General features: G+C 42.3%; 2 protein-coding genes across 7 annotated transcripts; one reads left to right on the top strand and one right to left on the bottom strand.

The window, feature by feature from the left end:
- The first annotated feature begins 20,994 nt into the window (after nucleotides 1-20,994).
- Sumf1 (sulfatase modifying factor 1) lies at nucleotides 20,995-106,504 on the top strand. 2 transcript variants are annotated; one of them, XM_006996263.4, is made up of 9 exons: nucleotides 20,995-21,293; nucleotides 29,813-29,986; nucleotides 33,419-33,493; nucleotides 54,728-54,810; nucleotides 56,835-56,957; nucleotides 57,761-57,875; nucleotides 65,140-65,253; nucleotides 96,708-96,767; nucleotides 105,423-106,504. In XM_006996263.4, the coding sequence occupies exons 1-9, from the start codon at nucleotides 21,030-21,032 to the stop codon at nucleotides 105,531-105,533; spliced, it is 1,119 nt and encodes a 372-aa protein (XP_006996325.1). In that variant the 5' UTR covers nucleotides 20,995-21,029; the 3' UTR covers nucleotides 105,534-106,504. The 2 variants fall into 2 exon arrangements, with proteins under 2 accessions (XP_006996325.1, XP_015845095.1); XM_015989609.3 differs by lacking the exon at nucleotides 96,708-96,767.
- A 16,466-nt stretch (nucleotides 106,505-122,970) lies between these two features.
- LOC102920499 (histone-lysine N-methyltransferase SETMAR) lies at nucleotides 122,971-136,680 on the bottom strand. Of its 5 annotated transcripts, none has more exons than XM_042273742.2 (4): nucleotides 136,482-136,664; nucleotides 129,673-129,759; nucleotides 127,799-127,961; nucleotides 122,971-124,401 (listed from the first exon to the last, which is right to left on the bottom strand). In XM_042273742.2, exons 2-4 carry the CDS (start codon nucleotides 129,756-129,758, stop codon nucleotides 123,598-123,600), a joined length of 1,053 nt encoding a protein of 350 aa, XP_042129676.2. In that variant the 5' UTR covers nucleotide 129,759; nucleotides 136,482-136,664; the 3' UTR covers nucleotides 122,971-123,597. The 5 variants fall into 5 exon arrangements, with proteins under 5 accessions (XP_042129676.2, XP_042129677.2, XP_042129678.2 ...); XM_042273743.2 differs by having other exon boundaries at nucleotides 129,673-129,834; nucleotides 136,482-136,612; XM_042273744.2 differs by lacking the exon at nucleotides 127,799-127,961 and having other exon boundaries at nucleotides 136,482-136,680.
- Between the last annotated feature and the right edge of the window lie 5,107 nt (nucleotides 136,681-141,787).

Genomic DNA, 141,787 nt, shown 5'->3' with positions numbered 1-141,787 from the left:
ACAGATGGTTGTGAGCCATCCTGTGGTTGCTGGGAATTGAACTCAGGATCTCTGGAAGAACAGCTAGTGATCTTTACTGCTGAGCCATCTGTCCAGCCCAAAAATCATATATATATATTTTTAAAAAATCAGTTATTTTGCAGCTTCTGGGGAAATTATTTATTTAGATTAGAATTTCACAAACAGAAGCCTCATAGTATCTGAAACTCAATCTCAAAACTTTCACAACTATGTAGCCTAAAAATATTACACATTTCTTTATAGTTATCTAGCATATTAAAAGCTATGAAGTAAATCCTCCGTGAAATAGTTATAGACTAGTTGATGCTCTTTTGTGATACTTTTGCAGTTATGTTGGAGAAGGTTATGTTTCAACACATTGCTTTATTCATACTTACCTGGTTTATTAAAAGGCTATGAAGAAAACCCTATGTGAACTATTCACAGATAGTTGATTCCCTTTTGTGATATATTTACAGTTACACAGGAGAAGTTTACATTTCAATAGATTATTATAGATTATTGAAAAAAATCTACATTGGGCATTCAATAGCAACAACCTAGCAATTTCCATGCAAATAATCTCCAAGCTATGAGTAATTCTATGTATTTCAGGATAGCCTTCTTGAGATTTTTTCTAAATTGAGGCCTGCCCTTTTCTGAAGAGAAACAGAGGATAGGAAACTTGAGAATTTTTGCAGACCTCAGTTAATATAATCACTAACCCAGGTTTTAAAGTTTACTTAATTCAGTCACCAATCAAGTGGAACCTGTAACTTTTCTCACTTCCTGTCCCATGTTAGTGTATCCAGACTTAAGCGAATCAACTACTTGCTTTCCTTCCCAATTCATTATGTTCCCAGATTTTAAGTCCCATTACTCTCTAATCGTGGGTAACCTATATATTGAGTTTAACACAGAGCACTTGAGGTCCATGTTTCACAATAAGGATCATTTAGGTAGAAACAGCCCAGAGAAGCAGGACTAAGGGTGTAGGACTTGGTTAATTAGTGCTGGACTATCAGTGTTAGACTACTAGTGAATAAGTAGTCCTGTTTTACCAGGTACTCTGTGGGGCACTGGGGACAGTGGAAGACAATGGAATGGGAAGAGCTGTTGCTGTCTGCCTTTTTGTTTATCCCAACCTTCCTTCCAGAGGAATTTCTTCATGAGGCTTGGAGGATAACAAGCAGGAAGGCTGCCTGCTTGTAACAAACTAGTCGCCAGCAGGGCTTTCACCCCATATCCGTTTGGGTTTTCTTCCAGGTGTAGACTGTAGAGTGTGCAACTGTGGCCTTGAAAGCAGCCCAGAGGCTGGCAAGCCCTCAGTTACGTACCTCCAAGAGCCACCTCTCAGTTCATGCAACAATGTCTTTCCGTTAACATCTTACATATTATCAAGACGGTCCTAAGTCCCTGGACCATTTATATTGACTTTAATACAGCAAGTGGAGGAGTGGTTCTGAGTGGTTTCAGTCCATTTTTCCTTCAAAACTAGCCCTCGTTTCTTTTTTCTTGTGTGTGTATAGATACCTGGTGCTACCTCTTAGGAGGAGGAAGAGAAAAAGGAGGCAGGAGAAGAGGAAGCAGACACGACAAGGAGGAAAGTGAATCTCTTTAAAGACAGTCTAAGCCTTACTCAATATTTGGTAAACTTTAAGACATAGAATATATCATCTATCATTAACCAAACGAGTAGTCATTCTATAAAGAAAAAAGCTTTAAACAAGCCTATGATACTTTATCACGAAAAGGCTACTTATAAGAAAATAATGATCATTTTCAAAAGAATTCTACTCTTAGAAAAAACAAAACCCTTTCCCCCAAAGTTCTCTCTTTTGTCCATGAGAGAGAAAACATTACATGACAGAATGAAAAGATTCCATTTAGTAGTAAGTAAATGTATTTGGTCTTTGAGAAGAACGATTTTGGGAAGACGTTTCTGATTATTTTTAACTCTTAACTCGTGTGTTGTTGAATGGTTGTTTGGCCTTGAGAAGAGTGTAAGTGTATCTGGTTTGGGTTTAGGAAGAAGGAGGAACGGTTCATTAGAATAAAAAAATCTTGCTCTTCCATTAGCCATCTGTCCTTGCTTCTGACTTTTTATTTTTTTAGACTGTGCTCAACCTGACCCCAAATCAGTATTAGAAAGTAGGTTCTCACATTAAATTAGCCTTTATTTCTCCTCTGATTCACTTATTTTCAGAGCATATCACAAGGGAAGAGGCACCAATATTGAAAGGAAAGGGGGTTGGGGCTTGCTAACCTATTTTCAAACTACGTTTTGAACCAATAATAAGTCTGGTGACATGTTAATCCATGCTATAAAGTAAAGGAAATAAAACACTTTCCATATGTTTATGGAAAAATTCCCAATCCACAAGTAAATTTGATTAACGTCAGTCATTAAAAAACAAGTCTCATTTTATGTTTTTATTTCTTTTATAAATGAAGTAGAAGCAGAAAAATCTTGAGGTGGGACAAAAGTAGAATGTGTTTTAAAGGATTATTGGTGGAGAGGCTCATAGTCTTCTAGAATTCTCCAGAAAAGCTGAAGCTTGTTTGGGAGGTACTGAAAACTTCATGTTCATAGGATAGGATACACTTTTATTTGGCAAATAGTAACACCCACAAAGTATACAATAAAGAGATCTGAGTAGAACCTGGGGTGCATGAGCAAGTAGAGCTTAAAATGCATGGACAAGTAGAACTTCAAATGATTTCTGATCCTAGATCTTTTTGCTCTTTAAGTCCCTTGTTCCTAACACTGTCTGGTATGTAGGGGATCCTTGGTGCATATGTATTTTTTAAACTCATAGAGTCAACATATTTCTTAGCACCATTTATCTGCATGGAATATCTGTGTCTCTAAAGGTCAGACAAGGTGATAATGCAGATTCCTGATGGATTTTAAATCAACTAGTTAGTTATGGTTCTTTAACACTGAACTGTTTGTTAAGACAAATTCATTCATTTCAAGTAATTATTTAATTAAGATACAGTCTATAGTACTAAGTCATTTGTGTCCTAGACAGGTCAGAACTAAGAAGCCTCACACACAGAAGTAAAGGGGAGCCAAAATGCCTGGGTCTTTCCGTTTCTAGATGTCTACCCAAGAAAAAACGAAAGCATAGCATCATAGCAACTTCATAAAAGCTTGTAAATGAATGTTCACAGCAACAGTAGTCAGAATAGGCAAAAAGTGGGAACAATCCCAATGTCCATCTCGGTCTTCATGCTCTCTCTCTCTCTCTCTCTCTCTCTCTCTCTCTCTCTCTCTTTCTCTCTCTCGTATTTTTTAATTTATGTGTATGTGTGCATGTGCATGATTTTATGTGCACACAAAAGCCAGAAGAGGGCATTGAATCCCCTGAATCTGGAGTTACAGGCTTTGTGAGCCATCTTGTGGGTGCTGGGAACTGAACTCAGGGCCTTTTTGAGAGCAGTAAAGCACTCTTACCTGCTTCCATCCTCTCCCGCCCCAGCCTTCATCCCCTTACCTGTCCACCCAGTGTCATAAGATTTCCCTTCCTAGAACTCTTGGTCTTCCTGCCTCCATCTCTCAAGTGCTGGAATTACAGATAAGCCCACCATGCCCATTTTATGCAGTGGCGGGGACAGAACCCCTGGCCTTTTTTTTTTTCATGCTGGTCAAACACTCTACCAACTGCAGTTGAACTTTCTTTTCAGCTGCCAGCTCCCAAATAATAATACGGAGACTTATTATTAATTATGAAAGTTTGGCCTTTGGCTTAGACTTGTTTCCAACTAGCTCTTACAATTCAAATTAACCTGTTTCTATTAATCTACATTCTGTCACATGGCTTTTTACCTCTCCTTCATTCTGCATGTCCGACTTGCTCTGCATCTTGATGATGTTTCCCGGGGCTCCTCAGATTCTTCTCCAGTTCCTCTCTCTCTCTGGAAGTCCCGCCTATTCTCTCCTGCCTAGTTATTGACCATTCAGCTCTTTATTAAACCAATCAGAAGGTGCTGTATGTAGAAACACATCTTACAGTGTACAAAAAGTTTATCCCACAACAACCAACTGAACTACATTCCTAGCCCTGCAGTCTCTTTTGTGAACCTAAGTTTACTCCATCAAGCAAAGTCATTTAATTAACAAAAGTAGCTCATTCTACAGATGTATTCACATTGTGCAGTCCTTAGGTTTAAAATTAATTTTAAAAGATTGTCTTATTTTATAACTAGCATGTCATAAAGATCTATATTTATGAAATACAGTGTGATAGTTTGATATATACTATACATTATGTAATAATCAAATCAGATTACTAAACCTTTTACTGAAAATATTCTTTTTTAAAAAACTTTTTATTGATTCTTTGTGAATTTCACATTGTGCACCCCAATCCCACTCATCTCCCCGTCCTATCATATCTGCTCCCGACCCTTGCAACCTCCCCCCAAAAGAGAACAAACAAACAAAATTCTCACCGTGGAAGCTGTGGTATGTCACAGTGTGTCACACAGTCTACTTTTTGCCCAAACAGCTTTGCTTGCAAATATTCATTGCATTGAGTCAGTGGACTGGTTCTAGGCTTCTGGCTTCTGCTACACTCTCCATCCTGGATCCGTGCCCGGACTCCTCTCTGATATCCTGTTGTTGCCCTGTGTCATAGAGATGTGTTAGCTTTTGTTAGGCCGGACCAGTCCCTTCCTGTGCTCCAGCAGCTTGCAGCAGTTCGCAGATGGGGTAGGTGCTGGTTGGGCCAACTCAAAAGCCTGGATCTGGGCCTGAGTTGGACAGCCTTCCCGCTCTCCTTCCCCCACATCACCAGAGCCAGCTCTCCTGCTCTCCTGCCTCCTGGGCCAGCTCTCCCACAGTGCCCAGGCGAGGGATGGGGCCAGCTCTCCTGAGCTCATGCCCTCTGGAGCTGCTCTCCCATACCCACACCACCAGGGTCAGCTTTATTGTATTGCCCAGGAGAGGTGTGAGGCCTGCTCTCCAAGTTCAGCAGCCGGTGAGGGACAGGACCAGGTCTCCTGCACCCACACTATGAAGGGCAGGGCCCGCTAAATAGGGCATTTGGACATGAAAATGGCTTCAGGCAGCAGCTCAGACCATAGACATCTACTTAGCCCAGACCACAGACATCTACTTGGCCTCTGGTGGTAACTCTGGCCCATGAATATCAACACACACTCCTGCTGCAGTAGGACCGTGGACATCACCATGGCCCCAGGTGGCAGCACAGGATACTCAGATCAGTTTGGCTCACCGTAGGCAGCACATTGGCAGACATACTCATGGCCTCAGGTATCCAACAGATACCTGACAGCAGATATCCAAGTGGCCCTTGGTGGCAACATGGACCATGGACATCAACACAGACCCCAAATGTGACAGGGCTGTGGAACCAGGCATGACCCTCAGTGGCAGCTGGGGGCCCACACATCCCCATGGCCTCAGGTGGCCTGCCACACAGGCAATGCAGATCAGTATGCTCCCCCTTCCCCCCCCCCCCCCCCCCGCCCCGTGGCAACATGACCCCAGGGTATTAACATGGCTTCAGGCGGCAGTGCAGACTCCTCATATCGACCGATTCTTCACCGCCATCACATCTCCCATTCTACCTCTCTCTACAGCACACAAACTGGTCCTTTTCTCTTTTTCTCCCATCTCTCCTCCACGTATTCTATCTTTCCCATCTCTTTGCTGTATCTAGCAAGGCTCCAGGGATGCACCTGACTAGGATAGTGATGGGATAAAGAAATAACAGACAGAAGACACAGATATGGAACCTGGGATTGTGTGGTCTGGGCTCTCAGCTGGAGATGCCTCAGCACTCTGGAAGGTCAGCAGGTTTATTAAATAGAGTTGAACAGACTGGTAGGGTTATTGCATACAGCTGAGCAAATATATGGGGTTATTACATACAGGTCAATGAGGAGGAAGGTTTATGGTATAACAGCTGGATCAAAAGGACAGGCTTGACTAATCTCAGTAGACACAGTGGTCAGACCATAAACATCCAGAAGGAGAAAGCTAGGGTGGACATTTTCTGCACACTGTCAACATTCACACTTGGATCAGAGGAAGGCTTTACCATGCATGCCTCTGAGCCTCACCCCAGGGAGAAGGCCTTGCATTTCTCCATGGGTCTGAGGTTGAGGTTCTAGACATGTCCACCTTACACTCTTTGACTAAACTATTCCCTGCCTTTTCTTCCCAATCTCTGGCAGTCATCATCCAACACTCTGCTTCTGCCCAGCCACCTTCCACAAACAGTGCATATGAGTGAGATCACTTGGTATTTGTCTTTCTGTGTCTGGATTATTTTACCTAACAGAATGTCTTCCTGATCTAGTCATGTTGTAGCAACTGGCATTGCTACATTGCAATGTAGCAATTGCATCCTTTTTAATGGCTAAGTAATATTCCATTGCAAATATGTACCACATTTTCTCTCTCCATTTATCTATTGTAGGGTATTTAGTATGATTCCAAATCTTGCCTATTGTGATTAATGCTACAATAAACATAGGGGTGCAGATATCTTCTTTTTACTTTTTTCATTTCATTTTTGTGTGTGTGTTTGTTGCATTCCAGACACAGAACACATGTAGAGATCAGAAGACAACCTTTGGTAGTTGGTTCTCTCCTTCTACCGCATAAGTCCTATGGATCAAATTTAGCTTGTTAGGCACATCAGCAGCAAGCATGCTTATTTCCTCAGCCATCCCGCTGGCCCATGCAGGTCTGTTTTCAATATACTGATTTCATTTCTTTTGGCTATATGACTGGTTCTTAGATTGCTTAATTATATAATAATTGTAGTCTGGGTTTTGAATGTTTTTTAATTTTGTTTTATGTGTATGGATGTTCTTTCTACATGTATGTCTGTACATGGTGTGCATACAGGGCCCACAGAGGCTGGAAGAGGGTGTTGTATTTCCCCCTGGAAAAGCAACCAGTACTCCTAAACCCTGAGCCATTTTTAGCTCCTTGTTCTTTATATATATATATATATATATATATATATATATATAATGTTTGTGTTAATACTTCAAGAGTTGTTTTTGAAGAAAATTCTTATGGCTTCCATATAGCTGTACTAAGTTACATTGCCAACAACAGAGGCTAGGAGTCTCTCTCTCTTCCCAGCCTGGCCAGCATTTGTTACCTCCTGTCTTTCCACAGCAGTTATTTGATCTGACTGCTATGAGTGACATCTCCCTCAAGTCTTCAGATTTGGATTACCTTGATGATTGGTGATTGAAAAGTAATTTCTTATTCCAGACAGGGTATGACTGTGTAGTCATGACTGGAGTGGAAATCACTCTGTAGACCAGGCTGGCCTCAAAGTCATAGAGATCTACCTGCCTCTGCCTCCCAGGTGCTGGAGCTAAAGGTGTACCCCACCATGTCAGGCTGAAAAGTAATTTTCATAAATGAATATTTGAGTCAGGTCTGGTTTGAAAGTAGCTCTAATCCCAGAACTCAAAGAGGATTAGGCCAGTTTTCCCTACAATACTGTCTCAAAAGAATTAAAAAAAAAAGCCAATAATAAAAATGTTAGAAATTTCAGTGATTCTACTGTAGCCACCCCCCCCCCCCCAACTTTTCAATAAAATGTAGAAAATTAGCATGTAGGAAGGGGCTGGAGAGGTAGCTCATTGGGTAAAGTGCTGATCTGATAAGCTCAGATTTTAATTGTATCCCCAGAATCCCCGTTTTAAAAAAGCCAATTGAGGTAGCTTGTATGCATAATACCAGTTTTAAGGAGGTAAAGTCAAGAGGATCCCTGGGGCCAGGTGGCCAGTGAGCTTAGTCAACTGTTTAGGTTTTTCAGGACAATGACACACCCTGTTACAGAGCCTGAGGAAAGACACCTGAGGTTATGCTCTGCCCTGCCCCACTACTTTCACACAGGAACCATCCATATAAAAACTGAACACTTGAACATGCAGTCACACACATATGCGTGCACGTACACACACATACACACACACACACACACACACACACACACACACACACACACACACACACTTGAAATGAGAAGTCAAGCTTGCCGTCAGTCCATCAGCTCTCAGATCACTGGAAATCTAAACTACTAAACTGTCTTCCCAAGCCTTCCTGTGCTGTCAATTGGCTCTTGGTTATTTTCCCCTGAAATATAAGATGTGATTAATGTTCTAAGGCTGTGTGTATCATCACATCACTATTATCACATTGTAATAAATCTACTTTTTATTATTGCAGCATTTTATCCCACTAAGCTATTTGCTCGTCCATCAATAGGGCCAGTCCTCCCCATGAAAACTTTCCATGAGGAATTACGGGGACATTCTACTTTCCCAATGACCTAATCTGCTCTGTCGCTGTGACCCAGACAAAGAATTCCTCACAGTCACAAGAAAATGGAGTCTTCCCAGGGGTGACTTCTTTTTTGTTCACATGATGGTGATACCAATTATTTATTGCAGAACAGGAAGAAAAAAAGAGCCCAAACCTGGACTTTTTGGGTAGATTTCCCAAAGGAGTATAGCATAGTTCCCTTTTCTTCTTTGCAATTATGTTCAAATTAATTTGCTCCTGGCCCAGCTGACTTCTATTCATTGCTGTAACCATTGCATCACACCCCAAATGAGTTTCCTCTTTCCATTGTTCGACAAGTTTTCACAAAATAGTTGAAAACTTTCTGCTTCCTCTTCATTCAGTGGCGTGTGTGGAGCATTTTCTTCAGGCTCTTTCCTCTGGGAGCCTTCCTGAGGGAAGGTCAATGACAATGTATTCCTGGCAGAGCCTTCTGACCTGTGGGGAGGAGAGGGCTGGGGAGGGCACGTTTACTGTATGTTGTTGGCATGCCTGATGGCAGTGCAGTTGAGGCCTATTAGGGTTCTTACACTAACTTTTCACTCATCATATCTACACATTGCACTAGAGACCATTTATTTTAAATTTTATATTTCTCTCTCTCTCTCTCTCTCTCTCTCTCTCTCTCTCTCTCTGTGTGTGTGTGTGTGTGTGTGTGTGTGTGCACATGCCACAATAGGTGTGTGAAGGCTCAGAGCACAACTTTGTGGAGTTGTCCACTATTATGTGGGTTCCAGAGATCTAACTCAAACCATCATGCTTTTACAGTAAGTGCCTTTACCTGCCGAGCCATCTTGCCAGCCATGGAAACCATTTATTAAGGTCTCACTGTACGCTCAGCACTTCACATACATCACCCTGCTGAATCTTATCATCATCCTTGGAGATGGGTTTTATTACCCTGTTTGGTAGATGAAGAACTTAAATTCTAAAATTCAGGACAATTACTTAAGATCATCCAATTGCAAGTAGTGAAGGTTGCTTGACTCCCGAGGACTACCCGGGGTTCTCACAGTGTTGCCCTCAGATTAGCAGCATCAGCATTACCTGTTACCCAGGAAATTGCTAGAAATGCAAATTCTCAACTGCATTTCAGACGGTTGGAATCAGAAGTCCCAAGCCAGGGGTGGCAGGTGGGAAGCAATCTGCATTTTAAACAGCCCCACAGGTGCCTCTGATGGATGCTAACATTGAAGACTCAGCTGTGCTTTGCTTTCTATGTACAAAGGCATCACATTTGTAATTAGGAAACTATGAAGACCATCTGGGAAATGACTCCAGAAGTTTCATTTGCTTAGCCAGAAACTGGGGGGAGCCTGTGGCTTTCTGCTGTGGAATAATCCTCTTATACACAGTAAAGATATGTCACTCAAATTGGTTTAATAAAAAGCTGATTGGCCAGTAGCCAGGCATGAAGTACAGATGAGACAACCAAACTAGGGATGCTGGGATGAGGAAGGGCAGAGTCAGAGGAATTGCCAGCCAGACGCAGAAAGAGTCACACACACAAAATGGGGTAAAAGTAAAAGCCACATGGCAAAATGTGGATGAATAGAAATGGGTTAATTTAAGTTGTAAGAACTAACTAGTAATAAGCCTGAGCTATCAGTTGAACATTTATAGTCACTATTAAGCCTCTGTGTGTATTTGGGAATGGCTGGTGGGACAGAAACCTCTGCCAACAGCTTTCTGTTTCTCAGCAGGATGCCTGAAATATCCCATGGTTTATGAGACCCTCACCTGAAGTTTCCAGGAACTGGGCAGCTGATGTTCTTCTAAATTCCCCCAAATAGCTGGCATCTGAGCTCAGATTCTATCTGGTTCCTAAATGATTGTTACCACTAGCACCCCATGCAATATCACTCTCACAGTTGGGGGGGGGGTGGCAAGGAGAGTAGGGAGAGAGGATGGGAGCCAGAATCCCTCTCAATGTATATGTTGCCTCATTCTTCCAAGGAGTCAGTGAAAATGGTGAGCTGTGCACCTGCTGATCCCTTTGCCTGTGAATTTAATCATTACCTCATAAGAACTAAATGCTAGAACTAAAATGTACATTTGGCCTAATTTCCTCTTCTTGTACAAGGGATCATAAACCTAGTAGTATTCACAATTTAAAAAAATGTACTATTTTACAGTTCCATGGGACAGAAGTCCAACATGGGTTTTATTAGGATAAATTCAAAGCATTAGCAAGACTGTTTTTCTTTTTGTGTCTCTTGAGCAGAATCTGCTTTTTGTTTGTTTGTTTTTTTTCCCCATTTCCAGCTTATAACAGCCACATTCTTTGCTCTTGGCTCTTTTTAAAACCAACAATGTTGCTGACTATTCTTCCATTGTCATTAATCTCTCTGGACACAGCTTGGATACTTGTGACAATATTTGAGAATCCAACTTGTTTCAGATGTTTAACCTAAGCACATCTGCAAAGTTCCTTTTGCCAGTCAAAGTCATGCACTTACAGGCTCTAGAAAACAGAATGTGGACATCACCAAAGAGGGATGTTGCCCGCTTACCAGAATCTTTTCTTTAGCTATAGGCAACTTTTTATTTGGGGAACTATATTTACAAATTATAAGGCATCATAGCAAAAAAAAAAAAAAACTGAGTTCATATAACCTTTGTCAACAAAAGAAATTTAGAAAGCCATTTTTCATTTTTATAAGATCAATTACTGGGGCTGGAGAGATGGCTCAGAGATTAAGAGCACTGCTTGCTCTTCCAAAGGTCCTGAGTTCAATTCCCAGCAACCACATGGTGGCTCATAACCATCTGTAATGAGATCTGGTGCCCCCTTCTGGCCTGCAGGGATATGTGCAGACAGAACACTGTATACATAATAAATAAATAAAAATCTTAAAAAAAAGATCAACTACTAAAATAAATGTCTATATTTGTATGTGCTGTGAAGAGACACCCTGACCAAGGCAAATCTTATGAAATAAACCACTTAATTGGAGGTTTGATTACAGCTTCAGAGGTTTAGTTCATTTTCATTATGATGGGAAGCATGGTAGCATACATGGTGGTGGAACAGCAGTTGAAAACTACACCCTGATCTCCAGGCTGAGAGAGAAGGAGAGAGAGAGAGAGAGAGAGAGAGAGAGAGAGAGAGAGAGAGAGAGAGAGAGAGAGAGAGAGAGAAATACTCTGGACTTGCCATAGGCCTCTGAAACCTCAAAACCCACCCTTAATGACACACTTCCTTCAACAAGGCCACACCTCCCAATCCCTATAATCCTTTCAAATAGTGCCACTCCCTGGTGACTAAGCATTCAAATATATGAGCCTATGGGGTCCATTTTTATTTTAAAAAACACAATATCTATATTTAAAATAGTTTTTAGAGTAAAAGAAGTGCTAGCAAAGCATAGGTATCCATAACTTGAAAGATTACAGAAATCCTAATATATCTCAAAACAAATCGTACTCCAGGAATGTGAATGTGAATGCAGTGTCTGATGAGACCAGAAGAGGGTGCTAGATTTCCCAGGAACTGCAGTTACAGTGACTGTGAGCCACTCCAATGGGTCTAGCAACTGAACTTGGTTCTCCTGGAAGAGGAGCACTTGCTTTTAACTGCTGAACCATCTCACTAACCCCGACTCCCCCCATTGACTTATTTGGTATAGGGTCTTGTCTTGGGTAGTTTGTTTTGTTTTTGTTTTGCCAACTTGACACAGGCTAGAGTCATCTGGGAAGAATGACCTCCATTGAGAAAATGCCTCCATCAGATGAGGCTGAGCACACCATGGGAGCAAGCCAGTAAGCCACATTTCTCAATGGCCTCTTCTTCAATTCCTGCCTCCAGGTTCCTGTCTTGAATTTCTTCCCTTACTTCCACTCATGATGAACTGTGAGTGTGATGTGTAAGCCATGTAAAACATTTCCTTCCCAAGTTGCATTTGTCGTGGTGTATTTTTACAGCAATAAAAACCCAAGACAGGTCTCATGTATCCCAGGCTACTTAAGTTTATTATATAACTGGGGATGACTTTGAACTCTGATCCTCCTCCTGCTTCCACAACCCAATGCCGGAATTACAGCCTCCATCTCATGGTCTCTAGGATTATGGGTTTGCAACCCTAAGCCTAGCTCAGCTAGTTTTATTTCTCTTCTTATGCTTGCATAGTTGACCTCAATAAAGCAGTGCAAGGAAGCAGGCAAAGACAGGAAACAGACTACACAAGTTTAATGAGTAAACTTAAATCTAAATCTCATCTTTGCCTCCATCGCTTTCTATTTCACAAGGTAAGACAGCTTCAAGCAAAGCTGTGAGCCTATAAGCTGTGGTCACGCATGCTAGTAAATCAAAGGATTGTAAGAGCTTGGAGTTCACTGGATGTTTGGCGTTGGCTGAAGCTTGGGGAGGTGATGTGCAACAGCAACTCTCAAAGATGCTCCTGTAGTGCACATGAAAATGTCTTTGGTTGATGCATAGCTTTCATAGCAGTATCTTGACATTTCATTTTCTAAATAAATGGGTACCAAAAGTCAAACTGCTGTTGTGGGAGCATCTGGGGTAGCCATCTGTCTCTTCCTTATTGAGCGCTCACTCTTGAAAGAGTTGGGCCCCTTTCTTATCAAAGCTAAGGCCTTAAAGAGACCCACTATGATGATTTCTGATGCTATTCCTTTCTTTCCTTTTCCAAAGGCACGTGAAATATCTTTTTCCTGTTCTTCATTTCTTTTGGTGCCATCCTGCTTCTCATTCTTCTCTTCAGTCACCACTGTCCAGAAACACCGGGAAGATAAAAAGATGGAAAGTTCCAGACAAGGATAATTCTAGGTTGCACTGGAGTTGTCACGTATGCACCTGCCATTGCCTCCAATCACTGTAAAGAAAAAAAAAATGCCTCTCCCAGCGCAGGCTCTGGGGACTAGCACTACGAACCAATTCTATGAAAGGTGTTTATAAAACATCTGAATCAGCAGCATCAGTGATACAGGAGAACTTGTGACAAATGTGGCTTCTTGGGACCCACTTCAGATTTACAGACCAACGATTGAAAACAATCTCTAAGTGGTTCTAATGCAAGCCACACATTCTCTTGACCTAATTACAGAAGACTGGACCAGAGATGGCTTTCCCACTCAAGTGCAGCCAAACCACAGGCTCCCCTTTGGGCTTTCGGTGTGCTGTGGTGTGAGGAAGAGAAGCAAACCAGGCTTCCCCTTAGCAGCAGCTAAATAGGGAAACTGATACCTTGAATGTCACTGTACTAAAAGGAGGAGAGGCTGCGTGGGGCCGCAGAAGGTCATGAGCGTGTTAGAAACAGGAACTGCAAGTAGAAGCTATGAAGATAAATAAATCTTTAATGCAAAAGAAGGGGAAGTTGAAGAAGGCACACTAACAGGAAAAGAAGACACAAGTGTGCAGGGAGATGCAGAGCTTGGTGACATGGGGAGTGAAGCAGGGAAGCAACCATGTGGAGCTGAAGAGCGCCTGCTGTGAAGATCTACGGAGCTGGTGCACACTAAACCAGCCCGTGCTCAAAGTTCTGTTCTTTACAGTGTGCTAGTGCCCCATGCAAAACATTCTCAGGTTTGTTTGCTTGTGGTGTTGAGACATGAACCCAGGACCTTGAACATGCTGGGTGAGCATCCTAAATGTGCTGGGTGAGCATCCTAGTACCCAGTCATACTGTCTGCCCTGAAATCTAATCATTCCAAGTAACAGAATCTCTATCTCCTCATCTGCGCTTATGAATTTGCTCTCATTGGCCAGCGTTTGGGAGATTGAGACAGAAGAGTTAGGAGGTCCATGTAGCATGAAGTCTTAAAAGTTCTTATTAATAAAATCAAACCTGAGCCGGGTATTGGGGGTGAACTGGAAGATAAGAGAACCAGAATAAGCCACAGCTACCTCACCTCGCCGGATCCTCAGCTGGTCTTGTTTCCTCAGACTGGAGGCCTCTGAGTCCTCATCCAGAATGGCTCTCAGCTAAACTGCTGCTCAAAAGCCTGAATGCTTAACCAGGTCAAATGCTTAACCAGCCAAATGCTTTTAGTTCCTGGTCTTCACGCCTTATATATCTTTCTGCCTTCTATCATCACTCCCTGGAATTAAAGGCTCACTTTTTGGGATTAAAGGCCTGTGTCACCATGCTTGGCTGTTTCCAATGTGGCCTTGAACTCACAGAGATCCCAGATGGATTTCTGCCTCTGGAATGCTAGGATTAAAGGTATGAGTGCCACCATTTTCTAGCCTTTGTATCTAGTGGCTGTTCTGTCTCTGACCCCAGATAAGTTTATTAGGGTGCACAATATCTTGGGGAACACAATACCACCACATTTCCAGGCCAGCCTTGGCTACATAGTGGGGTCTAAGAAACACAGTTTCAAAAATTAAAAAAGAGTCCTTAGGATATAGAATTATAAAGGGGGAGGGGAGCAAAGGAACAGGAAGGATTAAATGGAATAGGACCTGGGGACAGGGTAGAAAGACTATGGAAGGCCTAACACTGATGACCTTTGGAAAAACCCATGTGGAAACCTACTACTATAAGACATTTCCTGAAATATATATGTATATAAAAAGAGTTTATATGGAGTCACCATACAGTGGAAGAACAATACCCCAATCAGATACCACACACTATCAAATAAAACTGCCAGTACCAGAAATGAGTTACCTCTCTCTGAGTTGTTGCCTAATGAGGTCACATAGATCTCCAAAGATTACCAGCTATTGCCATTGATCTTGGTTACCCTCCAGAAATTAATGCTAAGGCCATATTGCTGAAGACATCTTTTATTTACTGAGATATAAACATAGAGATATTATCTGTCCAGTTTTATAGCATTGGAAAGTACTATGCACACTGCTGTAGGGAGAAAAATCTCACCCAACTCTGAACATTATGAGCAATAATAACAATCTGCACAGTAAGATATGCCCTCCAGTGAAATAGTGGCATAAATGTTTTGGGGATAACCAACCACTTTCTGTTTGGATTTAAGGTCTGTTCCGTTAAATGAAATTCATACCTGGCACTGTTAACCAGGCCAAGAACCAGTGGCTAGATAGGTCATAGGCCCTGGGGAAAACTTACTATTATTATTCTACCAAATAGATCCAATATTAAAATATTCCCCAATGAATTATTGTTATACCCGTAGGTCAATGTATCTTCCAACCCTGACCAGAGAAGCTTCTTGTGGTGGATGCCAATTAACACAGTGACTCACAACTGATCATTGTACAGAGAGTAAAGGACTTTGACATGCTCATCTCCAAGTGGGAGGTCTATGTATCAGACCCCCCGTAATCACTGAGGGATCTTTATGGAAGAGGGGGTGAAAAGATTATAAAAGCCAGAGGTGGGGCATGAATTCAAGGAAACTGTGCTTTCTGGGTGCAAATATGAACTCACAGCAACCGTGACAGCATGCAGAAGACACGTGCAAGCTCGAGTCAGACAAAGTACCAGCATAAGGTGGAAGTTGAGCAGGAAGTCCCCCTCACTGAGGCACTACAGTCATTTGATGGTTTCTGGTAAAGAGTCTATTTTATTGAGTAGTGTGGCATCCAGTTTGTGAACACACATCGGTATGGATCCCAAGAGTAGTTGGGCAATACAAACTGGACTTGATAGATTACACAAAACAAAATAAACAATATACAACAACAAAATGAGAGAGTAAGAGAACATAAAGGTGGGCAGGTAGAAAGGTGGGGTAGATCTAGGAAGAGTCAGGGGAGGGGGTGAATATAATCAAAATGTGTTGTATGGAAGGAATTCTCAAAGAATTAATAAAAATATTATTAGAAAATAAAAAAGAAGACAGGTGTGGTGTCCTGCACCTTTAATCCAAGCACTTAGGAAATAGAGGCAAGAGAATCTCTGAGTTTAAGACCAGCCTGGTATATATAGGGAGTTCTAGTCCAGCCATGGCTACATGGCGAGATTGTCTCAAAAAGGGTAAGGGCCAGAGAGATGGCTCTGCAGTTCAGAGCACTTACTGCTCTCACAGATGACCTGGGTTCAGTTTCTTCCACTCACATGGGCAGTTACAACTATAGCTCCAACTCCAGGGGGATTTGATGCCCTGTTCTAGCTTTTGAGAGCATGAGGCACACACATGGTACACATACATACATGCAGGCAAAACACTCATACACACAAAATAAAAATTAAATGAGTCTTAAAGACAGAATGAAGTTAATCTTTTCTTTATATTTTAAAGAAGCCCCTCTCTCTCTCTCTCTCTCTCTCTCTCTCTGTGTGTGTGTGTGTGTGTGTGTGTGTGTGTGTGTGTGTGTGTGTGTGTTTACTTTCAAGGAAGAAGAAAAGACCTTATTATTTGAATAAGAGCAGATGAACACAAATGAAGCTCTCCACTCATAACTTTCTCACATTACCTACAGCACAAGTTGGCAAAACTAGAAAGCTTAATGCTAAGCATGATGCTGGACTCTTATTATTCAAGCTACTTTGGGAGGCTGAGGCAGAGCCTTGCTTGAGCCCAGAAATCTGAGACAACATAGTGGGACTGTGTCTCAAATAGCAAAATCTGACTTAAATTGTTAATAGGTTTTTCTAACCACATAAGACTTTAAGGAGAACCTGATCAGATACCTGCATAGCAGAATTTTTTTTTTTTTTTTTTTGAGACAGGGTTTCTCTGTGTAGCTTTGGTGCCTGTCCTGATCTCACTCTGTAGACCAGACTGGCCTCGAATTCACGGAGATTCACCTGCCTCTTCCTCCCGTGTGCTGGGATTAAAGGAGTGCACCACCACCACATGGCCTAAGTTTCCTGCCTTTAAGTTTAAGTATTCCTTCCTCTTTCTTTTCTTCAAGATATTGAGAAAAATGTCTTGCTTGTTTTAAGTAAATTGAAATACTTATTTTTGATATAAAATAAATTTATGATAGTAATAACCATAGCTAATAATATTCAGCTATTTTTGTATTAAACAATGTTTTTATTATGGTTTTACTCATATATCCATTAATAGATTTTTCTGATACAACCAGAAAACAAACATGCAAGATTCTTAGCCTTCACAGAGCTTAGTGCTTAATGGTGTGACAAGACTATTGCACTGGCTAGTTTTTAAATCAACTTGATACAGGTCATCTGGGAAGAAGAAATCTTACTGAAGAAAAATGCCTCCATAGGATTGGCTTGTAGGCAAGTCTGTAGGGCACTTTTCTTGATCGATGAAAGATGGGAGAGGAGCTCACTTTAAGCAGTTTCTCCCTGGGCTGGTGGTCCTGGGTTCTAAGAAATCAGGCTTAGCAGATCATAAGTGAGCAAGCCAGTAAGCAGCACTCCATTATGACCTCTGCATCAGTTCCTGCCTTTAAATGCACACCCTATTTGAGTTCCTGCTTTAAGTGTCCTCAGAGATGGACTGGGATGTGGAACTAACTGTAAACTGAAATAAACCCTTTCCTCCCCAAGATGCTTTTGGTCATGGCGTTTCAGCACAGCACTAGAAGTCGAAGCCATGAATCAAAGGAGGTCTTTGAGCCACAAACACATGCCAGCACTGACCTTTTGAAAGGGAAAAACAAAGATTATCCTTGATCTGGAATATATACAATGTAGAGTATACACAAATAGCTTTGGTTTGTGCGTTGACCTTTTAGCCTCACTGATTCATAAAATGGGAATAGTAATAGGTTTCTTGCCAACTGTTCATTATATCAAAGAAAAAATGTATAAAAGCTTTTGGCAAACTTCTGTAAAAAAACAGCCAACATGGAGGAAAGGGCTTTATAATAAAAAAATCTAAAAGTACATTAGAATAGCTCAGTATGTGTTCACATACTTATCAACTAGTTACCACAAGGATTGACACATTTTGTCCTATGTGGCCCTTGTTGTTTTGGAGGGGGGTTAAGGAAGCAAATCATCAACATCACACACACACACACACACACACACACACACACACACACACAAACACACACACATAGTTTCAATACGTTTTAATCAGGAAAGGAATTCATTTTTTTTGAAATAAATTTTTATTTCATATTGCATGAGAGTTTTTTTGATTAAGAATTTTTTTATTCATTTTACATACCAAAGAGCCCCTTCTTCTCTCCTCTTGCCTCTCCAGCCTCCCCCTCCCAACCCACCCGCCCATTCCCTCCAAGAAGGTAAGGCCTCCCCTGGGGAGGTACATTTAATAGAGGCAAGTCCAACCCCCCCCCCCTCCGCCTCAAGGCTGTACGAGGTGTCCCATCATAGGTAGTGGGCTCCAAAAAGCCTGCTCATGCACAGGGGATGGATTCTGATCCTACTGCCAGGGGCTCCCTTAAGCAGATCAAGCTACACAACTGTCTCATTAATACATGAGAGTTTTGTCTGCCTCAGTGTAAAGTCTGTTCCATGTGTATGGCTGGTACCCTCAGAGGCACTAGGTCCTTTGTAACTGGAGTTACGGATGGTTGCAAGCTGACATGTGGATGCAGGAAACTGAACCCCAATCCATTGGAAGGGGAGACAGTGATCGGAACAACTGCGCCATCTTTCTAGCTCTCAAATAAATTAATTCTTTTAAAAAAGACAGTAAAAACCCAAACAGTCACAAATACCATTATCACTTCTAACAACCCAGAAGCAGGGTCTGGAGAGATGTCTCAGTGGTTAAGAGTACTTGTTGCTCTTCTAGAGGACCTAAGTTTGATTCCCAGCACCCACATGGTCGCTCACAATTATCTGTGACTCCAGTTCCAGGGGATATGATTTCTTCTTTTGGCTTCCACAGGCCCTGTCCACACATGGTGCACAATCATACATTCAGGCAAAACAGACACATAAAAATAAATAAATAATTAAAAATATATCTCATTGTTGTTTATATAAGGCTCATCATGTAGGCGGAGTTTTACTGTCCTGACTGCCTGCTCCCAAATAAACACACTCAAGGGCTGAATGTGAATTATAAATGCTTTCTGATAGTTCAGGCTGATAGCTAACTCTTACCCTTAAATTAACCCATACTTCTATTTATGCTCTGCCATGTGGCTCATGGCTTGTTACCTCATTTTCTACACATCCTGCTTGCCCAGTGGCGGCTGGCTGATGTCTTCCCAGACTCTCCTGACTTCACCCTTTGTCTTCCCATCATTCTCTCTGAGTCATGCTGTCTCGCCCAATCTCTTCTTGCCCTGCTATTGGTCAATCAGTTTTTTTTTATTAACAATGAGCATAATCCACAGCAGGCTCAAGCATTGGATTTTATTAGTATAATACTATACCTCTGGCTCTTTTTTTTTTTTTCCAGGTTGGTATCAAGCTCTTAGGCTTCACTGACTCTGGCATCAACCTGTAGAATATCTTATAGCAAGAGCAGTTACCATCACCTCAGACCATTGTTGTGTCTAGTCTAAGAATCTGAGGATTCCACCTTTCATCTCACTTTTGTTTTTGTCTTACAATCTATTTGCTGATGGAACTGTAGAATAATCACTACTAAACTTTAATATGAGCTAGGTATGGTTGCACAGGTTTGTAATACCAACCCTCTGCAGGCTGAGGCAGCAGGATCAGGAGTTCAAAGCCGTCCTGGACTATGTAGCATGACTTTGTCAAAACAAACTACAAAACCTCATGGACACCTTCAAATATTAAAGAACCTGTTAAGCCACAAGGTTCAATTGGGCACGGTGAGTAGTAATCCCATCACTTGGGGGCAACGGAATAAGGATTTCAGAAGTTTGCGTCCAGCTTGTCTACACAGTAAGTTTCAGGTTAGTCAGGACATACACAGTGCCTTTAAAATAAGCAGTAGAAGGGTGAAAAGAGAGAGCTGGGCAATGTCCTGCATGCGCTAGGGTCCTGCCTGAGCCTGAAATGCCATTGCGTTGAGACGAGATAGAGACCGGAGGATCATCTGGGTGTCCTGGTTTCCAGTTTAGCTCCAAGTTTGGTAAAGATGCTGTCTCAAAAGCACAGAGTGGTAGGGCAGAACACTTGATGTCCTCTTCTGGCCTTGGCACACACCTGGAACCCCACCCCACCCCACCCCCGGAGAGGGGGGAAGGGGGAGGGGGAGGGGGAGGGGGAGGGGGAGGGGGAGAGGGAGAGGGGAGACTACAGATTTCTGTGTCCTATTTCCATAGATTCTGATAAAGTGTTGCATTTCTAGTAAATTACCAGGTGATGCTCTTGCTGTTGGTGAGGTCCAAACTTTGAAAAGTGGTGTCCTTCACCATGTTCATTTTCCTTTTTGGGTCCATTTACTGAATTGCTTATAATAATTAAAATTCAGGGTTTATGATTCCATTCTTTGGGTTTAGAACTTAGTTTTTACATGATTTGGGCAGGTCACTTAATTTTTCTGTCAACCCAATATTGCAGAATCACTCTGAGGATTAAATAAGTCTTTTTGTTGTTGTTGTTGAATGAAGTGCTTATTTAATACAGTACTGGTGCTTAACAAAATTGTTGTTTAATGAAGTGCTTATTTAATATAGTGCTGGTGCTTAACAAATATTGCATAAATTTAAATATTTTTCCACCAGGAAAGTAGAGAGGGCTGCATTGTCTGCGGAAGGCCTTGAATGTCGTCGGGTTTTGTTGTGTTTTGCATACTTTTAACATTAGCTGAAGAGTCCCAGATTCACCTGGGAGCATTCTCAGCCTGCTCCTTAAATCAGCCAAAAACCACTTCTTGAAGTGGGCAGGTCACGAGATCCACGGGATCACATGACTCGCGGAACAACATGGCTGCGCCCGCGCGAGGGCCCGCTCTCGGCTGCTGCACCGGGCTGCCTCGCGTCTTCTGGCTGCTGGTGCTGGCGTTCGGGGCGGCAGAGAGCGAAGAGGCCGGGGCTGGGGAAGGCACGGCGTCCCTCGCGGGCTCGTGCGGATGCGGATCGCCCCAGCGGCCCGGGGCCCACGGCAGCCCAGCGGCCGCGCAGCTCTACTCCCGGGAGTCGAACGCCCCGGGCCTGGCCTCGGGCCCGCGACCGCTCGCACTCACCAAGGTGCGCCTTCCATTCTTTCTGGGGCTTGTGGGTGCCGCCGGTCTCGGGCACGAGGCCGGGAGGAGCCAGGCTAGGGGTGATCAGGGAGGCCTGGTAAGGGTCTAACCACACCCCAAGTCACTCAGCTCATGATCCCATTTGACAGGAGGTCCCTCCCGCCCCCCCCCGCCCCCCCCCCCCCCGCTTCCTGCTCCTCCCCACCGGGAGGTGGGCTGGGTTTTGTGGCAGTGTTTTTTATTACTGAAGTTTAAAGAGTTTAGCTCGAAGAGTGTTGTCCATTATTTTTTATGTCTTCTTGCCCACTTCTCCCTTCCTCAACCCTGCTCTCCTGGTGAAGAGCTAAGAATTTAAAGTTGGATGGATTCGGATTTAAGTTCTCAGTTGGTTCTAGTTGAGTTTTGTTTTAGTTCCTGGGGAGACTGAGTCTCCAGCCCTGCCTTAAACTCACCTGCAGTCTATTTCGGTGGCATCTGTTTGATGAGGGCAGGCTTGTGTAATTTATCCTGTGTGCTTACGCTTGAGCCCAAGGAAGGACCAGGCCAAGTGTACTTGCTTTATTGCCTTTATTTATGTCTTTTGCACAGTGCCTAGGTGTGTTAGATGTTGGCATATACAGATGAAAACAGTGAATAAAGAAATGGTTCTTCATTCTTCCTGCTAGCTGCTTGTCTATGTGTGCATTTGTGGAATAAACTTAAGGGAATTCACCCCAGGTCCTCAGAATAACACTCCTTTTTCTGTATTCCTATACAGTCCATCCTTGTTTCCCACCTCACTTTTCTTTTCTCTATGTTAATTGGCACTAATGTTCAGGACTTGATGAGGGGATAACATTCTATGTGGGTCTTGCCTGACCCTTTCTTCCCCTGCCCTCAATATTTCCATAGATTGACACAGTGGTAGTTGGCATTGCAACAACTAAAGATGCTTGTCTGCAGATTTCCTGTTCCAGCCAAGCTGTTGGGATGGTGGCACTTAGACCTATGACTACTTTTTCCTATTCTATAAATGCTCGTATCATTTTTTGGGGGTGGTGGTGCCCAGTGGCGACTTGTCTGTTTTACTTATTGTAGTGTTGTTTTCCCGTTACTTACTTGATGATGGAAACAGGTTTAGACCTGTTTTATTCTCTATGGACTACCCTACCCCCAGGGCCTAACCTATTTTAGGTATTTTGTAACAATCCCTTGAGTGATGTTTTGTCTTTTTTGGTAGGTACAATATTGAGAAGCTACTTTGGGAGGTAAAAGCTGTCAGGTACTTTTCAAAGAAGCCTTTGTAAACATATATTTCTACTGTAGCCACCCTCCCAAGAATCCTGTGCAGTGTATTGTCTTCTAGTTCATAGGTGAGGCAACTGAATCATCATAAATCTAATCTCAGTGCTGGATGAAATCAAGGTGCCATTCCTCCTATGAGTAATGTCTGTGTATGGTATGGCTACATAGTTGTTACGTAGCCAACATAGCTGTTGACATATCAATTTCTTTTGCCTGAGCCTTTTAAGTTTAAAAAGTGGAATGAAGGAAATGGAAAAAGAGCTTTCCAAAAGAGTTGTATATGAGTTTATTTCATTTTTATGCACAAAACAATTCTTACAGTAGCTTAAAGTGAGGAAGGAGAGAGTTATGGATTTTCTATACTGGGGAAGTTCAAGAATGGACATGGCTGTGTACACAGCTGGATTCAGGGCATCAGGCAGCATCTCCAGGACCATCACTGACTGTCCCTTGGATTATCTTATTTTAGTTAGGCTCTGTTTCTAGATAACATCCTGTCTCCCAAACCAGTTGGAAGAGGAAAAGTTCGTTTTTGGTAGGTTCAGGAAAAGTGAGCTTTGAGCCATGGTCCTGTTCCTAGTTGAATCTCTGTGCTCAGAATAAAGGTAGGATTGGCTAGGTTGTAATATATACAATTACTAAATTGCTTATCTCAAAAGTGTCCTTTAAGATCCTTTATCGCAGGATGGATGAAAATTGTATCCCTAAACACTGCTGAGAAACTCACCTGCGGTCTGTTTTCCAAAACGGAGACTCAAGCTACTATTTATCTCGTGATACAACAAAGCCTGTGGAGGGAATGGCTAATGGGAAGGCTCGCCCAGGAGAAGTCGTTCTGCCTTGGGTCCTTTTTTGTGGATCATAGGCTCCAGCTGGCTCTTTGGTGCCTTGGACTACCCCAGTCAGTCTCTGCTGATCTGATGCTCTACAAGCTTGCTGTTTGCCTAATAAACTCACCCATTAGAGACCCAAAGCATGGCTGTCATGGATCACGACAGATCATGCATGCAGAACACAGGCCTTTGTGTAGTTGAGTCACCCATCTTCACATTGGGGCACACATGTTTATGTGTGAGGTTTTGAGAAGGGATTTTTCAAAGGAGACTTTGGATGCTTCTGCATGTAGAGGAATAGATGCTGGGTAGGCCACACTAGCAGCTGCTCACGGCCCTTCATAGTGGTGTGCAGCCTAAGCATAGTTCTGTGATAATGGAGTGATTCTTCACTACCTTATGCTTCAGTCTTTAAGAAAATGTTTATTGTGTGTGTTTGTGTGTGTGTGTGTGTGTGTGTGTGTGTTTGTGCATGTGCATGTGTCCCATGAAGGTCAAGGGACAACTTTAAGGAGTCACCTCTCTCTATCTACCTTTACATGGGTTCTGGGGATCGTATTCAGGTTTCCAGGCTTGTACAATAAGTGGCCGCATACTCTGAACTGTCGCTCTAGCCCCTATAGGTCTGTCTTGAGTGGCAGTGGCAGAAGATGTGGTGAATGGGAAGAATGGATTATTGGACTCCTTTAATTTAGTCCTCAGGTCCTGAAGAGTGAAATACCTGGATGTATGAAATTTCACTAGAATGGGCATTTTACATTTGTAGGATGAAAAGCCTGATTAGTATAAGTTAGAAATTATGATCTACTTAGAGCAGTCTAGAGCTATTTTTATCTGTATTCTTCAGAAAGGAAACCTGGCCTATTCAGTACTCGCTATCTTCGTTGGTTAATCAAAGAGGGAAAAGAAATTAGGCCAGGAGTCCACAGTGCAAGCTGTGACGGTGTTAGCATTGCTGGTATTCACCTTGGGGGAGAAGAGTTTGAGAAATAATTAGTAATTTCAGAAGTCTGTTGGGTACAGTGTGCCGGCACAGCTTCCTTGGGCTGTGGCTTTGAGCTGAAGGACGTGAAGCTATCCTCATAGTAAGACCTTGTCTTCTGTGGACTTGATTTTTTCCCCCTTTCCCCACTTTCTGTTACTCCTTTATGAAACCTTTTCTTGTTGGGGGGGAAGGTGACTGTGTAGCCTAGGCTTTGCCTTGAATTCATGATACTTTTGCCTTTTCAAGTACTGTGATAACAGCATCAAATATGGCTCTTTATGAAACCTTTATGGGATCTTAAGACTCATTTTAGTCGGTGGTGGTGGTGCACACCTTTGATCCAAGCACTCAGGAGGCAGAGCCAGGTGGATTTCTGTGAGTTCAAGGCCAGTCTGGTCTACAGAGTGAGATCCAGGACAGGCACCAAAACAACACATAGAAACCCTGTCTTGGAAAAAACAAACAAACAAACAAAAAAAACCCCCCCCAAAAACAAACAAAACAAAACAAGACTTATTTTAAGACTATTTTGACATTATTTTAAATTATGTGCATGTGAGTGCAAGTACCCATGGAAGTGCTGTGTGACACTGTTCCCAGGGGGACATAAACAAATGTCTACTCACCCTAGATAGAGAACTGATGGCACCTCAAAGCAAGGATGCCACCAAATTCCAACGTAGGCTTATTCATAGGAACATGGGTCAGGGGTTATTTAGAGGAGCAGAAATGACTCACAGACAGCTGCATCACCAAAGTCCACCCCAGCATGGGTGACAGCTCCCAAAAGCTGGGAACCTGGAGCACACTGCACAGCCTGCAGGTAGCTCAAGAGCTTGGAGAGCGTCAGCTGGTCTCTGCCCCTTCCAGGCAGTTCAGCTAGTCTGAGAGTATCTCTTCGTGATTCTTCCTGCTTAAATATGCAAGGGAGAGAGGGACCTTGTGAATCTGGTTAGTTTCAGGGACTTCCATCAACTTTTTTTGCTTCCTGGGCTTAATGAGTTTCCTTGCAGGAAGGAATGCTTCAACTCCTCTCTGTAAGCATCCTGTATTGTAAGGAGCCTCCTTCCAAGATGGAAGGTTTTAATCTAGGAGGAAACCGCAACACAACAGGAGGCCAGGAAGAGGGTATTAGATCCCCTGAAGCTGGAGTTACAGGTTGTGAGCCACCTGATGTGGCGGGGAGGGGGGGGGGGGGGGCTGGGAATTGAACTCTGATCTTCTGAGAGCAGTGCGTGCTCTTAACTGCAGAGCCATGTTTTCAGCTCCTCTTTTAAGACTACTCCTGAAACTTTTGTTCAAAATTTTTTTTTTTTTTTTTTACTTCTTTGCAGAGGTGTTTTTTAAAATCCCACTTTGCTCGTAAGGACTGTAGAGTCTGTGCCCCAGGTGTTATAGAGTATTAAGAATAATGGGAAAATCCAACTCAGTTCCTGAGCCAAGGCTATTACAGGTGTCATTATGTAGCTCATGGCTGAGTCTGTCTTATAAATAACATGGACTTTTGGTCATTTTGCCTATGAATAATTCAAATAGTAACTTACTCCTCATATTCGTGGTCTTACGTGTTCAGTCTGTGAAGATCATTTGCACCTTGACTGTGGATCTTGTGCTCTGTGATGTGCTGGAGGTTTAGAGATGAAGTTTGTTTGGGGTTCATAAGAAGCCTAAGATACCAGGAAGGAGAAACTATGTAACCGAAGAGGCTGTAAAGATGCTCAGCTGGTAAAGCACTTGCCCTGCAAGCGTGGTTCTATGGTTTGATCCCCATTGCCCGCATACAGAGCAGGGTGTGGTGACATGTGCTTTGGTTCCAGCACCGGGAGACAGACAGTAAGAGGCCCGAGGCTTGCTGACCGGCCGGTCTAGCCAAACTGGTGAGCTCCAGGGTAATGAGAGGCCTTTTCTTAATGGAGTTGAATTGTGTTAATAAAGATGACACCCAAGGTGGTTCTTTGATTTCCACAAGCACATCTACATGTGTGTGCCCACCTACACACACAGACACACAGACACACACAGACACACACACATCCCCCACACAAATGTACACACAATCATACACATAAATAAAACATTAAAAAAGAAAACATTGCCGGGCGGTGGTGGCGCACGCCTTTAATCCCAGCACTCGGGAGGCAGAGGCAGGCGGATCTCTGTGAGTTCGAGGCCAGCCTGGACTACCAAGTGAGTCCCAGGAAAGGCGCAAAGCTACACAGAGAAACCCTGTCTCAAAAAACCAAAAAAAAAAAAAAAAAAAAGAAAACATTAAGACCTAAGATGATTTGTGTGTGAGTCAGAGAGAAGAGAGAGGAGATGCTACAATAGCTAGAGATGCATGAGAGGAAGCAGAGTGAGGTGCTGTAACACAGCTAAGGGAGGGATGTGAGGTAAGAGAGGCCTGAGGAGGAGGCAGTTCTTGGAACAGTGACATAATTAATAAAGAGACAAGGTAACTTATGGTACTTGTGCATCGAGTACAAGTAAGGGGCGATACGTATTAGATTCTGATGTTTTTGAAATTGCACCCTAAAATGTGATAGGAATTCCTGCACAATTTTAAATAGGAAAGTAGATTTGATCAGGCTGACACTTCAATTTGTTGATTAATTAGTTTCTTTATGTATTTATTTGGAGACAAGGTCTCACTATGTAGCTCTGGCCTTGCTGAAACTTGCTGTATAGACCCAGCTGGTCTTGAATTCACAGACAGCTATATGCCTCTACCTCCCAAGTTCTGGAATTAAAGGTGTGGGCCACCGTGAATTATTAATAGATCTTACGTTTATATGGTTCCAAAATTTAAAAAGAATTGGGTGTAGAGTGAAATCCACAATCCTGAAGTCACCTGTACCTAACGTCCTCTCTCTCACACATGGGGCAACATCCCATCCTCTGTGTGCACTGCGACTTCCTCCCATATTTCTGTACTGGTGAGACTGCTCCATGCCACCATATTAAACGGTTCCTCTTTTACTTCTTAGGTTTGCTTTGCTTTCTGTTTCTGCATGGCCTACCATAAGCTTCAACAACACACTGCTGATGATTTAGTTTTTTTGTTTTTGTTTTCCCTGTTTTTCTCTGTGACTGAGCTGTGGTGCTGTGTTGGATATAGAATACTGGCATTTTCAGAAAGCTCAACTGGGATCTAAATCCTTGATAAGTGAATGGGTGCGATAAATGGGTGAGACTGGATCCAGGGGGGCCTCCAGTGAGATACTGAAGTTGTCTGACAATGGAGAAGAGGGGGATACTGGGAAGAGATGGGTGTATAGGAGGACCAGCCAGGCTAGGTGACCTATGGATGTTGGGATTTAGAAATAGAGGAAGTCAAGGTTTATTTCTTGGAACAGGATTGATACTCTAGATAAATATCACATTTGATAGAAATCAGCTTAAAACAGTACCAGAGGTTTCGAGAAGGCTCAGTGGTTAAGAGCACTTGCTGTTCTTGCAGAGGACACCATGCAGCCACATGCCTGCTGACAACCCTGTTCCAGAGGACCTGACACCCTCTTCTGGCCCTGGCACTTCGTGCATGTGGTGTGGTACCCAGACATACATGCAGGCAAAACACTTGTACATATAAATTTAAAAAAAATAGCACTATTGTGACTGGAAAATATCTGCATGTGATTGAAGAAGTAACCTGTGGCTGAGCGAATCTGTAATGCTCGGACTCTTGACCTCTATTTCAACGTGTTCTTCCAACTCTCCTGTGCTTATTGTGAAGTGCTCCCTCTCCAACTAATAACCTCTTTGAGTTTATTTTCTCTTTGACTTGAACTCTTGTTTCTAGGACAGATACTTGACAGTTCATGAGATCTGGGAGGACTGTAAATTTACTTTTTGTTCTCATAATTTTAAAGCTATACCTTATGTCTATAGAGAGTGTTCTGACAGATGGTCTAGTTGAAAGCGTATTTATTTATTTATTTATCTATCTATCTATCTATTTATCTATTTCAAGACAGGGTTTCTCTCTGTATCCCTGGCTGTCCTGGAACATACTTTGTAGACTAGGCTGGCTTTGAACTCAGAGATCCTCCTGTTTCTGCCTCCCGAGTGCTGGGATTAATGACTTGCGCCACTACTGCCCAACGGAGGGCCTATTTTTAATTAAGCTATAACTCATATATAATTCATTCTCTTGAAGTATATAACTCAGTGATTTTATTTTTCAGTGAAGTCAAAACTATTATTTCTATCTTAGTCCAGAGTACTTTAGTATCTCCAGAGGACACACCACATCCATTAAACATTCATTCCCCATTCTTGCCACCTCATAGCCTCTGGCTACCATAGACCTACTTTCTTTGGATTGTTCTGTTTTGGATATTTTATTGTTTTTAAACTTTAATGTATGTGTGTGTTGTGCGTATCTAGGTATTCATTTTTACATTGTGTGAATGCATGTTCATGTTGTATGGAGGCCAGAGGTTGATGTTAAGAATCAACGTTATTGCTCTCCCACTGCATTCATTGATGCTGGCTGAGCATCTTAGTCAAACTCAGAACTCTCTGATATGTCTAGTCTTACTAGCAAGCATTCTCTGGGGCCTGGAATGACAGGTGGGCTGCTTTGCTCACAACGACCTGTAATTCCAGCTCCAGGGGATCCAGCACCCTCTTCTGGTCCCAACAAGTGCCCCCACACAGAAACATACACACATAGGCACAGAGACACAGACACCTACACATATATTAAAAAGGCATAAACCTAAAAAAAAAAAGAAAAAAGAAAAAGGAGTTCAGTATTTCCCTTACCCCATAGTTCATTGTTAGCCTCAGTTTTTCTAGAACTGTCTACCTTGCATGTACAAATCTGTTATGAGGTTCAACTAGAAAGATCACTTTCCAAAAAAAAAAATAAAAAATTTCCCTCCTTTCTATGACTTGTAATTCACTATCATTGATGTATGGAGTAATGTGTGTGTGTGTGTGTGTGTGTGTGTGTGTGTGTGTGTGTGTGTGTGTGTGTACACTCATAAATACATGCACATGTGGAGGCCAGAGGTTGACATTAGATGTCTTTCTAAATTGCTTCTCTGCTTTGTTTTTGAGGTAGAGTCTTTCACTGAACCTGGAGATCGCTGATTCAGCCAGCCTTGCTGACTTGAGCCCCTGTGATCCTCCTGTCTCTGACCCTGTTACCCCCACCACTGGGGTTACAGATCTGAGCCACCATGTCCAACTTTGATGGGGCTGCTGGGCTTCCAAACTCAGGTCCCTGTGTTTGTGCAGCAGGCACTCCCCCCCCTAGAGCCATATCCCCGAGCCCTTGATTTGACTGGTTTTGCAGAGATTTCTGTGGTGGGGTTTTAAGCACTGGGTGCTTGATGTGTGCTGAGAACTTTACAGTCTACACAGATACACTTTGCTTTTGATGCGTGATGCCCTGTGTTCCCCCTTTGACTGCAGATGGTCCCCATCCCTGCTGGAGTATTTACAATGGGCACCGATGATCCTCAGATCAAGCAGGATGGAGAAGCCCCTGCCAGGAGAGTCACTGTTGATGCCTTTTACATGGATGCCTATGAAGTCAGTAATGCTGATTTTGAGAAGTTCGTGAACTCAACTGGCTATTTGACAGAGGTAATTGAATGGGCTTGAGGATGCAAGGGAGAACTTGCCATTATCCAGAATGTTCAAGAAGGGTTCTATAGCTACAAACAAAACTGAACTCTGAATGCTTTTCCTTTGTGCCCGGCACTGTGACAAACACTTCCTGTCTGTCTTTCATCTAATTTCTCACAGCAGCTCCATGATGTAACAAGCTGAGAATCAAAACTGATTCATCCTAATCACACTCCTGGTCAATGATTGTAATCAGGTGTGGGCATTGTGGACCACAGAACCTGTGTTGCTAACCCTGTATGTATAACATGCTGTATTGTGGTACAGCGTTTTAATCCATTTTAATCCACTGGAGAGGCTGCTACTCACTAGGCCTTCTGAGAACACAGCTGGCCTGTAATTCTTCTCAATGCATCACAGACTGTCGGTCCCACAAGCACACACATTTCATAAGTGGTCAAGTGTCTAAGTGCAGCTTTTCATTGTCATGGCTTTATTTTAGTATCTCAGTGACTCAAAGCTCTTTTCTGGGGGGCAGTTTTAGGCATTTTCCAGGGGTCACTGAATCACAGTGCAAGGCAAGAGAATGTTTGTCCCAAATGGGAACTGGGGTGTTGATCTTCTAGTTTATGACTGTTTTGGTGAGAATATCAAATGTACGTCTTCCTAAGTCCTGTCCTTTTTAAAATCTCATAAAAAAAAAACCTTTGCCTTTTTATTCAGTTTGTGGAGTCCCTACTTTAAGCTTTTTTTTTTTTTTTTTTTTTTTAGTTAAAAAAATTCATTTGGGTGAATGCCAAAAGCAAAACAACATTTGGGTTCAGTTCTGCACTGTCTCATTTCTTTGGAATTTCCTAAAATATACGAAGTGGTTGTAAATCTTGTTTATAGATATTTGTAGTAAGCAAAAGTTTCTATTCCTTTTGTTTCATATTCTCAGCTCAATTCATAATCTATTAGAAAAATTGTGTGTGTGCATGTGTATGTATGTACATGAGGATGTGGGTGCATTCTCCCATCGGGGTATGTACAGAAGCCAGAAGTTAATATTGGGATATCTTCTTCAATGGCTTCTCTATATTACTGTTTTTATTTTTTATTTTATTATTATTATTTTTTGAGACAGGGTTTCTCTGTGTAGTTTTGGTCTTTCTCTGTAGACCAGGCTGGCCAGGCTGGATGAGAAATACTGCATCTCCATACTTACAATCTTTACTTTCGCTTAAGACATAGACTGCAAGCCATGATAATAGCACACAGAGGACTTTATCACCAAGAAAAGTCACAGCCAGACTTTGTTCATCACATTGTTGCTGTTGAAATGCTGTTTGCATTCATCCCCACCTTGAAATATGAGAATTATAAGACCTGACTTGATGTTTATTATATAAGCACACAGACCATTGCAGCACTAATTTTAAGTAACTGTCTTGGTAATCCTATTGGTTATAGTTTATGAACCTCTCATTCTGATGAGGTCTCAGCTTCATGCTGCCAGGAAGGTGTAGGGCACAACAAAGTTGAGAATCCCTGCCTTGGACACGGTGTTTCCTGTTCTCGTGACATTTCACACACTTCCCCCAATGTCTCTACCTTGGTTGTACGTATCCCCACTTGTCACCACAGTCTACCAGTGGCTCTGTTTCTGTTCTAGGGGACGGTGCACCCTCCCCCTTGAGTGCCTTTAGTTCCCTCTGCTTGGAACTGGAGCACCCTGCTTGTCTCTTCCTGCATGGCTTCCTGCTGCGTCAGTCTGCTTGGCTGGATCGTCCCTTTCTTCAGAGCCTTCTACTCTGCCAGGAGGCCGTTATTAGTGGTTTTACTTTATAAAGCAAAATTAAGTAGTAATGACTTTTATGATTTTTTCAGCTTGATTTTTCTCTCTGCCCTCACATTGAAGTCCCTTAAGAACAGAGACCATCCCTTCCTGGGGATTTATAGTCAGTTAATGGTTGCTGGGGGAGGGAGAGCCATTTTCTTTAATGGTATAGCCATGGACAAGTGCCTATGCTCCTGTAAATAACCCCTTACCCATGTTCCTGTAAGCAACCATAATTAAACTCATCAGAATACACATACTCCTCCCCCCACCACCACATGGGATGGGAGTGGAGAAAGGGCTCTACTTGGGAAGAAGAAGATGGTTATAGAAAGTAGGAAAAGACCAAGAGAGGATAATGAGTGCATATAATCAAAGTGTTTTCTCTACCTGTATGAAAATGTCATAATAAAATCAATCCTATATTACATATAATTAATATATGCTGGTAAAAAATGTCAAAAAGGACAGAGTCCATGCCTATGAACTACTGATGACTGTAATCCCTGATTTCGCCCTAGACCAGGCATGTGACAGTAGGTGTGTATGTTGAATGAATGAGTGGCCTGGGTTGTTAGGCATCACGGTATTGCTACAATCTTATGAATTCTGTCAGAGGTGAAGAAAACATTCAAGTCTAGTCAATAAAAATAGGCTGTGGCCTCTTGTAAGGCCTGATGTACAGGGATTAGGACTCAGTTAGCCTCACCTGGTGAGAATAGGCCAGGCCTAGCGGGGAAGACTAGGGGTATTCCAAGAACTGGTCATGTAAAATGAGGAGACTAGGGGGGCTGTCCACAGTCAGTCATTGCATTTCTCCTGAGCTCGCTGTGCTAGAACCCCCAGATTTAACAGGGGCAGCTTGTTCTGGCCTCCTTTCAGCCCCCATCATTAGAGTCTCTGGGGCTGGAGAGCAGCAGTCTGAGTTTGAACAAGCTGCCTGTGTGAGCCCCACTGCACAAGCTGGGGAGCTGCTGGCCTAGTCGAAGTTGTTCACACAGGCAGGCGCAGAGCTCTGGGGAGCCCCAGTAAGGTGAGTCCTCATGTTTCATGGATGTGTCAGAGCAGTTGGCAATGTAGGAGGAAGACTAGAGCAGTGGAACCACAGGTCCTAGAGGTCAAAGGGTCCCACTTCCAGAGCAGATATTGATGACGATTTGCGACAGTACCGTCAAAAAGTGATTCAAATACAAATTTCCATCTGATGCTTAGCTTGGTCCCTTGTAAATTCATGGACTGTGTCAGCGAATCAGCAAGCAGTGCCATTTAGTTCTTTTAGGTAGATCCTAGGAGCAGGGCAGAGGACAAACGGCTTGCTTATGCAATATCACATATGTAAATATCCGGAGAAATGTGTTTCTTCCGCAGGGCATCATCTTCTCAGAATCTAATCTCTTCTAGCTTGCAGTCTTATCTGCTAATCAGGTCTCATATGAAAGCAGTCTCATGAATGACATGAACCTGTTTTAAGAGGAAATTGGATGCTTTCAAGTCATTTCTGAGTAGTTGGGGAAGTCATAGGGAAAACCTGAGTCCACTTGGATGGGAAAAATCACCATAGTAGCACTGGAAAAAAAAATGGCACCCTTGAAGCCTGTGACTCTAACCTTTTCTGGTTACTCTCCTTACAGGCAGAGAAGTTTGGCGACTCCTTTGTCTTTGAAGGCATGTTGAGTGAGCAAGTGAAGGCGCACATCCACCAGGCAGTAAGTAGTGCTTAAACAGGCTCTTTTATTTCTTTGGGACTCATCAGAAACTACAAATACCACCTTCCTCTCGCTGCTGGTGCCTAACCATCCTCCAGCTGTATATTTGCCCTGAGTCACAGGCCCATGGATGCCTTGTCTGGCTGAAAATACACAGGCCCAGGATGGTGTCTGCTGAAACTTCCGGTCTGCTTTGAGTTTCTGCTTGTGCCTTGGAGTGGCACTGTGCTCCTACCGTGTGTAATCCCAGTTCTGTACTTTGGATGTGTTTTACTTGTAGCCATTTTTACAGTGGAGGATAAATGAGTGTTACAGACTGTTTTCACAGTCTTGATCTTGGCAGTGGCTGGTGTGGAGCTGGAGTGGTGTTAGCATTCATGAACCCCTGGGCCAAGTCGTCCATGGAAGGAGTCCTCTTGCTGGGGATGTTCATACAAAATGGGGCTGGGAACTAGTTCCTGGAGGAAGGGGTATGCCATCTTGTACAGAGAGAATGCAGGGGTGTGAATTAAGTCTGTTTTTCTCAGACACGGAGACTATTGGCTAGGCTTCTATAAGTACTCTGTGTCAGAAAGAGCTTGGGATTCCTGTGTCAACCAGTTCAGCAGGTCTAGAAATATTTGTTTGTATGTATGTCTCATGAATATGTAAAAACAAGAGAGCGAGTGAGGTTAGCTGGGAAGTTGAGAATTCTTACGACATAGAGCAGAGACTGAAGAGCAGGAGATAATGAGAGGGAGTGGGCCTGGGGGGGGTCTCACAACTCAAGGAAGACAGATGCGCAGGGTGAAGATGAAGAAAGCTCGTTCTTCTTTTCTACAAGTCCCCTTAAATAATTCGTGCCTGGGGACCAGAGAGATAGCTCAGTGGTGAAGAGCACTGGCTGCTCTTAGAGAGGACCCATGTTCTATTCCCATACCCACATTGGGGCTCACAGCCATCTATAACTTCAGTTCTAGGGACTATGATGCTCTCTTCCGGCTTCCGCAAGCACTGTATGCTTATGGTACACAGACATGCAGGCAAGCTAACATCCCCACACATAAAATAAAATTAAAAAGTCCTTTCTGAACTTCATCCTAAAGTGTTGGCATCACTGTGTCCTTTTGTGGAAGTAGCAGCATCAGGAAATGGACCCCTTCTGGTTCTTGCTTTCTCTCTCTGTTCCAACCAATGTAGAACAGTGTGGAGTAGGGGGAGATGAAGTTGACTTGGTCTCAAATTGTAAAATTGTATTCTGGCGAGTCAGGCCATTTTTTTATATTTGTTTTTAGTAAATGTTTAAAAGATATGATTGTCCTTTTGAATTCCAGTTTGCTCATTGCCAGTTAATATCATCTCTTATATAATCTGATCCCCCACTTCCACTTTGTTTTGTTTTGTTTTAAAGGGATTGAGTTCAGCTCAGGGCAGTGGTGATGACCCAGCAAGCATAATCAGGGTGCTGCTCCTGTTTTAAGATAGGAGTTCAGATGAAGGAGTCCACCTGATCCTCTTTTAAGATACGGGGTTCAGATAAAGGAGTCCACCTGCTCCTCTTTTAAGATATGGGGTTCAGATGAAGGAGTCCACCTGATCCTCTTTTAAGATACGGGGTTCAGATAAAGGAGTCCACCTGCTCCTCTTTTAAGATATGGGGTTCAGATGAAGGAGTCCACCTGCTCCTCTTTTAAGATACGGGGTTCAGATGAAGGAGTCCGTCCACCTGCTCCTCTTTTAAGATATGGGGTTCAGATGAAGGAGTCCGTCCACCTGATCCTCTTTTAAGGTATGGGGTTCAGATGAAGGAGTCTACCTGCTTCTCTTTTAAGGTACGGTGTTCAGATGAAGGAGTCTTCCTGCTCCTGTTTTAAGATACGGGGTTCAGATGAAGGAGTCTACCTGCTCCTCTTTTAAGGTATTGGGTTCAGATGAAGGAGTCTTCCTGCTCCTCTTTTAAGATACGGGGTTCAGATGAAGGAGTCTTCCTGCTCCTCTTTTAAGATACGGGGTTCAGATGAAGGAGTCCACCGGCTCCTGTTTTAAGATAGGAGTTCAGATGAAGGAGTCTACCTGCTCCTCTTTTAAGGTATGGGGTTCAGATGAAGGAGTCCACCTGCTCCTCTTTTAAGATACAGGGTTCAGATGAAGGAGTCCACCTGCTCCTGTTTTAAGACATGGGGTTCAGATGAAGGAGTCCGTCCACCTGCTCCTGTTTTAAGACATGGGGTTCAGATGAAGGAGTCCGTCCACCTGCTTCTGTTTTAAGACATGGGGTTCAGATGAAGGAGTCCGTCCACCTGCTGTTTCTGTAATTTGCCTTTCCGATGCAGGGCCCCGTGTCTCTTAGGGGCTACTAATGTATTAGGTGTGAAGGCAGACGTGGAGCATTGCCAGGCTCTAGAGGTGCCCTGAGTCATAGTGAAGTGTGCGTGCTCGTAGCCAGGATGAGGACAAGCACCTCTCACCTGGGGGTTGGCCTCTTGCTTAAATGCTTATAATGGAAAAATAAACCTTTTAAGGCTGTTTTGAAAGGGTTGAATGAGTAAAGTAAGTCTGTTGATGGTCCGGGAGAGCTTTGTCCCATCTCCTTTATTAGCCTGACTTATCTCTACTCACTAGACCTTTAGTAACCTCACATTTCCATAAGGCAGGATGTGGGATGTCCATGAGATGAATTTAGGTTGACTTTAGGAGGTAGATGAGACAGTGGAAGGTCATCTGGAATCACAGTACCCTCCCCTTTCATGCATCTTTAGGCCTCCAGTCAAAAGAAGGGCTCATTTGAGTTCTGGAATGTCCTTAACACCTGGCAGTAGTTTGCTTTCAGGGAAAAAACAGGTGTAGGGGGCTTGCTGAAGCTGTATTAGCCAGTAAAAATAAGTAACTGTGTTTATTTTTATGTGGTTGTTTTCAGGATTGTATTCTGTTTATTCCAGTTTGCCCTAGTGGTATGAATTTTCCTATTCTTTTTTGGTGTCCAATAAAACACAAATACAGATAGCCACCTGATTCAAATGTGTTACTACATTATCCTAAGATGGAGCGCACTTGCCTGTCACCCAGCTGAGGGATTAGCGATGCTACCGGCCCCAGCAGCCCCTGTGTGTCACGCTAATCACACCCGTTCTGTTCCCAGAGTGACCCCTGGGCTGCTTTGTAAAGTGAGTTCTCCCTTGCCTTTCATTCCAGCAGCATCACCTAGGGGTATACCTTGAGTTGAATCTTGCTCATTTACAGACGTGTTTGTCAAAGGCATTACTGATATGCTTTCCATCACATCCTGCATTTGTCTTCTCTTTAATTTTTCCCCTCTGAAGACCATAGAACATTCAGCGTGTGGACTTTCCCAGTCTGAATCTTGCTGATGGACAGCTGTCGTACAGTTCACCTCTTGTCTCTGGTCTGTGTTTCCTGTAGACAGTAGCTGCGTTCTGAAGTATGGTCAGGTTCATGGTGTACCTGTGTCATGAATCTCATGGTGGTGTCTTCCCCTAGCCATGTCCACGAACTTACTGAGATTGTAGATGATGGGAGCCTAATTCTTTTTAATTTATTGATGAAGATACTTTCATAAAGTAGTAGTTCCCTCCACTTAACTGTTTTCTTAACCATTGGTACAGGTTACACTAGAATGGTAGGTAAATGCTCAATTCTTTACCACTTAAAGAAAGAAAGAAAGAAAGCCAGACATGGTGGTGCACACCTTTAATCCCAGCACTTGGGAGGAGGAGACAGGCAGATGTCTGTAAGTTTGAGGCCAGCTTGGTCTACACGAGTTCCAGGACAGCCAGGGCTACACAGAGACTCTGTCTCAAAAAACAAAAAAAAAAAAACAAAAACAAAGAATTAGCATACTATAGAAGTGGCTCAGTGGTTAAGAACACTGGCTGCTCTTCCAGAGGAACGAGGTTCAATTAATTCTCAGCACCCACATATTTGTCTGTAACTCCAGTCCAAGGGGATCTGATACCTTCTTCTGGCTTCTGTAGAGCACTGTATGCACACAGTGGATGGACATACATGGAGGCAAAATACTCATACACATAAACTAAAACATGGAAAGAAGTGAACTGGTTACTTATTACTCTTCAAAGGTAGCCAGCTAGATCTACCTCCCACATATCACCAAATAGGTATGTGGTCAGGAGTGCACGCTTGTGTGTGTGTGTGTGTGTGTGTGTGTGTGTGTGTGTGTGAGAGAGAGAGAGAGAGAGAGAGAGAGAGAGAGAGAGAGAGAGAGAGAGAGAGAGAGAGAGAGAGAGAAAAGAGAAAGAAAGAAAGACTGGTGCCTGGGATGGAACTGAGGGCCTCAGGCATGCTGGATAAGCACTCTACTATTGACCTATATCACCAGATCATGAACTTGAAAAGGCACCCTGTGCTCAAAAATAGCAAAGTATGGCCTTCAGAAGAGATCATGATTCCAAGTGAATGAAATTCGTAACATGTTTAAATACAAGAATTTCTTTCTTTTATTTTACTAAAATAAGTTTTATTTTACTTCTTCCTTTTAATTTTATTTTACAATTTTTTCCAGGGTATCTGTTTTCAGGAGTATCCTATGCAAATTAATTTATTCAGTGTTTATCTTTCTTTTTTACAAGAGTCACCTCACTACACATGGTGTTCAAACTATCATCTTCAATGTTGTTGTCATTTCCCAGCTTCTGTTGCCCCAGTGTAGGATAAAAAGTACTTTTCTCGTTAATTAGAAATTTTATTTCATTTCATTTTTTGAACTCGCAGAGAGATCTGCCTGGCTCTGCCTCCCGAGTGCTGGGATTAAAGGCGTGCACCACCGCCACCCATCCTAGAAATTTTATTTTTAAGTTGGACATGTTAGCACACATTTGTGGTCTCTGCGCTTAGAAAGTTGAGGCAGGACCATTAGAAGACCAGGGCTAATCTTGGCTACATAGTAATTTCAATACTAGCCTTTGTTGCTTAAGACTCCACCTCAAACAAATAAACAGAAGACTCCCCAAACCAAATTTCCTTTAAAGATAGTTATATTTTTCCAGGGAGTTGTACGAGAGGGTGTGTCCTCACTGAGTTTCCTGTGGTGAGTATCTTGTTTAACTGTAGTTCTCAGCCAGAAATGACAGGTGATACAACCTCCCGCTTGGCTGATTGCACCAGTTTTAATGTGTATTCATTGTGTATATATGTATTTAGTCCTATATAATTTTGATGCAACTATAGGTATATGTAAGTACTTTATTTAAACAAATTTTGAAGAATTCATGGATTTAAACATGCTCTGTATTTCATTCACTTGGAATCATGATCTTTTTTGAAGGCCACGCTTGCTATTTTTGAGCACAGGATGCCTTTTCAAGTTCATGCAGGCCCTGTTATGTTCCCTCCTCTTGCTTTAAACAGTTGCATTGAGATGTAGTTTATATATTGTACAATTCACCTTTGTAAGTGTACAATTCAGTGTTGGTTTGGTATATTTTTAGAATTGTGCAACCATCCCCACAGTCTAATTTTAAGTTGTTTTCATTGGCCCATAAAGGAATCTTGTTCTGGATCCTTTTGAACTGTGCCTAGGAGTCCTTTATGGCTTCTTTACTTTTTCTGATGATAGTATCTGTCCCACTGCAGCCCAGTGTTAGTTTTGCTGGAAGAAGCCCTGGTTTCTGTTCTAGTTTCTTTTTTGTTGCTGAGATAGAATGCCCAAACAAAAGGCAACTTAGGGGAGAAAGACTTTATTTTAGCTTAAAGTTTCAGAGGGAGGAGTCCATTGTGGCATGGCGATGGGAGCAGGGAACTGGCTGATCACACTGCATCTGCACTCAGGAAACAGAAACTAAGTGGGACCAGGCTAAAAACCTCAAAGCCTGCCCCTCTCTCCCCCCACTCCCTCCATCCTGCACGTCCTCCAGCAGGCATCCACCTCCTGAAGCTTCAGTAACTTTCCCAAACAGTGCTTCTGAGGCTAGAAGAATGCTCTTTGTTCAGATCCCGGCTGCATCTCAATAGATGAGTGCTGTGTTTTCTTCTTCTTCTTCTTCTTCTTCTTCTTCTTCTTCTTCTTCTTCTTCTTCTTCTTCTTCTTCTTCTTTCTTCTTTCTTCTTTCTTCTTTCTTCTTTCTTCTTTCTTCTTTCTTCTTTCTTCTTTCTTCTTTCTTCTTTCTTCTTTCTTCTTTCTTCTTTCTTCTTTCTTCTTTCTTCTTTCTTCTTTCTTCTTTCTTCTTTCTTCTTTCTTCTTTCTTCTTTCTTCTTTCTTCTTTCTTCTTTCTTCTTTCTTCTTTCTTCTTTCTTCTTTCTTCTTTCTTCTTTCTTCTTTCTTCTTTCTTCTTCTTTCTTCTTTCTTCTTCTTTCTTCTTTCTTCTTTCTTCCTTCTTCCTTCTTCCTTCTTCCTTCTTCCTTCTTCCTTCTTCTTTCTTCTTTCTTCTTTCTTCCTTCTTTCTTCTTTCTTCTTCTTTCTTCTTTCTCCTTTCTTCTTTCTTCTTTTTTCTGTGTGTGTTCAGTGCCACTGTATCACCTACCTCTTTAGTGGGCAGGGCTTAAATAGGATACCCCCATTTTCATGTTGATATTTTCATTTCTGGTTTCTAACTTAGCCTGTCCTATTTTACATTCTTTTATTTCTACACCAGGAATCCTGTTTCTCAGGACAGGGGCAAGACACTCACTTGTGCGCGCCCCCCGGGCCCCCCCCCCCCCCCGATAGTCACCCCACTCCCCCCCCCCCCCCCCCCCGATAGTCAGACTACTTCTTCATTTTATTACCGAAGCCTAGAGCCACTGCATGGAGTGTGGTCCACTTTTCAATTCCTTAGACCGAGTTCTGAAACTACGTTTGTGTTCAGTCTTCTGAGTGCTGAGGCTCAGTCCCTGCTAGGTCCTTCAGGAAGTGGCTGTGGGAACAGTATTCCTTCATATCTGTTTGTCGATAGCAGCTTCTTGTCAAGGCACTTTTCAGCTCCCAGGTCAGCTTTGCTGGAGAGGAAAGAGCTGGTTCACATTTGTTTTTCTTGACTGTCTTACACACTTTATTTTGTTTTCTTTTGGAATAAAGCCTTGCTGTTGAAAGTCTTAAGTTTTTTTTTCCTTGAAAGCTGCTTATTGTTTTTGCCTGAGTGTTCAAGTGTTTTTTCCTCTTTAGTGTATGGTGTTTGCTCTAAAAGTATGTGTGGTGCTAATCATTGTGGGTCAGTATTGTCAGGTACAAGTTTGCCTTTTCAATTTGTATTTTCAGTATTAGGGTTTAAATATAGGATTTTTTTTTTTTAAGTTTTTACTGTGTTTTTCTGTGCTTTCACTCACCCCGCCCTACTTTTGGAGCCTTTATTTGTAAGATCATTTTACTTTTTGGGGGTGGTAATGAGGTCAAACCTAGACTCTTATGCATGTTAAGCAAGCGCTGTACTATTGAGCCATACCTTCTGACCATGTTTATTACTTATTTTTTGAATTGCCTTTGTCCTTATTTTCCCTTAAGTTAAACATTTTCTTCATTTTGCCTGTTGGGTCTCTGAGGTAATATTTGTGAAATGACTTTTTGTTTAATTTCTAGTGCTTTATTGACTTTGGCACTTGTGTGTGTTTATGAATTAGGACTTTTTTGTTTATAATTCTATGAATATTATTTACCTCATTTTGGAACAGCATGCTCTGTGTGTGTGTGTGTGTGTGTGTGTGTGTGTGTGTGTGTGTGTGTATGAGAGAGAGAGAGCGAGAGCGAGAGCGTTAGAGCATGTGCCAGAGTGCACATGAGAGCTATTCTCCTATGGTTTAGATGTGGTTGTACTAGAAGATTAGTTGCAATGTGGTAGTGTGGAGAAGTGGTAGAATTTAAGTAGACTATTAAGGTAAACTTTAACCTTTAAAATTAGGAGGTAATTAGGTCACTGTGGATACTGCCTACCAAAGGGAATGATGGACTTCTTATAAGAGTTGCTATAAAGGAGCAAGCCTGGCCTGGAGAGATGGCCCAGTCAGTAAAATGCTTGCCTGTGAGCACAAAGGCCTGAGTTCGGTCCCCAGACCCCATGTGAAAAAGCTGGCTTCAGGGGTACATACCTGTAATTCCAGAACTGGGGAAACGGGCAGAAGGATTCTTGGGCTTGCTGGCCAGCCGGTCTGGCAGAATTGGTAAGCCAGTGAGAAACTTGATCTGAAAGAAGATGTTGAGCAGGTGGGAAAGTCCCTGGCCTCTGGCCTCTGTGATTACATGCATGAATGGAGTCGTCACTCTGTAAACATCCCTTTCTCCTTTGTGAGGATGGGGAGTGAGCTTTCTACACTGTGGACGCTGAACTACACTCCCAATCCAAACTAGTTTTCTTTAGGCATTACCCAGCAGCCAGGATTTTGTTAGAATCATGGGAAAAGGATGTACACGTCTTCCAGGCTGCATTTATTTCTGTCCTGTTTCTTCATCTCTTTTTTTCCCTTACAGTAACATTTGGTTGGATTAGAACTTGAGTCATTTTGTTGTTCATTATCAACTGGTCTAGAGTAGTTTTGTGACTTTGCTCACATCCTTCTTGACCTTTTTCCCTCTTGTCATTTTGTTTTGGTCAGGTGATTTTTGCCCTGTAGGAGTTCTCCTTAGAGATTCTGTGCTGGAAGGGCACCGTGGTGTGTCAGTGTCACATTTGTGGGGTAGGCGTTCCAGTCCGTCCACACTCTGATTGTGGGTTGCTCACACTCACAGGTCGCTGTAGTGGACACAGTTCCTTCCAGTTCTGGCTGCTTTTCTCAGATTGCCTTCTGTGCTTTTCTAGCAATGCCTGCCGGTTATTTGAGGGATTTTCCCCACAGTTGTTGATCCTGGAAAGTCTGGGTGAGAGAATGTTTCAGGGGACCCCTGCAGGTTGAGGGGAACTGATTTCGGGAACAGCTCAGGCAGTGCACTTAGCAAGGGGCTGCTGTGCCCACCTGCTTTGATTGCCCACCTTCATCTCTGTGGTCAGCTCTCGGCAGTGCTCCCTCTGGGAGGTTCATTGGACACCATCCTCTCTCATCCACATTCCACGCTGATGTGCTCCCTGTCTGTTAGGTGTTCTTGTGACTTCTTGTGCCCTTCCTCTGTACTGCTTGTAGTTGTTTGTTTTTACTCTTTACTCTTTGCTCTTTTGGCAGCTGACCACTCAGCTCCCCACCCCCCAAAAGAAAATCACACATGAAATCTTATTCTTACTTATGAATGCCCGACCTTAGCTTGGTTTATTTCTAGCCAGCTCTTCTTAACTTAAATTATCCTATCTATCTTTTGCCTCTGGGCTTTTACCTTTCTATATTTCTGTATATCTTTTCTTTCCTTCTTATTCCGTGTCTGACTGTGTAGCTGGGTGGCTGGCCCCTTCTTTTCTTGCTCCTTCTCTCATTCCTTGGTCCTTTTTTCCCAGACTTCTCCTATTTATTCTCTGCCTGCCAGCCCCACCTATCCTTTCTTCTGCCTTGCTATTGGCCGTTCAGCTCTTTGTTAGACCAATCAGGTGTTTTAGACAGGCAAAGTAACACAGCTTCACAGAGTTAAACAAATGCAACATAAAAGAAAGCAACACATCTTTGCATCATTAAAACAGCAGAAACAAATGTAACACACCTGAAAATAATATTGCACAACAACTGTTCACCTCACTTATCATCATGATTGTTTGTATAGGTATTTCAGGATTGTTTCCCTTTGCTAGATTTCATTTTAAGGTGGGTCAAATGCCTTGTGGTTTTTCTTTTGTTTGTTTTGTTTTCTCCTTTTTTGAGATAGGGTCTCTCTGTATATCTCCGACTCTCCTGAAACTCACTCTGTAGGCCAGGCTAGCTTCAAACTCAGAGATCTGCCTGGCTCTGCCTTCTGAGTGTTGGGGTTAAAGGTGTACACCACCGTGCCTGGCTTTGCATTGTGTATTTACTACTGTATTCCTAGTTCAGTGACTGTCACTTAATAAGTACTTAGCACATATCTGGCAGAATGAAAGCTTATCATTTATGTATTGTGTTGGAGCACTTAGTTTTTGAAAGAGCAGAGTTCAGACTTAGTATGACCTATCTCTCTGGCTACAAAGGCAGCTCTTCCTTGGTGAGAGATGCTGGCCTGGTCCTTAAGGTTTGAAGTGAGTTTAGAGCTGCAGTTATTTGGAAAGGGCAGTCTAGGGCTGGATGATTGGATAAGATAAAGTGCTTCTGTCGTTTGTGCTTTTATTGAAAAGAACAGTTGTTTGCTTGTCTTAGGAGTCAGTGTGTGGCGTGGGCTCAGGAAGTAAACTGTGATAACCTTGGAAGGGGAGAACTTAATATAATAGGATAACAGGGCACAGTTGCTTTCCTCCAACCTGTTCCAAGACACTTGATCAGTATGAGGATGTATGAGGTAAGCTGGGGTCACACAATCCTGTTTAACATGCACTTCCATTTACTTTCAAGGCACAGATCTTTTTAAAAAATAATTTGTTTATTTTTATTTCATGTGCATTTGTGTTTTGCCTGCATATATGTATGTGTGAAGGTGTTAGATCACCTGACACTGTAGTTACAGGCAGTTATGAACTGCCATGTGTGTTCTGGGAATTGAATCTGGGTCCTCTTGTGCCATCTCCAGCCCTGACATGGGTCTGTTAAGGTTCAACTTGGATCAAGGAAAAGAATGAGTCTAGCTTCCTTTCCCCAATTGAATGTTGGTCTTTATATCATCAACCCCCTTATAGAAACAAGGTAGATTACATACAGTAGATTACTCATGCCCAGGGATACCCAGCTTTAAGAAATCCATATGTACCAGGTGGTGGTAGTGCATGCCTTTAATCCCAATATTTGCGAGGCAGAGGTGAGTAGATCTCTGAGTTTGAGACCAGCCTGGTCTACAGAGCGAGTTCCAGGACAGCCAAGGCTATACAGAGAAACCTTATCTCAGAAAAAAAAAGAGAGAGAGAAATCAATATGTACAAATAAGAAATTACAATGGGCTGTTGCACACCTGTAATCTCAGCATTCAGGAGGCAGAGGAAGGATCACAAGTTCAAGGTCAGCCTGAGCTATATAGCAAGGCCCTATCTAAAAAAATGAGTTGAAGATATAGCTCAGTGGTAGTGCAATATGTCACTGGATTTGATCTCAGCACTGTAAAAGAACAAAAGCAATTACAAGAGTGTGAGAGCTGATATTTCAGTGGATAGAATTTTCAAAATATCCTTCAAGCATCTTTTCTGAAGATGATTATTTTCCAGGGTTGATGTTTGAAGCCAGAGTTATATACATACTATACAAGTTCTCTACTATGAGCTGCACCCACAGCCCTCCACATAGAATTAATTTCTGTGTTATGGTCATACGATGTCTTAATTACTTGTCTATTGCTGTGGTAAGACCCAATGACTGATGCTACTTAGAGAAGAAAGAGTTTATTATAGTTTCAGAGGGTGAGTTCATGATCATCATGGTAGGGAGCATGGCAGCTGGCAGGAAGGCAGGCAGGCAGGCAGGGCACTGGAACAGTAGCTGAGAGCTTGTCATTTGCAAGTAGGAGGCAGAGAGCGAGAAAATGAGTTGGTGGTGGTGGGGAACTCTAACTGTGAATGGCATTGACTTTTGAAACCTCAAAGCCCACCCCCAGTGACACACTTCCTCCAACCAGGCCACACCACCCAATTATTCCTAAATAGTTCCACCAACTGGGGAGCAGAAATTCAAATATATATGCCTGTGGGGTCATTCTCATTCAAACTACCATATGTAGGCATACAGTAAGTGATTGAATCTACTTGCTGTATGTGTAATGTGATATAGGATTTTGCTGAGTACTATCACATTATGTAAAGATGGGGCATATTGCACCCTCTGTCAAAGTTGAAGTTTTTTTTTAACAGTATGTCTTTTTTCTTATTCATTTTAAGAAAATACCCAAATCAGTATCATTCCCTATGTCTATCTATGTTTCAACTGAAAATGAGTAAAATTGATCAAGTTTCAGCTTTCATTGGATGTGTGTATCCCTTGGGCCATTCTTACTGATTGCCTAGAATGTCCAACCCTGCAACTGTTTCCAGTCTTCTGGGAAGACCTGAAATGTTGTGTATGCTAATTGTGAGTATAATGTTCCAGGACAGGAAATTTCACTAAGAACTGAAGCAAAACGTCTTGAAAATTTTTTAGTTTCACCCTGCCTTTCAAAAATATTTGTGTCCTGTTTGAAAAAGCAAGCATTGTTCTCTTGCATTCAGCCTATTAAGTCATCAAGGTACCTGACTCAGGATTTAATTAGAAGTCATCCATCTGACCTGACTACCTTTCTGTTGTGATGATGATTTTGTTTCCACCCATTACTAGAGCCTGTTCTGATGAATTTGTACATGTTGCTGAATCTAGAGACATTTCAGTCACCGTGATCTCTCTTCCATTTGATTTTTCCAGTTGTTAGATTCTCCTTCAGTTTTATTTATACTTTGTGAATTTGAATAGAGCTGCAATTTCTCATTGTTCACTGGTGCCAGTTGAAAAAATTCTCCCTGGCTGTTTTTGTAAGGATAGCTGTCATGTTTATACTACATCTCAAGAAACCTCTGTCTTTTTAATCTGCTTGTCTAAATGCATTTAGTTTTTGAGAGAGAAACTGTAAAATTGTGAACTTGACATCTTTAGACTTGAATATGCTTAATTACACAGTATTCCATCTTTTTCTGTGTGGGTTTTATTCTGGGCTGTGGTGTGTGTATAAGAAGCATAATTTACCACCTCTGGCAAGAAGAAAGGCACTTTTGCTGTTTCCCCCTCCTTCTCTTTTCAAGTTCTTACTACAGTTCTGGCTATGTCCCACGGGAGAGGTGGGAAACCATGTCTTTGCTTTCTGAAGTCCATTTCTCGAGGGGGCATGAGACTCACATGGATTCTGTTTACATTGCCATTGGCCACTGGCAGGCTGGTACAGCTGTTTCAACTTAAACCCAAGGCAGTTGCTATGGAGATGGCTGAGTAGAAATAGGTCATGTTTAAAGTCCTTTCCCTCGAATATAAAGCAGTGCTAAAACTTCAGGTTGTCTTGGTTGAGCAGAGAATGTGTAGGTGGACAACCACATCCAACTGAGACTTTCTTGTCTTATGATGAGGTGGTTTTTATGTTTTTTATGCCAGCCTCTCCACATTGCTGCTTTTACTCAGTAAACAAAACACCCAGTAAAGAACCGTGCTAAGGGTAGGATCATTTGCATATAATCCTGGATAACTCCCCAAGTGTGTTTGTTCATAAAAGTTGTTGTTTTTATTTCATAAAGGCTCTTAAATGTGATAAAATAGCATTTATTTTCAAGGCAGAGCCAGAAGTTCAAGGACAAATTTTTTTAAAACATTGAATTAGTAACCCTGACATTTGGAACTGAAGAGATGGCTTAGTGTTTAAGAGCACTGGTTTCTCTTCCAGAGGCCCCACGTTTGATTCCCAGCACCCACATGGAGGCTCACAACTGTCTTTAACATCAGTCTCAGGGCTATGATGCTCACTCTGGCCTCCTCAGGTACCAGACACACACATGTGTATAGATATACATGCAGGAAAACACTCATACAGATTAAAAAAAAATCGACATGTTGATGATGTCTGTGGCTCATGTTACCACCAAAGGCCATGATGCATGGTCTTGGCTGACACCTGAAGCTATGTTGATGTCCGTGGCCCATGCTGCCACCGAGGGCCATGTCTGGGTCCGTGGTCCTAATGCAGGCAGGGCTTGTATTGATGTCCATGGTCCACACTGTCACCAGAAGCTATCTGGAAGTCCATGATCCATGCTTCTGCTTGTGGTGATATTTTGTTTGTACTCTAACAAATAAAATTTGCCTACAGATCAGAGGACTGAGCCAGCCACTAGATTAAATTTAGAGGCTAGGCAATGATGGCACACACCTTTAATCCTAGCACTTGGAGGCAGAGATCTGTCTGGAGTTCAAAGCCACTCTAGACTATAGGAAATTAATTCAGTCTAAAAGAGAAACAGAGTCAGGCAGTGGTGGCACACATTTTTTAATCCCAGTGCTTGGGAGTCACATACCTTTAACCTCAGCACTAGGAAGGTTGAGACAGGAAGTGATATGGCTGGATAGAGAAAGGAATTTAAGGTAGAAGGAGACAGGAATTTGGCACCCTTTCCACTGAGGACCCAGGGGCATTCAGTCTGAGGATTTGTGGAGATAGGCTCTTCCCCTTTTGGCTGAGGAGTTGATGGGGTGAGAAGTGGCTGTGGCTTATTTCCTCTGATCTTTCAGCATTTACCCCAGTATCTGGCTCTGGGTTTTTATTATAAGATTGGTGCAATACCTGCTGACTGTAAAGGGCAAGGAAGCTGCTTTTGCGGTGGTATGGATGACTGCAGACTCACAGTTGAGAAAGAGGGGCATAGAAGGATTCTGTGACAACCCCCCCCCCCATCTCCCAAAAAGTAACAGCCTAGATAGGAAGCCATTGAAGAGAACTTTTAAAAATTGTGATAAGGATGCTAAAGTGTAGCTCTCCACAATAAATGGAGAGGTAGATAGGGGCAGGAAGGAACTCAGTTTTCTCTTTCTTTCTTTCTTTCTTTCTTTCTTTCTTTCTTTCTTTCTTTCTTTCTTTTTTTTGGTTTTTCGAGACAGGGTTTCTCTGTGTAGCTTTGCGCCTTTCCTGGAACTCACTTAGTAGCCCAGGCTGGCCTCGAACTCACAGAGATCTGCCTGGCCCTACCTCCCGAGTGCTGGGATTAAAGGCGTGCGCCACCACCGCCCGGCTGGACTCAGTTTTCTTTAAAGGACTGGCCACTGGGATTTTGACCATGCTCTAGTGGTTCTGTTGGCAACACAAACTGGACTTGTTTCTTCTTCTCCTTCTCCTCTTCTTCTTGTGGGGGGCAGCCAGAGGGGTGGGGCAGACCTAGGAGGACTGGGAGGTAGGTGTGATTGGGGTGCATAATGTGATTTTTTTTTAAAACATACATATAAAAATGTATTTTAAAAATCTTAAAAAAAAATACTGACATTTGCAAGAAGAAGGTATCCATGAAATTGGGTGGAGTGTGCCATGAGTTTAGTCAGAAAATATCTTGGCTCATCCAGAACAAGTTGGCCAGGATGACAAGGCCACACCTGATTTCATAATTATCGTGGGGTGACTTCAGTTTCTTGTGTCATTTGGAGATTTTGACTCTGCATCTGACTGATCACAGTGGTGACCATAGTCGGTCTCACAGGCTGGCATGCCATTAGTGTCCTTATTGGTGCTGAGGCTTTGTCTGATTTGGAGGTCATCCTCCTGTTTATCACATCCATGGTGCATCTTGCTGCAAAGGAACAGGCTGGCTTAGGTGTAGATGGTTCTCGAAGCAAGCCTGTGATGAAAGAATGTCATTACATACTCTTCTTGAGAATATTTCCATTCGACACATGCTGTTCCTTGACTTTATAGCCCTTGGGCACTTCCCACAGCCTGTGAATATTCTGAAGAGGTGATCTGATAAGTGGATGAGGCCCAGACTGGAGAGTAGGTTTTTACTAATTGGAATATGTGTTCTATGGAAGGTGATTTAAGATGATTTTGTAACATGCATTAACATGAATAAATAATAGTAAGACTAGTAATTGACACATGGGTGATTTTTTTACTCCTTATCCTAATGCTTGTCTATGAATTTTGTTATATAATCCTTCTGTCAACTGTGGGGAACACAGGGGATTTTTATCTCCACTTCACAAATGAGTAAAACAGGGCCTAGAGAGGGTAGAGAGTTTGAGCACTTACATCTTATAGTATGTAGTGCTGTTTTCAAACTCAGGTAGCTTGTTCCTGCTAGATAGAGTCAGGTGCTCCTATCACTGTGCCAGTGTGAAGTATATATTAATACTTTAATAATGCTTTTCCTGATTGTCGCTACAGTGGACAGTTTGCTCTTTGCGGTAACATGTGGCAATGTCTTGATTCTTTTTTTTTTTTGTTCGCTACAGTTGATATGTAGCTGGTGTGTAGTAGGTAGAGGACAGAAATGCTGCCACACATTCTACCTCATACAGGAGGCCCTAACTAAGATGGAATTGATTATATGGCCTAGAGAATGTCCAGAGTGCCGAGGCTGATAAAGCGTGTTTTATAATGCATGCTCATTCTAAAACAGTGTACAACTCTTCCAGTCCTTCACCCTGTTAAGTGTATGTATATTTTCCTGGAGTTTTTTTTTTATTATTACTTCTAGCTATACCAACATACATTTTTATGCAAATATTTTATGGAAACAAAGTCAGACCTACACTCTATAGGTTCCTTTTATAACAATACATAATCTATTTCCATGTTTAGGTAAGTTTTGATAACTAAGTGTGGGACAGCTGGGTAGTTGTGTAGTTTTTATTTAGAAGCAGGGTTCTGTGAGTCCGCATGTATCTGTGCATTTTTTGCTTGTGTTCTGTATAGTCTGCAAATATCTTTGCATTCAGATCTTGCGGTTTTGGGTTAAACAGGAGTCTGTGGTCTTTGATTAAAGACTTGTGGTCACAGTGTCCCCTCCTTACGCCCTGCATAAGGTTCTTTTGTTTCTCTGTGGACATCAGTGAAGTTGATCATTGTATAGCTCCAGGACCCTGAAACTTGTTCATTTTGGGTGGTGTGCTAGAGTATTGTGAAACTGAAGAAAAGAAAAAAGTCAAAAGCAGAGAAAGAGAGTGAGAAGGGAAGTCAGGAACTGTGCTACTGATGTGTGTATATCTGGATGTGAGTTTGAGTTTCAGAAGCATACTGGAGAGAAAGTGAGGTGACTCAGTTTGCACTTTGTCCCTCATTTTGTAATGAAATAATTATTATGTATAAAATAAATATTTTTTGTTTTTGTTTTCTTTTTTCTTTTTGGTTTTTCAAGACAGGGTTTCTCTGTGTAGCTTTGGAGCCTGTCCTGGAATTCACTCTGTAGACCAGGCTGGCCTTGAACTCACAGAGATCCGCCTGCCTCTGCCTCCCGAGTGCTGGGATTAAAGGCGTGTGCCACCACTGCCTGGCTAAAATAAATAATTTAAAAAACCTGTCAATATACCAACTATCTTAAACTGTACTCTGACAATTCCTGGTAACAGTAGTGTCCCAACACCGCCACCAGCCTGAGGTGTTTTCTAAGTTACATTCCACAGCAGAAGTAATTTATAACAAAGTTTAAGCAAAACTCAAAATCCAAATAAAAACGTATGAGTTGGTTTACTCATTTTTTCTTAAAGACTTTTCTTTTGAAAATGTAGGGTGGTTTTTTATCAGGTTTACAGCATAGATGCAGGCATGAGAAAGGAGTGCTAATATGGTAAAACTCAAGGTTACAATGGTTCTGGTCCTAGGTAAGCAGGGTTCATTGGTATCTTTTAGCATCTTTGCCATATCTTTAGAACCTGCGTTGGCCCTCGAGGCAGTTTTGGCAATATCGGTTGTGGTTTTTTTGTTTGTTTGTCTTTTGTTTTTGACTCAGTAAGAAGGGCAAAGTTGATTGCAAGGCAAGGAGGCTTCTTTTCTTTCTCACATCTTTTTACTCTTTCCGGTTGTTCTGTCTTGCCTCACTGGAACTTGGAGATCCTTTCTGGGAATTAGGCTTGGTGCCTGTCACTTAGTGGGTCCTCTGTAAGTATCTGTAGTCAGTTGAATTCCGGGAAAAGCTAGGGCTAATGAAAGGACAGGCAGGCCACTGCTGCTGCAGCCCTTGAGAATCCTGTGGAGAACCCAACTCCATGGATAGTCTCCTTGGAAGAACGGTTGGGGACCTTGGGGAGCTTCTTCTCCTAACATTGCATTTGCTGTCTCTTCTAAAGCTGGGGTATGTGTAACCTGCAGCCCTTTCCACAATGTACAGTGCGCAGAAGTGGGTATTACCCAAAGCCACAAGCTCTTTGAAGAATATTCCAATGATTATTATAGCTCCAAACTGGAAATGCGGAAATGCCCATTAGTAGGCAGAATGGATAAAAACAGATACTGTATTCTTTTTCATTGCTAAAGGCGAAGAAATATTTCAAAATAAAAATGGCATGAGAAAAAACAAAGGTGTCCCAGTATCCACCACCCAGATTTGATATATTTTGTTTTTTTCTTTTTCTAATTTAAGGCCTGGAGGCTTCCATTAGCAGAGCTTTGTGCTCGGAGTAGAGTTGGGCAGGTTGAGTCATGTGATTATCTTCCTGAAATCCAAGAGTGGGATGACCTGAGCTTTCTGTGCACATCATCCCTTGATGCGAAGTGAATTGCCTGTCACTGGCACCACACAGAACAATCCCAGGTTAGCTGCAGATGAAGCAGAAGGAAGCCATGCTTTCAGCTCCTGCGTGCTGCAAAATTGAATGCCTTGCAGTATGTTAAAGGACAAAATAGCTTTTCTTTTACAGTGTTTAAAGTAAATGTCTTTTTTCATCAGATTGTTGTGGGGATACCTTAAATGTTTTGATTGTGCTAATGTGAAAAAAAATGAATGAGAGTAGTCTTGATGTTCACAGTGACAGCTTTCACTGTCAGCAGGGACACAGTTCCTGTCACTTCCACCGCACCAAGCTCACAGGGATGCAGGGTGTTGAGAATAGGATTGTCATGGGGCTAAAGATGAGTCTGCTCTAGTTTGTTAGAAGAATCATTCCTAAGTTTCTGGTCTTCACTGTTAGCAGTAGTGATTGACTTATATGGCTCTCCTTGTAACTGCTTGTCATAGGGCTGTGCCCAGTGAGACCGGATCCCTTTCCCCACTGCTTGCTCACTCATTACCCTAAGTTGCTAAGTGCAGAGCCGTAAGCCCATTTTGCCATAATTCTTCACTCTATTTACAAATAAGCAAGCGGGCCTGGAGAGGTTAAATACTGTAAATAGCAGAGTCATAATCCAAAGCTAATTTTGATTGGCATCAAAGCTTTAGGTCCTAACTAGTCACTCAGTGGGGACCCCTCCTCACTTTCATTACTCTGGTGAACACGATTAATAGAACAGTAAAAAGGTTGTTAAGGTTCTAGTAATGATTTCCTCAGTGCTTTGCAATCTTACCTGATTTGTCCTCCTCTGCTGTCTGCGTTAGTTGAGGCTGGATCTTGATCCCGGTTCACAGATGAAGGCTGTCAGGAATCATCATGAACTTACCCAGATGATGTCAGGCTGCAGGTTGTACCATGATCTTTTAAACATAGTTCATTGTTTTTCCCTGTGTGTTTCCACTTGATCTTTGGTCATTTTGGATTACCTTCAACCTCATGTTTAATGTGAAGATTAACTCTTTCCCCATCTTTCTTTATATATATATAAAGATATCTTTATTGACTCTTTGGAAATTCACATCATGCACTGCAATCCCACTCACCTCTCAGTCCTTCCATATCTGCACTGCACCCCTGTAACATGCCTCCCCGAAAGTTAATTGAAAACAAAACAAAACCCACCTCATTCCTCCATCTTTCCAACACCTCTTCATTCATCCTAGTGGCATCGGGAGCTGCAGTGTGTCACTCAGAGTACCCTTTTGTCCAATCAGCTCCACATGCAAAATGTTCATTGCAATGAGTCATTGGTCTGGTTCAAGGCCTCTGGCACACCACTGAGCCCTCAGGTATCCTGCCTTGAGACATGGAGATCCCGAGGCTATCCTTCTGCAGGACCAGTCCCTTCGTGCACTCCAGCAGGTCATAGATAGGACAGTTTTTAGGGTAGGTCAGCCCAAGACCTAGGATGTGGGTCTGAGTGGTAGCTGAGCTGGTCAGTCTGGGCCACTGGGACTGCCCCCCCCCCCAGGTGAGGGGCAGAGCTAGCTCTCCTAGGCCCATGCCATTAGGGCCAGCTCTCCCATGCCTGTGGTGAGGAGTAGGGCCATCTCTCCTGAGTGCAGAGATCAACTCTATCATGTGGGGAGGGACCAACTCTCCTGCTGCAGTGTCTAGTAAGGGGCAGAGTCAGCTGTCTTAGGGCCAGTGAGGGACAGGGCTGGCTCAGCAAGGCCCTCGGATTTCAACACACATGGTTCCTATTACCCCCTGTGGTAACCTGAGCTATGGACATCAGCCCAGACCCTGGCTGCTGTTGGGCCATGGACCTAGACACGGCCCATGGCAGTAGCCCAAGCCCAGCCCCATGGTGACACCCATGGCCCCAGGTGGCAGCAGGGGCCACTTAGATTGGTATGGTGCTGGCTGCAACATGGCCACAGGTTGTGGCTCAGATCTTAGGTATCCGTGTGGCCTTTCGTGGTGCCATGGGCCATGGACATCAACATAGATCCTGGATATGGTAGGACCAGAAACCCAGACATGGTCCTTATCAGCTGCTTGGGCTTGGATGTCACCATGGCCCCAGGTGGCAGCACAGGCCACTCAGATTGGCATGGCCCTGGTGGCAGCAAGGCCCTCAGACACCAACATGGCCCCAGATGGTGGCCCAGACCCCGGGCATTGGCATTGCCTTCGATGGTATCAGGAGCCACAGACGTCAACACAGACCCTGGCTGCAGTAAGGCTACAGACCCAGACATGGTCCTTGGCAGCAGCCCTGGCCCAGGTGACACCATGCCCCAGCTATAGCACAGCCCCCAGACACCAACATGGCCACAGGAGGTGGCCTAGACCCTGGGCATCCATGTGACAGCCTTTGGTGGCACCATGGGCAAGACATCAGAGACCCTGGGGCTGTGGTAGGTCCATGGACCCAGAAATGGCCCTTGGCAGCAGCCATGGCCCAGACGACACTCGTGTTCCCAGTTGGCAGCAGGGATCACTCATTGGTGTGGCCCTCGTGCCAGCATGGCCCTCCAGTGCCAACATGGCCACAAGTTGTGACCTAGACTCTGGGCATCCATGTGGCCTTTGGTGGCACCATGGACCGCAGACATGGTCCTCATCAGCTTCCCGGGCTTGGATGTTGCCTTGGCCAGACCGCTCTGATTGGTATGGCTCCAGTGACAGTGTGGCCTTCGGACACCAACACAGCCCCAGGTGGTGGCCCAGAACCTCCCCGTCTTTTAAGAGGGAGATGTACCATGCTTCCTATCTCCCCCTTGTCACAGATTATAGAGGATTATTGGGCAGGGCAACCTTAAATTCCTGGAGCTATGCAACACTTAACCTACACATACATCTGTTGAGTCACTTGTGCCTTATGGTATGAATTAATAGGTTTTTTGTTTTAAAGATGTATTTACATGTAAGATTATTGTCCTGATGTTCTGTAAAGGCTACGTTTTTGAACCCAAATAGACATCATGACTTTAAGTGAGATTTTTAGGCTGTGTATGTAAGTTCAGTGTTTTTCTGGAGTTACAGTAGCTGACAGGGCCTGTTCTCGGTTGCTTTGAGGTTGCAGCTGCTCCATGGTGGTTACCTGTCAAAGGCGCTAACTGGAGGCACCCAGAGGGCCCAGACTCCAGTATTCTGCACAGGTGAGTCTGGTCATGCCCAGTTGATGTGGTTCATTTAAAAAAAAAAAAATCCTTGTGCTTTTGCAGAACTCAACAGCTATCTTCACACGTAAAGTGAATGGTAAGAGTGGCCAATCGCTCCTGGGGAGGAAAGTGGTTGGTAGGAGATAATGTATGTAAAGACCTAGCCGCTGTGTCTAGTTACAGAAGGCTTTGAATAAATGGCCTCTTTCTTGCTTCATTTGTCTTGACAGAGTGCCTCGTCACAGATTTCTTCCCTTTGTACAGGCCATCACAAATCTCATGACATGTTTACTCAAAACAGTCTATTCATGAATGAGTCTTTATGTGGGAGAAGAACTGTCTTATGGATAAGTAGTTGTGTCCTGCCAGGTGGCCTTGGGTATAGGATCTGTGTGCTCTTTAGTCCTGCAATGACATACTTAGAAGCCACAATCTGACTAAAAAAAAAAACAAAAAAAAAACAGAGTGGCAAGTCGGTCAGCAGGTCTCTAGGGTGACAAGGAGGTAATTATCTTAAGCAAAAATAGAAACGCATGTTAAACCCTGGAGATGAAGAGGGGTTTCGATTTTGTCTCAGCTTCCCAACAGTCCAGGGACCGTGCTCTCCTAACCCCATTCTTCACATGGCGTGTTAGGCCTTAATTTTCAACCACATTCCGGGTTATTGCCCTTATAATCAGGAGGTGGGGAGTATATGAAGTTCAACTTCAGAGACAGCCTCTTGACAGATAGCAAACTTTTCACAGTCTGAGCTGGCTTCCTCTAGAAATAGACACTGAGGTAGAAAGCTGTAGGATCCTTGGGGACCTGGGGAGAACTGGACTTCTCCCAATTCGTATCTTCTTTCCCAGATCCAAAGTTGATCATCAAGCTAATAGAAGAAAACCTGAAGGAGGATGCATTTTCAGTTTGTGGTGCTGAGAATTGAACCCAAGGCCTTGAGTTCTACTATTGTGCTGTACCCCCATACTGGAATGTATTTTTAAATTTATATACTAGATGCTGAGCTACTTAGGCACATTTGTTGAGAAAATTAATGAATGTCCTGGTAGGAATTCAGATACGCATGAGGAGTGGAGTGGGCCACAGTCTAGTTCACTTAAAAAAAAAAGTGACCGGTGATTTCAGTTCCATTGACTTCCCCTATCCTCTCAGGAAAGGCTGACTTGGGATCTGCTAGAACAGTGGTTCTCAACCTTACTAATGCTGTGACCCTATAAACAGTCTTTATGTTTTGATGACCCCCAACCATAAAATTATTTTCATTGATATTTCATAATTGTAATTTTGTTACTGTTATGAATTTAAGTATAAATATCTGATATGCCAGATATCTGATATGTGACCCCTGTGAAAGGGTTGTTTGACTCTCAAGGGGGTTGCGACCCACAGGTTGAGAACCACTGTGTTAGAGTGAGGCTAATCGTGCTGGTTGATCCTTACTTAGTAGGATAGCAGAAAGATGCGAAGTTTAAAGTCAGGTGTCTGGAAACAGGCTGAAGTAAGAGTTTGTCATGTAGAATGTCTGTTAGCAACCCACACTTGAGCAAGGGAGTGGATGCCAAAACTACATCCAACAAAGTTCTGGCCCAATTCTCATGGAGCGCTGAGGTGTGTACAGCCTATGGAGCTGAGTCTCTGTGGGCCCTATTGAGATGGGGAGAATGCCCCTAAGATGCCCCTGACTGTTCTGCGGAATGCGAAGGGAGCCAGAAGCATCTTCAGATGGCACTTTCAGTGCTAAACCAGTGGGGTGGAGCTTCCCTGTGTCCACCATCCCCCTGGAATCTGTGAGCACCCAAGGCTGCAGAGCTGAGAAATGCTTGAGTGCAGTTTCAAGACGAGCTGTGACCCATTAGGGAGTCTAAGACCTCAAAAGTCCCCAGTGGACAGTACAGCTGTATCACGGCTAGGCTTTGAAGTCATGACCAGATGGAGGGGGACCACGATCACTTTCTGAATCTAGTTCCTGTTTTCTGTTCAGGTCCCTGTCTCTTTTAACTGTGCTTGCTCCTCCTTAGGCCAAATCACCCAGTTCTCCATGTCTCCTGGAATGATGCCATTGCCTACTGCACGTGGGCAGGGAAGAGGTTGCCCACGGAGGCAGAGTGGGAGTACAGCTGTAGAGGAGGCCTGCACAACAGGTACTCATATCAGAAGGCCTTGTGTTGTCCAGCAGTATGCTGACATTCTCTTCCACCCCCTCTCCCTCCCCCACCCTCCTCTTTCCTCTTCTCTTCAGCTCTGTGGAACTTGCTGCGGTCAGAAAGTTGATTAATAACAGCTCTTATTCTTGCTGGCTTTTCTTCTTCCTTGTGAGGCCCTTTGGTGACACTAGTGAGTGAGTCAACAACTCTTTACAGTCCCTAAAGCCAGGTATGGGGCCAAGTGGGCTCTGTAGCCCCAGAGTAGTTCTAGGCGTCCATCCCCTCTTGTGTATCCCTCTTCAGAGCCGCTTGGCAGGCCGCCCTGCTTTTATTATTTTCTTATTTTAGCTGTCTTCTGAAGCAGTGCTATTTCTCTGCTTCTACAGCCATAAGACAGAAAACTCATGTGTGGGTCACATCTTCTAGGAAAAGCTCCTTAAAATAGACAAGATTTTTTTTTTTTTTTTTTTTAAGTGTGGTGTGCTGTGCCTGCTCATGCTACCATATAAGTCCAGAATGATGCCTCGTTTCTCAGATTTCTAGAAGGCTTCTTTCAGTTAGGTCATTTATCTCAGGCCCTTTCACTAGTGAGGAGAGACCGCAGTTGTTGTGTCTTGACGTGAGTTGTTATAAGGAAAAGTTGAGAAAACTGATTGGCAGCTGTATGTGTGAGTATGTCTTCTAAAGGAAAAGTTTCTCAGAACACATGTGCATTGTTTGTTCTCTTCTATTGCATCCTTTCTCTTGACTGCAGTCCAGAAGCTTGTGCACCGTGCTGATGCCTGTGTCTCTCCTGCTAGGCTTTTCCCCTGGGGCAACAAGCTGAAGCCCAAAGGCCAGCACTATGCCAACATTTGGCAGGGCGAGTTTCCTGTGACCAACACCGGGGAGGATGGCTTCCAAGGAACTGCGCCCGTGAGTAGCCAGTGTAGTTTTTTGTTTTTTGTTTTTTTAACTCTTTGGGGGCCTGCCACACACCTCCCAAATAAATACATGGGGAGTTATTCTTACTTTTGAATGCCTGGCCTTAGCTTGGCTTGTTTCTAGCCAGCTTTCCTAACTTAAATTATCCCATTTCTCTTTAACTGCATTTTTCCTCTGGACTTTTTACCTTTCTTAATTCTGTATGACTTTCTTCCCTTCTTACTCTGTGGCTGGTGCTGTGGCTAGCCCCTGGCATCCTCCTCTTCCTTCTTTTCTAGCTCCTCGCTCTCTTTCTCAAGCCTAGATTTCTGCTCCTACTTATTCTCTGTGCCTGGCAGCTATATAAAGTATAATGAAATAAACTTTAAATTTGTATTAATAAACTAAAATCTACAGGCTGCCATGCCTATTTCTCTCTCCTGTCTAGCTGTTGGCTGTTCAACTCTTTATTAGACCAATCAGGAGTTTTAGGCAGGCAAAGTAACACAGCTTCATAGAGTTAAACAAATGCAACATAAAAGAATGAAACACATCTTCGCATCATTAAACAGATATTCCACAGCATAAATGAATGTAACACATCTTAAACTAATATTCCACAACAAGCCAGGCTTCTTCTAGAGGAGGACAGTGAGTGTCCCTGGGAATTGAGGCACTGTAGAAATGGGATGAAAGAAACAGGTGTTGCACCACATGCCTCTAATACCAGCAGTTGGGAGACTGAGGCAGGAAGATCAGAAGTTCAGGTTAGCTACATAGTGAGGTCTAGGCTAGCTCGAATTATATGAGACCCCATGTCAAGAACACAAAAGCAGTGCAAGGGAAATTCCTCAGTTGGTAGAGGTACTTGCTGGCAAGTGTGGTGACCTGAGCCTTCACCACCTAGAACCCTTATAGTGGGAGGAGAGAGCAGATGCTTAAAAGTTGTCTCTTGGTTTCCACACACACACTGTGCCATGAGCATGTACAAATACATTGTGTGTGTGTGTGCATGTATGCATGTATGCACACACACACATACACACCACATACACACACACACACACACACACACACACACACACACACACACAGTTAAAATAGAAGCAAAAAACACAAACCATCCCTCTCAAAAAAAAAAAAAAGGAGTGAAAGACATCACTGGATGTTCTGGCTGACACTATTCTCCCTACATTATCGACCCTCAAGAGTGGCCAATGCTAGAAGTCACCAGATGTTCCTTTTAGGATGCATTTTCTCTCTGACTGTAATATGCAGACTATGGGAGATTTAGAGGAAGACTACCAGGGCAGAGGAGAAAGGAAACTGACCTGGAATTCTTCCCCCAGGTTATCCCTGTTAGCATTTTGGCCCCTGCCCTTGCACTCATCATAGGCATTAATGGGGATTGTGGCACCAGCTTTGCAGTGTGCCAGACCTAGTGCTCCATCACCATGCATGGATCTTGTCATTAGTAATGTGTTAATTAACATTTAACTTTTAAGGTAGGTACTGGTGTCCCTGTCTTCCAAGTGACTTTCTGAGGCACAGAGATAGCAACTGTCTCACTCAAGGTTATACAGCTGGGAAGTGGCTGAGCTGGGATTTGAATCAGCTTGGCTTGTTCTCAAAGCCTATGATCTTAACTACCCTATTTACCAGCATGTGTATCTCTGGTATATATGAATCATATATATTTTTATATATTGCATTTCAATCACATTGGATAGGATATTTTAAAATTTTTATTTTTAGTTATATGTCCCTGTGTGGGTATGTGCAGGTGTCCACAGAGGCTAGAAGAGGAAGTTAGGTCCCCAGAGCTGGAATTACATACTAGTTGTTCTAAGCCACCTAATGGGTGCTGGAAAATGAACTCGGGTTCTCTGGGAGAGCAGTACATGCATCAACCACTAAGCCAACTTCTCTAGCCTCTGGATAGAACATTTTAAATCTTACTGTTTTCCCCTTACTGTAAGGAGCATTTTATCTGTTGTTTATAGGTCTTGATCACATTGTCTTTCACCAGCTGGATAACTTGTCATATAAATAATAAATCCTAATTTCCTTCTGATTGTTATAGATTTGAGTTATTTTTACTTAAACAATACTGTAGTGAACATCATGTATATTCATACTGAGCTATGATTTAAAAAAATATATTCCCAGCAATAATGGTTAAACGTTAGAAAACTTCTCTCCATTCCCCATTTCCCTTTGCTTTCCCAGCAGGAATCAAACCCCATACCTTGCCTGTGGCAAAGCGCGTGTTCGACCTCTGAGCTACACTCCCAACCTTGGTTAAATGGTGTCAATAGTGCCCATGGCATGTTTCCTTTTATTGATGTAGAGGAGTTCCTTTCTCATGGAGCTTTTACCGACAGTATAGTAATCAAACTCTGTTTAAAATTGTCTTAGTTAATTTGTGCTGCTATAACAAAATGCCATAGACTAGGTCATTGATAAACAGAAACATGTCCCACAAATCTGGAAACTGGGAAGTCTAAGATGGAGGCCTCAGTAAGATAGGCATCTCTTTGAAGGGACTAAGGAGCACTGTGTCCTCCTATGGCCAGAGCCATAGCATCGCCCATTCAATGTTGAGCCTGTCTATAAAAGTACTCATCATACCAAATCATCCTTTGGTCATCCCCCCTCCCCCCAAGGCCACTCTCTTAGTTCTGTTGAATTGATGACTAAGTTTCAGTAGAAGTTTTGAGGGGGTACCATTCTTCAGATCAGACAAAAACTTCCTACTTTATCTTAACATAATGAGGAAAGGAGTTTTGTGATGGAGAAATAGCCCATAACAGGGTTTGTTAGAAAGAAAATGATCATTTTCTTCCAGTTTTTTTCTTTTTCTGTTTTTTTTTAATTTGCATTTTTTTCCTCAAGAAAATCTTCCTGCAAAGTCTATTTATACATTTGACACAGATATGTTATTTGGAATATGACCAAATGGTTAAAAAATTTCAGCTTGAAGACTAACTAAATGAGAGTAAAAGACGAAAAACTTCTTGGAAAAGAAAGAGTGAAGAGGCACCTGATGTGCGAGAAACTGAAGAGCAGTTTGAGCTATTGTTAGGCACCACAGTGTTCGGAGCAAAATTAGGTGAAAAACAAGTTGCCTGAGAGGACACTTAGCCCTGTGCAAGCATGTGATGCATTGTGTTTGTATCCAATTCCATGTATGTGAGTTACATATATGTTAAGCCAACACAAACTGATGGGAGATGATGCATTATTCAACAGAGGCAGAAAAGGCAAATCAAGCCATCTGGTAGCTGGTTCCTCCTCAACTTTCTTCAGGATAGCTGCTCCTCTCCCAGATACAGAGCTTTATTTGGTAAAACATTTACCGTCTTAGGGAGGCAATGATTTCTACCTTTCTTTAGGCTTAGCAAAGACTTCTGGTACAGAGCAGGGCATAGAATGAGGACTTCTAGCAGCTCTCTTGTCCAGAAGTGGTGGTGCAGGAGCTAAATGTCTGTGGCGGTGCCTGAACTGAGTGTGCATCAAACTCTAGGGAAGGTGTTGGTTGTCTGGGCCAGTGAGATGTCTCAGTGGGTAAAGATGCTTGCCGCCTAGCTTGATGATCTGAGTTTGATTCCTGGGACCCATCTGTTTGAAGGATGTAGACCCCGTTGGTTGTCCTCTACTTCCACATGAACACTGTGGTGCATGGGTATAAACACACACACACACACACACACACACACACACACACACACACACACACACACATACACACAGAAGTGGGGGGTAATAAAAAGATGCTGGCTGTTAGTAAGAACAGGGCAGAAGCTTCACCGATAGGTGCAGGTAGCCCTGAAGTTGGATAACACTGCTTGTCTCAAATTCATTTCCAACCTTTTTTGACGTGAACACACGAAAGAGCCTGGCAGGAAGGGAGACCTTGGCAGGAGGGGCCGCTCTCAAAGCATGTGTGGCACCTGCAGCGGCTGCAATAAACCCTGAGTTCAGGGCATGGCTCAGATGGAGCTGTGGAGACAGATCTCAGTTGTTATAGTAACAGCATTCGAATGAGAGCTGTGAAGGCCAAAGTACAGAAGTGTCCACATGCTGAGCTCTTGAACAGGATCATTTTGTCCTAAGAGATGCACAGGTTCCATTCCAGATGCACAGGAAACAGCCAACATTATCTCTGTTGTTTGAAGAAGTCTATGGTAACTGTAATGAACCAAATCAGTAATGTAAGCACTAGTCAATTTTAGTAAAAGGCCACAATAAAGCTTATTTGGACAGTTATGGGTATTTCCTATATTTACCACCACAGTATTGTATGTGCATTTAATTAGATGAGCTGAAAAAAAAAGAATCGATCCATTTCTGGGTACCTTTATAAACAACACAAAGCTCAGAGGGCCTGTACACACACACACACACACACACACACACACACACACACACACACACACACACACACAGAGAGAGAGAGAGAGAGAGAGAGAGAGAGAGAGAGAGAGAGAGAGAGAGAGAGAGAAGAGAGAGAAGAGAGAAGAGATGAGGATGCTTTGCAGATGTTTATTTTACCTTTATTGTGGCACTATGGATTGAACCTAGGATTACCCCAGCACTAAGCTACACAAACTCCTGCTTTACTTTTCCCTTGTTTAGTGTTAGTGTTTGACAGAGAGGTCAGCGGGTCTCTGCAGACCTTCCGTGAAGACATTGCCCCTGGAGATGCCAAGATCAAATTGTTCCAGTTTCCAGGAGTTCTGATGGGACCCATTCTAGAAACAAGACTTAACCAAGGCTGACACAAGCCTCGGTCTTTAAGTCGAGTTGACACATACAAAAATGACCTTGGATTGCCCTGAATGGTCCTTTACTGTCTGCATGCTCCGGGAAGTCGAGGACAGGAATTTAACTTTTTTGTTTGTTTGCATCTTTAAGACAGGGTCAGGCTAGCCTGAAATTCCCAGTCTCCCTCCCTGCCCCGCTCTCTGACCGCTCACCACTGTGAACTTAAGGAGCTGGATGGAGATTCTGCTGGGTCACTGTCCCACTGTCATTAATTCATTTTTGTCTTAATTCTTATCGACTCAGGTGCCTGAAAATTGGCATTTCAAGCAGGATTTATCTTTTCCATTTGATTTCATCTGAGGTTCTTGGAAGGAAGCTTTGGTTAGTGTGATTCATATGACCATGAGCTGTGAAAATTTCCTTTTCCATATAATATCTTGGTAATTAAGAGGGTGGTAACCTCTAAATTTTACCCCAAATATTCTGTTATTTAAGAGGGGGGGGGGCAAACCTTTGATCAGACACTGTTACTTTCCAGTTGAGGAACAGCAGCACCTGACAGAATCTGTCAGGACAGATTCTTGTCAGCACCTCTGTCTGTATCTTCCAGAATCCTGAGGATGGATTCCTTCCTCCAGAATGTGGATACCTGTTTCTTATTCCCCCTGTACCACGGCATCTTCCACTTTCTTCCCACAGCTGTCTCGTCTCTTCTCTTTTTTCTTCCTTCCATTTTAGTCACCTCCACGTTCTTGAACAAATAGCTTATGCTGTGGCCTTCTCTCCCTCTTGCCTCTTATATTTGGATCGCAAGGCTCTATTCCAGGGTATGCTCAGATCACCCCATCGGAGTGTGGCCCTTGGAATTTCTCTGGCAGTTTCTGTCATTTTACTTTCTTCGTCCCAATATGCTTTGTAGAGCTGTATTTTTAAAAAAAAGAGGAGGGGGGGAGGGAGCCTAATATGGCCCAGGTTGGCCTCAAACTCATTCTGTAGCCCAGGATGGCCTGGATCCTGTTTGGGCCTCCCTAGTGGTAGATTGCCGTCATGCCTGTCATGCCCAGCTCTTCAGAGCTGGAGTTTTGGTCTGAGGCATTCTCTCTCTCTTTTCTCCCCCTCTCATTAAACTCTTGAAGATCTCACTTGCCCCCCAGCCCCTCCCTGCCCGTACTGGCCGCACATGGCATTTCTCAATGAGCCAAGGCACAAGCAGGGCTGTTTCCATAGTAAACGCTGATTATGGAAGCAGCATGGTGGGGTTTTTTGGCTTTCCAGCTCATCTCACTGAACTACTTTTCAGCGTGGCTTCATAACTTTGATTGAAATGCTCCGAATTGCCCAAGCAGCAGATGCTTCCGTATTCATGTGTAGATGTAAAACCATCTGAAGCCACATAGATGAATGTTAGTTTATTCATTCTTACAGTGTTACTTTGTTAGTATGGAAAAGCATGAATTATGAAAAGAGGGAGAAAATCCCAAAGATAACCACTTTTTTGCATCACAAACTGGTTTTTTAAAAATGTTTATTGAAAAGAAGGGATAGAAGTTTTCCCCCAAGTTTTTTTTGTTTTTTGCTTTTTTTTCATTTATGCCTTTGCCTTTTTATGACATCCCCTTTCCATTGTGGGGACCAAACCTAGGGCCTCACAAACAAGCACTCTGCCACTGAGCTAAACCCTCAATCCTGGCTGGGAGAATTTTTAAGTCATGAACTGTCCAGTGACCTGAATTTACTATTGTTCAATCCATGTTTTCCCCTCTTGCGTTCTGTCTTACGTAAACTGCACTTTGCTTCCATGTCTGTAGGTGGTACCCAGTACTGTCTGACCTGACCCTGATTCGTGCTGTGATTTCTTGGTGAATGTTTAATTTGCTACAGACTGCTGCATCCCAGAGACCTGCCATTAGAAACACATGGGATAATGAGTTAATGTCTTCCTTATTTAATGACAGTGACTAAGGCTAAAAGATAAGGTAGTCAATTGGAGAGAGCTTGTGGAGAGGGGGGAGCTGATGTGGTATCTATGGTGCTGAAAGACACTAGGTGGCCCCAGAAGCTGATTTTAAGTGACAAGACTTATATTGATACTTATATAGTAGGATATCCCTGTTAATGGTTTTGGAGGCCTAAATACTGTTTGTCTGTTCTCGTTGTCTGTCTGTCTGTCTGTCTGTCTGTCTGTCTGTCTCTCTCTCTCTCTCTCTCTCTCTCTCTCTCTCATACTAATAAAGTCTTAATACTTATAGCTGGTGTTAGTCACTATTAAAAATAACTGCCAGTTCCAGGCCATTCATTAATAGAGCTCTTTGGGTTTCTAAATTCCTTGAGTGATTAAAGTAAAAAACAAAACAGAGGTGGCAGGGCTTTTTGTTTTTCTTGTTCAGACTGATTTTTGACAGGTGGGGATGAAAATCAATATTCATATTCTGAAAGAACTAGGTCTTGGTACATTCATGTACCAAGCAAGCTGAGTAACTGGTCAGTGTTGTTCCCTCTTTATTTCTAGGTTGATGCCTTTCCTCCCAATGGCTATGGCTTGTACAACATAGTGGGGAACGCGTGGGAGTGGACCTCAGACTGGTGGACCGTTCACCATTCTGCTGAGGAAACACTCAACCCCGTGAGTATCTTGTGGAGTGGGCTTGTACTTGATGGGGTGACACCTGCCCTCTAAGCAGACAACAGCAAGGATTTCATGTGTTTATCTTGACATGATGCACACATTTCCCTGAAGAATACCAAGTGCATGGGTTTTGTTTCAGCTTTAGACTGCTGTATAAAAATGTCTTGTTTTATATGCCACTGGATTGTGATAATAATAACTATTTGGGAGCATTTACCTATGCTCCATCTCATAAAGTTGAGCAAAGTATATATGATATATAAATTCTTTGTGTTTTAATATTAGCTGTTAAGTTCTAGTAGATGACATTTTCATGAAACTCTTTGCCTGGGTTTTGATGGGTTCAAATTTTTGATGCAGCAGCATTATTTGGAGAAAATGAGAATGGGTAGCTGTCGAGTCAGGAACTTGAGTCACTTACTGGTTGTTCATGAACCCATTTGTGTGACAGGAGACTGTACCATATTCTTCGGGAATGGGAGACCACCCTGTCCCTCTGAGTTTTCCTTACTCTGCTTTGTAAAGAGTGTTGGATGCAAGTTCTCTGCCTTTAAAATCAATCTCTCCAGTACCACACATACAAATTGCGATTTGAAATGAACATGTGTTTGGACAGTGCCTCCTTTACAAAGAACATCTTTGAATACTTCTTGTCTTTGAACACACTGGGGGTGGAATATGTAATAATTCCATCTCTAGCAAACAGGCATCATCAGTCTGGCCAAAGAACAGTAATAAAAGCAGTCCCACTGGCAATGCTCTATGCTTACCCTTTGCAGTGCACAGAAGACAGAGATGAACAGCATTGATTCTTTAGTTGCTTCTCAGTGGAAGGTTAGCCAGTTTCGAGTCACTGAGAAATCTGTCGGACTCCATGCCTCAGGCCGTTTTCAGAATGGGCAGATAAGTTTCTGTTTGAGATGCTTCATTTTGTTTTCACAGATAAACATGAACTGTTCATGAATAACCTAGAGATATATATCTACCTTTTTGGGAAAGCAGATTAAAAAAACTGAGTTCTTTAGAAACTCCGTCCTCCTTTCTTTGTGCCAGGGCTGGTGGAAGTAGTGGTCAAACAGCCCGGGTCTCTAAGTGAGGATGAGAGGGTGCATACTTGGGGAGTCTGTGGTTGGGAGCAGCCACGCTCTCCCCTGGCAAGACGTGACTTGGCATTTGCTGTCAGAGGCAGAAATAGATTTTTCCCTGTCAGATTAAAGCATCTGCATTCTTGGAAGGGGCTGTGCAAGGCTCCAGAATTTTGGCACGTTGTGAATGTATCTATCTGACCATCTGGTGTTGAGCTGAGCACTCATTAGCTTTCACTTTTATAGGCTTGACTTTCTTCTAAGGATTTGTAGGAAAATTCACATTTCCCTTTCACCAGTCACAGGCTATTTCCTGGATGTCACCCTTATTCCAATGAAATCGTCCCATTTAGATTTCATCTTTGTCACAGTGGCCTCATTTGCTTTCTGATTTGATGGGTTGCAACTCATCATTTTGGGAACTAAACCCCAAATCATTGATGCCGTCATTGAGATCTTTACAGCTTTCTTTATCCAGTAAATTAGCTGTCATCATTGTTTCATCAGTTACTTCGTCTCTTGAATCTAGAATGGTCTTTGTGCAGAAAAAAAATCTAACATTGCCCCCTTTCCATTTAAATTCACACATGGCTCCCTCTGTCCCTCCGTTCGTCTATTCGTCCGTCCATCTGTCCCTCCCTTCCTCTTTCCCTACCTCCCTCCTTTCTTTTCTTCTTTTTTCTTTTTTTGAGTTGTAGTCTTGTTGCATAGCCCAGGCTGGCTTAGAGCTCACTATATAGCCCAGGCTGGCCTTGAACTCAGAATCCTCATGCCTTTGCCTCTAGTGCGCTGCTGGAATTTCAGCTTTGTACTAGCATACCTGGGTTTGAATGGCTCCTTACTATTTGCACAATGAAAAAAGGTTAACTTTTAAATATGACTCTGAAAGCCAAAAATGATTCAGCTTTTGCTGATCCCTTCTGCAGACTCACCTTTCAGTTCTTTTTCTTTCTTTCTTTCTTTCTTTCTTTCTTTCTTTCTTTCTTTCTTTCTTTCTTTCTTTCTTTCTTTCTTTATTTATTTATTTATTTATTTATTTATTTATTGTTTATTTTAAGTTTTATTTTATTTTACAATACAATTCAGTTCTACATATCAGCCACGGATTCCCTTGTTCTCCCCCCTCCCTCCCCTCTCCCCTTCCCCCCAGCCCACCCCCCATTCCCACCTCCTCCAGGGTAAAGCCCCCCCCCCAGGACTGAGATCATCCTAGTAGACTCAGTCCAGACAGGTCCAGTCCCCTCCTCCCATGCCGAGCCAAGCGACCCTGCATAAGCCCCAGGTTTCAAACAGCCAACTCATGCAATGAGCACAGGACCCAGTCCTACTGCCTGGATGCCTCCCAAAAGGATCAAGCCAATCAACTCTCTCACCCATTCAGAGGGCCTGATCCAGTTGGGGGCCCCTCAGCCATTGGTTCATAGTTCATGTGTTTCCATTCATTTGGCTATTTGTCCCTATGCTTTATCCAACCTTGGTTTTAACAATTCTCGCTCATATAAACCCTCCTCTTTCTCGCTAATTAGACTCCCGGAGCTCCACCCGGTGCCTAGCCATGGATCTCTGCATCCAGATCCCTCAGTCCTTGGATGGGGTTTCTAGCACGACAATTAGGGTTTGGCCATCCCATCACCAGAGTAGGTCAGTTCGGGTAGTTCAACCATTGCCAGCAGTCTATTGTGGGGGTATCTTTGTGGATTTCTGTGGGCCTCTCTAGCACTTTGCTTCTTCCTATTCTCATGTGGTCTTCATTTACCATGGTCTCCTATTCCTTGTTCTCCCTCTCTGTTCTTGATCCAGCTGGGATCTCCCGTTCCCCCAAGCTCTCTTTCCCTCGGCCCTCGCCCTTCATTACTCCCACTCATGTCCAGGCTGTTCATGTAGATCTCATCCATTTCTCTGTCATTGGGCGATCCCTGTGTCTTTCTTGGGGTCCTGTTTTCCAGGTAGCCTCCCTGGTGATGTGAGTAGCAGTCCAGTCATCCTTGTTCCACATCTAGTATCCTCCTATGAGTGAGTACATACCATGTTTGTCTTTCTGAGTCTGGGTTGCCTCACTCAGGATGATTTTTTTCTAGATCCATCCATTTGCCTGCAAACCTCATGATGTCATTGTTTTTCTGTGCTGAGTAGTATTCCATTGTGTATATATATGTACCATATTTTATTTATTCATTCTTCGGTTGAAGGGCATGTAGGTTGTTTCCAGGTTTTGGCTATTACAAACAATGCTTATATGAACATAGCTGAGCAAGAGCTCTTGTGGTATGATTGAGCATTCCTTGGGTATATGACCAAGAGTGGTATAGCTGGATCTTGGGGGAGACTGATTCCCAATTTTCTAAGAAAGCGGCATATTGATTTCCAAAGTGGTTGTACAAGCTTGCTTTCCCACCAGCAGTGGAGGAGAGTTCCTCTAGCTATGAAAGCAGTGCTAAGAGGGAAATTCATAGCACTAAATGCCCACATAAAGAAGTTGGAGAAATCTCACACTAGTGACTTAACAGCACATCTGAAAGCTCTAGAACAAGAAGAAGTAAAGTCTCCCAGGAAGAATAGATGCCAGGAAATTATCAAAGTGAGAGCTGAAATCAATAAAATAGAAACAAGGAGAACAATACAAAAAATTAATGAAACAAAGAGTTGGTTCTTTGAGAAAATCAACAAGATAGACAAGCCCTTATCCAAACTAACCAAAGGACACAGAGAGAGAATCCAAATCAACAAAATCAGAAATGAAAAAGGGGACATAACAACAGATATTGAGGAAATCCAGAGAATCATCAGGTCATACTTCAAAAACCTCTGCTCCACAAAATTGGAAAATCTAAAAGAAATGGATAATTTTCTGGATAGGTACCACATACCTAAGTTAAATCAAGACCAGATAAACTATTTAAATAGTCCAATAACCCCTAAGGAAATAGAAACAGTCATTAAAAGTCTCTCAATCAAAAAAAGCCCAGGACCAGATGGTTTCAGCACAGAATTCTACCAGATCTTCAAAGAAGAGTTAATACCAATACTCTCTAAATTGTTCCACATAATAGAAACAGAAGGAACATTACCAAACTCCTTCTATGAGGCTACAATTACCTTGATTCCTAAACCAAACAAGAATATAACAAAGAAAGAGAACTACAGACTGATCTCCCTAATGAACATTGATGCAAAAATACTCAATAAAATACTGGCAAACAGACTCCAAGAACACATCAAAACAATTATCCACCATTATCAAATAGGCTTCATCCCAGGGATGCAAGGGTGGTTCAACATATGAAAGTCCGTCAATGTAGTACACCATATAAACAAACTCAAAGAAAAAAAACCACACGATCATCTCACTAGATGCAGAAAAGGCATTTGACAAAATCCAACACCCCTTCATGATAAAGGTCTTGGAGCGATCAGGAATACAGGGAACATACCTAAACATAATAAAGGCAATTTACAGCAAGCCAACAGCCAACAGCAAATTAAATGGAGAGAAACTCAAAGCAATTCCACTAAAATCAGGAATGAGGCAAGGCTGTCCACTCTCCCCATACTTATTCAATATAGTACTTGAAGTTCTAGCCAGAGCAATAAGACAACATAAGGAGATTAAGGGGATACAAAGTGGAAAGGAAGAAGTCAAGCTTTCCCTATTTGCAGATGACATGATAGTATACTTGAGTGGCCCTAAAGATTCCACCAAGGAACTGATACAGCTTATAAACACCTTCGGCAACATAGCAGGATACAAGATCAACTCAAAAAAAATTAGTAGCCCTCCTATATACAATTGACAAAAAAGCTGAGAAGGAAATCAGAGATACATCACCCTTTACAATAGCCACAAATGACATAAAATACCTTGGGGTAACACTAACCAAGCAAGTGAAGGACCTATATGACAAGAACTTTAAGTCCCTGAAAAAAGAAATCGAAGAAGATGTCAGAAAATGGAAAGATCTCCCATGCTCATGGATAGGCAGGACTAACATAGTAAAAATGGCAATTGTACCAAAAGCAATCTACAGATTCAATGCAATCCCCATCAAAATACCTGCACAATTCTTCACAGACCTGGAAAGAATAATACTCAACTTCATATGGAAAAACAAAGCCCAGGATAGCCAAAAGAATCCTGTACAATAAAACAACCTCTGGAGGCATCACAATCCCTGACTTCAACGTCTACTCTAGAGCTACAGTAATAAAAACAGCTTGGTATTGGCATAAAAACTGACATGTGGACTAATGGAATCGAATTGAAGACCCTGACATTAATTCGCACACCTATGAACATATAATTTTTGACAAAGAAGCCAAAAGTGTACAATGGAAAAAAGAAAGCATCTTCAACAAATGGTGCTGGCATAACTGGATATCAACGTGTAGAAGGCTGCAAATAGATCCATATCTGTCACCGTGCACAAAACTTAAGTCCAAGTGTATCAAGGACCTCAACATAAATCCAGCTACTCTGAACCTGCTAGACAAGAAAGTAGGAAGTAGTCTTGAACACATTGGCATAGGCAATGGCATACTTCCTAAATATAACACCAGTAGCGCAGACACTGAGAGAAACAATCAATCAATGGGACCTCCCGAAACTGAGAAGCTTTTGTAGAGCAAAGGATACGGTCAACAAGGCAAAGCGACAGCCTACAGAATGGGAAAAGATCTTCACCAACCCCACATCTGACAGAGGACTGATATCCAGAATATATAAGGAACTCAAGAAATTAGACATCAAAATGCCCAACAGTCCAATTAAGAAATGGGCTTTAGAACTAAACAGAGAATTCTCAACAGAGGAAACTCAAATGGCAGAAAGACATTTAAGGAATTGCTCACCATCCCTAATCATCAGGGAATGCAAATCAAAACAACTCTGAGACACCACCTTACGCCTGTCAGAATGGCTAAGATCAAAAACACTGAAGACACCCTATGCTGGAGAGGATGTGGAACTAGGGGAACTCTCCTCAACTGCTGGTGGGAATGCAAGCTTGTACAACCAGTTTGGAAATCAGTTCTTTTTAAATCTGTTAACTATGAGATGTTACAGAAGTCCAGAAAGTTTACAAAACGGCATAACAGGAACCTATACAGCTGCCTTTCTCTCTTTTTAACCAAAGAAAGAAGATAAGAAAACCAAAGTTGTTCTTATCAGAACTTGGTGTTGTCGGTATTTCACATTTCATCTGTCCTGCTTCATATTTAATGCTATTTTTACTCAGTTTTTTTCAGTTATTTAAAATATTTAATTTAACAAAAAATTTTGGTTTATGTGTGCATGTACTTTGCCTGCATTTTTGTGTGTGGACCATGTGTGTGTTTTGTTCACATGGAGGTCAGAAGAAGGCATCAGATTCCCTGGACCTGGATGTAGAGACTGTTGAAAGCTGCCATGTGGGTGTTGGAAATTGAACACTGGTCCTCTGGAAGAGCAGCCAGTGCTCTTAATGATGAGCTGTTTTTCTAGTCCCCATCATCATTTTGCAGTGTGTCCACCTGTTGGGAAACATTTGGCTATCATGTTTATGCATTCCTTTTATCCTTGTTTTTTGGCCACATCTTGTTTTCACAGGTACGTTGTTATTTTTGATTGAATACCAGCCATTGTATGTGGAAAGCTGTGGCAAGCTTTTGAGGTACAGCTGGTGCAGTCTTTCTCTGAAGAGTCTTTACTTTTGCCCCCGTGTCCTGTTAGCCTAATCCAGTTAGGAACTGGAATGTCTGAATCTTCGCTTTGGTCTCTCTCAAGCCCATTGCCGGTTCACCTTGGTTCCTCAAGGTACCAACTGAGAGATGGGATTTACCATGGAGACTCCTTGGAGGGCTGTGAACTCCAGATTTCTGATTCCTTATGCTGTGAGTGGGTTGGAAGTTGTTTAGCACCCACTACCGTTTGAATTGACAGGTCTCTAGGGAACCCCTTCTGGGATTTGTGCCCTGCAATTCTTGCAGCTGTAGAGGCTCTTGCTTGGTTTGATCAATTGCTATTTCTCTTTGAGGGCCTAATTCATTGGCCTTTCTTCCCTAATGGCTTGTATATCTTTAGTGTTTGGCAAAAGCCCTGGCGTATAATCATTAATCCCACAGAAATGCCAGTTCCAGATCTGTAGACCTGAAAGACTTCAGTCTCTGTTCAGACTCCAGGTGTATCAGAAGCAAAGTTGGAAACAGACATCTTCATGGAGAGTTTTAACCCCAAGATCCTATATAAACATTTCAACCCAGAGTCTGACCTCCAAGACTAGCCCATAGCAAATAGTTTTAAAACTGCTTCAGGAAGCTTGGGAAAAGTCAGCTGTCTCTATGCACAGGTTATTCAGGAAATATCTTTTTCTTACTCAGTGGCCTCTAGGGAGCAAAAGTTAATCATTAGTTTTTATTTTATTGGGCTGTCATCTATGGCTGTAGAAACAGCCCTGCATGCTTTGTACACAGAGTCCCAAAAGAAAATAAGGCATTTGGCCATGTGCCATGAGGATCAGTTTAGTTTGCTTGTTTGTGTGTGTGTGTCCATCTGTCAGTCCTCTGTAGGTGCCTGCAGAGCACCGGCACAGACAACCCAAAGTGTGGCCATTTGCTATGATAATATCCTAACCACATAAAATATACATATTTCAAAAAAAATTGTATTTTTTTGTCTTTCTCATTTGCTAACATCTGGGCTCCATACTATCTGTGACAGTACATAGTGCTTTGAAAAAATGTAGAGCTAAAAAAAAAAAGTAGTGTTTATTTAATGTTCTGATTTCCTACCCCTGCTTAGTCACTATGGATACCAGATACCTTGCTGATGTGCAGCTGATGATGTGGTGGGATAGTGTGATTTGTAGCATCTTTCTGATAGGAAGGAGGGACACAGTCGCATCTAGACAGGGTTTGTTGGTTGGTTGTTCTGAGACAAGGTATAGGATCTCATTCTACAGCCCAGGCTGGCCTCAAACTAAAATCCCCCAGCTTCTGCTGTGATTTCAGGAATATGCCATCATGCCTGGCTCAGACAGCCATCCCATCCCCTGCCCTACTCCCAGGAGGAGAGTTCTAGTGTTGGGCTAGCCAGAGTAACCTGTATTTTTCTAACTCTACATTGAACAACAGTGTAATATAGCTCAACTTAGAGTGCACCTGAGCTTTATGTATGAGTTGGAAATAAGAGTACCCACCTGATGAAGTTGTTGGATGATTAGATGTAGCCAGAAATTTCTCCGGTCCTGCCAGGCCCCACTGTTGGGATGAATCTCTCCCACCCATGTCCCTCAGCCTCTTGGTCCCAAGTAAACACACAGAGGCTTATATTATTTACAAACTGTATGGCCTAATGCCTCAGGCTTCTTGTTAGCTAGCTCTCACAACTTAACTCAACCCATTTCTATTAATCTATATGTTGCCATGTGGTGTTACCAGTCTGCTGGCATCTTGTTGCTCCTTTAGCGGTGGGCTGCATCTCTTTTCACTCTCCTTTCTTCTCCTGTCTCTTCAGTTTGAATGTCCCACCAAACCTTATTCTGCCTCACCGTTGGCCAAACAGCTTTATTGATCAACCAATCAGAGCAACACTTATTCACAGCATACAGAAAGACATCCCACAGCAATTAGATGTGTTCATTGTGAAAACCCTTTCCATTTCTGTGTCTCAAAAATATTGTTTTTTTTATCATTAAGTTATGGTTTGTCTATCTAATTGGAATGTTACATACCTCTGTCAGCAGAGATAATGGGGAATGTTGGCCTGTGGAAGCAAAGGGGAAGACATACTTATGAATACCAATTGCTTGCTCTTTTCACCTCCTTTTCTTCAGTTGGCTTACTCCTCAGTCATCCTTACAATACAAACCTTGCTCATGCTTCCATGCTTGTGACAGTCCAGTGGAAACAAGGTATGCCCAGACACATTCTTCCTCTCTTGCCTGCTAAGGCTTAGCCAGAGATTCTGTCAACATGGATTTTGACCATATATTATACTAGATAGCTCTGGACAGTTAGGGAGTGTGTTTTTTTGCTCTGGCATGTTTTGAGGTGGTAGGGAATTAGTCAGGGAGGCTATAATAATCCCATCCTTTCTGCTTTCTATGGCATGAAATGTTTATACTTCGCTTGTTCCTAAGGATTTCTCTTTGAACCCTCACCTATCTGCACATGACACATGAAGTGATTTGGGACACATATCCATCTTCTGGTCTGAAATCAGCATGTTCTGAGTTATTGGCACTGTCCAGACACCTCTTGACTATTGTTTGATTGGTGTAGAGCTCAGACTGACTTTACTTTGTAGGTCCAAAATGTTATGCTTGCTTACCTCTCTTCCACAAACCCTTCTGCGGCCTCTTACCACTGATTGTAGAACAAAGCCACATGCTGCTGATGGTCTCTTAGTCCTCCTCTACCTGCATGATGTCTTAGCCTACCAGGATCCAGCCATAGGCATAGCCATTCATCAAGCATACACTGAGTACCTAGTCTATACTAGAAACAGGAAGTTATTTTGGAATTTTTACCTGCTAGAAGACTTTTATTCACGTGTCTTGGTGAGCATATTCTGGAGTTTGAGAGTTCAAAATGAAAAGGTGTGGTTGTGTTAATAGAGTTCACTGATTAACAACTAATGGACTATGAAGATGTTTAATGAGTGCCAAGGGCAAAGCAAGGTGTTTGTACTGTTGGCTTCTTGGGACTTTTCAGAAAATAATTTTCAGAGTGTGGAAGGATATATGAGAGGGTTTGGAAGGATGAAAGGGAAGAGAGAAAAGTTGTCATTAAATTATAACCTCAAAAATTAATAATGATGTCATCCTAGTGGAAGTTGGAAATCTGGAGGAAGTACTCATGGGTCTCCATTGCTGTTTGTCTCTGTGGTTCTGGGGTAGACTGTTTGTTTCATCTAGCACAAAAGAGCTACTGAGGCACAGAAGTCAGTGTGAATGTATAGAGCTCCAATATTTAGCACCTTTGACTACATTTCCAATGTGTTATCAGGGTGGGAGGCTTCTTAAGTGAAAAGGGTGAATGCTAATTATCATGGCATTTGTTTCCATCTTCATAATACAACCTTTGTTTCCACTTCATCATAAAATTTCTTTCTCAGAAGCTCACATTGCCTCTTCCTGAGCAGGGTGTAGAACACTGAACAGTGCCCTCCCTGCCTTCTTTCTTAGGGAGATCAGCCATGCAGGACTCACTGATAACCCTGGAGCCATGGTCCTGCAGCCTTTTGCTGAGAGCCTCCAGAGCTGTAGAAAGTCTCCAACTCCTAGGGCAGAGCATTGCTCTATGGACCCTTCTGTGTAAAGGTGCTGTGTGCAGCCAAACATATCTGCTGGAACATCAGCCCTCTGGTTCTCATTCTGCTTTCTCTCCTAATGTGAAAGTTTTTCAGATCCTTGAAGGCAGTCATTTGAATCTTAGTCTTAATTTTTGGGGGGTAAATATCCCCTTCTTCTATTGCATCTGGTGTAACTTACAATTAGGGCAATTTAGTTACCTTCTTCTGAACAACATCAGTGAGGGAAAAAAAATGTCAGGGAAAAAAAATGTCCAGAACACATATAGAAGCACACTGAATTGCTTGGAACTTGAAGTATTTAAAATTTGGATCTTGGGAAATTTGAGTACACATTCTACAATCTTAGGGGTTGACTCTTAAGTGTGCAGATGAAATGCTTCTATATCATACATAGCTTACATCTGAAGGTGATTTTAAATAATATTTTAAACAACTTTGTACAACAAACAGCTTATGTAATTGAACCATCAGACTTTCAGTATATGGATACTTGAAATGTTTTCTTTTAACGTGAGGGCAGCTTGGGGTAGAGATGCTCAGCTTGTAGTAGCCTTCCTTTTCAGTGATTATCTTCAGTACATCTGGCTGTTTGTAAGTGGAGAGGACACCAAACAGAGAGAGCTGAAGTCAGAACTCTGGAGCTCCAGAGTCAGCTTACATTTCCACTATCCTCACTGTGTTATGGTGTTATGGGCTGTCCCTGCTCTGGGGGATGACACAGGGATATATATAGTAAACAGGCCTTGGTATCAAGGAGGTTCTTGGGGGAAACATTGGATGCTAAGCAAGTGAAGGTCCATTTGTGGGTGGTGAGATTTCTTGTGCGTGTGCTGGAGCCTGGATTAACTGTTTGTTCTTGACTCTGGGAGCTCTGATACCATCTATAGAAGAAGCCTTGGGACAATGGCAGCACTTCATTCTGCTAGATAGAGGGACCCAAGGACAAGAACGGCAGGGCCTGACTTTTTTGGAACTCAGAAGAAGGTCCCCCTGCCACAGCACACACACACACTGTGTATAGTTGCTTTGGTACCTGGAATGGCTACTGTCTTCAGCAGCCTCACCCCTGAAGCAGTACCTTAACTCTTTCCCGTGTATGCACATACTTGTTCCCTTTTCTCCTTTTTCTTTTTGCTTTGTATCTCCACCCCCTTATGGGAGAATTAAAAATGTACATAAAATTTCTTTGGGCTAACCAGTTAGGGCCTTTAGAGAGTGACTTACAAATTATGTTCCTTACTTGAGTCTACTCAATAACAGGGTTTTTCTGAGCTATCTTTTTCATAGTATATGACACTTGATAGGGCTGCCAATGTTGAAGCAAAAAAGCAAAGAGTATTTCAGTTTTCAGCAAAGATTTGTTCTCAGTAATGTTGTTTCTGTTGCTCTCAGTAACAACTGTGGTTAAGTAATGGAATAGAGAGGTCAGTAGCTGTGTCTCCATTTGCAGCGTTCAAAATGCTACAAGGCCAGAGGTGAGTCATCCTTGTTGGGCTTACCCTTCATCCGTTGTCCCTGTTGTTTTTTGTCAACTTGACATGAGCTAGAGTTATCTGGAAAGAGAAACCCCAATTGAGAAAATGCCTCCATCCGATTGGCCTGTAGGCAAGTCTGTGGAACATTTTTTTTAATTGATGATTGATGTGGGAGGGCCCAGCATACTGGGGATGGTACCATCCTGGGCAGGGGGTCTTGGGTTGTGTAAGAAAGCAGGCTAATTGAACCATGAGGAACAAGCAAGGAAGCAGCATCCTCTGTATTAGTTCCTCCCTTGAGTTTGGCAAGCCCCATGCCCCCAGTGATGAAGTGTGACCTGAAAGTTGTAAGTGAAATAAGTGCTCTCTTCCTCGTGTTGCTTTTGGTCATGGTTTTTACACAGCAATAGAAACCCTAACCAAGGTATCTGTAAATTACCCTAAGGATAAAGCAAGCTCTTCTCAGGGAATGGGCAATGTGGTCAACTATTGCTGTTGGTTGGTAAAATAGGCAACCATTGAAGGTGCTACAGCTGATAGTCAAGCAGTTGGGAGGATAGTTTTTAAATGATTCAGATGAAGGTCTGCATACATGTATCACTGGTGGTATAGTGGCTTTGGGGCAAAAGGATGAAATCCTTTGATTCTGTTTCCTGCTCTGTGAAAGAAAAAGAACAACAACAAAAAAAATTCAGCTTTGTATTCTTCCATTAAAAAGAAAGACTGTAGCACTGAGCCCTGTGCCTGCGGCATGGCCAGCACTCAGCAAATGAGAACTAATTAGTATTTTTAAGTACCCCTGAGTGGGAATGTTTCCTTTTATGCTAATTCTTCCCCTCAGCAACTCCCCTTGTTTAATGGACCAGATCATGGTATTATCTGCATTTATTGAGCAACATTATTGGGCCCTTGGTCTGAGCTAGTGGTAAACATCAGTATCACAGGCCTTGTTCCACAGAGAGTGAATCTCATAATTCTTGACTACGGATCCTTATCATTCATGAGGCATTCGATAGTTTTGTCTCATTGATGTCTTAGAAGCTGGAGCCAAAGCCCAGGTACATAGTTTCCTTTTGAAGCTGTTTTGTGCCTTCCTTGTCCCTTCTTGAACCTGAATAGGGCTATGGGGACAGGCAGGGACTACCAGAGCCTCTACTTTGGCCCTCTTAGTTATGTTCACAACTCTCTGACAGAGGAGAGGGGACACTGAATTCTGGATGAAATCTGGGCTTTGATTTTGGGTTAGTTGCCTGAGACTGCTTAGTCTTGTCTTGGTAAGGATGGAGAGTGGGGTAACCCCTTACCACTACATTGAAGGCCAGATTGTTTCCACTAGACTTGTCATCTCTGTGGGCCTCTTAACTATCTCTTTGTATCTGGGACTTCAGTGGGTTGATGGTTTTTCCTCACCCAACATGCTATAATGTCTTAGCTCCTATTTTTTTTAAAAAGAATGTCTTTTCTTTATTCTTTGACAGTTTAATACTTGTAAACAGTGTATCCTGATCATGTTCATTCCTCTTATATTTCCCCTCACCCCATCATGTAGCTGAAAGTTTTTCTATGTCCTGGCCTGCTGGCAGTCAAGACAAATCTCTCCTACTTATGTTCCCCAAGTAAACACACAGAGGCTTATATTAATTAAAACTGCTCAGCCATTAGTTCAGGCCTATCACTGACTAGCTCTTACACTTAAACTCAGCCCATTTCTGTAGCTGGAGATTTCTCCAGTCCTGCCGGGCCCACAGCCACTCAGACACAAGTAAACACACAGAGACTTGTGTTACTTATAAATTGTATGGCTGTGGCAGGCTTCTTGCTATCTAGTTCTTATATCTTAAATTAACCCATTTCTATTAATCTCTAAGTTGCCACGTGGCTTGTGGCTTACTGGTACTTTTACATCTTACTTCTCATGGTGGTGGTGGCTGGCAGCATCTCCTAACTCAGCCTTCCCTTCCCAGAATTCTCCTCTCTCTTTATCCCACCTATCCTATACTTCCTGCCTGGCTACTGGCCAATCAGTGTTTTATTTATCAATCAATTCGAGCAACACATTCACAACATACAGAGCCGTGTTCTGTTAATCTATATGTTGCCACGTGTTTCATGGCTTTACCTATGCGCCATTATATGCTGCTCCCTGGACAGCTGGCTGGCAACTCCTGACTCAGCCTTCCTCTTCCCAGAATTCTCCTTGTCTGTTTTTCCTGCCTATACTTCCTGCCTGGCTACTGGCCAATCAGCATTTTATTTAACCAGTGTACAAAAGCATTATCCCACAGCACCTCATGTGAATGCTCTTCCCTCAAGTAACCTTGTGGGTAGCTTAATAGCTACAGTGAGTTCATGCATGCTATGGCCATGCCATATCCAAAAGCCAGCATTTTACAGCACTCCTTCCCATCCTCTGGCTCTTTCTGTCTCTTATTTGGTAATGTTTCCCAAGCCTTTGGTGTGAGAAGCAGGGGGTGTTGGTATAGGTGTCCCATTTAAGATTGATTGAGCAATAAATAACTTACTCTCAGTACTTTGTGAATCCCTACTTTTTTTTTCTACATTTTCAACTGGAGCTCTGTTTTATCACTCTCATATTTTATGATACTGCACAAGGGAAGCCCTGGCTGGCTGGGCCAGGGTATCCCATGTGTGAGGGAAAACATGCCAGGCAGATGTAGTGGCGGGCTGTGGCGAATGGACAGTCACTCATACCCCAGGCACTGCATCCACATGGAGATAAGTTTATTATAATAGAGAGATGAAGAGAAAGATAGGGAAAGAGGGAGGCAGAAAGAAAGAGAGGGAGGGGGAGGAGAGGGTCGAGGGTGCACCTCATGGAAATGGAGAGAGAGAGGAGAGAGGCAAAGGGAAGGTTTTTTTCCTGAATTGATGCTTTTATGTCAGGACACAGGGCGGCCCTAAGGGGCTTGTTTCCAAGGGGTGGGTCAGAATACTAACATCATAGTCAACAGAGATTAGCATATGTGTAGATTCTGACCTACAAAATATGTTTTCTTTATAATTTCTCATGTATGAGTCGACTCATATTCATGGACACTTTCCCTTCACTACTGATAAACCAGAAATGAAATCATTACAGAAAACAGCCATGTCATTCAGTTAGAAGTTGTCTTCCATTTGAGCTTATAGATTATTAGTGTAAATTGATTTTTTGTTTTGGTTGTTAGTTTGAGAAAAGTTCTTATGCAGCCCAGGCTCGCCTCTCTGTATAAACTGATGGCATGAGTGCTCCATGGTTAAAGGGAAGGTTTTTATTGTAGGTATGCGAGAAAGAGAACAGCCAGAGGCATCTGGAAGAGCCCAGAGCAGAGAGAGAAATAAATAGACTGAAGATGCCTAACAGACTGGATATGGCCAGGGCTATCTGTGAGAAAGGAGAGGACAGCAGGGAATAGAGAAAATACAAGGAGAGAAGCAGGGGCAGATCAGAGGGAGGGAAAGTGAGAGGGAGGGAGAGGGAGAGAGAATAGCCAGGTTATAAGGAGAATGAATAGCTGGGTGAAGGGAAGCCTGAGCACTGGAGGGAGTTTAGGGTAGGGAAGGAGGTGAGAAGGGGTAGATGCTAGCATGGACTTTGTACTGTGCGACAGGTACTTGTGACTCTGAGGGAACCTAGAGGCTAGTGTAAGCTTTGATATGCTAATAGGCACCACAGGTAGCCATTTGTCCCTTCTGCCAGTGGTAAGGAAAATGACCCTTTTTGTTGAGGGCAAGCAGCTTCACAAGTTCTTGAGGAAAGCTGGTTTTTATGTACCTGCCAGAAATCCTCCTATAGTCCAGGTTGAGCCCATTTATGGATATTTAGGTTGCTTTTTGGAGTTTGGGGAATTTGGACTTAACAGCCTGTATCCCTCAAGGTAGCTGATGGTAAAATCTGTTTTGGTTTGCTGTGTGTGTGTTGTTTAAGGTGGAACCCAAGGCCTTACATATGCTTGGGCAAGCAGTCTACCGCTGAGCGGTTACATGTACCCAGCTCTGTATTTTGGGTTACACAAAATCATGTAAACTTGTATAGTGCTTTTGTTGAGAGTGAAGTCCAAGTGGCTGTATTGACAGAGGTTTCTTCTCCCTGAATTAGAGTGCTTTCTCAAGCACATGCGTGCAAGTGCTCACTCATTTTATCTGTCTATCTGTCTATCATCTATCATCTATCTCCTTTCCTTCTTCACTGCATGCGCGCGCGCGCGCGCGCACACACACACACACACACACACACACACACACACACACACACACAGTACCCTCAGACTATGATAGGAAAGTAGGACTATGGTCTTGGGAACATCTTTCATGAGAAGATCAGACTTCAGCCTGACTTTTGAATGTCATTTGAAGTCTGGGCTTAATTCTAGCTTTCCTGACCCCCAGACTTGTTGCTGTTTACTGGACTCTTAAGTGTTATCTCAAACACAAAATACGAAGGGCTACTTACTTCCTTGTAGTAATATTTTATCACAAACCACATATGTTAGATCAGGAAGTGTTATGAATATGCAAGATAATTTAGGAGGCATGAATTGCTGTGTCATGCAGTGCCTCTTTCCAAAAGCAAAAGAGAGGCGGTAAATTATGCCTACAGTTTCTAAGATTTGGAGACTTGAAATTAGATTCCTGGCCTTCTTGCCTTCTCCGTCTCTTATTTCTGTTAAGTCATTATTAAAATTTCTGATTAGGCAAATTGAATTGTTTTTTTACAATCTGGCAACGAACTTGTTAATGAATGATAAAGTAACAGTATGTCATTTTCCATTTCTAGAGCTGACTTGTAGTGCCTTCCCTCTGCCACAATGTGACTCATTTGTTCTTTCCCTTAAGGATCTGGAAAGAAAGCCTGATGAGAAAATAGAACAGTTGAATTATCTTTTCTTCTTAATCAGGTTATGCTGTAATTTTTTTTTTTTGGCGTGGCTCTAGACCCATTTTTTTTTTTTTTTTTTTTTTTTTTTTTGGTTTTCCGAGACAGGGTTTCTCTTGTGTAGCTTTGCGCCTTTCCTGGATCTCACTTGGTAGCCCAGGCTGGCCTCGAACTCACAGAGATCCGCCTGCATCTGCCTCCCGAGTGCTGGGATTAAAGGCGTGCGCCACCACCGCCCGGCCCATTTTTAATACAGGTATATGTACATCACACATCACTCTAGTGTGAGTCCATGGAGGAGGCGTTTGGTATCAACAAGTTCTGCATCCAGGGGTTCCATCAACTACCCATTGAAAAAAATTAAAAATTTATACCAAAAACTTTCCAGACCTTTCTGTTGTCATTATTTCCCAATCCATGTAGTATGGTAGAGATTTGCATAGTGTCTGTGTTATATTAGAAATTATAATTAATGTAGAGATGTTGAAAAATACACAGCAGGATGTGTAGGTTATATGCCAGCACTGCTCCGTTTTGCATTAGAGATTGAGCTATACGTGGATTTGAGTTCCTCGGGAAGTCCTGGATCCGGTCCCCTCCAGATACACTGGAATGTTTGTATTTTCATCAGTTTATCAGCAGTCTACCCTTGTCATATTTGTATGTAAGGTTTTGGGCTTCTGTAGACACAGCCCCTTTACTTCATGAAGGTTGCAGATATTTCAAAAGTAAAAATAAGTGAACAAACCTAAGCACACACAAATGTGTGTCTGTTTAGTCACATGTAGGGAGGAAGTATACCATGAATGTTGGAAGCATTTAGTTTTAAAGTCGGATCTTGTTTTAAGTACTAGCTCAGCCACCCACTAATTGAATAGACTGAGGCAAGTTTTGAATGTACTCACTCGGCTTCCTTGTCTGTCACTGAAGGAATGGTACTATGGGCTGATGGGATGGCTCAGAGGGGATGCCACAAAACCTGATGCCTGTCTTTGATTTTTTATTGTGGAAGGAGAGAACAGACTCAAGTTTTTCCTCTGACCTCCATGTGTGCCATGGAAAGGGTCACTTTAAAATCTTACTTCTACAAAAGCACAAAGTCAGTCTTGGTCTTAAAACACACTGTAGACAGAAAGTAACCAGAGAAATCTGCAGGATGAGCAAGACAGATGACATCGCAGGCAGCCACCCCAAGGACAAGGGGCTGGGACCAAGGGTCTAGTCTGGGCTCTGACCCTCACTCTTGAGTTCAGGTGCTTCAGAGGGACCCTCTGAGGGCCTGCCTCCACTCCCATTTCATGGGAGCTCTTACATACATTCCAAGTGTTTCATTGCCTTGCTCACCTATACGTGCCCATACAAACAGGAAGTAAACCAATGTAGTTGAAAAAAGTAAAGAAAGAGTTGTGCTTTTTCCAGATTACTGAGAGGTTTCCATGGTATTTTGAAAAAATGTTTAGTGTAGAGGCTGGTATGTAGTTAGCACTTCATAAATGCTAATTATAGCTGGTGTTTTGGATGTAATCAAAATTTTAAAGAAATATTTGTAAGCTTCAAGCATACACCTTACTCTGAAGTCTAATACATGGAAGAGCTTTTTTCTGAACTCTTTTAGAAATGTGGAGAAGAGCTATGCCATCTGGTAGCATGCAGTTATAAATAACACTTCTTCCCATGGACAGCCTCCACTTCATACCCAGTACAGGAAGTAAACACAGCGTCTCATCAACTGAGACTGTGCCCAGAATTGGGCACTTAGCACTTACCCACTTTCAGATCATCCAAATCAAATCATGGGAATCTTTAAGTAGTTCTTTGAAAATAATGTTTAAATTAAAATACCGTTTGGTTTAAGTTAATTGCCATATTCTCCCTTAACTTGCTGATGTATCATGTAGAACAGAGAAGGTTACATGAGAATGTGTCAAGTCCCTAGAGAAACTGGATTGTATATGCTTTTCACTTTAAGGGATGCTTAGAACCCTGTCTGACCTTGCTTGCAGGACTGAGGCTCTCACAGAGTTATTCTGAGAAGTAGAAGTGATTGACTTTGGAGCAGGTCTTTAAGCCAAAGTAGCCAGTACCCTGTGATGTCGGTGGTTTGGTTTGGGTTCAACTGGAAGTCACCTCCTTTCAGATGTATGCATTGTTTACAGTGAAGGAAACTGATTTTTCTATAGTTTAGTGTGACTGTCACTGCGATTGGGCAGACAAGGAAATGTGTTCAGTATCTCCCCAGCTTTCTTTCTTTCTTTTTTTTTTTTTTTAAGAAATTTTTTTATTCATTTTACATACCAACCACAGATCCCCCACTCATCTCTCCTCCTACTCCCCTCCAGCCTTCCTCCCCCCACCCCCCACCTCCCGCCATCCCCTCATCCAAAAGGGTAAGGAATCCCATGGGGAGTCAGCAAAGCCTGGTACATTTAGTTGAGGCAGGACCAAACCCCTCCCCGCTGCATCTAGGAGCAAGGCATCCCATCATAGGTAATAGGCTCCAGAAAGCCAGCTCAAACACCAGGGATATATCCTGATCCCACTGCCAGGGGCCCCTCAAACAAACCAAGCTACACAATTGTCTCCCATATGCAGAGGGTCTAGTTTGGTCCCATGCATGTTCCACAGCTGTCGTCTAAAGTTCGTGAGTTCCTATGAGATTGGTTCAGTTGTCTCTGTAGATTTCCCCATCATGATCTTGAACCCGCCCCCCCCCCCCCCCCCCCCCCCGCCTTGCTCATAGAATCCCTCTTCACTCTCCTCAACTGGACTCCCACAGCTCAGCCTGGTGCTTGGCTGTGGATCTCTGCATCTGCTTCCATCGGTTACTAGATAAAGGCTCTGTGATGACAGTTAGGGTATTCACTAATCTGATTACCAGGGTAGGCCAGTTCAGGCACCTCTCCACTATTGCTAGTAGTCTAATCTGGAGTCCCTCCTGTGGGTTCCTGGGAGTTTCCCTAGCACCAGGTTTCTCCCTTACTCCATAATGTCTCCCTCTATCCAGATACCACTTTCATTGCTCTCCCACTCTGTCCCTCCCCTAGCTCAACTATCCTCTTCCCTCATGTTCTCATCCCCCCTCCTCCTTCTCTACCCCCCCCCCCCGCCCCCTGTTTGCTCATGAAGATCTCATCTATTTCCTTTTCCCAGGGTGATCCATGCATCCCTGTCAAGGTCTTCTTATTACCTAGCTTCTCTGGGGCTGTGGGTTGTAGTCTGGTTACCCTTTGCTTTACATCTAGTATCCACTTATGAGTGAGTACATACCATGTTTGTCCTTCTGAGTCTGGGTTACTTCACTCAGGATGATTATTTTTTAGTTCCATCCATTTGCCTGCAAATTTCATGATGTTGATTTTTACAGCTGAGCAATACTCCATTGTGTGTATATATAAATATCACATTTTCTTCATTTATTCTTTGGTTGAGGGGCATCTAGGTTGTTTCCAGGTTCTGGCTATGATGAATAGTGCTGCTATGAACATAGTTAAGCAAGTGTCCTTGTGGTATGATTGAGCGTGCCTTGGGTATATACCCAAGAGTTCTCCCTAGCTTTCTGAGCTTGAAGAAGTTGCTGCATGTTAGGAGACATAGTCCACAGAGCATTGTACTGCTTTTGGTAGATGGTAGAAAAGGAGTTTCCATGGTACAGAAATCCGTGACTTGTTTTCTCTCAGCAATGGCTGCCTCTGTATTTAGGCTGACTGGTTTTTAGCACTTAGATGTCCTTAATTTTGAACATTACCTCTCATTTACCACAGTGAGGATGGATTTGCTGCTGGGTAGTTTAGAACATTAAATCATCTTCTTGGAGCCTGGCTGCACTTTTCTTCTCTTCCTCCTATCTGGTAGTTGTGGGAGTGGCTACAAAAGTGGAAACCCTTCCTGAGGCATTCTGAAGAAAATGGAAGTAGCTAGCTCCTGTCTCTGGAAGAACGGATAGAAGAAAGTTCTCTGGAGGCAATGAAATGATAAAGGCGCTTATCTAAGGATCTATCTACAAGCTCCCATGAAATGGTAGTGAAGGCAGGACCTCAGAGCATTCCTCTGTAGCTCTTGCATTTTACCAGTGAGGAACTCAAGACCAAGAGTGTGGGACCGAGCCCAGAGCCCAGACTAGACCCTGTGGTCCCAGTTCCTTGTCCTTGTGGTGGCTGCCCTGGGATGCCATCAGTCCAGCTTATCCTGCAGATGTGTATGGTTACTTTCTGTCTGCAGTCTGTTTTAAGACCAAGGCTGACTGAGTGTTTGTATAGAAATAAGATTTTAAAGTGATGATTTTCATCTTTTGCTTGTCTGTTTGTTTTTGACCTTCATTCCCTTTGCTTACCAAATTCCAAATCTCTGGCCAACAGTTATTTCATGGACATTAAGCATAGCATAGTCACCATGGAGTAAGTAAATGGCTGTTGACATCCCCAGTCTCAGATGCTGGTGAACACATGATAAATTGGAGAACAGAACAAAGCTTGTGTTGGCAAGGCGCCAGCCTTATATGGCAGAAATAGAGGTAGAGTTGTTGTGAGGGGAGATGCTAGTATGTCTCATTTTTTTCCTGTCACTTGTCATAGCTGCCATGACTGCTTCTTCCTCCTGCTTCTTCCTCCTTTTCCTCTTTCTTCTCTCATCCCCTTCTTCATTTCTTCTCCTTTGTTTGGAGATAGGGGTTTCAGTATATCTCACTGGCTGGCTTCAAACTTGCTATGTAGTGCAGGCTGGCTCCAGATTCCAAGTTCCCTTGCTTCTGTTTCCTAAGTGCTGTGATTACAGACATGTCCCATCACACCCAGTTCTGATACTTCAGACATCAAATATGTATATATGTGCTTTTCCTGACATGAAATACATGTCATTTTATTATGCCAGTTCTCCAGCACCAAGGGTAATCATCAACTCATTAGTTCTAACATAAACTGCAACTCTGGCCGTTAGCACATACCCCACAGATTAAGATCTTAGTCTTATAAGGTTATCCCCGTTCCAGATCCTAGCCTGAAATAGGACGCCCAGGTGACTCAGGCTTCCCCGGCCCTGTACATTCTTTCATTCATTCCCATGGCCACTTATTCTAGCTTTTTTATATATAAAAAGTTTGAGGCTAGCCCGGGATATAGTGACCCCTTCTCACCCCCATCTCCCAAATGGGAAGGTGGGGAGGTGAAGCTCATCAATGTCCTTTAAAAAATGAACTCTTCCCTCGCAATTCCCCTTGAGTTGTAAGTATTTTCCTGAAAGGAATCTGTAAAGGAAAGTCCCCTCAGTTGGGATAGCAGAGTCATTTATTGCAAAAATATGATGCTGTATGAGGTGGCTCACACAGAGCACATGACCTAGTGGAGCCTGACAGCCTGGGCTGGAACCCTTACTCCTCTACCTGCTTGGGACCTTAGTAGTCTCCTCACCTTTTCTCATCCTTAATTCTTCATTTGAAACATGGGGCAGATGACTGGGTGCCCATACTGCTTGTACTGGCACAATTGTTAATAGTTCTTCCTTTGTCTTTTAATCATTTCTCTATTTAATAATAAAGTGTGCAGTTGTCTTATAATAATGATAATAGAATAACCAATAAATGGTCATTTTATAATTTTAAGACATCTAAAACAATACTTAGATATAGAATGTATGTGATATACATCAACCTCCGTGTTTATTTTTATGCTGCTTATACTGTGATTAGAGTTATTATGTTAAATACCATATTTTGCACATAATTCCAGAAGCAAGATCTGAAGTTCATTAGACAATGGAGAACCATCCATCATGGTGTGAACAACTTGAATACAGTTTTGAGAATTCTCTTCCTCTTTGACTTGGCAAGCGTAGAACAAATAGCATGAAGGAAATAGCTAATCTCATTCAATTCACAAACAGGATAATTTACCGCCACAGGATTCGGTGGTTTTACAAAGAAAATAAGAGAAGCTGTTTGTTTGGTTTGTGTGTCTGATAAGCTGTTGTTCTAAGTTGGCTTTCCCTCCACCTTTGACCTTTCTTGGACATCACTTCCTCTTTCCTCTTTTCCTGCAATAACTAAGCCTAATTATGCACTTCTCTCTCTCTCTCTCTCTCTCTCTCTCTCTCTCTCTCTCTCTCTCTCTCTCTCTCTCTCTCTCCCCCGCCCTTCCTTCCTTTCTCTCCTTCTTTCTTTTTTGTTGTTGCTTGTTTTTGTTTTTTTGAAACAGGATCTCATTATATAGCTCTGGCTGTCCTAGAACTCACTATGTAGACCAGGCTGGCCTCGAACTTACAAAGATCCTCATTCCTCTGCCTCCTAGGTGCTTAGATTAAGGGTACCCACCACCATGCCCAGCTTGTATACCCTTTTCATTAATCCTTTCCTAGGGGATGAGTAACATTTCACATAATTCAAAAAACTTTCTTTGAAGAAATGCTTTTGTCTGCTTACCCTTAAAATCCTTTGTTTGTGTTTAATACTGAGTATAAAAGAGAATTATTGGGACATTTTACTTTGTACCTTAGGAAGAGGTTCTGTGAAGCTTACAAGATGTTTGATTGGTTAGAAGTGCAGTAAGTCTGAAGATGCCATGGTATTTGGCCTCCCAGCTCATGACTTGCTAGCTATGAGACTAGTGCTTGACACACATTTCATCTCTAGGGATTTCCAAGTTTCTCATCCTTAAAATGATACTTCCTGCTTTCCTGGATCATCATTGGGATCAAGTGAGATGAAAAAGTTTAGTGGACTTGCACTAACTGTGATGCAGAACAATCAGCAGTCGTCAGTTGATTTTACATTATGGATGTTTGAAAGCAAAATGCCTTTCTTTAAAGAGGCGGGGGTGGGGGGGTGGGGGGTAAGGTGGAGGTGTGTGTCAGAGGGTTAAGGGGGTGTGGGCTGGCATGATGGCCTATACCTATCATCCCAACTCTCAGGAGGCTGAGACAACGTGCCATGTAACAATGAGGCCTTCCTTAAAAACAGAAACTGGCAGAGATGACTCAAAAAGTTTCTTGTAGGAGTAGGTGAGCAGAACAAGTGTCATAATCACACTCACGATACCTCTGTTGCATGTTAGTGTGCAGGGAGACCTTCAGATAGGCAGTGGGATGGTTTTTTGTTGCCCTGAATTTTGGGCTGCTGGAACCCTGCCTGTAGGAGTCCACGGCATTTGCCAACTGGAAGACTTGCCTAGAAGTCAAGTGTGCCAGGCACTCCAGCACTCAGGCAACCAGGACAGGGGCAAGTTAGCTTTCAGTGCGGCCGGTGCCCTTCTCAAGGCTGTGGAGTGGAGGATAAAATCTCCCCTGTAATCTCTGGATTCGTCTGCAGTTAAACTTCTAAGGAAGTCTTTGATGACTAATATTTTGGGTCATGTGAGACACAATTTTATCTTTTCATTTTTTTTTGTCTTTTGACTTTAAATTTTTTCTTATTTATAGAAAATTCCAAACATGCAAAAGTAGAAAAAAAATAATCTGCTAAGCCATTGTTCTTAATACTCCGCTTTACTAATTATCAGCTCACAGTGGATCTTGTTGGATCTGTGTTTGTTTCTTCTTGCCTCTAGTAATGTGTAGGAGGTGTGTAGGTCTGCTGGCTATGGTGTTTTCAGAGACCCCTGCCGTAATGTGCTTCAGATTTTATGTTTTACTGAAAATGACTTTGTTTTATTACTGACTTATGACTTACTCTGACTTTTATCATTATCTGTTTTTTGTTTTCTTTAAAACAAAACAAAACAAAAACCCTAGTTGTGGCTGGGCAAGCACACCTCCCAGCACCTGGGATGCAGTGGCAGGCAGATCTCTGTGAATTTGAGGTAGCCTGGTCTACATAACAGGTTCCTGGCTAGCAAGGGCTACCGAGTAAGACCAGGCTCAAAACAAGTGAATTAACAAGCAACTCAGCTTCCCAGCATTATTTTGGTATAACTGATACTGCTATGCAATAAATTACATGCGTTTGAAGGTTCATTTTGATCCAGTTTGGTAAACATCCATGAAATCATCCCAATCAGAATAACGAACACACTAGTCATTGCAGGCTTTCTTTGTGCCACCTTGTAACTCCACCCTTCTCTGTGTCTCATGCCCCAGCAATCGATGATCCTCTTTCTAGAAAGCACAGATTAGCTGCTACTTTTTCCAGCTTTAGATCAATGGAGTCATATATTATGCATTCCTTTTTATTCCTGACTTTTTCCCACAATGCCAATCTTTTATCTGTTCTACAAATGTTATTGGGCTCCCACCAGGTACCATTTTAGAATCTGTAAAGGCCTGTTAGGAGGCTATTGTAGTTGGTTCTGGTGAGAAATGATGGTGGCTTGAACCAGAGAGGTTGCCATGGAGATGATGAGCTGACATTCATTAAAGCTCTCCTTTGGAGGTAAAGCTAATTGGACCTAGTTAGTTGGATGTAGAGGGGAAAGAGAGGGTGGAATCCAGATTCTCTCCCAGGGTTGGGAGATATTTTGAGATAGTCACAGAATTGCTGTTTAAATATTTTTTAAAATAAAGAATATCTTTCCTTGTCCAGTAGAAAATTTTGAATTTCAGTTTTTCTGAATTTCAGTTTACGATATGACTTAAAGTAGGCTAGTGGAGAGACCTTAGTATGAAGGCAAATATTTTTGGATTTTTTATTTATGTTGAAGTGACATTAACTCTGCTATCTATGACTCACAGGTTTCTATGTTGGTTTTACTGATGAAAAGTTCAGTTTAACTAAATCTAATGACACAATAGTGAGACTGTACTTTGTGATGCTAGCTAATTCTATTATAGTATAGAACAGTCTGTCTTTATTCTACAAGGGTTATTAGCATATCATGAATTTTATTAGGACTTGGACAACTCCATTTGGGAATTGAGCATCAGACAAACTAGATCAAGTGGTCTCTGTGGGTTTGAATTTGAAGTTATATACTGCTAGGGCTATTAAGTTCATGAGTGCCTTTGGGAAATCTGAGTTAGTTACAAATTAATAATATGAAGCAGTATCGTCAGCCTGACACAGATTGTCTGTCATTTGCTCAGCACATCCTAAACATCGCCTTCAATTCCTACGTTGGTCCAGAGAAGCAGAGACCATTATTAGCTCTGTTTTGTAAAGAGGGACCTGGGAGCATAGAGGAGTTGCATAACTATCCCAAAGGATTATTCAGTGTTGGAGGCAGGGTTTGAACCCAAGTTGATTGAGCCCATGTTTTTCATCCAGAGATAACATTTGAGGTGAATCTTGCATGGTAAACAAGAGTCTCACAAACAAGTGGGACCAGACATATTAGGCAGAGAGAATCAAGTGTTCCCGGGAGGCTGGTAAGAAGTGCTGTATAGGAAGAACACAAGCCTTCTAGGCAACTGTCTGGGTTATTTGAGCTGATACTTCATAGAGAAATCTATGAGGCCTTTTAAAAGTCTCTTTGAAATTTCAAATAGTTTCATGATCCCTCTTTTTATTTTCTTAGAGGCAAAAAGTCCATACTACAAGCATGTGGTTTGGCTGATATCAAAGACATTTTCCGGTTTCAAACACCATGGATCTTGCTCTCCACTGCTTCCACCTTTTCTCTTAAGCTCTAATTTCCATTATGATAGAAAGGAGTGGTTGGAACTGCCTCACCTTTCCTGTTCCCCTCACACTCTGCCATCGGCGTTGGGGTTGTCAGCCAGTATCTGAGTACCACTGGAGTGTTCTCACATGATGTTCCATGCTTGTACAGGTGACATCTACAATGTAGTGGTTGATCTTTTCCTCAGAGCCTCATTCTTTTATTTCATTATTTTTACTTAGTTTTAAATATTTAAATTAGTATATTAAATTAAATATAAACTAGTATGTATCAATTATATACAATAATGAGTTTCATTATCTTTTTTTTTGGCTTTTTGAGACAGGTTTTCTCTGTGTAGCCCTGGCTGTTCTGGAACTTGCTCTGTAGACTTGGCTGGCCTCCAACTTAGAGATCTGCCTGCCTCTGCCTCCCAAGTGCTAGGATTAAAGCCTTGCACCGCCACCACCTGCCTCATTATGATGTTTTCATATACATACACAACTATCATTTTCACCCTATTGCCCTCTTATCCCCATCCTCCTCCCAGCTACAGTGTGTGTGTGTGTGTGTGTGTGTGTGTGTCCCAGTGAGTTTTATTGGGGTTGCTTATTGGGGTATTGGTGAGGGGTTACTTAGAGCATTGTGGGCACCTTCTAGGAGCTTATTATTTTCTGCTTTGGAGAATTCTTATGTTTATATTACTACATTGTTTATAATGAGACAGTAAACACAAAGAAAGATACATTTAAAATTTTTAATGAATTGTCTGAGTGTACAAAGGAGAACCTTATTATGCCAGAGAATTACAGTTTTTAGTACACTGAATCTGTTCCCCAATTTTTATTAAACGAGTTTGATAACTGACTCATGAATGGCAATTTTAAAGACCCACAATCCCTGCCTCTTAACTTCTTTTTTCTTTCTTCTTCAGGCAATGTTGTGAATAGTTCTTTAATGACTCTTCTTGGTGGCATCCTAGATAAATGTTACTTTTAAGTTTTTTACTTTGAAAATGTTGAGATATAAATGAAAGTAGAGAACCTCATAGCTCAGACTCAGTGATTAATAACTCTGTCAGTCATTATTCAGAGATGGAACCAACCACTAGTGAGCATGTGCACATGTACGTGTGTAAGATGCACTTATTACTGAATTTTTACCATCCAGAGTGGCTGTAATGCTGTTTTTTCAGTTTCATTTTTGATACTGTCATACATATGTACACTGGATTATGAAATAGTGGTGTTTTTTCAAGTGGTTCCCTGAGATCTGTGAGAATACAACTGGAAAAGAATATGCATGTCTAGTTGGAAAGAGCAAAGGAAATCTGGCTCTTAGGATTGTCACCTGAAGTCATGCAGACAGACTGAAACTGCTAATCTCTCACTGCTTTCAACTCTGAAGATGCTGACTCCTATAGACAGGGCGAGTGTCCTTCATGTTCAAGCCCAGAGCACACCTGCCCTGGAGTCAGGGGCTGAAGCATGGATGGATGGTCTGAGGGAGGTGGCAGCAGCTGCAGATCTGCTTGATCTTCTCATGTTAGTATTCTGAACAGGAAAATACTATAGCTCCTGTTTTTCTTGTCGTCCAGGCCTCCCAGGAGATGTCTCTTGTAGCTCACCTTAACCCAAAGCCAGAAGGAACAGAATTGTGACATGTTGTAAAGCTTCTATTTTAGCAATTATTCAGTCTAGTTTAATCAAACACCTTTATATTATTTTAAAAGAAATTCCAAGTGCTATATGATTTTTACCTAAAACTTCAGCATGTATCTATAAAATGTAGAATTTTAAAATATTTTTAATTCTTTGAGTAGAGTGGGTCTGGAGGACTCTTCCTTGATCCATTGTGGAATTTTGACTGACTTCATCTTATGAAACTGAGTTGATGCATTCAACATCCTTGTAATCTCCAGAAGTCAGCATGTTATAGTTCTTCTTGCCATCTGCTAACTCTTCCTTTCTTCTGTGACGCTGCCTGTGCCTCGGATGGTGGCAAGCTAATGTAGATGACATGTGCACAGTTACTCACACTGTGCACTTCCACCAGTTACGGGTCTTACACAAGAATCCTCTCTGACCAAATATGAGAGCAACACAAATCCATGGCTATAAACATCAGTATTTAGAAAGCAGCGTGAAAGTGTCACCATTTAGCAAAACAAAAACATAGGCTCCTTCTAAGGCCTGTGATCTCCTCAATAATGGACTTTTGACCAGGTGTACAGTACCAGGCATGAAATTCCTCCTGTGGAGCTAGGCTCACAGCCAATCAGAAAGCAGTTGGTTACTTCCCTAGGGATCATGGCAGTATTGTACTAATGGGCACATCTGGCCAACAGGTTAGTGTTGTAGCATCAGGTTCCCACACTAGGTAAGACCAGTGATGCTTCTTCCCCCCAGCAGCCTTGATAGCACCTCTGTCATTCCGTAGGCTAGCCATTCAGTAGAGTTTACTAGTCAGTTTGAGGTTGATTTCTCTATGTCCCGCTCCCAAAGTGAGTGGTGTCTTTAGCAAAAGCTCTTACCACCTAAGGATAGGGAAGTAGAGATACCATCACTAGCCCATTTATTTATTTTGTTTGTATGTTTATGTGTGCACACACCCATGCCACAGTGGGTATGTGGAAGTCAGAAGACAACTTGCAGGCGTCAGTTTTCTCTTCTTCCATGTAAGTCCTTTGGATTGAACTCAGTTCATAAATGCTTTGTGACAAGCCCCTTTATTCCTGAGCCATCCCAGCAACTCAAATTAGTAACCTTTTAAGGCTCTGTTGAATATGTTTTAGGGTCACTATTTAAGACATGTGTCCTCTTAGTAATTTTCCTGCCTTTTTAGCAAAGTGGTAAGCCTATCAAACCATTGTACCTAATCCTATGTCTTGTTTATAAGAAAAATAATCTTACTTATAGCAAGTAGCTGAGCAGTCACCTAGGATGAGGATTGTGTTGGCTATTATAGTTGTATTAGCCTGTGATGGTTCTTTTAGTGCTGTGCCACCATGAAGAGTGACATATTTTTCAGCTGCAACCTTAGGTCGTTGGAGTAGCAGTGAGAGGGAAATTTTGTTGTCACATCTTCCCACTGGTGAATGACCCATTCTTGTTCTTAGATGTATTTTGACAAAACAGAATTTATTTTATCTTATATTCTGGCACATACTGTGATAATTATGGTAAGAACTGATTTGTCACTAACCTATGGCTTGATAGACTGTGGCAACCTCCCAAGTAAGCAAAGGCAAGAATTCCCAAGCAAGAAAGTCTTAAGAGATATGGCCATCATATGGAGCCAATATGTAATTATACATGCTTCAAGTCATTTTTTTTTTTTTATGTGGATTGGTGTTTTTGCCATGGGTATTGGGTCCCCTGGAACTAGAGTTACAGACAGTTGTGTGAGCTGCCATGTGGGTGCTGGAATTGAATCCGGGTCCTCTGGAAGAGCACTCAGTGCTCTTAACTGCTAAGCCATCTCCTCAGCCCTTCAATTGAATTTTTGATTAATGCCTTCCCTTTTCCTACTTTGTTTTGTGTGTATGAGTGTTTTGCCTGCATGTATGTCTGTGTACCATGTGCATTCAGTACCCACAGAGAGTAGGAGAAGGCCACCAATCCCTTGGGATTGGGGTTATGGATAGTTGTGAACTGCTATGTAGGTGCTGGGAATTGAACCTGGGTCCTCTAGCAGGGCAGCCAGTGTTTTTTAACTGCTGAGCTGTCTCTCTAGCTCCAAATACCTTACTTTTATACACTGATAAACTCATCCAGAGTTTCTGATGCAGTAGCTGTCTAATTTTAGGTGTTCCTGAGGAAAAAGCTGTGCATCTAGCCTTTATCTTCACTGGTACTTTTTACATTTTCAGTATGCCAATTATAATCGGTAAAATTTATCAATGTATCTAAGTGTTTAGGGCCTTGGGAATACTCTGAACGTGCAAAGGAATGATGGAGAGCCAGTGATTGTGTGTCAGTGTAGAAATACCTGGAAATGCTTGGAAGAAACTTACCCTTCTATCTACCTTGATAACATTGTCAAGACAGTGTGCTACCCCTGTTTGAGGGTGAGGTGTGCATGGCCCTTTTAACTTTTGTCTCTTATTCAACAGCCATCGAAAAACATGTTTTTAACTAGAAATGGGAAAACCAAGCCAGGAAGAGGGTTGTGCGGGCTTCTCTTATTTTCAGTAAACAGAGCAGATGGCCGTGTGATTAGTTGTCTTTTTGAACAACAAAGGAAAAACAAAACCATTCCCACCCCACTCCCCAGCTCTGGTTGATGGGGCGTCTTGGCACTTCTTACATGCCTTTTGGAGAGCTTTCTTGATCTTGAAGCTTTTATCTTGGCAGTTGAAGCTTCAGCATTTTCATCTCCATTGCTGTTTTGTCAGAAGTTCTTTCTAGAAGAAACAGACTTGCCTTTTGGCTGCTCTGTCTGGATCTTTGTTCTCTTCCCCGTTCCTTCTTGTGAACATTAGGCTCTCTCCAACTCCCTGCCCTTCTGGTTTCTAATGGGAAGTAAGGTAGAGTGCTTCAGAGCACAAATCGTGGAGCAAAGCCTGGGTGAGAATCCTCATCCTGCTCCTAATCTCCCTCCAGAGGAATGCTTGATGACACAAGAGTTAATACAGAATACTCCGGACAGTGCTTTCTTCCTAGTAGCCACTGTCCAAAGTGTTTTATTTTAGTTTTTAAGAAAACAGTGTTCTGCTTCTGAATTACATTGGCAATTACATGGTTGTATGTAGTTTTTGAAACTGTGTAAAGGGTATTCTGGGTGATGCACAGAGGAATTGGTAACCAACAACAACATGACTCAACCTTTCTATCTGAATGAATAAGACAGTGATAATACAGGATAAGTCTGCATATCAGAGTGATGAGGCAGGAGATGCTGCCAAGCAGTTTATTAGGCACCCAGGCAAAACATAAACTTCAGAGATTCGAGGTAGAATTGCTTTCTGTCTTCACAAAGTCTTCATCCAGTAGCAGGAATTTGGGTGGATTGTAGAAGAAAGGTAGTTGGACATTTGGGAACATGGGTATTCAGAAGGGTATGGGTGCAGGTGCAGAGTCCAGGATAGAAACACATGTGGAGAGTTTAGGTAGCCACTGGATGACTGCTTCTAACAAACTGGACTCATTCCCACTATGTGAAGAGCATTCATGTTGTTGAGACTAACAGGGTATTTCTTTTCATCCATAGAAAGGTCCTGCTTCTGGTAAAGACCGAGTGAAGAAAGGTGGTTCCTACATGTGCCATAAGGTCAGTCATGCTACTCAACTGTTGAGATGTTCCCGTGGGTCACAAATTATCAGAACATACTGCCCTCAAATGTTCCATTCATTTTTGCTGATAGAAGCCTCTTCCCATCCAAATGAGAAAAAGACAAGGGAGTCTTCAATTTACTAACAGACATGGGGGAAAGTAACAGGCAAACAGAGCTTGTGAATTGTGTGCTGTCAGCCAGATAATCTGCTGACTCTTGCTTGTTGAGAGGCTTCTGCTGGTCTGTGAAATAGTGTGGGCCATCTACCTATACCCATGTTTAAGTCTAGGACCACACCTATAATTTCAGATGTCTGTAAATTCCTGAGTTCTCTGTTGAGATTAAAGCTAAAGTTATAAATGGAGGGTGGTTTGTGGTCTACCAAAATGGAAGCACCCTAGTGTTGGGTGTAAACGTGCATTTTTGCCCCATGAGCTATGATTTCAGTGTCCAGACTGGCAGTTCCTGGTTAGTCAGAGTTATTGGTGCTTCACGAGCAACTTTCATAAGGAATTTGGAAATAGAATGTAACCCTTTCCCTTTCCTCTTTGAGTCATGTATTTTTAGTGCCTTGAGCACTCAGGGTCTGACTTTGGCTGTGTACAAAGAAGCATTTTGCAGTTTAATATTACCAAGAATCTTTGCATGATAATTGACTCAGTCCTGAGACTTAAAACCATCTATAGTGACTCCAAATTAAGTTATTGATTTTGTAATAGAGACATTATCAAACTTTGTTCAAAAACATCAGGATCTTTAAAGCTTTTCAGGTTTTGAAAACATACAGCAAAGTTTGGTAATGGCCTCAAGAAACTAGATGATATCCATGAGTGAATTTGTATGTGATCCTTGTGAGTTTCTTCATTTAGACTCTTTGACCATGTGATTCAGGTGGGAAGTTCATCCAGTTTAGCTCAATTCTTGCTTCATACCTGCATTAAACTGAGCATAGTGGCACACACCTTTAATTCCATCAGACAGAGGTATATGGGTCTCTGTGAGTTCAAGATCAGCCAGGGCTACACAGTGAGAACCTGTCTTAAAAAGCTGAAGCTGAAAAAGACAGCAGATCTACACTACTAATAAGATGTGGGTGAATTTAACTTTATGGAATCATAATTAATTAATTAAATTTTTGAGTCAGGGTCTTGGTATACTGGCCATGTAGTCTCCAACTCCTGAAGTAAAGCATTCTTTCTCCCTCAACCCCCCAATAAATGGGACTATGGATATATTCTACCTTTCTTGGCTCATGTCTCATTTTTTTTTTAGACAGGGTCTCACTATGTAGCTCTGGTTGACTTGGAATTTACTATGTTGACCAGGCTTTCCTTGAACTCACACTGATCCACCTGCCTCTGCCTTCCTAGTGCTGGGATTAAAGGTGTGCACCACCATGCCCAGCCTTGATCATAGGGAATAAATAATTTTTGAAAGTATTATACTGCTATAGTTGTTATATTTCATATCAGATTGAGAATATTACAATTTTTTTTGAGACAGGGCTTCTCTGTGTAGCCCTGGCTCTCCTGCAACTCACTCTGTAGACTAGGCTAGCTTGAACTTGGAGATCTGCCTGTCTCTGCCTCTCAAGTGCTGAGATTAAAGGTGTTGTGCCTCCACCACCCAGCTTATATGTAATTTTTAATCATCGATGAATATAGATTTTGCTAGATGCTTTTTGTACATCTGTTGAGATGATTTTTTTTTCCTCCCCTTCAGTCAGTTAAGTGCAGTATAATATGATGAAGTACAATGATTGATGTTCATTTTCCTGTTGCTTTTGGAGTCAGGGTCTCGCTGTGTAGCCAAGACTGACTTTGAATTCACTATGGGACCCAGAATCGCACATTAGCAACCAACCATGTCCAGCTTGATTTTCGTTTATTAAACCACCATTGCATTCCTGGTGTATATTCCACTCAGTCATGATGTGTTATCCTTTTTATGTATTTTGGATTCAGTTGTTTAAATTGTTGAGAAGTTTTGCATATACTTAATGATGAGTAGATCCTTTTTTTTCTTGTTCCTAGTAATCTTTGTGTGGTTTTGGTTTATTGTTATGTTCATAAATTTAATTGGAAAATATTGTCATATTTTCAGTTTTTTATCCAAAATTTTTAAGAAGACTTCATGTAAAACTAACATTTTTTTTTCCTTCTGAAATTCTTGGTAGAGTTCCTGATTAAAGACATTTGGACCTAGACTTTAGCCTTCCCCTCCCATTCCTGTGATGGAAACCCAAGCAGACTACATTTGCAAGGAAAAGTGGCTCATTGTGGCGGATGTTTTTAGGGATGCAAGGCTGAACAGCATTATATGCTGATTATATTTTTGCTGGCAGTATTCAGAGTTGGTCCAAGGCATCACATGGGAAGTGATGAGGTGTGTTTGTGAATGGTGTGTGTGCATGCATATGTGTGTGCACATTCCTTATGATCACTCGCCCTCTTCCTATAAAGTTAATAAGATTCAAGTATATTGACTCTACGTAACTGATGTTACTTAATCCTAATCACTTCCTCAAAAGGTCTCACTTCTAAACAACATAAGGTATGTCTCCACCTGCTTGACAGCCTTAGGGAATACACTCAAACTGTATCTAAACTTTCACAAGTTATAATTGTAAAGTTACTTAATAGATGCTGGCCTTTATAGATTATCTGTTTCTACTTGGTAAGCTCTGATAATCCTATTTTTTAATTTTTTTTTTTTTTTTTTGGTTTTTCGAGACAGGGTTTCTCTGTGTAGCTTTGCGCCTTTCCTGGAACTCACTTGGTAGCCCAGGCTGGCCTCGAACTCACAAAGATCCGCCTGCCTCTGCCTCCCGAGTGCTGGGATTAAAGGCGTGCGCCACCACCGCCCGGCTGATAATCCTATTTTTTAAGGAATCAAGTCTTTCATATGAATTTTTGAATTTATTATTTCAATCTCTGCATTTTCATTGATTCTTTAAACCAATGATATTTAATGCAACTATTGATATTATTGAGTTTGAAATTGGTTTCTTGAGATTTTGGTTTTTTTCTTTGCCTTATTTGTTCTTTTTAAATCTTTTTTGGATTAAGTTATTTGAATCACTTCATTTTCTCTCCTTAGGCTTGTTATCTATAACTCTGTTTTAAAATGAATGGTTGATTTAGAATCAAGTTAATAATTAACTTTTTTCAATCAACCTGTAGAATGGATCTTGAGTTATTTAGGCTCAGAGTGATGAAGAAACTATTACAAGAGAGAATAATAGAATGACAAAACTGGATAGAATCGGAATTTTTCCAGAGTAAGACAACAGGTCCAGAAATAAAAAGAATGTTATAATTAATTTTTAAAAAGTTTTATTTTTATTTTGTGTGTATGAGTATTTTGTCTAATACATGTCTGTGCACAACTTCTTTGTTGAGTGCCCTTAGAATTCCAGATAGATACCAAGATGACAAAGGAGTTGGTCTGTGCCATTTGAAAGAGCAGTGGTAAGACCTGGGCTCAGGTACATGCTTCTCTAGAATGATTTTATTCAATATGAGATATAATTGCCTGAAAAATACCCTTTATCTGAGAAACATTTTCCTCTCATGAAAACCACATTTCTGTCTCAATTGAGTTCACATCCTCCAGGCTAGTAGGTCATTATCTTAAATGGATTGTTTCCTGATCCAGGAATACATCCTTAGCATAGATACTGAGACCACTTTTACAAAGTCATTAGCCATTTTGATCAAATCAGGTTGAAGCAAGTCTCTCCTACTACTCCCATTCTTAATTAATAGAATGACCCATTTTTCAGCCACCCAAAGACCTCACTTCCTGTAAGAACCACTTTTGATGCTAAAAATAGAGGCAAAAAAAAATATAAAGAATAACCAGAACATTCATAACCAGGACATTTGTTCTTTATTTGTGTCTCTATTAGTGACCCATTATTGAAATTTAAGAGAAGTACTTATTAATAAATATTTTCTGAGTGAATGGATGTGTTTAAGTAAAATGATGGTATGAATTGATTCTTTGCAGGTGATGGGCCTACCTTTTCAGTACTCATGAGTGCAGGTGTGTGCAAGCATGAGTATGTCAGTGTGTGTCTATGTGTCTGTTGCTAAGGATCAAGCCCAGGGCCTTGCACACACTGGGAAAATGCTCTACCACCAAGTGATGTCCCCATCCCCTCATCACTTTTGTGGTGATACTTGCTGTTTTTGGATTCAGTTCTTTGTAGTTTTGGTTAATGGAAGGCTTGGGAACCGCTGTCATCCAATGATAACCCTTTATGTGGTTGTTGATTTTGAGGCTTTTTCTTATACCAACAAAGCAAATTCATTGCATAAAATTTAGAAAAGAAAAATAAAGATGTCTTATGTCCTAGAGAAAACTATTAGATGGTGTTCTGCCATGAGTTTTTATGTACTTTAATATATATTTTTCAAAATGGAATTAATTACTTTGTCTATACTCAAGGTTTTCAATTATGGTTATAATAACAATCTCGTAAGTCACAGATCTTTTCTCTAGTCTGTTATATCATTGATGCAGAATCCTTCTCAACACTGCTCTGAGTAGGCACTGAAAATCCATCAGAGCTGTTGCAGCCTGGCTTTTGTAGCATATAGAATAAGCCATCCAACAAAAACTATAGTCCTGTGCTCTGTTACCAGAGCTGTCTTTCAGCTTGCTCGTTTATATGGCAATAAACCTTTCCCTTCCATCTGTGTAGCACAAGTCTATCCACAGTCGAAAGCTGGAGGAGGTGTCATCTTTTCACCTCACTCAACACAGTCTCAAGGGCCTGCTTCAAAGCTGGACAGTAGTGCTCTTGTTTCTGTGAGGAAGAGGTCAGCCAAGCCGCGTTTCTGTGACCAAGATTGTGTGTCTACTAAACATATCATTTGCAGTGTTCTCTATACGCCGCTTGTTTTCCTTTGGTATGGAGGGGTTTGTTTTGGTGTGTTTCAGTTTTTGTGGTGCAAGGGATTGAACGCAGGCCTTGCTCACACTAGGCATATGCTCTAACACTGAGCTCAGTCTCCAACCAAGATGAAGTGTTTCTGTGGACTTCTGTGGACAGCTTCATTTTATGAATGAGGACCCAGATTCCTGAATTTCTGTGGACTTCTACGGACAACTTCACTTTATCAATGAGGACTCAGGTTCTGGAAGGCTTTGCCTGAGGTTAAATAGCCACTGAGCTCAGAAATTTGCCCTTGCTGGTCAAAAATTAGTCAAATATTTATCACCATTTTCATTTGCATGGAGTTCAAATTCCTCTGACTATGGAGACAGTAGTGTGAGTTCATCTCTTTATCTGATTAAATTTCTTGCTTTTTACATTAACCATCTTGGGCTCATTGTGTTTAGAATTCTGGTTTTCCAATTCTTTGGGCATCTCAGCTCTCTCTCAGAGAGAGGCCTTTCCAGCCCCCCCCCCCCATAAAAAGTATCCACCGTTGTTTTTGGTTCTCTCTCCCCATTTTTACTTCCTTCAGAGACCACCACTGCCAGAAGCAGTCTTGAAATTTTCAGTCTGTTTATAGTCTGACTACTCCCTTGGAATGTCAGCTGTCTGATAACAGGCTCCTTGTTTGTCTGCTCTGATTATATTCCTCATGCCTAGAATTGCATCTGGCGTATTACAAGCTCTCATATATTTAATGTATAACCCTGCTGTGATGTGACTGGGCTATGATCTGGCTGTTCTCTTGCCTAATTTTTGCCATTTTCATGCTTCTGATACCATTGTCTAGCCACTTAATCTGCCGGCCACTCCCCTTTATATATTGCTGCTGCTCAAAATGTACTCCATGACCTGAAGCATGAGGCAGCACTTGGAAGCTTGTTAGAACTATACCTTTTGAGTGCCACACGAGCCCCATGAAAGCAGCATTCTGGGTGTACGGCCTAGGAATGTGCATTTGAACAAACTCACCAGGCTGTGTGTGTGTGGGGGGGGGTGTCTTGTTGCAGTGATAAAATACCCTTACCCAAGCAACTTAAGGGCTAGTGAGATGACTCACTGGGTGGAAAGAAGTACTTGACAGGACTGATGACTGTTAGGGATCATTGAAGTATACAACGTACAGACAGAATAAATAATTTAAAAGCAACTTATGGAAGAAAAGGTTTATTTCAGCTCACAGTTCCAGAGTACTGTCTGTCATGACATGAAAGTCATAGTGGCTATAGTTTGGGGTAGCTGGTCTCACTGTATCCACAGTCAGGAGACAGAGGGGGACAGATATTGGTGATCAGCTAGCTTCCTCCTTTTTATGCTATCTAGCACTGCAGCCTAGGGAATGATGCCACCCATACTTAGGGTGGGTCTTCCCACCTCAGGTAACCTTATCTAGATAATCCCTCACATGCATGTCCTAAAGTTATCTCTTTGGTGATTTTAGTCCTGTCAGAGTTACAGCATTATTCACCACAATTGCATTCTGAGAACCACTGTCATAATCATGTATGTGTCACTTAGGCCAAGTACTTCCTAGAGACATTGACATTCCACTAGGGATTCAAATGACTAGCGTTATTCTATTAATTAGGTTGTTTTGTAACTGTTTGATGTGTAGTCATTGTTTTCTCGCACGCCTGTGGTCTCCAGCCAACCAGGACAGGACCATGCCTAGACCTGGGTATGTTCTCCCAGTGTATACAGGAGAAATGAAATTTCTCCTGAGGTATGCAGTAGGCAGTCAGGAAATGAAATTTCTCTGGTGTATACAGTAGGCGGTCAGGAAATGAAATGCTTGTTGTTTTCATTGTGTGTGGTCCCATTGTGGGATAAGACTGTCAGCAGCATCAGTGTGCCTCCCCTGAGCTTGACCTCGCTACAGCATGGGATTCACTGCATGTGTGTGGCTTCAGAGAGCGTGAAGTTCTCTGAGTTTGATTCTAGAAATATCAGAGCTCTGCCATTTCGCAGCAGCCTAGTGCCTGCATTGAGGCTTCTGCTGTGTCTTCTCGCACACTCCTTACCAGATGTTTGCGAGCTTCTGTTCATGAGTGTCACACAGGCGCAGATACCATCAGCTTCTTATTAGTTCAAGCACATTCGAAATTCATCTTCTATCTACCTGAGAAATGGTAATACATTCTGTTCCTTGCTGTCCACAAGGAAAATTGGCTGCTATTGTTTTATTATCTATAGAAGATAGAGCATTCTGTCTTTCTTTTTTTATGGGGGAAATGCACCAGAGAATTTCCATGTCAACCTCAGAGATAATTTTTATGGAGATTAGAAGCATCTGACTTTTTGTGAGAGAAAAGAAATAATAGGAATAAAAAAAATGTCTTGCATGCTGACCTATTTTTTCCCTTCCTACAAATTATCTCTTCCATGTGAGGTTCCAACATTTTCTACACAATTCTTTTTGAAGTTTCTTTAACCAGCTGGCAGGCACTTGGGTTCACTGGGCCAGCTCTTGAGTTTATGCTCATGGTACCCAGGATGACTAGTTTGTTTTCATTTTCTGTTACTTTGAATCAGGGAATGAACCTCACAAGAGTTCTGTCTGTGCATGGTTATTTTGGAATCTGGCAGCTTTCAAAATGCTGTGTCAAATAGTCCGTGGCTACAGATCCTTGTCCTGTGCGTTTGTGTGAGTGTGTTTCTAAGTAGGATGTGTGCGTGTTGGTGGTAGGAAAGAAGGTGTGAGAAGGATGGCACCCTTCCCACCGAGAGTGTGGACTCTTGCTAAGAAAGGAACCACACTGCAGCTCGTCCAGATTGGAGCCCTGCATCCTTTAACAATGCTGCCACCTTCTCTGACTTGCTTGCTCTGCCTAGGCGCTTACATTAAAGAAAGAAAAGACAGAAGTGCCTGCTACTGTGCCTGCTATGTCCTAGGAAAAGCAGTGTCCGTGTTTGTGTGGGCACTTAGACTCTGCTCTTACACAATTAGACAGAAGGAAATAAACTGCACCCCAAAATGTGTAGCTTTATTATTGCTGTGATTTATACTCCCAGGGCATTGGGAAGAAAGCAGTTTTCCTATGGCCTTTCTTATGTTTTATGTTCCTATGCTGACTCTTTAGTTTTTACCAGGCTGTTTAATATATTGCATGATATTTGATGCTGTTATTAATCTTTTATTGCCATTTGTCTCTACTGATAAAAATGCCAAAAATTGATACAATAGGCTAAAAATCAGAAACTTTCGCTTTCAAGGATAATGATTGTGAGTGTTAGAATCTTGTGGGTCTTTTAGTGCCTTTTTTTCCTTAGCATATGGTTATATAGGTTAGGCCATACCATAGATACAGCTCTATATTCTGACTTTTAATTTAACACTTTGTTATGGGAATTCTGTGTTTTACATATTATGTAAAAACATTATTCTCACTGGCTGCTGACTGTATGATCACATGGGAACCATGGCTGGTTACTGTTTCCTTTTTTTTTTTTTTTTTAAACTGGTGTTTGTAAGTGGTAGAGGCCTTTCTATTCTATGTAGGTAGTATCTTTAAGGTGAAAAATACTGGCCGGTGGACTCTTGAAGGTGCTGCCCTTTGGCAAGCATGCATTAACACTGAGTGTCTAGGAGGGCAATCGGGGGAAGCTCTGACTTCAGGTAGCTTTGACGTCTCTGTACCAGGTACTTTGGTGCCCTAAGCCTTAGGCCCAGGTTCCAGGCTTTCTCATGGCGTGTTCTCTCTTACAGTCCTATTGCTATAGGTACCGCTGTGCAGCTCGAAGCCAGAACACGCCGGATAGCTCTGCATCCAACCTGGGGTTCCGATGTGCCGCCGACCACCTGCCCACTGTGGACTGACAGCCAAGAGGAGCCTTCCCAGATCCAGGACACTGTTTCTGATGTGCAACTGGCTTCCCCCAAACTCGGAACTGATCTCGTATAAAGAGTTCCCACCTGGAGAGAGTTCCATGTCTGCCCAGTAGCCAAAGGCCCCCCGTCGCGCGTGACCAAACTGCTGCTGCCCATCAGTGCTCGTGCTCTGCCGTGTGGTGCGTCTCTGGGGATCATCGCCGTGCTTTACTTTGAGAGCCTTTGAAGAGGGAGGAGAGAGCGGAGAACCTTGACGTCCTGCCCAGACTCTGCCACAGGCTTAGACCCTGGGGTCCAGGACTTCATCTGCCTGGGCTCTGTCCCGTCATCAAATGAGGGGATGGACAACATGGTCTCTGAGGCTCTCTCCAACCCACAGATTCTATGCGTAATAGCAGAGTGTATTGTGATTGCATAGTGAGAATTTATGACAGATTATTTTTTAGCTATTTTTTTGCCATGTGTGAACCTTGGGTAATACTAATCGTATAAGGTGAGCATCCTCTTCTGTATTATTTTCAGGAAAGGGTAGGGTGTGAGTCTTTTGAATTCCTACTGCACTTTGTTCTTTTGAGGAAATCAGTGTCTTTTACATTGTTGTGACAAATCCCATGTGGGCCAGTGGTGGGACACTCAAGTTCAGAGTTCTGAACACACAGGAATGTCTGTGGAGTGACTCTACTGTCCCTTATCTTTTAACATCAAGTGCCTTTGGCTCAGAGGGACAGTTTGAAGCCCTGTTTCCCCTTCGCCTCCAAGCCTTCAGAGAATGTGAAATGTGTACTAATTAGAGAAACTGTTAAATTCTAGGTATAAGGGAAAAGAACCAGGGCCTTGAATAGACTACATTCAGGGTACTTGGTGTATTATACTAGAGGGATGGGATATCTTGTTGACTCTGAGATACCAGATACTTTGAATCGTGCACTATGTCAAATAAACTGGTACCCCAAGTCAGACTTCACTCTTCATTCCTTACTCGGACTCTCTCATCCCCTCCCTTGTGTTTTCCTTTTAAAAAAAAAAAAAAAAACATTGTGTGATGCTTGTATATTTTGTTTGCTAGAAAATGATTTTTACGTCCAGAAGCTAGTTGATAACTTTGATGCATGGGTAGTTGGTGGCAATTTTTATTCTCTAAAGCAAGGACATTCTGTCAGGACCCCTGGTTTAACCTTGCTACTTCTCACCACAACAGACACTGCAGAGTCAAGGGCGTTGCTTGGTGAGCAGATGCATCCCTGTTGTTAGAATCCACCCATTTTTCCCAGTCCCCGAGCTGTTTCTAGCATAGCAGTTGAAGAAAGGCTCGCCTTTATGTTGGTTGCTCAAGATGTCAGTCAAATAATACTTAGAAGTGACCAGTCAACACTGTTGCTATTACCTTTTTACTTAAAAATTACATTAGTGTGTGAGCACATGCATACTTGGGCATGTGCAAAGGTTAGAAGACAACTCACTGGTGGGACGCTGTTTTTGGGTCCTAGGAATCAAACTCAAGTCCTCAGGTTTGGTGGCAAGCATCTTCAGTCTCAGAGCCATCTTACCAACCCACTTTTGGTTTTTGAGACGGTCTTTCTCTATAGCTTAGCCTGGTCTGAAGCTCACTAGGTTGACCTTTAACTCTCTGTCCTGCCTCAACCTCCCAAGTTTAGCATTTTGGCATGTACCACCGTGTCTGGTAGTGGCTGTGTATTTGTGCAACCTCTTCACAAAGTAATCAGGTATATGTAAACACATTTATGATCACTTTGTGGATATAATTTTACATATATTTTGGCCTCTTTCCCTGTTAATTAATGTTATGTATCATAAACATTCTTGAGTGGTTTTGGGCAGTCCTTAGAGCTGCATTTTTATCAGCAGCATGATTTAAAACAAAATCCTAGCATGTTCTGGGATTTAAGAACCACATATCTAGGTTACTGTAACATACTCTCATTATATATTAACATATAAACAGGTAGAATGTAATGATAACAATTTTACATTTAAGTCCCATAAATGTGATTCTGAATGTGTTAGTTACTTGTCTTACCCTTGGACCTGCTGATTGTGGGCTTGTGGTGGAGGCAGATCATCATGGCAGCAGAAGCATGTGGAAGAGAAGGCTGTTTACTTCATGGAGGACAGGAAGCCAAGAGAGGTAAGGGACCCCAGGTATAACTTTTACAGAAACACCTCTACTGACCTACTTCCTCCAGCTAGATCCTACCTTTTCAGAATCTGCAACCTCTGAAAAATAGAGCTACCAGTTGGGGACTAAGTGTTCAGTACACAAGCCTGGGTGGGCCACTGCATAGTCAAACCATTAACATGGAAAGTTTTTATCTCTTACAAAACTGCACACACACACACAGACACACATGCACATACAGGTACACAGACAGACACAAACATACACACAGGCATACACACAGACAAACAGACACACACATAGACATACACATAGGCATACGCATAAGCACATATACAAATTCATGCACAGACACACAGGCATACACACTTAGGCATATACTCACACACACAGGCACACAGATACACAGGTACACACACAGGCACAAATACACACTCAGGCATATACAAACAGGCACACACATATGCAGGCATGCACACAGACATACAGGCACACACATACGCAGACATGCACACAGCCATACATACAGCACACACAGATATAACACACAGGCACATACACAGCACATAAAAAACATGTAGCTAGAGGCAGACTGCTTAGGAAACTGACAGCAGCACTTGTGAAGTAGGTGTCATAGTGAAACCAGGACCCTAATGAGATTCCTGCTGCCATTTGTAACTAGAGTTACAGCTCTCCAGCCTTTTGTTCCTCTAATGCCTGACACTCTCTCTTCCTTCTTCAGGATATAAGCCCTTAAAGGCATGCACTTCTAATGAGACCATTTTCATCAAAACTCAAACTTAGCTGGGAGCCTGGTCTACACACACAGTCAGTTCTAGGAAGTCAGAGCTACATAGTGTAAGACCTTGTCTCAAAAAAAAAAAAAAAAATCCCCAAACTAAAAAACAACAAAACAAAAAAAGTCAAACTTGGATGCAGGGGATTGTCCTCAACTGTTTGCTTGTTTGTTTAATTTATTTATTACATATACAATGTTCTTCCTGCATGTATGCCTGCACTCCAAAAGAGGGCACCAGATCTCTTTATAGATGGCTGTGAGCCACCATGTGGTTGCCAGGAATTGAACTCAAGACCTTTGGAAGACCAGCCAGTGCTCTTAACCTCTGAGCCATCTCTCCAGCCTATTTAAAAAAAATGATATTTTTATTTTATGTGCATTGGTGTTATGCCTACATGTATGTCTCTGTGATGGTGTCGGATTCCCTGGAGATAGAGTTACAGACAGTTGTGAGCTGCTATGTAGGTGCTGGGAACCAAACCCAAGTCCTCTGCAAGAACAGCCAGTGCTCTCAACTGCTGAGTCATCTCTCCAGCCTCCTCATTTGTTTATCCATGCAGTGGTGTCTTTGTAGTATCTTATCTGCATTTTCTGTTCTTAGGCAAGCTTAACATAGTAGGAAATATAACAGTCCCTAAGCTACTGATTAACATCCCTTACACTAAGGAAAGACACCTTCCAAGGGCGTCTAGTATTTTTGTTTATTTCCTGAAGATCTTCATAAAGTGATTGATTAGGTTTTCTCTTGCATTGAAAGGATATTTGTGCCTGCTTATTTAAAAATGTGTTGCACTCAGTTTCTCCATCCTATACTTGCTGGTTATTAATCATTCAGTCATTTTTTGCACTAAATAAATGCTACTAGTAGACAGATCACTTGTGTGGTGGGCCACTTCCAGTATGGAACACAGGCTCGTCTCTTTGTTGTCTCCTTCATTAGCCCTTATTTTGGATTGCTTTCTAAAAGTTTTTTGTTTCTTGTTTCCATTGAGGCATAGAAGGGATTTGGGGTGTGGTTTTTAAAATCTGTTTTGGCCTTGAATTCCTGATAACCTTGCTTTATTTTCCGGGGTGTGTTATACACGTTAGTTGAGTGGGAAGCAGGCAAATTTTCTTTCCCAAGGCCTTGAGAACATGATTAGAAAGGAGAGGAGGTGGCAGGAGAGGGTGATAGCAACCGAGAGTGACAGACACTTCCTTCTTGTAGAACATTGAGTTGCAAATAGTTCTCAAACTTCAAACGGCTCAGCCTATAGTTTAAAATGGAATACCTTTCTGTAACAACGTAGATTTCCTCCCTCCCTCCTCCTACTCCTTTTGGATAAACATTTCAGTTGTCCATTGCCCTTCGGGGGGGAAAAATGAGATGAACGATGCTGTTTGTTTCCGTAGGTGCTGATTAGGGCAAGTGTGTGGTGAAATGGTCCTTCCAAAATGGTGTCAGAGTAGGTCATTTCTGTTTCCACGTCTTCCCTGATAACTGAATTGTTGACATAAACTAATGGCCTTTAACCATGAGAATCCCATAGTCCTCACCCTCTTGTAATCCACCCTAGTAAAGAAACCATATTTTTCTTCAGTTTTCCAGTTGCACTTTGAACTTTTTCCTCCAGCCCTGAAGTTATAGGCATGAAACCTGTGTGCCATCCTCTTGCAGAGGGTCTGAGTTTGGTTCCCAGCACCTACATGGTGTCTCACAGCCACCTGTAACTCCAGTTCCAGGAGATCGGACACCTTCTTCTGGTACCCATGGGCACTAGGCATTCTCGTGATACAGAAACACACAAGTAGGTAAAACACTTATACACACTACAAAATCTGAAAAATGAATGAAATGCACACCCAGTGAAAAGTTCACTGTGGAGTACAATATAGATGTGAAGCATGACTGATTCTGCAAGTAGACACAAGCAGTGTGTGAGAGAAAGAGCAGCAGCTTGCCTAGGGAACTCATTTTACCCAGAAATCCCTCGTAAAGTTCCATGACTCACTCCATCCCACTAAAACCATTTAACAGAACTGTGTAATTGGCAGAGACGTTTTCCTTACCTTCACCCTCCATCACTAAGTTTTCAGGTTAATACCAGAAAGTATGAGAAATGGCAGGTTCTTAACTGTTGGCTTCATTTGTATTGGTTGGAACTTGCTTCTTGTAATACAAAGTCCCCAGACAAGACCTTAGTTCCACAGTTTGTCCAAATCTGGACTTTGTTGTCACTAATGCTTATTAAAACACCATGGAAATCATTAACTCCACGAGTCTGGGGTGAAACCTTGGCAGCTAGCCAGAGCTCCTTCTTCCACTGTTGTGATCAGAGCATTAGAGGCAGAGTTTAATTAATTTTTTGATTTAGGGAACTCATTACAGATGATATTTAGGTAGGCTATAAAGTAAGAAATGCTGGATTTTGAAACTTGCCCGATTTGAGTTTAGAAAGTTCAAGGGTTAATGCTAAGGGGTGGAAATGGCCAGCTTCAGATTCTAACCTGTTCCCAAATGCTCATTGACCCCAAAGCCATCCTCATGAGAAGGCTGCTTAGTTGGGCCTTTGGAATTTCAGAAAAACTGAAGGTCAGATAGAATTGCTCTCTTGCCCCAGCCTAGGCCCTGTTTGACAAACTCCTTGCTATCTGCTGAAGGGAATGGAAGCTTATCAGCGTGACTCCTAGCTTGTCTCTTTGGCACCTCAGCAAAGTGCCATTAGAAGTTCAGAATCAGCTGAGGAGAAAAGTGAAACCAGCTAGCCGGCTGCCAGAGGAAAGGAAGGAGGTAAGCATGTCCTCAGTGAGCTGATAAAGGTTCATTTGTGCTTCTTTGGGGCCTGTTGTTTGCTTTCTCAAAGTCCACAAGTTGGTTTCCTTCCCACACTTGCCAAATGAAATCGCACCTGTCTTTAAACAACACAGGAAAATGTGTCTTGAATCTCTTCAGTGGGAGGAAGAGGTCATTTGGGACCTTGTCCATCTACTTCCCTGGGCCACCTTTAGGCAGGTACCGTTCCTTATGGTAAAATATATTTGGTGATGATACCCACCTATGGGAGAGAATGAAAACCTCAAATGTTTAACATAGTGTACTTTGACCATGCTCCCTAGGCACTATCCTCTGATTTCACAGGTATGCTGTGGCCTATGTGTGCTCATGCATGTACACATACACACACACACACACACACACACACACACACACACACACAAATGTTGAGAACAAAACAGAAGAGGAGGAAGGTAGTATCAGTCAGGTAGGGCTGATCAGCTATGGTTATAGCCATGAACAGAAAAATGGACCAAGGCCACATGAAAGTATGAACTAGACTCCCATTAAAAACAAACTTGCATCCCTGAGCCAATATCACTTCTATGCTATGTGGTCTGTCTGTCCCACAAAGTGTCCATGCAGAAGGAAAGTTGGATCTGGCCATTGCTGTTGTGTGTCATTCTGAAGCTCGTCCTTAACCTACCTCACAAACAATCAAAGTGCCACTTGGGCTGGGCTTGGAGTTCAATGGCAGTCTTGCCTGGCATGTGCAAGGCCCTTGGTTTGATCCTCAGCACCTTGTAGCTGAGGTTTTCTCCAGTCCTGCCTAGCCCACAGTCAGGACAAATCTCTCTCACCCGCCAGTCCTGCAGCCACTCAGACCTAACCAAGTAAACACACAGAGACTTATATTGCTTACAGACTGCATGGCCGTGGCAGGCTTCTTGTTATCTAGTTCTTCTATCTTAAATTAACCCATTTCTAGACATCTATACCTTGCCACGTGGCTCATGGCTTACCAGTATCTTACATGTTGGTATTCATGGCAGCGGCTGGCAGCGTCTCCTGACTCAGCCTTCCTGTTCCCAGAATTCTTTGCTCTGCTTGTCCCACCTATACTTCCTGCCTGGCTACTGGCCAATCAGCATTTTACTTATACAGAGCGATATCCACAGCAGCACCTCCATTAAAAAAGAAGTCGCTCATGATCATAACAGTTAAGGAAAGAACAGAAAAGGCAGGGCAGTGTGCTGGCTCAAGAGACCTTGATGAGCTGGAGAAATGTTCTCTGTGGTGCCCTCTGAGCTCGTTTGATTTTGGTTTAGTTCAGCCTCCTGGTTTAAATTCATCCTTTTCTCTGTGATCACAGGTCCAGGATCTCAGTTCTAACCTCATCAACTCCACATGTATAGATTAAGATGATGTTCAAGGGGACAGTTTAGGGTTTGGCAGAGAGGACTCACCGGTACAGTAGTGTTTCCCTAGCTCAGCATTTCACACAGTTTGGGGCTCTGAGGATCTCCAGCATCATTGGGGGTCAGTGAGTCCACACTATTTTTACAGCATTATTAACATATCATTTGCTTTTTAAACATTCCTAGTATCTCATGACTGCACTGTAGAACTTCCCAGAAACTTCATGGTGTGTAGCCAATGGTCATAGCTTTTTAAATCTGTCATTTCTAGGGATCAGAATTTTGAGAGTGACTTCTCTGTGAGAAAAGCAAGGCCCCATAGTAACCAACCAAGGAGATGGCTGTATTGGAAAGCCAGTGAGAAGGGTCAAGGTGTTGGTGTCTGAGGTACTCACTTCACTCTTCCCTGGTGAAGTTTGACATCTTAGTGCTGCTATAAACTGTGATTACTCTGTCTTCAGGTTTGCTTCCCAACCAGCAATTTCAGCCCCCCCCCCCCCATGTGCTCAGCACTGTGCTGAGTGCTTAATGTCCATGATCTAGTTCAATCTGGAGCTCAGTGGTGGAGGAACTAGTTGTTTCGGCTCATTATCCCCAGTGGGCGTGTAGGAAACCAGGACTCCAAGAGTCTGCAATGTGCCCTGGGGGCAACTGCAGCTGTGGAATGAGATAGAATCAGGACGCTCTTCTTCTTCTTTTTTTTTTTTTTGTTACCATTATGTTACTGAATCTGTGACTTTATTGTGAGTTTGGTGTGAAGAAGCATGGATGAAGTCTTACTAGATCAAGCAAAGCCCCCCAGGGAGAAACAAGTGGGAGGTGATAGAATGGATTCATGGTTGAGAACATGGGCTTTGGAGTTAGACTTCTAAGGTTTCAATTCTGGTCCTACCACTTGTTAGATCTGTGACTTTGACCGAGTTGACCAACCCATTTAACTCTGAAGATGAAGTGGAAGTATGTCTAGAAGTCATAGAATTGGGACAGGGGTGTTAAAGTAGTAGAGGGGGATTTATATGTAGCCCTTTGACTTGCCTTGAATCTAGTCCCAACTCAGATGTCTCTGCTTTGCCACTGCTCAGTACTTTTCATAAGTTAATGAGACATCCAAGGTAAAGACCATGGCAGTTTTGGAAAGAAAGACACGTTTTGCTCACACCTTTGGCTTCCCTGTAGAATGTAGCACTTATTTTTACAAAATACTCAGATGACTCTCAAGAAAGATATGAATTTGTTTTAGAGGTGAAGTAGAGGAAGGGTGGGCTTATGGGAAACGATCATCTTGCTGGAAATAATGGCGACCACACGGTCCATTATCAGCTCGTTTGTGTCAGACTCTAGTGCATGAAAAGAGTGAAGCCCATAGAGGTTGAGATCCATTGTGAAAAACAAAAGGAAACAAATGTGTGTTCACTGTGCTCCTTCAGTCAAAGTTTGAAGAAGCATAGTGAGGGCAACTCGGAGAAGACGAAGTCCCCTGGTCTTTGTGAAACAAGGCTAACATTTCTAACTCTCTTACCTTCGCTGCTGTGCTCAAAATGGAGCATTGTTCCTTAAGAGATAGTTTGGGGCAGCTTCCAGCTCCCCCTTGCTTCCATTCTAGAACATTTGTAAGTGGGTTCGGAGGTCATGGCAATCACAGTCACCTGTATAAGCTTCTTAGCAAGGCCTTTGCTTCAGGGCGTGTTAGAGAAGCCAAAGACTGGATGGAACACAGTGATTACTGTTTGTGGGTTCTGAGTTTTGAGCAATGTTGTGGGCGCCAGCCTTTGTACCTCCTCCTGTGGCAATGTTTGTAAGGTGGCCGCTGAAAGTGCTTTTATGTGTAATGTTCTCCCTCTAGTGGCCAGATCGAAGTTTGTAGTTATTTATTTTGCCGTTTTCTTACAAAATAGTAAGAAATAAATGGTCTGTAAAGTTGGAGTACCTTTTATTTAGGGCTGCTGTGGATTTAGGGGAGCTAAGAGGGAGGAACTAAACCAGATTGGGTACAGCCTTTCTTCTCTTGGGTCAATGTTCAGGTGTTTGTTGCAAGTGCTAGCTTTTTAGATTTATTTATTTTTAGTTTATGTGTATGAGTGTTTTGCCTGCATGTATGTCTGTGCACCCCATGTGTATCTGGTGCCTACTGAGGTCAGAATCGGGTGTCAGGTCCCTTGGAGCTGGAGTTACAAGACAGTTGTGAGCCATTATGTGGGTTCTGGGAACAGGACTTCGTTCTACTTGAAGAACAGCCCGTCAGTTCTTATCTGTTGAGCCATGTCACAGCCCCAACTGCTGGCATTGTAAAGAGTAGACAGGAAGAGAGGCTTGGAATGATTCCTCATCTTTTCAGTTGGATTATTTTTGGAGACGTCTATTACTTTTATTAAGAAGTATCTTATTCCATTCCTCATTAAGGAACCTTATCTCTGCAGTGGATGGATACCATTACAGAAAAGCACAACCAATCGAAATGCAGAGTTGTGGAGCCCAGTTCCAGTGGTTAGATCTACAAAACAACCCACATGCCTAAGGCTCAGAGAACACTGCAGAGGAGGGACAGAAGGCTCATACTAGCAGAGCCTCAGGTGGGTTGCTGTGACTATGTCTCCCTGTAATGTTGGAAGCTACGCCGATAAAGTCTCAACCACATGACTGCCTAGTATGAGTTAGTTGAACAAGGACAACAATAGCGATGCCAAAGTGGATGGGGCAAAGCCCATGAGGCCTCAACCCTGCACAGAGAACTACATGATAAGGAATGCTGAGAGTGGGAGAAACAGTCTTCCCCAGAGAAGAGCACACCCATTGGTTATCCAATGCCAACTGGTCAACCCTGAAAACATACATACCAGTAACACTATACAGACTCATCAACTTATATTTAGGGAGATACATATATATATATACATTGCATATATGCATGTAACAACAATTAATGAAAAAACAGGCCATGAGTTTGAAAGAGAACAAGGAGTGGGATATGCGAGGCTTCAGAGGGAGAAAGAGGAAGGAAGAAATGATGTGATTATATTATAATCTCAAAAAAATAAAGAATTATTAATAGCTGTTTATCAAGTTTCTCCAGAAAAATCTGTATCTTAAAAATGTATCACACATAATAAATATATAGGGTAAAACTATCAACTCAGATGACTAAGGTAAGACCTAGGCAGGAAGATTGTTTGAGGTCAACCTTGGATACACAAGTTCAAAGATAACCTTGGCTATACAAAGATACTGTTTCAAAAACAAAACAAAACAACATAAAAGTCCCTGTGTGTCTCTCTTGGTCTCTCTCTTGTGCTCATTCTGTGAGTTCCAATCTCTCAAATCCATGCCACTTAGATTATCACTGTCAATAGTTGATCTTTCCAGATTTTTTCTAAGCATTTTTAAGTAATACTATATATGTATATTAATACTAAAGAATCAGCTGATAACCATAGCATGTCTGTACTCACATATAGAAATTATATAGAATGTATAAAACATTGTTTTTATAAAACAAGATGGAGCTAGGGTATACAACTCACTGATAAAACACCTACTTAGCATCTGTGACCCTGCTAGAGTTTGATACCCAGCACCAAAAGAAAAAATATAGCTATAAATACTATATCTTATATACCCTGTGAAGGTACTGTATATTACTATGGTTGTATGGTTGTAGCTCATTTTTTAATTTTTAATTTTTTATTTTTTATTTTTTTTGGTTTTCGAGACAGGGTTTCTCTGTGTAGCTTTGCGCCTTTCCTGGGACTCACTTGGTAGCCCAGGCTGGCCTCAAACTCACAGAGATCTGCTTGGCTCTGCCTCCCGAGTGCTGGGATTAAAGGTGTGTGCCACCACCGCCTGGCTCATTTTTTAATTTTTAAAATGCATCTTTTAAAAGATTTTTTTGAGACAGGTTTTTCTCTGTGTAACTTCCCTGGCTGTCCTGGAACTCACTCTGTAGACCAGGCTGGCCTTAAACTCACAGAGATCCGCCTGCTTCTGCCTCTTGAGTGTTGAGATTAAAGGCATGCCTAACTCTAAGATAGAATTTTCCTGATAAGTATGTGTATATGTTTGTGTCTGTGTGTATGTGTATGTGAGTACATGCGACTTCACATGTACATCCAAGAAAGGATGTGGCCTTCACTGGAACTAGAGTGTCAGGCCATTCCTAGTTGCCATGTGGTTGCTGGTAACTTAATCTGAGTCCTCTGCATGTCTTAAACAGTCGAGCCTTCTCTCCAACCCCTAGACTATTGTTGTTGCTTTAAATTATGAGTGTGTGTGTGTGTGTGTGTGTGTGTGTGTGTGTGTGTGTGTGTGTATGTCTTAGCATGCGATTGCAGGTACCTGCAGAGGTCAGAATATGGTGTTAGATCCCCTGGAGGTAGAGTGACAGGTGGTGTGGTTCACCAACCTGGGTGCTAGGAAGTGAACTCGGATCCTCCACAACAGCAGCAAGTGCTCTTAACCTCTGAGTCATCTCTCCAGCCCAGGTATAGCTCATTTGAAAATGCTTGATTTGATTTAAACATTCCTTTACCTTAAGTATCTGGATTATTTATTTTCATTGTTTAAAAAAATGTTCCAGTAAACCAGTTTTTACTTGTGTATCTTTGCCAATTTGTGGTGAAATTTTGGTAGGAGAAGTTCCTGGAGTCTAAATATTATAGCGAAACACAAAATGATTTTAACAGTGGTGGATATTGTCAGTCCTCTGTAGCAGTTTACAGCACAGTAGAGGTGTACCCATGTTATCCACCCCAACCCAGGGAATCTGCAGTACTTCAACAGTTCTTTATCCTCCCTTGCATCTGTAAGAGCCAGCAGAGCTTGGCATAGGGGAAACTCTTCTAGAGGGTTCAGGAATAGCTGTCATGGTGGTGGGCAGTTGTGGTGAGTGGATCAAGCCCTGGTCTTCATGTGGTCTATAGCACTGCAGCCTTCCCTACTCTCTGTGGCCGAAATACTACCCTGGGGTATGCAGCTTGGTTCACTCTTGACTGCAAATGACTCCAGTCTGCAAAAGTGACTCACAGTTAATCAATTCCGTCCTCAGGAGCAGATTCTTTCCACTCTTCTCTCTGCCCACAGTTGACAGTGACCTCCTAACTGCCTGCAGTTTCTGTGCTGGCTCTCTCCCTGTGGTTTGCTGAGCTGGGTCCCTTGCTGAGTTAATAGCTCTGACCTTTCCTACATATGGCTCATTCAGGCTGGCTCTGACCTCATTTGCCTCTGAGAGTTAACAACCATGGTCTAAGAGCCAGAGAGGTCTGGCATGGTCTCATCATATCCCAACACCCCTTCTCTTGATTCCATTTTATGATATCCAGAGTTGGTCATTGGACCAGGCCCAGCTTGTTGTATTGGAAATATTTGTCGGGAGACTGTTCAAAATATATTTTCCTGACTGTTCTCTCCAGAGTACTTAGTGTGTTAGATTAAAACGAGGCCTGGGATTATAAAACTTAAGTCTCTGTTTTTACCTTTTGAGCTGTGGGCTTCTTGCCTCTTGGGAGATGAGGTTGTAGCATGTGGGAAAAGTGGATTTGAACTATATTGCATTCTCTCTCGTGTAGAGAAATGGAATGGAGGGCTGTCAGGAAAATTCTATCTAGAGACATTAGATTAAGTGAATCCATTCCTAGGTCAATTTGGTGACCCTGTTATTGGGGGCTTGCCTTTTGAGTAGAAAAACAAAACAAAACAAAAAAACCCAAACCAGTTGGAAAGTGTCATCATCCTTGGCACAGAGCTGTTGTAGACTGCCCTGAAAGTCGATGCAAAGGCAATGCCAGCCACAGAAACCCTGACAAAAGTGGCTTTTTTTAAAGAGTCTCCCCGCCGCCTCCCCCCCCCTCTGTGTGTGTGTGTGTGTGTGTGTGTGTGTGTGTGTGTGTGTGTGCGCTAATATGCACACTTGACTACAGATACATGTGGATGCCAAAATAGGACATTAGATTCCCTGGAGCTGAAGTTACAAGTAGTTGTAAGCTACCCCAGTGGGTGCTAGGAACTGAGCAGGGTGTGGAAACCATGGCTTTCTAATATTTCAAGCACCAGTAACTACAAAAAGCTTTAGTGCAGATCAAAACTCTTCTATGGTGGCTCCTACACAGTGGCTGCTCACTAAATGACCTGAGCTTTTGACATTTGTTGTGACTGAAGACATAAAGTGGGACTCCAGCAACTCCTTGATGCTCCATAGCCTTTAGGTTACACTTGGCGTGGCTGTTGGAAATGGAGTTATGGACCCTGAAAATGGTCCCCTAGAACCTTCATGTCTTGAGACCTCTGTGAGACTCATACAACTCTGCTCAGGTTGGTACTGTGAGCAGAGATAAATTCTTACTGTTCCGTGTGTGGGTGGCCCCAGAGCAGCATTCTGCATGAACTGAAACTGGAATTGGAGTATTTAAAATGACTTTCTTCTTAGATAAAAAAGAAAAAAGTAAAAGTAGCATTTATCCCGGCAATCCTGAAATTAGTACCCGAGAAGCACCTGTCTCCACTTCCCTAAGCCTGCGATTATGAGTGTGCCCCATTACACCTGGGTGTGTTTGCATAGGTTCTGGGGATGGAACTCTGGTCCTTACGCTTACAAGGCATCTCCCCAGATGAGTAGTCTCCCTAGCCCCTAGATTCTGAAAAATTTAAAGACATTTTTACTTTGACATGGCACTATTACATTGTGAAAAAAGCACATTTTTTGTCTGTTTGGAAATTTTTTTTAAAAAGGAAAGCAGTATGCATATATACATATGTATTTATATACAATTTCATAGCAGAAATGGAAAAAGATGCCTAAACCTTATAAATAAAGCCTAGGGTTCTAAAGCCCCCTTAAAACACCAGAACTCCCTTAATCTCCCAGGGGTATCATTATTCCAGGCACCTCTGCTTCCTGTGAGGAGGCGTGCTTGCCTTGGGTCCCTGCTAGATACTGCCTTTCTTTATGGCTTCTTTTCTGGTTTTCTCTTCTTTAATGTTGTTAAAATGGCCAGACCTTGCGTGTGAGGAGAACAATTTGGCAAGATGTGCTTTCTGGCCACAATGGCAGTCTGTGTGATGTTCTTTGTCTTTTCTTTTTTTCTTTCTTTTTCTTTTTTTGGGTACAGCCAGTTCTGGACAAGATGTACCCTTAGGAAACTTTAAGTCAGTTTTTGATGGCCTCCTGTGCATATGAAAGCTACAGTGCACTCACCTTATACCAGGAGTAGAGTGCTGGGATGAAATGTTTGTGGGAAGAAGAAAAATCAAACAAGATGTATTGTGTGTGTGTGTGTGGGGGGGGCAGTGTGTGTGTGTGTGTGTGTGTGTGTGTGTGTATGTGTGTGTGTGTGTGCAGGTACATCTGCAGGCTGGAGGTTAAAGCTGGGTGGCCTTTTCCATTGCTTTTCCCCTTGTTCTTTGAGACAGAGTCTCTCACTGACCCTGGAACTCAACCATTGGCTAGCCTGACTAGCCAGTGACCCACCTGGGATCATTTTGTTTCTGCCTCTCTGGCACTAAGACTTGTGGTACCATGGCTGGCTTTTAGATAAGTTTTGTGAATCTGAACTCAGGCTTCCTGCTTACATGGCATTGTACTTTACCCAGCATCACAATTAAGGTGGGTTTTGTTGTTGTTTTGCATTTAGCACTTGAATATTGTGAATTAAAAAACCAAAAATGTACGAACTCTGTATCTGAGGGTCTTATGTTCTACCAGCTGTTTCTCTTTCAGTGTTTGGAAAAGACGTTTCAATGCATCTTGTTGTGTTAGTGAAAATTACAGCACCATCCCTCAGCTTGCATGACCTCTTATCCCTGACATCTAGTTCTTCTCTTGGTTCTATTTATATCTTTACTAGTTTAGGCTGCTACTTAGGAACTCTCTTGGTCTTCCTTAAACAGTCTTGTTCCTGGTCTTCTGGAATCTCCTCTGACAACTCTCCTCTGCTGGTCACTTATTCATGCAGGTACCAAATTTGCACGTACAGTTCTTGTACTATATAGGCACTCAAAGACCATATGGAACATATGTATCTGGCCCTCTTATTCAGAATGTCGGTGGCTTTTCTGTTAGGGGAAACTAAGTGCTTTGACAATAAAGAATGCTTTTGGTTTTGACTTTTCCAGGATGTATTTCTTACTTTTTTTTCTCATGACCATAGTGGGTGATGGGACTTAGGAAGATCACAGAAGTGAAGAGTCATTTTTATCATATGATATGTCATATAAAGATTTTATTTTTTTATCACAGTAGTCGAACAGAAGTATATATATATATTTTTTTTGAGACAGGGTTTCCCTGTGTAGCTTTTGGAGCCTATCCTGGAACTCGCTCTGTAGATCAGGCTGGCCTCAAATTCAGAGATCCACCTGCCTCTGCCTTCCGAGTGCTGGGATTAAAGGTGTGTGCCAACACTGCCCAGCCAGAAGTATTTTTTAAATGTGTTCTCTTAAAGGTAGAAGCATCAGCATTTTTTGAAAAATTTATTTTTACCTTTGTGTATCAGATGTTTTGCTTGCAATGTATGTATGTGACCACACACATACCTGAAGTTGCATGTGCCCAGGAAGGCCAGAAGAGGCATCAAATCCCCCACAACTGGAGTTCCAGATAGTTGTGAGCTGCCATGTGTGTACTGGGAACTGGACCTACGTCTTCTGCAAGAGCAGCCAGTGCTTTAATCACTGAGACATCTTTGCAGCCCCCATAGCAACATTAAGAAAACAAAGCAAATGCAGTTAACTTGGCGCTTAAGAGAGATTTCATACTTAACCTTAGGAATATGATTTTCAGGACTTTTGTTTTATTTAAGAATAAGAAAGTACATGAGGATGTGGTGGTTTAAGTGAGAATAACCCCCATGGGCTCATACATTTGAATACTTAGCTTACAGTTGGTGGAACTGTTAGGGAAGGATTAGGAGGTGTGGCTTTGTTGGAGGAGGTGTGTCATTGGGGGTGGGCTTTGATGTTTCAAAGACTTGTATCATTCCCAGTTAGTTCTCTCTGTCTTGTGCTTATGGAATCAAGATGTGAGCTCTCAGCTGTTTCTGCTGGCATGCCTTTGCCATCATGGACTCTCATTGGAATCATAAGCTCTATTAAACACTTTCTTTTATGAGTTACCTCAGTCATGGTGTTTTATCACAATAGAAAAGTAACTAAGACAAAGGACACAAACACAAATCTCAAGTGTCTTGTTGTATTCAGTTTTCTCTGTGGCTGAAATACCAAGGTAGTAGCTGATGTGTCTCCAGATTGTCTTCTGAATATCCCTGAGTCAAGATGGAAATTTTCAATAGAGGGTGAGTGAAAAGCAGCAAAGGGCATCTCAATGAACAGTGAGTCCAACATTTTCTCCCAGGGATTTCCTTCTTGTTTCTTCTGTAGCTTGGGTCCTTTCACAGCAGTATAAGGAAAAGAGCCATTTTGGAGTGAGACATATAAGCTGACTTACAAAAAGCAAGCCAGAGATTTCAGAGAAATCAAAGGAACAGAAGAGATGGCAGGGAGGAAAGTTTTGACACTGTACCCTTGCAACTTGGGACATTTTATGTATCATCTACTACCTTGTTTCTAAGGGAGTAATTTCTGGTGCTATGAAAACACAAACTCTAATATGCTCATAGCACCTTTACTGAGGTAGCTCCCAGACAGTTCCTTTATTTCTGATGGACAACTAACATACCTAGGTTTTACACTGGAATAGGGTGCTATAAATAATATAAATCTTTTTAAAGCACAAAGCCTCCCTGTATATGATTTATATGTACTACAGAAATCAATTTCTTCTTACTAAAAATATACATGATTGAATAATCGCCTTTTTAAGATATTTAATTTCTACAGAATATATATAGAATGAAGCTGATTTTTAAAACAGCTGTCTTATTTATCTTGTGGTACATTGGCTGGAACCAGGAGCCTCTGCATGGTAGGCATATACTCCACCATGGAGTAATATTCCCTAGACTGTAGTTAACTAGGTTTCTTATAATAGCCTGTTTTAAGGAAGGCATTCAGAGGCCTTTGTTCTTTCAGAAGTTTAAATGGAGTTATTCAACTCCCATCTGCTTCTATGGTGTTGACAGGGTTATTTTTATGTTATTAATAAATGAAGGAGTGAGGTTGTTTGAGGTTTTGAAACCTAACTTCATAAGCTCTGGGACACAGCCAAGAATGTAGTCAAAACTCTACAAGAGGGTTCCTTTTCTGACCTCATTATAAATGGAAATCATTCTCATGGTTGTACTTCATAATTGTTGTTTGATTATTAGGTTTTAGCAGGTGATAACATCCTTCCTCCTTAATTCATGTTTAGAAACAATAAATAAAATCAGGAGTCAAATAGACATAAAAACCAGCTTTATTACTGAAAAAAAAATTGGCTAGAAAGCAAGGCTGATGTCTTCTCGAATCATCAGGTTTACTCAAATGCAAGGCAACGGTGCCTTGCTATTGTAGGTCTCACCTACAAGCACAGGTCAGGACTAGCAGCACTTTCTACAGTTACAGGTAGCTTGTTGATTTGCTCTGTATGACCCTTTCCCAGGGTCATCTTGGATTTTGGATGGCTACTCCAGCTTCAGCCATCAAATATACATTCTGGTTTCTAAGAAGAAATACAAGGATGACACTGAATGATTCATTGTTTTCACTTGTATCCTGCTAGTTTGAACATAGTCATTTTCCCGCATCTAACTATAAAAGCAAGTATTCTGGAGAAAGGGTACAGCTGGACATTTTACAGTCTGGGCCACATTCCTGAGTTGAATTTAGGCAGCCTGGCAGAGGCAGGGCTGGGCATCCCCTGGTCTTTTTACAGGGAGGAGCAAGATGCTGAATACAAGGTACACTTCCCTTGAGGGTAGGTTGTCTGCCAGAGAGGAAGCAGGATGCAGATGGTCACTTAATGCTTGATTCCTTCTGGTTTATGTTCACAGAGATGCTGGCAGGCAGGACCTCCCTTCCTAACTGGTGTCTGGTTTTCCTAAGGGGCAGTATAGTGAACTGTCATAGGGCAAGAAGGTGGCACATGATGGGGCACCACAGTAACAAGGCTTTCTTAGTTGTGGCTTTCTCAGTTGTTCATGATCTATCCTTTCTTTGTCTTTACTGCTTATTTGATTAAGGAATCTTCCTGAATAGTCATAAGAGAGTTCTTCTCCTGGTAAAATATCTCTGGCTGCAAAAAGTGCCAGCTTAGGTACCATTGAGTCAATTCGGACAGGAATCATCAACAGGTTTGGTTCGCAAGAATGATTCAGGAATCTCCCAATATTTCCTATGTAGGTAGGGTCAACAAAAGTTTCCATGACCTGTCCATTATAAATGTGCTCCCTGATGGCGATGATGTAATTTGGGTCATGTGTTGTTTGTAGGTGAATTCTTCTCTGTACTTCAGAGAACCCTAAAATCTCCCCAGCATACTCACAGACAAATCTTCCCTTGGGTATAGGTTCCAAGGTCTGAAGTCCCCAGCCCTTTTTATCCGTTTGGAACACCTGGAGACAGAACTGCAGACCATTCTGGACCACCCTGTTTCTACAGTGTTCACCGCAATGGCAGAGGACATTGCATTCGAAAACTGGTTTGGCGTACTTTGCTTCCAATCCTATGTCTCTGAGGCACAGATTGTCATCATAGTTGTTCTCATGGCGGAGACAGGAGCAAGTGCCAGGGTGACACGGAGTTTTGATACAAGCACACCCAGGAAAGGTTATCTGTGTGGGGTCGATGTCTGCTCCAGGCCCAGCCACGTGATCAGGAGTATACTGCAAAAATGAGATATGCTGGTTAGAGTGGCATTCAGCTATTTCATATGAATGTAATGTATGTACAGCTTTTGGTGTAGACATTTCCTAATTCCAGCATATATGAAATATGACAAAGCAAACCTGTAAAAACACAACACACTGAAACATGACCCAAGAATATCCTTCTACTTAAAGAAATTAATTTTTAAAGATTTATTTTGATTTTTACTTCTGTGAATATGTGTCTGTTATATGTGTGCCGGTCCCCCATGGAGGTCAGAAGAGGACATATGACCCTCTGGAGCTGAAGTTACAGGTTATGAGCTGCCCAAGGAGTGCTAGGAACCAAACTCTGATGCTCTGCAAAAACAATAAGTTCCCTGAACCAGAGACCTCTGTCCAGTCCCACAAAGCAACTTCCAAAACTTTAAAGTTTTGTGGTCTTACAGGAATAATAACAATAGAATTCTTTTTTCTATAATCAGGAATTGAAATCTTTGAAATTTGTTTTGTTTCCCTCATAGTTTTTGATATCAGGAACTGAAACTTTATTTTTTTTTAAAATTTTCTTATTTTTATTTTTTGTTTTCTTGAGACATGCTTCCTGTGTGTAGTCCTGGCTGCCGGAGAACTCACTCTGTAGACCAGGCTGGCCTTAAACTCACAAAGATCTGCCTGCCTCTGCCTCCTGAGTGCTGGGACAAAAGTGTGCTCCACCACTGCCCAGCTGCAGCTTTTTTATTCTTTTAGACTTGCTTATGTGTAAATGATGAACTGTGATCATAACCCACCCCATTCCAACCCTCTACACCCACCTTCCAGTTTCATGTCCCCCTGTTTTTTAACGGCCATTTAGTGCTGCCCATATATGCATGGATGTGGGGCTGTCTCCTGGAACATGGGTAACCAGCCACACCCCAGAGAATGGTTTTTCCTCCTTTTAGCAGCTATCACCTGCCAACAGCCCCTGACTCAGGGGAGGTGCCTCAGGCCTCCCTGCCCGATCTGTGCTGGGGTGTTGGCTGGTTTGATCTCATGGAAGTCTTCATAGCTATCCACAGCTGCTGTGCATTCATGAGTGCAATGGCCACGCCATGTTCAGAAGGCAGCATTTCACAGCTTCCTCCCCACCCTCCAGCCCTTACATCTTCCCCACCTCCTCTTCTGGGATGTTCCCTGAGCCTTGCCAGGGGTGGGAGGATTGATAAAGATGTTCCATTTAGGGCTGAGCACTCATAATCGTTTATTCTCAAGCACTTTGATCAAAAACTACTAAATTTGATGCCTGCATGAAGTTCAATATTTTATCCTTAGGTTTTTTTCCCTTTTAGCTTTATCTGATAATATATCATTATGAGTCATTCCAGGTGTTTTCCCCTGGGGGTAGGAAGGTCATTAGTGTTAAATCAATCACAGAAATCATTTTAAAATGGAATTAATTAAATAGGTATCGATATATAAATTATAGATGTATCTGATACGTGTAAAGAAATTCTGTTCTTATTCAAAGACAAAGGGATAATGTGCAACATTGGTGTTTTAAATGTACCTGCATTGTCAAAACATTACATTTATAAAATAAGAAGAAGCCTCCAATCTAAAATCTCTGTGGAAAGCCTGCTGTCTTAATTCCTTCCTTACAGGTGTTAAGAAGAACAATTTTAAACCCTGAAGGTCTCTCGTAGGGCTGGGGAGGTGGCTCGGTTGGTAGAGTGCTTGCCATACAAGCACAGTGTCTGACTCTGATCCCCTGAAGACACGCAGAAGAGAGTCTAATGGGGCAGCATGCACCGGCCAGGCTAGCACTGGAGGTGTGGACACTCAGGATCCCCAGGGCTCGATGGCCAGCCCGTCTAGCTGATCAGTGAACTCCAGATTCAGTGAGAGACTCTACCTCAAGGAGAGATGGTAGAGAGAAACCTCCGGCCTCTACATATACATACACACACACATCCCTCTTAAGGACCTAACAAGCTTTATGTACAGAAAAATTGTTGCTTACATGGAACTTTATTTATATCCACCTCTTTCCTAAAGGGACTTAATGAGATTGTTTTTAAAAAGGTAAGGTAATGAACAAAAGGCAAAAGTGAGGTGTGCCGTGGCTTGGGTAAATACCCCTCAAGGGCCTATGTGTTCAAGGGTTGTCCTCAACCCGTGCTCCTATTGGAAGGTAGTGTAACCTTTAAGAGGTGGAGCCCGGGGTGGAGAAATGGCTTAGCGGTTAAGAGCACTGACTGCTCTTCTAAAGGACCTGAGTTCAATTCCTAGCATCCACATGGCAGCTCACAACTGTCTGTAACTCCAGTTCCAGGGCATCTGACACCTTCATACCAATGCACACACAAAATAAAGTTAAATAAATTATTAAAAAAGAGGTGGAGCCTGTTTATTGGGATCCAGTATTACCCTGTGTTTATTCCGCTTCTCAGCTGCTATCAATTTTGTATTACATATTGCCACCTTGAAGATCTGCCTTAGAAATCTTAGCAAAAGGCCAAGAGATGGGACCAATCAACTGTGGACTGAAACCTACAAAGTGTGAGCTCAAAGCAACCATTCCCTTCTATGTATAGTATGTGGGGTCAGGGCAGGGGTAAGACAGCGTCTAGCTGTCCTGAAACTTCTGGGAATCCTTCTGTCCCAGCCTCTAAAGTGCTTGGATTACCATGCCCAACAACCTTTCAACTTTTTAAGCTGATTATCTCAGGTGTTTTGTTACAAAAGCAGAAAGCTGACTAACCCAGGGTGAAAGAAACATGTCCAGTGGGCTTAGACAGAAAATGTGAAACAGAAACAGACTGAACAATTGGCTTCACCTGGAATCAGTCAGTTCAAAGAGGGTGTATGATTAGACGTGAGTCTTGCACTGTCTGTAAGAAACATTCTCACTATTGGAAGCAACACTGACTTTTCTAGTGCAGATACAAGAAAGAAATTTCACTGATGTGTCCTTCCAAACCATTCTTTTGTAGGAGGCAGTTCCTGGGGACTGTTTTTATTCTAACTGTTAGTAAAGTGGCATGCCACAGTGCCAACAGAGTTGGGTTAGAGTGGTTTTGCAAGGTACCAACTGCATGGCTTTTCATTTGGGGTAAGGATTTTACAGGATCCCAAGGGATACTGGAATTGCCCATCTCTGGTCCTCTGTTAATAGGGTGTCTCCTGGGCCCATCTTCAGAAAGACATTGAACAGCATGTAGTGACACTCCCTGTGGAGGCTTGGTGGAGCTGTGCAGTTAAGTGCAGAAGCCTATACTTTAAAAAGCACAGAACTGGAGGAGGATTGGCATTCCTGTTGAAAGATTAAGAAGGTGAAGAGTGGGAGTCTGGGGTGGGGGGCAGGCCAGCCTTCTGCTTAGACAGTGATTCGGGGGTGGGGAGCTAAAGCGCTTCCGCTCGCATTGTGTCTTACCGCTTTAGCTGTGTAGAGATGTCCCACAGAGACAAAGGAACTCTCAAAGAAGATGCCCTGTCCATCAAATGCCGTGAGTGCTGTCTTACCCAGAACCCACTTTTGGCTTTTTAACGATTCAACGTTGAAATGTAAGTGGTTATTGAGGCGCTTTAAGAAGTAGCTGTAAAATGAAGATTTTTATCATCTTTGTGAAACTTTTCATGAAGAGTATTTTTAAACTGATTTGTTCTTCAAGGAGCATATCCTTTTAAAGTACAGCATTAAATCACTGAACTAGAAAATGATTTTTTTCCCCAACACAGATGACTCCTTGTAAAATAAGTCTGACTTGCTGCAGTTTTCTAACCAGGAGAGTATTTTTTTTCCCTCTAAAAATTAGTTCTGTCTGGTTCTTTCTACTTAAAAATTAAAAATATTTTTGAGACTACTTTATTATATTATTTTATTTATTTTTGCTGTACTGAAGATTGCACGTAGGGCCTCACACATGATAGGCAAGTAAGTTCTCTACTGTTGAGCTATAGCCCCAGTTCAGAATTTACTATGAAACACTCTTTTATATGCTTTTATATATTTTCCTAGCATGTGAAAAGAATGTGCTGGGTTTCATCTGTAACATTCGATAGAGATCCAGACAGAGATAGACATAGACATAGAGACAGATAGATGAATATATATATATATATATATATATATATATATATATATATACATATACACACACACACACACACACACACATATATATATATATATAAACATATAAAAATTCTATAGTTAAAATTGTTGTACAATCTGGCAATTTGAGCTCCTTTACACTGGGTTACAGATAGCAGAAAATTCCAAATGAGCTTCAGATATCTTTGAACAGACAATACAGACCTCAAGGTAAATTTCCAGTTTGGCAGGAAGTGTCTCTAACCATTGACCCATTTTACTAGCCCAGAATAAAAAATATGTATGAAATCGTTGACCCTGATACCAGTGATGACTATAAATCATTTAATCTTCATCTTTCTTCATTTTTCTCCTGCATAAAAGGTTAGAAAAAAAATACTACAGAAGAAAAATATTTTACTGACTTTAAAAATAACTATAGTGATGCCGGGCGTTGGTGGCGCACGCCTTTAATCCCAGCACTCGGGAGGCGGAGGCAGGCGGATCTCTGTCAGTTTGAGGCCAGCCTGGGCTACCAAGTGAGCGCCAGGAAAGGCGCAAAGCTACACAGAGAAACCCTGTCTCGAAAAAACAAAACAAAAAACAAAAAAACAAACAAACAAACAAAAAATAACTATAGTGAAGAAAAATCTTCTGAGGTAGAGGAAAGTTCAATGGTAGAGTTGTATAGCATGTAAAAGGCACTATGTTGGAGGCTCCATATTACCAAAACCCAAACCAACCTCCCCAAACCTTTTTAAAAGTGCCTAACTTAATATATTGTTATGTGATTATCCATCTTTTCAGAGATAATTTGAGGTCATCAATCATTAGACGTGCTATTCAGATGCTTATGTTCAGCAACCTGTTCAACTTCCATGCTGGGAAGTGTGGTGTTGCAAACTGGGAGGGGCCCCTTGCTCTTAGCTGAAATGTATCCAGTGTGTAACACTTTACAAAGTCTGTCTGTACCCTACTTCCTGTTACAGACCTGTGGACCAAGTCCTTGTACAGGTTACTGCAACCTGAAGGCTGCCTGTGCCTACAGCACACCAAGGACAGAACAGGGCTTTGGTCACAGCAGATGGACTTTTCCCCCAGCTCCTCCCAGAAGTCCCTCCACTCCTGATGCAGGGCTCTGGCTAAACAGAACATCACTGTTCTTTTCAAGTGTTTGCTTTGGGGGTGGGGGTACAGCTCGGTTGGTAGAGTACCAGCTCAGCATGCAGGAGGCCCCGGGTTCCATCCTTCGCACCACATAATCCACGGTGGAGGCACACAGGCTTGTTGCCCTCAGCATTCTACAGATGGAAGCAACAGGAACAGAAGTTCAAGGTCACCCTTGAAGTTGGCCTCAGACAGTAAAGAGACCCCACCTCAAAAAAACGAAAACACAACAGAGAACAACAAAAGTGTTTAGTTTGTGGCCAAGCACACCCCCTAAACCAGAACAAAGAAATACAAATTTGGGTTACTGACACAAAGAAGGAAGTGGGACTCCTCCACAGAATGCTCGGTATCAAGTTTACCACTTACACAAAACCTCCTGCCCAGCCAAGTGCTGTAAAGGGAAGCCGAGGTGTGAACGGTGTGTTACAGCTCCGAGGGGAAGGGTTTCCCCAGTGCACATGATGCAGCTTTGAAGGGAGAGCTTTCCCCATGCAAGTGTTACAGCTCTGAAAGGAAAAGTATCCCGGCAGTCAGGAGCCTAGCAGAGTCACGCTGCACAACAGACCTCACACGAGGGATTTACTGGAGGGACACAAGACGGTGGTTGCCTCTGCTTGGGCAAGAAGCAACAAGGAACTGAGCAGGAGGCAGGCTTTATATAGGCCTTCTTAGAGGCACAGTTTTCCAGGGTGGGGATTGGTGGGATTTTAAGGCAAGCCAAGGGATTGGCGGGATTTCCTGTGCAGGGATTGGTGGGTTTTTGAGCTCTGGGACTGGTAGGTTTTGGTGGGTTTTGAAATGCAGAAGTGGGCTTGAACCTTTTACTCTATGAACAGGAAGTGCAGCGGTGAGACATTACTAGATATCATTAGAGTCTTGATACAAATAGGTCTAGGGTAGCCATTTTTGGACATTTCCATTTTGTGAGGCAATCTTTTCCCTCCATTGCTTGAGGCAATTTGAGGGATGTTTATGTTTCATACAGTCAAGGGAGTCCTGGCTAGTACAGTAGGGTGAAAGCTGGGAATGGTGACAGGAAACGGCTAGAAAATGTAGTCAGAAATGTAAATGAACAAAGAACTAACAGGCTTCCAACTGGGTTTAAGATACTGAAACAAACCATGCAGTAGTTCAGGCAGAAAACCCCACAATCACACGACCGTGGTCAGGAACACAGGGCCAAGCCAGAGGGGCTTCTCAGTGCAGAAGGTGGACTGTTCTGGAGTCATATACAGAGCCAGGCTCACATTACCATGGTGACTCTTGGCAAATGATTTGGTAAGTTGTAGATCAACAATTACGACCAGGAAGATACTCATACTGGGGGTGGTTATCACAGACTCCTAGGGAGATAATGCTGCTCAGGGCCTGGAACTTGCTTTAAAAATATTACCTTCCCTTTACTACCTATCTGTTCTTTCTATCTCACTTATAAAGGAAAATACAAGAGAGAATCTAAGTAATTACAACTGGGGCTGGCATGTAAATTTAAGAAAAGTTAAACAGGTATTGTAGTAGGTGGTGAAAAAAATAGGTCCTAGAATTAAACTTCCTGGTTGGAAACACGTCCAAACAAAAATCCGGGCTATGAAATACTTTCCTCACCTTGGTGACTTACTCATGTTGAGTGAGGAGAGTTAAGAGCTGACCCAGCCCAGACTTTCTTCATTTATCAACAAACACTACCTTATTAAGTATCTTATGCATATACTGGGATTTGGAATCAGCAGAAAAACATAAAGGACAAGAAGAGGACTTTTATTATTCTTGCATTGTTATATGCAAGAGCTAGAGATAAATGCAAAATGATCAGTGTGAAATGGTTCCCTATAAGCCACATCCTGGGTAGAGATTCCAATTTTGTTTTCCAAAAATACTTGAGAGAAGAAAATATAAATAGTAATTATCTAGGAAGCAAAAATAGAAACAGCATATAGCATGTTTAAATATACATATATATATATATATATATATATATATATATATTTTTTTTTTTTAATTTTATTTTTTTCCACGCTCTTGGTTCCCCTTGTTCACGGTGATTTCTTCCCTCTCTGAACTAGGCTAGCATGAACTGATTTGGATGTTGAATTGTGTTAAATGGGTAGGTGCCATCATTCAAACCAATGTGTCCAAAGGCAAAGCATGAGTTCTGGGGTGTGTCATGAAGTGTCCTTCTAACCAGTAGTTTTAGACACAGAGCGGACACCCAGTTTGTTCTGACTGCATCACTGCAGCTCTTGACAACTTCAATCGAAAGTTGGGGCTGTTCTGATTAACATTCTGTATCAAAGCCCCAGAAACTCAAGCACAAGTTTGTATAGTACTGGGATTTTAAGCATGAGCATGAGTCTTAAGGAAGTTTCCTGAATCCTAAGGACTACTTCAGGAAGCATTGTGAAAACCTTCCTTCCTTTTTTGGTTGTATTGAAAACCCAGCTACAAGAAACCTTGGACTTGGCCTCGAGCGTCACCAGTTTGTTTTTGCTTCTAACAGCTATTAGGAGACTGTGAGCCAGATAATTCTGGTCAAGGCCCAACTGAGATCTTAAAAATAACGTTTGAAGTTGATCTGAGGGACCTGACAAATGATTGAACCTGACTTAGCTTGAGAAAACCAATTAGTTTATTTTCTCCTTGGCTTTCAACCCTGAGGACGTTAGGGGATGCTGGCTTCTAATGTGAGCATTTCAATGTTCTCTTTTCTCTGTACACAGCACCTCAAAGCAAAGCAGACATAAAGTTATTTTTACCTTGAGTTTTTCATGCCTTAATGGTTGTGTGGGTCTGTGAAGCCAGGGCTTGCAGCAAGCAAGCTATTTTGACTTTCTTGTAAGATTCCTTTTATGTATGTGGAATACATAGAAGAAAATTAACTGAAGGTGAGCTGGGACTGTAGGTCAGTGGTGGAGCATTTCCATGGCATATGCAGAATTCTACCCTGCATCCCTGGTATCCATAACACACACACACACACACACACACACACACACACACACACACACACACACACACCCTATACCACTAGTACCACTAGACAACCTGGGCAACCACCAGGCTTGTCTTATACTGTCAAGAGTGTAGATTATGTTTTCTGAGAAGCAGTCATTTTTATCAGAGACCAATAGACTAACATTCTATAAACTCCTCCATCTTGTGAAACTCTTGTGAATTTACCTGTTGCCAAACCCAGGGTGGCAGACTTTCTTGAAACAAAACTCTCTATAGCAACCTTCCCGCCCACCTATTATCACTTAGCCAATCACAACAGATTGTGAGGTTGAACTGCCACCAATGGAGTGAGACACAGGTTAAGTGACCCCCTCCCCTCCAACTCCCCACCATGTGCTGCTCATCTGGTATGGGCCATTGCGCATCCTTTTGCAACAGTAAAACTGCCTGGCTATTCACTTTTACTTTGTTCAGTATCTTGTGACGCCAGGAATATCCTTTTACAACAGTTTCATTCTCCAGACTTTCATGTATGCCCAAAATGGTTAGTTTAAGGGTCAATTACATGACTTCTTCTCTCCTCCCTCTTCCTTTGAAAAATAGACAGTTACTTATTTTAATCTGAAAACTATGATTAGTACATCAACTCCCCTGAGTTGATGGACACTAATGACTGTGAGGATTCTAAAGATTACTTATATAAACCTTTTAATTTTTGATGGTGCAAGGAATCAAACCCAGGAACTTGAGCATAAAACACTCTGTCACTGAGCTACATTCCTAGTAACTGGTTTTTGGAGACAGGGTTTTGCTATGTAGTATGATGATATTTTATTTGTGCTGAAATGTGATTTTATTTGTATGTTAATAAAGTTGCCTGGGGATCAGAGCTAAGAGCAAGCCATCAGAGCTAAGAGCAAGCCATTAAGCAGAAGTCTGGCAGTGGTAGCACACACCCTTAATCCGATCACATGGCAGGCAGAGTCTGTGTGTGCAAGGACACAGCCAGTTTGGTGACACACACCTTTAATCTCAGTACCAACCATAGAGACCTGGAGGTCTGTATAGACAGGCAGTGACGAGGAAGTCATGTGTTTGGTTTACAGCCAATGAGAAGGCAGAACAGAAAGGCAATAAAAAAGGCAGGACACAGGAAGAAGGTCTCTTTTCTCAGGGGAAGGTTGACATCGACAGCAAGGGGTAAGAAGGTGGTCTTAGCTCTTGGCTGCTACTCAATCTCTGGGCTTTTAACTCTGCATTTGGCTCTGTGTTTCTCATTTAATAAGACCATTTAGAATTACATCTACAGTGTAGCCTAGGATGGCCCTTACATTTATGATTCTCTTACTTTTGCCTCCAGAGTGGTGAGATTACAGGCAATAGCCTGGCTAATGAAGTTATTCTTAGTTATCTTTGAATATAAAATAAAGTAGGCGAACAAAGAATTACATTGTTCCAACTGTCTTATGGATTGTTCTTAGAGAAGATGGCAAAGAAAAATACAATTCAAGACTGGAAACTTATTTTTAGAGTTCAAAATCCCCACCCCACCCCACCCCCACTTCAGTGGCACAAACTGTTAAATCAATTCCACTGTTAGTGTTTTGAGGGCAGAGACTATGTTCTTCTATTCTTTGCATCCCAACTCATCACTTGGTATATGTTTAGTTCTTAATGAATATTTATTGAAGTTACTTAAGAACAGAGCATTTTTTCTTTCATGTTAGATACTTCTAGGTTAAAATAAAAGCAACCAAATACTGTCTTCTTCAACCAAATGAAGTCATCTTTTAGGCCCTATCTTATACAGAGCCTGGCATATTACAGGCACTCAATGGTTTGATGAATAAAGAAAAACATATAGGTAGTCTTATCAGACATTCTGTAATGTCTGATCTTGAACAAGCTTTAAGGGCTCATTGGTATATATAGTGTTATCTACTTGTGTTTTAACAAAAACCACCAATGCACAAAAGTATTGTTGGCCACAAATCATAATTTGAGAGGTCAGTAACTATTGCTCACATTAAAATCTTGCTTTGCTTACAGAAATCTGCTATAGAAGTTATCACCCCATTTGCTGCCCACAAAAACCCTAGAAGGAAGGAGGAGGCAGCCCCAATTTGTACTGATAGTAGATGGGGGAAAGTTATACAATTTTAAATCATTTTCACTTTGAAAACAAAAAGCTCAGGCTTTGTGGAATAGCTAAGGTGACTAAACCATCATCTAAGTCCAACATCCAAGGGCAAAGCTCTTTTGCCAGAATCTTTGGGTATTCCCAATTCCTTAGGTAACTTTGAGACCACAGTCAGAGGGGTTGAAGGTTAGACCAAGGTCTTTGAGGTAGTAACAGTAGTGGGCATTTATTGAGTCCTTACAGAGAACTACAAACAGTAATTCCTAAAGCAGCTATAAAGTGAGGTACTAGTACTTAAACTCTACACAAAAGGCTTCCAAGGCTTTGCAGATGTTAACTTACATTTTTGTCCAAGACCTCTCAGCATGAAGGAGACCTCAGCTAAGTTTGACTCGAGGGGCTGAGATTCATAACCAGGCCATTCTTACATGAGAGACAGTTGAGACCAGACAGGGAACTGATTTGCTCTGACCCCTCAGTAAGTTCTGAGTACAAGGCCAGATAAAAATGCTCTTTCTGAAAAACCACCCCTCCGCCACATATACTATAGGGAACTGCCATTTTACTGAAAGAATAAAGTAAAAATTCCTTTTAAGGTCTTACTACAGGTTCATAGAAAAATATTAAATTCTGTTAATTTAAGAACTTTCCCTCCAGGCCAATGCCTTTTTTTTTTTTTCCTTCCGAGAGAAAGAACATGAAATTGGGTAGACAGGGAAGGAAGTGGGGAATGATCTGTGAGGAGTTGGGGGACAGACGAGTCAGATCAATGTATACTGTATGGTATTCTCAAGGAATAAGTAAATCACAAAAAAAAGTCAAGAAGGCTGCAGTTGCAGTGAACAACCTTAATGAAACTCATTGGGTCGCTCTGTGTCTTACACACACGCGCGCGCGCGCACACACACACACACACACACACACACACACACACAGTTGAAGGGGGCGCTAGCCAGGGGGATGAAGGATTCCTAGGAGAGGGAGAGGGACAAAAGATGATAGCAGTAGTGGTGGTACATATGATCAAAACACATTATGTGCTTGTGTGACAAAGTCATCATGGAACCCATTATTATGTATAATTAATATCTGCTAATGAACATTTTTAAAACGCCATAATAAAAACCAAATACCCTGTATACTAACATTTAAAAAATAAAAGCATTAGGGAAAATAAGCCTGTGGATTACAGTCAGTTTGACAACTATTACCACAGGAGGGAGCTATGCGTCTATCTTTCCCGGCTCCTAGGCAAGGTGCCCTAGCGCCCCCTTGGGCTGTGTGCAGCCCTGAAGTCCCGCCCAATAAGGAAGGGCTTAGCTCCGCCCCCGGGGTTGGGAGCAGCCCTTTAGCCCCGCCTCTACATAAAAGAGCGCTGCTCTCACCTATTGGAGCGCTGAGCAGCCCTCTAGTTCCACCCCTGGAGGCTGGGCGCAGGCTCCGCCTGGGGGGACCTGAAAGCCTCCTTCTAGTCAACCCCTGCAGGGCTGGGGACAGCTCTCTAGCCCAGCCCCTAGAAGGCGAGCGCTGGCCCCGCCTGGGGAGGGAGGAAATAGGACAAGCTCTAGCCCCGCCCCAGAGGAAAGGGCACTGGCCCCGCCTGGGGAGGGAGGAAATAGGACAAGCTCCAGCCCCGCCCCAGAGGAAAGGGCACTGGCCCCGCCTCCAGGGGGAATATGAGCAGCTCTAGCTCCGCCCCCACGTTAAAAAAAAAAAAAAAAGCTCTGGCCCCGCCTCCATAGTCCCTGGTCCCGCCTCTACCTGGAAAGGCTTAGGCCTGGGGCCCGCCCCCCGAGGCCACACTCTCACAGCAAAGTTCTCCAGGCCGCGCGCTACATCTTGTTCTATCAGGGCCGCAGATTCCTCCTCAGCTGCTGCTATCCCGAAGGAACGTTTCTCCACAGCTTCCGCAGACATTTACAACCTCACTCCGCCTACTAGCCTGGCCGGCTTGGGCCTCCGGGAGGATGCTGGGAGTTGTGGATTCCGCGGCCCCACTGCCTTACGGGAGTTGTAGTTTTTGTTCCTCACAAGTGGCAGGTGAGGGAGATTCCTCCCTCAGCATTGTTGGGGTGCTTTTGGTCTGGATCCCACTGTCTTGAGACAGATACAAGCCAGAGAACTTGAAATGTTTTAGTTTTTCTGGGGAACCTCGAGAAGGATGGTCAGTTTTTTTTTGAGGGTTTAGTAGTTGTTTGGAGATGCACCTCCTAAGCCGAGGAAGAAAATACACATCAGGGTATCTAATGATCTAGAACCACTGGAGAAGTTGGATGGCTGGTGGCAAAATTTGTGTTAGGGTCCTCTCCTTGTAAGCTTACCTTCTTCTCGTCTAATCATGGGGGTGGGGAGAACAGTTTTGAGAGTAGAGATAACTCCCGAGTTTCTGAATCTGGTGGAATATTTTAACGTTGCAAAACTCCTCCTTTCTGCTTGTCTTGATATATATATCATCATTATATATATATATATAATTTCCTATCCCCATTGCTTTCTCAGCCTTGATGACTGAAAGCAAGTTGGAGGCTCAAGGGGAAAACTGAGATGCACTGTCCTTACAAAAGATTTATTAGAAGAGACATTAATGCCACGGACAGACAGGCAGACAATAGGGCCTATGTGCTAGAGTGGGAATTTCTTCTTACAGGTTTCAGAGGAAGAAGGGAGTAGTTGATGAGTAGCCCATAATATGGGCTTGCAGGTAGGCTCTTCCTGAATTATCTACAAGGGTAATCAAATTACTTTGGTTTCTGAAATTTTTACAGTTCAATACATATGGAGGAGCTTTTACAAAATGCATGGTCCTGGGTTTTTCATCTTGGTGTTTTGGAGAACAAAATCACTAATTGTGTGTGTGTGTGTGTGTGTGTGTGTGTGTGTGTGTGTGTGTGTGTGTGTAAATGAATATATACTTAGTTATATGTATTTGATTTGTTTTGAGACAGGATCTTATGTCATCCAGTCTGGTCTTGAACTCTTTATCCTCCTGGATATTAGGACTGTTTGGATGAGCCCCATGCATCTAAATATCTCAGTTGACCTTACACTCAGTTCTAGAATTAGGCAATATTTCATCCTAATAAACTAGGATAAACATTTTGATTTTCTGAGCATAATCCTTGTTTTATAGGAAAAGAAGGGATGGAAAAATGAAGCAAGGAACAAAAGAAGACTGGTCCCTTTAAAGTTACCCTATCCTTGCAAGGCGTGGGCAGTAAACAGAACAGTGGAGAAAATCACTGATTGGTTAGCATCAGCGAAGTGTATGTGTGTTAAGATTAAGGCAGAGGAGCTGGGCAATGGTGGCACCTGCCTTTAATCTCAGCACTCGGGAGGCAGAGGCAGAGGCAGGTGGATCTCTGTGAGTTCAAGGCCAGCCTGGTCTACAGAGCAAGATCCAAGACAGTCAGGGCTACACAGAGAAACCCTGTCTCGACCTCTCCCACCTCCCCAAACAAAACAAAACAGAAAAAAAGATTAAGGCAGAGGAAATTTCTTATCCTGGGAAATTTGTTATCTCTGTAATTGTTTAGTTCTACAAAAGGTCAAATAAGCAGCTTAGTTTCTGCTTGGCAACAAATGACTCTATCTTGATTTTTAGTCTGCTTTGTTGTGGTACAAAGCAGTGTGTGTGTGTGTGTGTGTGTGTGTGTGTGTGTGTGTGTGTGTATGAATGTTTGTGGGTATACATGTGTGTATGAATGTTTGCATGTTTGTGGGCATATATGTGTTCATGTGTGTGGTGTGTCTTTGTGTATACTTATACAGTGTGTGAAGGCTGTATATGGAAGATCAAAGTTGACAATGGTGTTTTTCCTGATCACACTTTATTTGTTGAGACAGTGTTCTTTGCTGAACCCAGAGCTCCTGGATTCCAGGCTAATCTAGCTAGCCAGTTTGTGTGGTGGAGGTAGGGGAATGCCCTTTCTCTGCCTAAGGTGAGCTGGGATTGCAGGCAGCTGCCACACCTGCTGGGCTTTTCCTTTTGTTCTGGGGCTTTGCACATGTGTCCTCACCCTTGTGTGGCAAGTCCTTTATCCACTAACCCATCTCCCCAGCCTCTTACCTACTCTAATTTTTATTTAACAGTGTTCTTTTGCCAGCTCCTGGCTCTACACTCTAAAATGTGGATATCACTCAGGATTCCGTGGGTTTTTGTCTCCTTTCTCAACTTCCTTGGATTCAGAAGTTACGTTTATTTTGAGATAGGATCTTGATTTGTTGCCCAGGCTGATCTTCAACATGTAGCCAGGACAGGTGCATGACCCTCCCCAACCAACATGGTTTCAGATATAAAGGATTAGCATGACAGTCTGCAGCCCTGATGTTATGAATATTAGATGCTTCTCCTTTCTGTCTTATAGGCTCCTCACACTTAAAATGACTAGAGCTGATTTATTCTTCTGCAAGCTTTGTTTTATTGATAACCTAGCCCGGTATCCAAACAACAAACAGAAGAGTTTCCTTAAATCCCTCCCACCCCCTAGGCCTGCATAACAAGGAGTTAGCAGTGGCCAAGTCTTGGATCTACCTTCAGTATTTTTCATTTTTATTACTTCTTACCTAGTTCTAGTTTCAAGCAGCAATAACAGTAATGAGATACCTGTCTTCGAAATGTAGCAATGTAACAATTGGGGGTATAGAGAATAGTACAGTTAAAAAAATAACTTTAATAGATCAAGCAGGGAACGAGACCCTAGAATTTTATAATTGGGTTTTACACTGTAGCCATAGCATAGTCGTTGGAATAGCCACCATGGGTTTAATTTACTTACTTATTTTTAGAGTCGGCTGAGTATTCAGGCTCACAGTACAGCCACTAGCCACACTTGACATTGGGCTCACAAGTAATTATAGGAGAACAGCTAAAGCCACTAACAGGTGCCACTTCTGCTTTGTCCCATGGGAACAGGGCTTGTAGCTAGCTATGCCCTCAGCAGGTCACAAAGTTGTCTATGAGTTTTTCATCTTCTTAGAAGATGGCTCAAATATAAGGATAAAGATTCTTGTTAGCAGGACCCAGATGTCTTCTGAGACAGAAGGATGGCCACAACTTTGAGGCTAACTTGGGCTACAATGTAAAACCCAATTATAAAGCAAACAAAAACAATAGCAGCAAAAAGAAAATGAAAAAAAAAGAGTAATGTAAATTAGACAGAAAACTATGTCTTTTAGCAACTAAAATTTTATATTAAAGTGTATGGTGTGTAAGTCATAAAGAAAAATACAGCAAATGATTGAAATAACCTGAGAATTGCATTTTATAAAATCATGATGCTCTTTTTGTGCCCTTGTGGTTAGATAGCTATTAAATGTTTTCATCAGAATAAAAATCTTACATGTTGTTCTCTCTTATCATTTCAGTTTGGTTTTATGAGATCCATTACTTCTTTTGTAGATAAGACAACAAAAACATAAAGGTTAATTACAGTGTGAGTATATTAGCTGCAGTATTTGGGATTGAATACTATAGAGTATGTCATAATGATATACTATTATATACAGGTGAAGAGGTGAAAGGAGGAAATTATTAATTTATTTAACCTGAAACATCATCAACAACAATTAATTTCACTCATGATAAACATGAATACATTTAGTATTAGGTGAATACAAACATCAAGGCTTGGAGACAGTACTTGGTCTTTTTACAACTTGACCTTGAAAAATGTGGCTTGGAATTATGCTTACATATTTTCATTTTCACTCCATGTTCTAGGTAGTAAGTATTTTCATAATATTTCAAATGTTATCATCTACAAATAGAACTTGTTTTTCTAAAATTTTAGTGGGATCTTCAGGTCTATTGTAAAGTGTGCAGCCAGCCACCTTTCCACATAGACTTGAAAGCAAAGATGGGTGTTTATTCAAGTTTTGTCTCTTTGTGTTGATTTAGCCCTAGCTAAAGAAAAATCCATTACACAGGTAAGCCCATATCTATGAGTGCTTCTAAGATGATTTCAACAGATGCTAAAAGGGTGCCATTTGTAGCTAAAAGTTTTCCTGTGTCTTGCCTGGTCCCACAGCTGCTCAGACCTAAGTAAACACATAGAGACTTATATTAATTAAAACTGTTTGGTCATTAGCTCAGGCTTATTACTGACTAGCTCTTACACTTAAATTAACCCATAGTTTTTATCTATGTTTAGCCATGTGGCTTGGTACCTTTTCTCAGTTCTGCCTTGACATCTTGCTTCCTCTGTGTCTGGCTGGTGACTCTTGACTTAGCCCTTTCTCTTTCCAGAATTTTCATCATCTGCTTGCCCCACCTATACTTCCTGTCTGGCTACTGACCAATCAGTGTTTTATTTATCAACCAATCAGAGCAACACATATTCACATCATACAGAACGACATCCCACAACAGTTTAGGATTCTTGTTCAGAGAGAACCCTAGCATGTTTTCCACTCTGATAGCTTCCCAGCTTCTCTTCTGGAATTTGTGAATGGAAAGGTTTACTATTGGCAGCAACATAATTCCCAAATCAGTGTCTTCCCATGAATAAGACACATGGGGTCTTGCTAGGAAAACATGAATATTCATATTAGAAAACCGCATAGCATACAAAGGTACACTCATTCCTGAGTGTGTTCAATTTGAGATCAAACATTCCAAGCTCACAAATGGAGTCACTTTCTGGGCAGCCCTGGTAGTTAAGACTAACGTGACTAAATCACGTCTTTTTGGAAGTGTTTAGAGGAAACAGCCCCTTTTCTCTGTCTCAGTGTGTTAATATATGCAAGTCAGCATCACTGTTCTAAGTAGGTGGATCTTTACTTACTGACTTATTTACCAATTTGGGAGGCCTATGGAGACTCTTTCTCCCCACACTGTTATTCCAAAAGCCTTTCCAAGTGTCTGGCTGTAGTGCCACCAAACCCCATCATTACAACTCCTATTCATGGTGAGCATCCTGTTTTTAGAAAGTGTCTCATGTATCCCAGGCTGACCTTGAAGTCACTATATAGCCACAGTTGATCATGAGCTTCTGCTCCTCCTGCCTCTATCTGTTGAGTGCTGGATTATAAATATGTGGCACTATATTTGGTTTATGTGTTGCTAGGTA

The sequence above is a fragment of the Peromyscus maniculatus genome, chromosome 3 (genome assembly GCF_049852395.1).
Source record: "Peromyscus maniculatus bairdii isolate BWxNUB_F1_BW_parent chromosome 3, HU_Pman_BW_mat_3.1, whole genome shotgun sequence".
NCBI classification, from domain to species: domain Eukaryota; kingdom Metazoa; phylum Chordata; class Mammalia; order Rodentia; family Cricetidae; genus Peromyscus; species Peromyscus maniculatus.
Note: the sequence above shows the minus strand (reverse complement) of the source record. Positions and strands in the feature narration are given on the sequence as shown.

Excerpts from the sequence above, each read along its gene's own strand:
- Sumf1 (XM_006996263.4), top strand. The coding sequence starts at position 21,030 with ATGGCTGCGCCCGCGCGAGGGCCCGCTCTCGGCTGCTGCACCGGGCTG. Across the intron at positions 56,958-57,760 it reads AGAGGAGGCCTGCACAACAG|GCTTTTCCCCTGGGGCAACA; the intron begins GTACTCATATCA and ends CTCTCCTGCTAG. Across the intron at positions 65,254-96,707 it reads CTGAGGAAACACTCAACCCC|AAAGGTCCTGCTTCTGGTAA; the intron begins GTGAGTATCTTG and ends TTTCATCCATAG.
- LOC102920499 (XM_042273742.2), bottom strand. The coding sequence starts at position 129,758 with ATGCTGAGGGCAACAAGCCTGTGTGCCTCCACCGTGGATTATGTGGTG. Across the intron at positions 127,962-129,672 it reads GCCTCCTGCATGCTGAGCTG|CTACTTCTTAAAGCGCCTCA; the intron begins GTACTCTACCAA and ends TTCATTTTACAG. Across the intron at positions 124,402-127,798 it reads ATCTCTACACAGCTAAAGCG|TATACTCCTGATCACGTGGC; the intron begins GTAAGACACAAT and ends TCATTTTTGCAG.